The sequence below is a fragment of the Mus caroli genome, unplaced genomic scaffold (genome assembly GCF_978045245.1).
Source record: "Mus caroli unplaced genomic scaffold, Mus_caroli_1 scaffold_11, whole genome shotgun sequence".
Taxonomy (NCBI): domain Eukaryota; kingdom Metazoa; phylum Chordata; class Mammalia; order Rodentia; family Muridae; genus Mus; species Mus caroli.
Genome location: NW_028227266.1, coordinates 48999068 through 49143246, shown reverse-complemented (window position 1 = coordinate 49143246; position 144179 = coordinate 48999068). Strand labels below are relative to the sequence as shown.

Genomic DNA, 144179 nt, shown 5'->3' with positions numbered 1-144179 from the left:
TGCCCCAACCCCATAAGCATCTACAAAGAAACTTCGAAGTTGGAAATGTTCTACCATATACCATACCCCTTTGGACTTAACCTACAGACTGTGTCTTCAGGAAGGACAAGCAGACATGCTCTGTGTATTACCTTGATATTCTTACAGTCTCTGCAACCTAACCCACAGCATCTCCCAGAAGCCACCCCACTAGTGTCACCTGTCTTATCTCAAGTCTGGTCCAGATCACATGATCTGGTGCAGGACACTTTCAACACTGTGCCCTCGGCCTCTTCACCAGCTTCTCCTCAGGCTGGTAACAAATGGCTGACACTAAGGAACATGAACTTGAGACTTGAGGGTAACTCAGAGCCAAAGGTTCCCTTCAAGGCTATTTCTCTCCTGCACAAGAGAGTCTAGGGATTGGATTTTACAATGACACACTTCTGATACATGTATGTGAACGACAGTGCCTGAGTTATGAAGGGACCATTGAAAGTTAGAGAAGTCACTACACGCCCCATTCTGATAAATAACCTACTTATCACTATCCTTCCCAGGCCTCTTCCAAATCAATGCCTGTGCAACAAATCTACCTGCATGCCCCATTCTGTTGCAATCCAGAATCTGCATTCTGGTGCAGCAGAACATGGTCACTTGTGAAGAAGAAGACACATGCTAGTGCCCCATTCTTTGACAAAAAAAAAGACAGTAACGTGCTTTCCCATATCAATAAGATCAGTCTACTTTCTCTGAAAGTCTAAAATTAAACCATGATGTGTCTGTAACCACAAAGTCTGCAGGTCACATCACTCCTGAAACAGTGTGTTCCCAGAGCAGCTGATCTGCTAAACTCCCAGGATCCCTCAGAACTCTACTCAAACCTGCCTGTTGCACAGAATGAAGTCTAACCCCCCGCCTTGTAGAAGGTTTATAACCCCACTCTTATTTTTGACAATTAGCCACATACACACTAAATCATCAGTGTACATCTGTGACGTTTTGTTTATTCCTATTCCTTAGATACTAGTATCTAGTATTCAAAGACCAAGCCTTCTAAGAACTGACCAGGGTATCCAGCAAAGCATTGTGTTACGTGTGTGTGTGTGTGTGTGTGTGTGTGTGTGTGTGTACATACCATGGAATGCATGTGAAGGTAAGAGGATAACTTGCAGGAATTGGTTCTTTCCTTCTGCCACATGGGTACTGGAGATCAAGCTCAAGTTTTTAGACTTGGCAGCAAGCCCCTTCACCTACTAAGCCAGCTTGCAGGCCCTGGCACTGTATGTTATATTGTGATTGGCACATAGGTAGTGTTCAGTTACTACCTGTTGATTGATTCATGCCCCTGGCTAGGTCTCCAGAGCTGTCAGAAACCTATTTCATCCAAAGGAACAAAACTGAGGCTGAAAAAGAGCACACGATTAACTACACGTTTTAATCTAGTTTTTAGTTCGTTTCATTTTTCCCCTTAAGCAAACATTTGTAAATTTAATCTGCATGACAGACATCTCCTGTCCCCAAATACCCACAGTTTTTCCTCCAATTCGCTTCCAAGATACAGCCAAGAAATTCATGTTTCATGAATATCCATCATTTTCTTCCACTGTGTTAAACCTCTCAATGGCTTCCAATTGTCCCTGGGTCCTGGTCCAAATCCTCCGTCTAACTTCCTAGGCTCTCTGGTCCATGCTGGATGCCTTCCTTAGCCCTTCTCCTACCACATTCCACCATGCTTTCTAGGGTCCAGCACACTCAGCTTACAGCTAATAAAACTTCCATCCCAGCCTCTCTCTGTTACAAGCTCTCACTTGTGCTCCTTCCTCTCTCTAGAATGTTCTTCTCGTCACATTCTCCTTCTCTCCCCTGCACCATTTCACCTGGCTGGTTGCAATATTTAACCTTTAGTTTTCAGATAAGGAATCCTTATTCAGCAAGGACTTACTTGCATCCCAACATAGCATACAGCCAGTTGCTAAATGGTCGTGCAGCATCTTAGGTCTCCTTACCATCAGCTGTCTTGTTTCCCCGACAGACTCCATGGCTATTGATGGTATCTCTCTTACTCATCCTGTGTCGTCAATACAGAGAGTGTACTAGTTAAAGAGAACTGAAATGTAAATGCATTTCATGTAAATGCTTGGGAAATCTTTCCTGTTCACAATCCTTTCAGGTCTTAAAGTCACTACCTTCTGATGTTTGGGGAGACTACTGCTTTAAGATTAAAACTTACAAATAAAATGTTCACACATCGATAGAGTGGGTAAAATTTGATGCACACATGCGGGGGAGAGAGAGAGAGAGAGAGAGAGAGAGAGAGAGAGAGAGAGAGAGAGAGAGAGAGAGAGAGAGAGAGCAGAGTTTGAATCACCAGAGCTCACAAAAATGTAGTTCCAGTGTGTGGAAGGGAGAGTCAGGGGACCCTCAGAGAAAGCTTTCTGGATAGACTAGCTGAATTGCTGAGCTCTGGGTTGAAGTGAGGGTCTCTGCTTCAATATAAAAAGTCAGGAGGATGAGGACCAATACCAGACTCTTGCTCCACCACATTTGTGTGCACATACCTGCACCACCTGTGCATACATTCACACATGCCCTCAAAACTGCCATGCCAAGGAGCTCCATAGCCTATAACTCCACACAATTTAGCTTAGCAAATGAAATAATTTACATTCCCTGACATGCCATTATCCTTGGCACTTTCCAGAACCCTCATTTGTGGTCTGTGGCTTGTGGGACACGAGAGGGAAAGAGGGTGTAGTTAATGCCACTGACATAATTAATTACCTCCCATTTGTACTATTAACAAACCTGTGTTTCCACATTTGGTAATTAGTCCCTTTCCTCCCTACTTCCTGAGCCCCAAGACTGATGCTTATGTGCAAATCTGAGACAGTTTCACAGGTTTAGAAACAATCACAGATGGCCTTGTGTGTACATGGACTACCAGCTATATTTGCAATATAGCTTCATAGTAACCTCAATCTTGGCTGATAGTCCCAGATACAACTTAGTTCTCGGGTTTAAAGCAATGGCCCTCAGACCTCAGAACTGAGGGCACCAGAGCCATTTGAAAGACTATAATACACAGATTGCTAGCTCTCATCCCCAGGACTTTGCAATATGCATGCAGATGGCTTGCTTCCACCCCTGAGTTCCTGATTCGGTGGGTTTGAAATTCTGCATTTCTAAGTTCCCAAGTGGCACTGATATTATATTTACCCAGGAGTCACACAGTGAGAATATGATACTTAAGAATGCTTTATAACCTGTCAGGAGCCATCTAGGGCAAGATAAAAGTTAACAGATGACTTTCCTGGAGATGGCTCACTGTTTTTTGCATGGTCTGCTATGGGTGAGCTCTGAGAGACATCATCCCAGGATTGCTTCTTGCTATTGATATGCCTCTCCTATCACTATTACATAGTCTAACAATTCCTGGACATCAGACCACCTTATTTGGCAAATTTCCTGCAGATCACCAGCCAGGATTGAGAACCATCTGTAAGCAAATGTTTATATCTGATTAAAGATGATGGTCTCCACAGACCTCTGTGAAAATGCCCATCACTATCTCTTACATCCAATTCAGAGTACACAGCCAGAAAATAACAGCAGACTAAAATGATATATTTTTAGAGGGTTGGGGGATGGCTCAGTCAGTAAACTGATTATCACACAAGCCTCGACACCTAATTTCAATGTACAGGACTGCCCTCCCCTCAAAAACATCAAAACAACTTCTTTGGTAGACATTTGACAATTTTAATTCTGGTACTAAGGAGGTAGAAACAGGAAGATTAGCTAGCCTAGCTTCCACATACATACACATAGCATGAAAGGTACTACTATTCGGGGTTCTAAACAAAGATAATTGGATGAACCTAAGTCTGTCTTCTTGGAACACACAATCTAAGAAGGTATAGCTGTATAATTGTATCTGTATGCTATCTATATAAGAAAATAACTCAGATTTTGTTATATCTTACTCATCCAAATCTGATGGTATGTAAAGCTTAAGTTTCATGAAAACATTTTATATGGAGCAAACATATACAAAAACATCAGGAAGAGTAGGGCAATAGTCAGTCAGTCTCAGGAAACGTTGTCAGTGGGAATCACTGCCCTCTTTTTTATTCCTGTTAAATGCTCGGCATCTAGGATAGGTTTGGCACTAAGAGAGACTCAACAAATATTTATTCAATGGATGAATGGACTGAGCCTCCTATAGCAGCCAAGGGATATGCCTTCTAGATCTTTCCAGGGATAGAATGTAGGAAGAGTGGAGTTACTGCAGAGAAACCCTCAGCCTTCCCAGCCTCGAGGCAAGATGGCACGAGCTGTGTTTGTGCTCAGTGTTCCCCTGAGATGCCTGAAAGCTTCTCCCACACAACCTTCAATGGCCTCTCAGAATCCATGCTGTGCACAAAGGTCTGACTGTGCTTTTAGCCAAAGGCAAACAAAAAAAAGGTGAAATACCGCATCGGAAATGTCACCACAAAATCATTTCCCGGCTGCAATTGTGTTGATTTGGTGAAGAAATTCAACGGAACCGAATTCTTCTTTACACACTGGGACTTTAAATGAGAACTCCCTAGCCAAAAAAAAAAAAAAAAAAAAATGCAGATCAAGTCTGTTTGCTCTTCTGAATTATCACACCAGCTCTTTCCAGGGAAGGACCTCTGTGAGGGGGCTAGAGGTGCATAGCTATTCAGGGCTATAACATTTATATGTCCACCATCCTCAGAGCTCTTAAGCAAGCATGTCTCTGGCCACACCATTGGAAATTTCTCTATTTCAGAGACCCTCAAGGTATAGCTGCAGGTTACAGAGATAGATAACAGTTGGGTCCATGACATCTACCTGAGATGCCAAAGGTGATTCTTGTGCTTCTGTTCCCAACCTCAAACACCCCTGTGTGCTTCTCTGAGGACTCCTATCAGGTCATCTAAAGTTGGGACAAAGAGTCTTCCTACACCATGATGAGACAAGGGAAAGGAAACTGTGGTCTGCTTTACCTAGACTGTGGGAAAATAGAGACCCCTCCATTGTCACCTGTTTATCATGGGCAGATCCAAGAGCTACAGAGGATTCAAGCTGGGAAGGATCCACAAATCCATCCTGAAACTAAAACCTACTCCCTTCTCTCCCACCACCAGCCCTATAACTATCCTGTCATCATTTCCACTTTTATGCATCCATTTTACAGATGGGAAAACTAAACCTCAAAGAGATTAAGCAACACAAAAGTCAATCAGCTAGGAGAGAAAGGACTGGAATCTACCAAAGAAGTAAAATGGCGGCCAAACCAACTTAGTTAGCAATTTCAGTGATATTTGTTGGTGTTCATAATAATGGTGGTGATAACAGCTCAAGTAATGCTAAATAACAGAAAAAAATCAGTTTTTAAAAAATATGTGCTATTTACATTGCTACCCTAGGAAGGAAGAGTATGCCACAAAAGCCACAGAGGGCAGGGGTAGTGGTTCCTCCTTGTGAACTTGAAAGAATTCAAAATAATTTAGACAGTAGCCCTGTGGTGACTGAGATGGGGATATCTATCCTGAATGTGGGTGGCACCAACCTATGAATGGGGGTTCAAGACTAAATTTAAAAAATAAAAACCTGGACATTTGTAGCAAAACAGATTTTTGTTTTGTTTATTAAAAAGGACATGAGTGGAAGTGGGTAGGAGAGAGAATGGATTGCAGGGAGGACTAGGAGTGACTATGATTGAAATACATTGTATGAAGTTCTCAGAAAAAAATAAAGTATTTTATTATTTTTACAAAAAGAACAAAGGTGAGCACAGCACCTGCCTTCGTCATTCTCTGCTTTCTGATTGCAGATGCAATGTGACCAGCTGCCTCGGTGCTCCTCCCCCTACTTCCTGATTACAATACAATGTGACCAGCTGCCTCATCTTCCTCCCCCTACTTCCTGATTGCAATACAATGTGACCAGCTGCCTCATGCTCCTGCCTGCACAGCTAGGGCTGCCCATTTTTTCCCAGGATGGACTAAGCCCTCCAACTGCTAATGAAAATAAACTCTTACTATGTTGCTTTTGTTCATTCTTTTGACATGGCCATGAGAGAAGTAACTAGTTCATGGGAGAACCTTCTGCCCTGGCAACTGGCCTCCTGTGAACCACCACACTATGACAGTTCCTCAAGAGTCAGCAGACCACAAATTCTCTCCTAACTGATGATGGCAAACATAGGAAGAAAGTAAGGTATCTAGGTGGATTCAGAAGGAGCTACCAGATGGAGAATGCTATTCAACTTGAAATCGTTTCCTTGAAAAGAACAAGCAGGTCATCCATGCTCGCTGGCAATGATGTCCCTGCAAACACTGATAGCTGTGCACAAGAGCAGATGACTGAGGTACAGTTGGCAGCATGACCCACTCATCTTCCATAGTTTCCATCACTGATACGTAACAATTCCATGTGTTAGCACATAATCACATAACGTGGCCATCCTGTTATTCTATTATTTTACTATGTGATCTTACTAACTGGATTTCTAACTCATTGGTGCAGTTACCATTATCTTCCTCTGTTATATGTTATTCTCCAGACCCTGATGTATGCTGCGATGGTACCCATACGTAATGGATATCTGTGGTATGATTTACTGAGTAAAATCCACTTCAGTCAGGTTCATCTATCATGGAGACTCTGTACATTAAGAAATTGGAACCATGAACCCAGAGAGTTTGTCTGTGATCCAGTTGAAAACCAAGTTGACTCTCCTGACCCAACATAATAGTGCTGGTCTATAATTCAAGTGCCTGAGAGGAGCAGGAAGGTCACCAGTTTGAGGCAAGCCTGGTCTACATAGTGAGATCCTGTGTTATGGATGACATGGGTACACATCACAATTCAACTACAATGTACTATGCAAGTTACTTAGCCTCTATGAACATTAGTTTGCTCAGACAAATTTTGGCAAATAATACCCACTCCCAATATTTGGCAAGGCTTATATTAAACAATGTTTATAAAAAGCCTTGGAACCATCAACAAACAGTGAATATTTGCTATTCTGACTATTCTGTTTTATAACTATATCTTTACCCTACCTCATCATAAATAGTCACTCTTTTCTTGGTGTTACTACAGAATATTTTTAAAAACATACCATCATTTAAATAATGATCTATGTGTAATGATATATAATACACAGGATATATATATATATATATATATATATATATATATATATGCCATATACTGATACTAATCATGATAACCTTAATTGCATGCTTCGCCTGTGCTAAGCTTTGTTCTACAAGCTATGTTTGTGTTAATTCTCCAACTCCTCACCAGATAGAAGAGAAACAACTCACCCTGAGCTATGAAGGAAGGGACAGACTAGCATCTGAGATGAGGCAGGCTTATCCACAATGCAACTGGCTATACAAGAGCTAAGCCAATCTCCTTGGGCTGTGAGGTTTACTGTCATGCTCCCCTTGTTTGCTAACCCTTAACACCTCTCCAGCACTTGGCTCCAGGCTTGTGGCTGTCTATGAAAGGCCTGAACAATGGAGATGCCATCAGCCAGACATATTGGGACTTACAGAGAGAAGATGCCAGCTCTCCAGTGTTCAAGTGCCTGGGACCCAAAACCCTGCCCCCTGCACATTTCTGCCTCAATGAAATAGGACATAGCTGAGCTTGATGGCTGACAGATTTTCATCCCTCGAGGAAAATTAATCATTAGGGTTAATAGAGCCAAAGCCCCTGGTGGCTCTCATTGTGCAGTGGGGACATTGTACCTGAGGAATGAGCAGAGACACAGTCTTGGAAGTAAGCATGACCTAAATGTAGGGTGATCAGTGGATAGAGAGTGGGTCCTTGCAGTTTGATCCAGAAAACAACCTGTGTGGATGACCTGGTCTTTCTTTTTAAGGAAACATTTCCAAGTTAAAGGATTTTCTTGAGTCATCAGAGTCCAAGGGACTACCCAACTTTCCCATTCTAGGAATGCACAAGCTGCCTATTATATGAAGGTCACTGTCATTCAAAGATACTGGCTTGCTGTGAAATGAGTACATATTTATTTGTAAGCCACTTATGACTTTGGTCTTAGATTTCCTCTTCTCTGAAGTTAGTATAATAATTAATCTGTCTCATGGGTTTGATGGGAGAAAGCAATGTCATTTACATTGTACCCCGTGATTAAGAAACCCTCTGCTTGCAGAATGGTCTACCAAAGCAGTGATGAGGTCCAGTTCATACTCAACATGAGTCATACACCAACAACTTCACTAATTGTCTGTGTTTGACCCTCACAGCAATTGTATGGGTTGAAAATATGCTCGTTCATAGATTAAAAATTAAGACACAGAGTGGCTAGCTATATTTTTCAAAGCTATACAACTATCAAATAGCTTAGCTGCCACTCAGACCCAAGTCCACTCTCCTAACTGCTGAACTGTTTTCTGATAAGCTCCATTATGAGTGCCACAAAGCATGGTCTCAGGTAGCTTCCCCTGCTCCCTGAGCACAGGGAATCCTTGGCACAGACAATAATTGCTCATTCTTTATATTGTGTGGAAGCTATCTCCTTAAGAAAACTCTTACATAGTCTTTCTCGGCAGCAGAGGGAAGTCGGCGCAGAGACTCAAAGCAGACATTATGAGGAAAGAGTCTAAAAAGGAGGTCCCCTTTGGGTTCCACCCCTCTGAGATCAGGGAACAGAACCCCTCAGAAGCAGGGGAGGAAAAAATTTAGGAACCAGAGGGGATGGAGGACATCAGGAGAACATGGTCCACAGAATCAACTAAGCAGAGCTCACATGGTCTCATGGAGGGAGACTGAATCAGCAAGCATTAGGACCTACAGGCCTCTGCATCAGGTCTTCTGCATATATATTATGGCTTTTAGCTTGGTGTTTGTGTGGGACTTCTAACAATGGGAGCATGTGTATCTCTGACTCTTTCCCCTGCTCATGACACTCTTTTCCTCCTATTGGGTTGCCTTGTCCAGCCACTGTATGAAGACTTTCCCTTGTCTTATTGTACCTTGTTTTGTCCTGCTTAGCTACTATCTTTTGGAAGCCAGTTTTTTTCTGACGAGAAAACAGTGGGGGAGTAGATCTGTGGGAAAAGGGAGGTGGGGTAATCTAGGAGGAGTCGGGAAAACTGTGGTTGGAATACATTGTATGATAAAATAATCGATTATCAATTTAAAATAAAAGCTCTTGAGTCTGCTATGGATCTCAATCCCTGACAAAGTTTACCTGGAGTTTGCAGAAAATTATCAAGGATAATGTGATTGTTCCCCTCCCCCTCTCTTCTTCTCACACTCGTGCACACGCACATGCTCTTGATCGCCCAATCTCTGGATGACTGGCCTCCTCAGAGACCCGTGAGTTTGGCCACTGGCAATGAAGATATATTCTCTCTCTGGAAGAACAAGGAATTTAGCATTCTACACAAAAGCAAGCCCTCTACACAAAAGCAAGCCCACCTCTTCACCAATAATCCTCAGCACTGCCTATACCTCTACTATCAAGAGTTTTAGACACAAGAGACTATGTTCCTTTGTTGTCAAAAGTGAACACATCTGCTTTCATTCATTGTTGTCCTGGGTTTAGTGTGCTAAGAGGAAGGTCAGATAGCATGAAGCCTCTTCCCTCACTAGGGAATTTAGGCCCACAGGGATGACAGTAATGAGGTCATCATTGTTGTCACCCAAATTACCATGATGTGTGTGCATCTATGCATACCAAAGTCCATTACTATGAACATTCTCTAAACTAGGTACAAGGTTGAATTCCTACCTTCTAACCAGGGAGGCTTTGTAAGAAAGCAGATCTTAGAAGGTGTCAGGATTCATGCTGTCACAGAGGAGCCAGGAATGATGTAAAAAGGCAGAAAGGGCAGCTGAAAGAAGATGGCTGAGGGCAGGATGCAGTGACCTCTGAGAAGAGCAACTGGGATGCTGGATGTGTAGGCACACATGTGAATGGGCGTGCACTACATACATGTAGATGCAGTCGAGTCTAGAGGTTAACCCCAGGGGTTAGATATTAAGGTTTGTCTTTTACTGTTTATTGTAGTGCTAAGTGCTAGCCTCCAAAATTTGGAGTCTGGAGGTAGCCTGAGGGACCCTGACTCCAGTTAATTATGATTGCTAAATAAAAATGCCATCAACCAATAGCTGGGGAGAAGAGACATAGGCACGTAGGCAGGGTTTAGGTATCCCGGGCTAGAGACCACGAGGAAGAGGCTGAGGTTCTTCACCATGAAATAGAGAAGGCAGAAGACTATGGACACTGCGTTAAGAGAACATGACCCAGAGCGCTGCCTAGTTGGAGCTAAGAGCAGCCCAGATGAAGCAGAATAAGTAGTAACTCAGAGTTCTGGGCAGGAAAGTGGATCCTAACAGCATGGAGGTTAGGCAGCTATTGTGCTGCTTAGGGCAAGCTAAAATATAAACATCTGGGGACATAAATGGTCTAAGGCAGGAAGGAAACCCACAACGGGAGGTGAGATTTTTTAAAAATATTTTTACTACAGTTGCACTCAGATGTTGCCCACTGGCCAGAGACTCCCAGAGATCCTCCTGCCTCCGAGTTTCCAGCACTAGGATTATCACACCTGGCTGTGTTTCCCTCCACCAGCCATGGACTCCAGGGATCCAGTGCAGGTCCTCATGCTTGCCCAACAACTACTATGTTGATTGGGCTTCCTCTCCTGCCCTGAAGTCCTTTCTCCATTCCACTTTACACTGAGCCTCTGCCAGTGTCCTAGGACAAATTTGAACAGTTTCCAACTCTGTCACCTAAGAGGGTGGCAAATATGACTAGAGATTCTAAAATGGCTGCACAGATTCAACCCATGAGCCCTCTGACCCAAGACAGAAGTCTTGGCAGAAAACATCAGAGCTGGGATTTCTTATAGTTCCATATATCCATAGGCTGGGGGATTTCCCCTAAGTAAACAATTCACCTCAATTATTCACTTACTTAGAATTCATCCTTAGAGGTGGCATATAGTGAGAATAAGGACAAAACCTAACCTCCATGGCCAGTGACATGGTTGAAGCTCCTCACTTCATGCAGATTCGGTTTATCAGCTGTGAAATTAGCTAATCAGAAGTGACCAAAGTCAATACTACCTCAACTGTTTTCCAAAACTCTCAACATCCTCTGCCTGTCTCGCTAACCTTTCCCTTAATGTGTCTAAAACAGGGAGTTATTGAGGTGGCTCCGTGGATAATGGTGCTTGCTGCCAGGTCTGACAAGCTGAGTTTGATCTCCACAACTCAAACAGTAGAAGGAGAGGACTGACTCCTGCAAATCTTCCTCTGATCTCCACACAAGCACTATGGTGTGTGTGCCCACATGCACACACACATAAATACAAATAAGTAAGTGTTTGAAAATATACATGTTGATTGGGCCTGGCACACGCCTGTCATCCCAGCACTCAGGAGGCAGAAGCAAATGGGTCTTTAGAAGCAACTGGGGCTCCAGAGAGTGGGAGCCTGTCACAAAACAAGACAGGTTAAGAGCCTTTTCTCCATGAAACAAGCTCCTCCTACAAACGTCAACGGGGAGTCTTAGCCTCTCGGCTGTAAACCTTAGAGTCATCCTGATCGATCAGAAAATTCTATTGCTCTACTTCAAATTATGTAAACAACCCAATTGCCTCCTAGCCTTTCTCCTCTACCACACTAACCCATATCGCACATTAGGGATGACTAACATTAGCATGACTCCTTCCTACCTGTTCTAGCCTCCACTCCTGTTCTACCCCAGAGAGTAGCTAGAGAAGGTTCTAAAGCCTAAGTGTACCCTTGTGGCTTCCCATCTGGCTGTGTTCATACTCTCCACTGCCAGGCACCCTCCTGCCTCTGGTCCTTCTGTCCTTTCTCCACTCTGCTCCAGCCACAATAATCTTATGCTGTCTCTTGCCCAGGCCACTTACGTTCCAGTTTAGGGATCTCTGTGCTTGCCACCTCCTCAGGTTGGCATGCTCTTCTCTCTTCCGGTCACTAAGATGCTAACTTGCCAAATCGGCCTTTCTGTCCACGGCACATGAGATAGCCACTTAGACATCTCCCTTTCCCTTCATGGCATGGACAGTCTTGTACAAACAACATGTCTCAAATGGTAATACACACACAAATCTGCAGGTCTTGTTCACATACAGATTCTAATTTTGTAAGGTGGCACTCTGCATGTGGCCCAGCCACGGGTTACACATGGGGAGTGTAGACTTGAGGTCCCTATGCACACCCACCTGCTTGCTGCCTGTCTAGCCCAGCTAAAATGAAGCTTGTATGAAAACCAGAACTTTTGATTGCTCTTACATCTCCTATCATTTCCTTTAGGATCTTGTAAAGGAGACACCATAAATGTCATAGGATGGATGTATTAGGAATTGTGACAGGACAGAGCAAGTACAGAAGAACCCTAGAAACACATCAAGTAAGTCCTGGGAGCTAGGTAGAGTCACGCATGGTGGTTTCCTGGGACTGATGTAAATGTGGTGAGTTGGAGGATGAAGTGGTACCAAGTCAGCTGAAAACTGGCCATTGGAATAAAAAAAAATTAGTTAATATAGTAATGACAGAGGAAGCCCAAAGGTCAAGGGCTAGATGGACCAGAAAACTACAGAGATAACATGGGAAAAGACAAGGTTCAAGAGAACAGCTTTAGTTGAGACTATACTGCCCAATATCATTATTTTGGTGTGGATATCATAGGCCCATAAATACACTGCTGTGATCTACAGACACAAAGATAGTAAGAACTGATTCTATTTTATTTCAACCACCCAATTGGACTGTAAGAGACATGTCCTCTGAAGTTTACTACTCCCTCTGTTTAACTAGTCATCTGTCCACTTCTTTCTAACTTCAAGGATATATTCGAATGAATATGAAGGCTTGCTAGCATATCATCTACTAATGCTGCTACTGATGATGATGATGGTATTGATGATGATGATGATCACAACATAATCTCATGTCTCAAAAGGATTTGAAAATTTGAAACAGCAATCACATCTGTAGAGGCTTGCCAGATATCAAACACTATTCCAAAGACTCATTTGATCCTACCAACAATTTTATGAGGTAGGAACCATTACTATGACTACCTTATAGCAAGGGACAGGGGGGAATTGCAAAATAGTGATACTTACAATCAAATACAAAATAATGCATGTCAGAACCAAGTCTTAAAAAGGATGGTGAATGAGAACAGGCTAATTTTATCAGAAAACTTGGTGGAGGACGGGGGTAGGGTGGGGTTGCTATAACTGAACTCAAAAATTAGCTATGAAATTTCTGGAGGGCCAGAGAAAAAGGAAAACTTGACAGGCTTTAACCAAGGGTAACCTATGAGACAAAGGGTAACCTATGAGACAAAGCCAGGAACTTTAAGGAGGCACAGTCAGGGTGAGCAAGGATGGAGTCAGAGAGGAAAGCAGACCCAAGTGATTAAGAGGCCAGCAGTAACAAGAGTCCGGTGAAGCCAAGGTTAGAGGAGGGAGATAAGAGGTACCACATGCTGAGAAAGCAACAGTTGGTTGAGGCCATCAAGGCTGATCAAGGTCAGGCTGATCACCCTGGGGTCCTGTAGTACCTTTTTACCCCTGGTGCAGTGCTTGGACCAGTAACTACTAGACCAGTTGGGAAACAATAGAAATATGGAAAATCCAGTTCCACCCAAGTCTACAAAGAATCTGCATTTTTAACAAGATACCACCTTGGGTGATTTGAATCTACATGCAAGTTTGAAAAGGATGTCTGGCACTCGGTGGTGTTCAGGGTCTGATCTGTGTTCCAGAGCAATCATACAGTAATGGTATCCTTCTCCCACCCACTCTCTAGCTGAGGAAGCTGAGGCTTACCTACCATTGCTAGAGAGAGGATAGTGAGGCTGGATTTGTTCAAATTCAACTCACTTCTATTTAGGATTCTTTGGGCATTCAATCCAGGGATGAGGGGTTGGGGGAGGAAAAGGGAAAACAATAGCAGACAAACTGTAGGCAGCATCTACCCTGAAGGTCAGAAGCATGGCCTGTATCAGCTGGCAAATAACAGGAGCTCCAGGAATGGAGAAAGAGGGGGAGGGGAGGGAGCCTGTGTGACCAAGCCAGAGCTTTCTGAGAGCACTGCCAAGCTATAACTAAATCTAGTTCAAAAAACAAACCTTTTTACCTTGTAACAGAAGAAGAATACAGGTACCCCTGGCCAAGAAGCTGCCTTCTCAGAGAAGGGCCACCATTCCCCCACCCCCACTTCAGCTACCTGCAGTGCTGTGACACCTTTCCGGCTGTTCCATCCGTTTAGCAAAATGTCAGTGTGGGAGCAAACTGAGAAAGAGCATATCTTTCATTTGCCAATTAGTCATGTACCACTTGTAACGGCTCTTGTGTGTAATTTGTGCTGGTGTGTGTGTGTGTGTGTGTGTGTGTGTGTGTGTTGCATGCCATGTAAACTTTCTCTTTTCTTGTGGTTGGTTCTGTTATGTGGGTAAGAGCTGTCCGGTGTTCAGCTGGATTTCCGAGAGCCATGTGATTGGTGATATATATATATATATATATATATATATATATATATATATATAACACCACATATATCTCATAAACTTTAAGAGGCATAATGATCCCAAGTTCAAGGTCATCGTCACCTACATGGTGAGCTCAAGGACAGTCTGGGCTACATTAGACCTTGTCTCAAAAACAAACAGGAGGAGGCGGGGGAAGAGGGGGAAGGAGGAGAAGGAGTAGACACAGAATGTTGCTGGATTGGCTTCTCCTAAAAGAGCTGGTGGGACCCTTGGTGTTTTTCCAGGGAGACCAGGCAGGATCCATTGCCATGGGTTGTCCTCATGGCCCCTGCCTGCCCCACTGAGCTTCAGGGAATCCCTGCTACACTCTTCTCTTTCATCTTCATGGGAAACGGCAATTTTACCACACGTGGGTGTGTGATGTGAAGGCAGCAGCTGGTGTTCTTGTCTAGGCTGCTGCTTTGCTGTGCCTTTCCCTGCGCCTTCCTGAGAAGATAAGATCTGGACAGGCTTGTGGTTCTCTCCCACCGGCCCTTTAAGGTGATGCTAGGCCAAGTTCCCATTTCACAGGCCCCCTCCTCACAATCACGCCCTGTGTTTCTAACGAGCCCAGGCTCACTGGAACACAACAGTGGGATATGCAGCTTCCCAAAGCATAGGACAAGATCAAGGTCTCTGGGCTTCCCTTTCTTCTCCTAAGATGCCCAAGCAAAACCTACCTGCATGCCCTCCCAAACCTACACCTCCTAAGGGGAGATGTGAAACCTGAGGTTGCTAGAGATGCTGCTACCTTCCCAGCTGATGAGGCTGGGAGAATGAGTGCTTAAGGTTACAAAACACCTAAGATTTTTAGGAAGAATCAACCAGTTCTGTAAGACTAACTAGCTAGTCCTTTTAACCCAGGAAGAAAGAAACCTTCAGTCACACCTCTTTTCTCTAAAGTTCCCCATCTCCTCCAACCCTCTTCAAAGCCTTTGGCTGTAAGCAGGCCATTGGTACAGTTCACCTTGATGCTCCTTCATCCTGAGACATCACTGGAGGAAGATTAAAGCAGTTCTGTGTGCAGGACTCCCAAGGAAGGAGGGTAATGGACAGGGGGATTATTTCTTTACTTAGAAGCATTAAGGCCGCCTGGCCCAGGACTCAGGCTGAACAGAGAGAAAAGCAGAGGTGGGGTTGGTTTGCAGTATGCATCTGTGAGAGCAGGAATCTGGTGAGGCTGTGTCCCTGTGTGACCTGAGGACAGCCTCTACTGGTGGTGAGTCCAGCAGCCTCCATTACCTAAGCCAGAGACGCAGGCTGCACACTACATCCACCAGAGCATGAGGCCAGAAGCAGGGGGAGGGACAGCTCTGGGGCTGAGGTGTGGACATCTATAGGAATAAGACAGCCTGAGTTTGGAAAACAGGAGGAGAAGGCCTTCATTGTCACTTCCTTTCCTGACCCTTCATGCAATAAACTTAAGTCACAGTCTCAGTCTCTGTCTGTTTGCCTGTGACTCTCTGTCTCTGTTGCTGTCTGTCTCTGACTCTCTCCCAGCCACCCATTTCCTGTCCGCCCTCCCCTCTCCTCTTTTCTCTCCTCAGTCATATCCATGACATTCAATCTTAAGTACGTATGACTCTCATTTAGTGTCCCCCAAAATCCACTCACCCAGACCTCCAAGGAACCTGAAGTGACACCCTGAAGAACATGTCTGAGAATCAGTGGCACGACAGACTAGAATAAGATGGGATGCTTCACACAGGCCCAGAGCAGGCTTTTGTTCTAGCATCCATGACTCTTCCTAGCAGAGCCTGACACCCACCCCCACCCCACCCTAAAAAAGGGCCCAGGTGTCTCCTCAGTGCAGCGAAGTGGGACCATGTGAGCACAGGCTCTGGCCTTAGCTCTCCTCAAACTGTATTCTAGTTCCACTTTTTCTCTGTGACTTTGCAAAAAAAAAAAAAAAGTGGATTTCTCTACACCCCATTCTCTCATGTGTAGAAAAGGGACAGAAATGATCTTTTATAGGACTAAGGGAGACAATGTGTACCTAGCAAGGGCCTTGAACAGATCCAATGCTCAACCAGCAATAGTCATTCTTCTTATTTTTACTACCATAAAAGTCATTGTTAGAACCCCCAACACTTCCCAGAGTCCCAATAAGCTACTATGGGCACTAACACCATTTGCCCTGTTAACCCTAAGGCAACCAGTATAGCTGAGGAAGGCTCTTACATCTTAAAGAGCAGCTGATGACTTCAGTAATCCTGTCTTTCATCTTTGGTTGAAACCAGCTCTTTTGGTTTTGTTTGTTTATTTGTGGTAGACTGAGAGGTTTCCTTATTAAAGTTTAATCAGATCTGACTGAAGGATTCAAAGCGAGGTTAAGTTCCGATGGGGCTTCTGCCAGTCACGACTTCACATGGCTGCACCCGCTTCTCTTCCTCTTCCCCTTCCCCTTCCTGCCCTCTTTGCTGATCTGGACTCTGCCTGATATTCTTGTCATAAGGTCATTGCCCAGGTGAGCTCAGCTCAGCGTGAAGCAAAACAGCCCATCTGAAGGCACCACACAGCCCGTGCAGGGAGGGACCTCCTTCCCCCATCTGCTGTTTTCTTACAAAAAAAGGACGTTTTACTTTTCTGCTCCACATTGCAAAAAGCCAGCCAGAAAGGATGGTTATCTAATCCTGAAATCCCTCAAATGGGGAGCAGTAAGCTGCCTCTAAGTCTTCAGATGCTGGGTACCCAGACTGATGGCCAGCAATCACTCCCTGGGGTCTCTGCTTGGGGCTAGCCACTTGGCTTTAAATGGTGTCTGGACCCAATTTGTTCTCCAAAAGCTCACAATGTCTGACAGTTTTTGAAGTTCAGTTTTCTATCTGTTTGGGTAGTCTCCAGGGCAGAGCAGCCAGTCTTGATTGGCACTGAATCTTTCTCTTATCCATACTTATCCCACTCCCTGCTCCTGAGCGTCTAGGATCCCTCCCTGCTGAACCAGCTGCAAGTTTGTGCACAAGAAGTGTTTTTTTACATACTCGGGGCACAAGGTGTGTTTTATAAACACACCGTTTACACCGCCTGGGAACTTAGGGGCTTTCCTCTGGGCGGGAAACAGCTGTGAGGAGCTTGACCAACCTTCGTTTTGCGGAGAACAAGATGTTACCTTTGACCATCGGTGTGACTATATTAAGAGCTAAGGGGTTTAAAGAGGCGTAGGTATAGCCAGCAGTCATGACCAGGTTCCTGTTGTTGGGCCTCAGGATCCTCCCAGAAATCTGAGCTAAGAAAGGAGACTCACTATACACTGCCTCCCTTGTTTCCAGTTTGATTGCTCAGAAATGACTTTGCATATTGCATTGCTCCACATCTGGGGTCTGCATGCCGCCTTCCTCCATTACCTTCAGCTGACTGCTGTGGGCTTCTTACATCACAGACTCATGGACTCAGAAGCCTGGAAGGAACTTCAAGAGAGTCCTTCACTCACTTGGCATACTAGATAGTCACTCCTTCCTCTGTTCGAAGAATAGTGTGAGAGTACCCAAAGGGGAGGTGAGCAAGACCCAGTTCCTGCCTTCAAAGTATTGACAGACATCAGGCCCATCTACCACCTCTCCAATCTCCTCAAGTGGGCTCATGCCCTCCTGCTTTGTGTTCCCCTATCTCTGCAGACCCCTATCATGGTACCTACCACGCTGCCTATAAAACACACACTTCCAGAAGTCACGACCTGCCATGCTGGTGATACTGATATTCTGTGGGTTCTTTTACGTGGTTTTCACAAAAGGAACTAAGACCAGACTAGTCAAGTAACCCAAACGGGGTAAGGTTGATGGCTGCCTAGACAGAAAAGGGTGGAGAAGCCAGAGAGATACCACCAATCTTGAGATCTCAACGAGAAACTGGTAAAAATAGAAAAATCTAGCCCAATGCTCTCTTGGTCCTCTGTAAGCCTTCAATTATGTCTGAATTAGGGTTGTTTGTTTGTTTGTTTGTTTGTGTTCTAGGACTGCCAAAACAAAATATCACAACTGGGTGGCTTCAGGAAAGAAATTACTTCCTATCAGTTACGGAGAATAGACAGATGTGCACAGTCATCCATCTACTCTCCTGTCATGTGACAGGGTGTCAGCAGGATTGGCATCTTCTGAAGAGTCTCTTCCTGGCTTGCAGGCAGCTCCCCTCACATCTTCACCTTCACATAGTCTTCTCTTTGTTTGTATGTGTGACGTAGTCTCTTCTTACAAGGACATTTTCATATTGGATTATGGACCACTCATGAGTTTGTCTTATTTTTATTACTTCTTTCAAGACCCCATTGCCCAGGATAATCATAATCTGGCATTTCTGGAGATTGGATCTTCAATGTACAATTTGGGGAGAAAATGACACAATTTCCCATAAGAAAATCAACTCTGGTAGCCAGGTATGGTAGTGTATACCTACAATCCTAGTGTGTAGGATATTGTGGTAAGCTTGAGATGAACATGGGCCACACACCAAGACTGTAGAAGAAAGGAATAGAAGAAAGGGGAGGGAAAGGAAGGGAATGTGGAGGGAGAGAAAATGAGGAAGGAAAGAAGTCAGCAATGGCACTTGAGAAGTACTAGGGAGCTTTCGTTAAAGACAGAAACAATCGATCCCAGAGCCAAGATACTGAAAGAAAACTCCATTCACACCAGTGACCAAATTTAATTCTATTTTGCCAACACTACTTGATGTATACACTGCCTTGTTCATTCCCCTTTGCTTAGCAGTGGGGTCACCCGAATACCTCTGTATTCAAGACAAGGGCAAGAGTAGTCAGCAAACGTCTCTCCCTTGGGACGATAACAAAAAAAAATTATATGGATGGAGACTATCTCCAAAGAAAACTACTGGCTTGCTTCTCAAAACTCATCAGCAGAACACAGAGGAAAGTTTCAAATGCCTAGTGTACTGGCTCTGTGGAGAAGTGCCAGGCTACCAACAAGCAGTGCTGGTGGATTTCAGAGTGCCAGCCAGAAATAGGGTGAGCAAAACAGAACCAACGTGGGGCATGAAGAGATCCAGCTAGTGGCATGACCTCCCCTTCCTGTGGCTCCTTCTGTTGGCTTGTACAGAGTCTTGAATCCTCAGCAGCCTCCCTCGGATGCTCTTTACCAATGCTTGCCAGCTGGCTGAGCATCATTTTGGAAAGGATTACAGGATGTGGGCTCCCTGATGAACTGATGCATTGTAATCGGAGTTGGCTTAGCTTGATTTCACAATGCCAAGGCAACGGAGGGGGATGCTGCTGACTCAGTTCGAGAAAGCCTAAAGGCAAGCTATTGGGGGAGTGACTGGGGATGAAGCAGGCCCACAAGGAACAACTAAAATGGCTTGTGATGCTCAGAGCCCAGCACCTAAGATACAGCCCAGTTGTCTGAGGAAAAGAAAGTTCCTAGTCTTCTTGGTGGCACCTGAGTAGACCTCAAGGTGAAAAGCCCTGGAGTGCTCACAGAAACCAGCTGCCAATTTCCCTGCCTGATGTTGAAGCTTACCCCCAAACCATCTCAGGCAGGCTAGATGCCACCTTCTACAATCTCATCCTGAAATTGCATCAATGCCACATACACCAAACTAAGATGCTAGATCTCCAGCTGCAAGCCAGAACATCAGCACCAACACATCTTCCTGAGCCAGGTGATAATCTGGGATTGGCCTGGAGAAAACCACTTTTTCCCCCTTTATACAAAGCAGGCAGTAAGCATATTGGGGAATTGTCTCTGTGTCTGTCCTGGAACAGACAGGACAGGTGAGACCATGATCATCTCTCAGAAGAGATGAGACTCAAAAGTCCCAGGAGATACACACAGGACTACGTATGCTGTGGGAAACCGTCCCTATCAATCTGCAATCGCCATTACAAGATGGCGCTGGTTTCTGCTGTGCCTACGTGGCCTAACTGGTAAACAAGCAATATGCTCATGTGCAAGAGTGTGTTCGCACCAAGTCACTGCCCATCCCAGGGCGTGCTGAGAGAGCAGCCATTCAGGTGTGGACACACCGCACTGAGGTGTATATAAGCAGCGCCTTTTTGGGGCTCGGGGTCTTCCTCTTCATGCTGAAGCTAGCGTAATAAAGAATTGCTGCAGAAGGATCCGGTTGTTCGCATGTGTGTTCTTGCTGATGAGACAATAGCGCACGATAGTATGCTATCTACCCTCCCCTTTGATTGATAAGAAGAACATCATCTATACAACTTGAGGAATCTCTCTTCACAAGACCAGGAGAGTATTTAGCACTGGCCTTCTGGTGATCCTATTCATTCAGTCAGTCATTCATTCAGCCAAAACAGCTTGTCCAGCACTCAATTTGTACAAGATATTATATTGGGTATAGGAAAGGATAAACAATAAGTCTACATGCTCTGTCCCAAGGAAGTTCACATTCTTTCAAACTCCTAGGCTGGAGTCTGGAAGGTGAATGGCAAGTACCTGAATTAAAAGATGAGCTCCAGAAAACAGGCGTGCATGAAGGCTTTAAGACTGAAAGAGTGTGTCAAAATCAAGGGATCTAGGAGATATGTGTCAGATGGACCAGAAGAGCATATCTCTCAGGGAGAGCATTATAAACTCTCTAGAGGGTTGTTGTTGTTTGAGTAAGGACTGTTCCTTGAAGGCTCTAGTGTTAAAGGGTTCTAGTTTATGGGTTTTTGGATCACAAAGGCTCTAACTTCATTGGTAAATTAAGTCCTTGATGGAGCTATAACTTGGTGGCATTATTAGGTGGAGGAAAAGATGAGGAGGGATCTAGTTGAAGAGTGTGGGTCACTGGGGGTGTGCCCTAGAAGGATGTAGCCCATCTATGGCTCCTCTTTCTCTGCTTCCCAGTTTCCATAAGTGAGTGCCTTTCCTTGCCACACCCTTCCACCACAATGCACCACAAATCAAGAAACATGGGGCCAAGTTACCACGGCCTGAACCCTCTGACAGCATGAATCAAGATGAACCTTTCCTTCTTTGTGTTGGTTTTCCTTGGGTATTTTTGTCACAGCAATGAAAAACTGACTGACACAAAGGTTCTTATTTTCATCTGAGAGCAAAGTGAGCTATGGAAAAGTGTGAGGGAGAGGAAATCATGATGTCATAGGCTATGTTGGCCTGAATACTCACCTACCTACCTCATTTTACCTAGAAGCAGAGAGTAAACGCAGCCTTTTGTCTGAGCCCATCAGGATTTGCAAACACCAAAACTAGGCAGTTTTAGAGCATACTTTGCTTCTAGCAAGCAGAGATAGCCAAGTGCTTTGCAGAGGTAACATTTAGCCTTGAGCTTTCAGAGAAGCAGGACATCCCTATAGGCTCCCATCTGAGTCACAGAGCACAAAAAGCACATTGCTTGCAAAGCCTCCCCTCTCATGGTGGCTGAGAAGCAAAGAGAGTGCTTGCATCTATAACAAATGCCCCTCTCCTGAATAATCATTAAGCCTTGAATCCATCAATGGATTCTTCCATTCATGAAGTCAGAGCCCTCATGATCCAGTCGCCTCTCAAAGGCACACTTCAAAATACTGCCACATTTGGGGACCATGCCTTCAGCACATGGCCTTTTGGGGGACACTTAAGAAACAGACCACAACAGTGGATTTCCACTTCTTTTCTAGCCAAGTCCCTGTACTGCTGACTCCTGATTTATCCTCTGCAGTATACATCGGGGTTGTTCTTGAGGAAGGTAAAGCCCACTAGCTACCCCTCAGGGAGTTTCTCTGACTCTAAACACACTCTGCACCCAGATTCTTCTAGGAGAGCCTCCATAAGTAATGGGGCTCCCCCTACTGACAGCTCATGTGGTGGGGGTACCCAGGGAGAGTGTGGGGATGGGACTCTCTCCACTGGCTGTCTAGAAAAAATTAGTTTTCAGGAGTACCCCAAGCTCACCCACAATCTACAACTCTCACATATGCATAGCTTCATCCTGGAGATTAGAGGAGCCAAAGTCCTTTGTGTAAGTGCTGGGGATCCCCAGAGAACTGAAAACTCAAAACAAAAGCCAAGCATGGCGATGCAGACCTGGAATCCAAACACCGAGGAGTCTGAGGCAAGAGACCAAATCTGGGCTATAATGTAAGACCTTGGCTAAAGTGAGGGGTAGAGAAATTTTTAAATTATAAACTAGGACAGGCCCTTAATTCAGTGTTAGACCATACTGATGGGGTGAGTTTGGGGGTTCAAAATATGTCAAGCTCAAAGAATCAAATATGCCGAGCAACTCAGTTAAACAGCCAGGCTGACAGCCTTCTAGAGAGCTGGCTTACCTTCCCACAAAGGTGTTACAAAACACTACTCACAACTAAACACAAGCTGACAATGTCCAGGGACATGTCACAGAAGTAACTATATGAAATATAACATACATTATTCTCAAAGTACCCTGACATCCAGATAACCCTAAAAAAAAACTCTACATGTCTGAACATATATACATGAACAAGCTGAGGTGGACTGATGGTGCATGTAGGTCCTTCTGCAAAATTCCACCTTTGGAAAGATGTATGAGCTGAGGTCAGAAGGAAAGGCCTTGGATCCAGAAGTCCCAGAGGCCTGAGCTCTTCCCCAAGTCCTGCCAGGGTAGGAACTCAGAGAGCCTGACATCCCTGTTTAGGTACTGAGTCACCATGAAACCCCTTCACAGCTTCCTCAGTTTCAGAAACCACACACAAGAAGCCCAAAGCCTTGGAGAAAAACATTAGTCTCTGCTACCCCAACCAACACTGTGAAACAGTCAGAAGTGGTCAGAAGAGCATATGGTTGTAGGGAAGATGGAGGCTCTGTGATTAATCTTAGGGTAATTGCCATCCACAGTCAATTTCACAGTCTGGTACCAAGGATACTGAGTGCTGCTCAAGTAGACTTTACAGTAATCCCCCATTATCAAGATTCCACTGTGTGTGCTAGCAGTTGCCTTTGATCCAATAAAGTCTGAGTAACTTGCTAAAATCTTACAGCATCCTGCTCCATCTTGTCCAGAATGTCGCTCAAGCTGTGTACTAATGGACTATGCCCAGTACACACTTAGTGTCTCAGATATCAGGTTGACGGTCTCAGTATCACAGTGCTTATAATGGAGATAACCCTTACATATCAACCTGATATCATGATGTGTCACTTCATCTCATCATAGACATTATGTTATCTCTCATCATCAAAGGGTGAAGAAGTTAAGTGCAGCATAAATACAGTATTTGAGAGAGAGGAAGCACTCACACAAATATTATTATAGTAGTTTTATAAATAATTATGTTATCATTTACTGTCAGTCACCCACCATATCTCATTTATAAATTAAACTTTAGCATAAAAGTATATGGAAAAAATATATATAGATTCAGTACTCTTTGTGGTTTTGGGAATCTACTGGGGTTGCATAACATATCTCTTTGATTAAGGACGGCCATTATACTCAATTTGGGAGCTGGCAAGACATGGAGGACAGGACATGGGAAGCAATGAAACTGAGCTAGACCCAAGCCAAGGTGAGTCCTATGATACTGGTGACATCATTGGATCATAAGGGAGTCAAGAAGATGCTGCAGTGACAGAGGACCTGATGAGTTGATATGCACCCTCTGAGTCTGACCTACCAGTGAGGCCTATGGCGGTCCATCCAGTGAACGATAGCTGAGAAATCAGGAAAAAGAGAATGTAGGTAGCCAAACAACGAGGGGAGAGGGGCTGTCTTATAAGCAATCACATTTCTTGAGGCCCTAGTACTACCTCTACTCTAAGCCCTTTGGAAAAATGAGTTCACTTTCAAAAGCCTTAACCCTTCCCCCAGGGAACACATAATGGAGAAGGCACGACTGTGACTGGAGATATGCTTCAGTCGGTAGTATGCTTGCCTAGTATGTACATGGCCTTGGGTTCAAACCCTGCCATCCCATAAACTGCCTGTGATCCCAAATAATACTGTAACACTAGAACTTGGAAGGTGGAGACAGGAAGATCAGGAGTTCAAGATCATCTGAAGCCACACTGGTGGGTTTAACATTAGCCTGGGCCATATATGGTCTTGTGATGGGGACACACACCCTTAGGCCTGTGTGGTACGCCTGTTGGGAGGGTGCACAATGGGGTTCCATCACCAATGTCCTTTGCAGTGCTGGCAGTTTACCTGGAGTTCTTGTCCAACAGTGACTTCATCTCCACTTTCTAGAGACCCTAACTCCTTAGCTTTTCCCAGTACTTGAAGGACTAGAAAGGCCCAGCTTCCAGATAGTGACCATCACTACACCAGAAGTTACTTTTTTTTACCAGCACCCATAACTTCTTACCTCTTCCTACCTCAAGAAACAGGCATGCCTGGACAGGCCTGACCCAACCAGCCCCCAGGGCTAGGATGGGAAAGCTGACATCTCCCCAGAGGTGACTCAGAGTGCACATGTACCAACAGACCAGGCCCTCTAGGCTGTCCCGGAGCCTAAGAGTTTCCATCAGGACAGTTACCAGGCGTATAGCCTTCTTCAATGCATGACCCATCAGTGAAGTCTCAGAAACAGAAGTAAAACTGGCTCCCCGCAAATAAGTTAACTTCTTTTGAGACCTTAAAATGTGCATTTCTTCATAAAAAGGTAAAGAACAAGACCCTGCCTATCTCTATGGTTTACTGAAATGTCTCTTTTCTCTCACAATGCTGTAAACCCAACCCCCTACCTACTCTTTTACCCTTGCAAAAGGAACTATTAAATTGAAATCGTTGACCAATGATCTGTTCTCTACTCCTCTCCAGCTCTGAAGGTAATAAAAAAAAGGTGAAGACAATTCATGCGCGCACACACACACACACACACAGAGGCACACACCTCCTCCTTTTGAAGAAAGGCAGCTTGATTATAGACCTTTAGGACCTCCCAGGAGAGGCTAGAGGAGATGAACTGTAGCAGGCAAGGAGGGCCATGCTTGCTCACCCAGACTTTTGCTCATCACTCCCAGAACAAGCCTCTTATCTCATGCAGGCAATACATGGCCAACACCACATAAGACAACAGAAAAAGAAAAAGAAAAAAAGGGACTTTTTCTAATAAATAGTTCTTTGCAACTCATCCATTCTTTGTAACTGTCAGGCTTCATGGCGCTGGCAGCAAGCCCATCAGATAACAATGCAGCTGTGACCCGAGAAACGTGAGAAGAGATGAAGATTAATAAAGACGAAAAACATGTTTGGTAGCTACATCTAAGTGGAGGTCCGAGGGGAGCCTTCATAGGATGTCTTAGCAGTTTAGGGACGCCACAGCAATAGGGGTCAGTCAGATTCTTGAGACCCGAAAGCAGAAAAACCCGAGTCTCTTCCCTTCTGCATAGACATGTACTCTTTGAAGCATCCCGAGACAGCAAGAGTGAGAATGGCGTCACTTGACACGTCATATTTTATTGTCCCTAACCCTCCTGACTGAGGACACACACAGCCCAGCAGAAAGATGTCCCAAAGCAATAGAATCACCCACACATGGTCTACAAGGTCTAGAAAGTAGCCATGACAAAGCAAGGCAGAGCTACAGGAAAAGTGTTTTGACCAGAGATCCTATTTTCTTAACCCACATGTTCAGGGAAATATTCTGACTAAAATCTCTTGAGTTGGTGCTGCCCACACGTATGTAGAGTTTGAGAACATACAGATTAGAAATTCTGTGTGTGTGTGTGTGTGTGTGTGTAATTGTGAAAGAATAAATAAGTTTTGTTTTGTCTTACAAAAATGTGGATGGTTGTCCTTAAAGAACAACATCCAAGGCTGACCTCTACCTTTGACACATAGGTGCACATATGTATACCCCTAACACAGCAGGAGAGGGAGAGGGAGATGGAGAGGCTAGCCTTAGCTAAGTAAGATGACAAGGAAGGAATAAAGAATTTAGCTAATTTATTACATGTCCATGCCCTTATCTAACTGCCTCCTCCACCATCTACACCGAGATCTCCACATTCTTCTCCAAACCAGACCCTCGGTATTATATTCAAATCCTGCCCTACACTTCTTAATTCTTTTCCTCCAGTCCCTGTGAGACTCAGTAGGCCATTCTAAGGTATAGAGCTTTGCAGTGTCTCTAGCTAAGGAACCTCTGTTCTCTCCTGAAGGCGCTAGGGGTTATGAGCCTCGGTCAGGAATCAGGTAGTGATTGTTCTACCATTCACTGAGATGGGGTTTCTCATTTAAACCCAGAGCTTGCTGAGCAGATAGATATGATTAACCTACAGCTAGATGTGATTAGTCTTACCAGGTGGCTGGGCCCTGTCTCTACCTTCCAAGACTAATATTATAGGTGAGCCACCACATGCCAACTTCAACATGGGTTCTGGGCATCTGAACTCCAGCCTTCATGCTTGAGTGGCAAGCCCACCTTACATTGTCACTGAATTAACATTAATACTGCACAAAATCCACCATTTTCGTCACTTAAATCATACAACGAAGTGACTTCCAGTGTTGTACAGCCATCACCATTATCTAGCTCCAGAACAACTCTGTCATTCTCCAAAAGAAATACCAAGCACATGAAGCTTGCCTTCTACTGACAGAGCTGAGCATCATGCTCAAGGGAAGAGAAAATGTGCACATAGGGCTGGGATAGAGCAGGCAGGCCGCTGAGCTGAGAGACAACAAACGGACAACTAGAACACTGCTTGAAAGCTATTCTGCTTGAGAAAACACAACCTAGGAATCAAGAAACTTGTTCAAAGTCCTACGCCAGATGAAGTCACACTGGCTGGCAGAGACTTTGCTATCTTCTCCATAATAGACAATATTGATAAGGAATCCTTGGATTTTGATATACCTAAAGGCACTAGAAGAAGGAACAATTTTAGAGAGGTTTTGACCAGATGGTTTTAGGAATTTGTGGGGGAGGAGGGTGGGAGACAAGGGGGGAGGGGACAGTTAATAACAGCAGCAACAAAAGACAGCAGCAGATCAGCGGGGCTCCTCGGCAGAGGAACCATGAGCCACAGAGCAAAGCCACAGTGAATGAAGCCAAGAACTCCAAGAGTAAGTCATCATCACTTGCTAAGAAAAACGCCACGCTAGGCCCAGTATGGCCCATGAAGGGGCAATGCCCAACATCACATGTCCTTCACCAGGCCCCACCTACTTCCACCAGGTCTTCCTAGACAATTTCTTCACTGAGCTCCTGAAAGGCATCCGAGCCTCTTACCCACCTTACTCTTTCTAGGATCTTCCTCATCTCCTACCTGTTCCCATTGTCAACACTGCCTTTATCTAGAAGTCATCTCACCCTTAATTTGTCTCTATCCCACCCCTTCTGATGAGCACAGATCTTAATGACACTCCTTATTCTAACACAGAAAAATACACAACAGTAAGAATAGTAACTACTTGGGTCTGGAGAGAGACCTCAACAGTTCAGAGCACTTGTTCTTGCAGAGATCATGAGCTTGATTGCTAGGGTCCAGATAGTGGCTGACAACCATTGATATAATTCCAGTTCTAGGGGACCTCTTCTGACATCATAGGGCACCAGGCACACCTAGAGGTGCACAATCAAACATGTGAGCAAAGCACTCGTACACATAAAATAAAAATAAATAAATTCTAAAGGTAGTAAATTCTTACAGAGTCCTTGCTACGCGTCACACACGGCTATACCAGTGACTTAGCTGTCTCTGTGATGAAATATCAGACCAGGAACAATGTATAGAAGCATTTATTTTTGGTTCACGGTTCCAGAGGCATAAGAGTCCATGATGACAGAGGATGGCAGCCAGATCAGGAAGCTGAGAGAGCACCGTCGCAGAGCACAGTAAGGGAACTGGAAGCAGGGCAAGGCTATGAACTCTAGGCCTGTCTCCAGTGATACACCTCCTTAGCAAGGCTGCGCCTCCCCATAACCTTATCCCCAAACAGCACCAAAGACTGGAGACTAGGCATACAAATACCTGAGATTATAGGGGACATTGTCATTCAAACCACCATGATTACAAAAAAAAGACGCCATATGCCCTCATTTGATCTCCATAAAAGAACCCAGATGAAGAAATAGGCTCAAAGACCCTAAGTAACTTTACTCAAAGTCATACAGCCACTAGGAAGCAGTACAAAGATCAGAATTATGGCTCTTATGAGTAGAAAACCCTTTTTACTAAATGTGTGTGTTACATATGCACGTTCATGGAGAATGGAGTTGACGTGTGTGTGTGTGTGTGTGTGTGTGTGTGTGTGTGTGTGTGTGTGTGTGTAAAGGACTAAGATTGACTTCAGATTGTCTCCCAAGATCCCTCCCATTGTCATTGAGATGAGCTCTCTCAAGGGAACCCAGGGTTCCCTGACTGGGCGAGCCTGAGTGAGCAGCTTGTGCCAGGATCTGCTGCCCCTCCCTCCTGAGTATTGGAGTCACAATGGGGGACAACACTAGCGTCCTCACTTGACATTCACATGGCCTCTGAGGATCCAGACTCAAGGCCTCACTTTTGCACAGTAAGCACTTCAGCTGCGGGGCTGTCTTCACAGCCCAGTTCAGAGCATCTGTTCTACTTCTTTTATGTCTGACCATATAATACAATTTCATTATTTCCCCCATAGAACCCTTTAACCTCTGTTACCAAGGGCTTGCCTTAACTGAGTGTGCATATCTGATCACCTTACATATCACTCTCTGCTTTCTGCCAGGTTAGATGCATTTTTGAAAGCAGACACCTATATGTAAAAGCAGCTCACACAGACATGGAGTGTTTTCCTTCTCATCTAGACCTCCTCGGCATCTGTGTCTGATTCAAACTCAGGAAGGAAACTAAAGGGCTTACCTGAAGGTAGGATGTCTCCTTACACCTTGACCCACACAGTAAGAGTCTTCCTGCAGTGTTGTAAGGACTGGGGAAGGACAGAGTCAGAGCAGCTCATATCGCTGTGGTCAGCCCAGAAACCTGTGTTCTCTACATATTGTTGTGGTCAGCCTAGAGCCCTATGTTCTGTACCAATGTCAACCAAGTAACTAGAAGCTCCTGACACACGCCAGGCACTGCTCCAAGAACTGAGTTTTCAATGCATGAGTCCGCATACAAAGGCTCTGAGGTCTGTACTATTATTACCAAGGCTTTATCAATGCAGAAATCAAGAAGTCAGTGAAGTCATTTTCCTTAATGCGTATGGCTGGTAGATGGTAGAAGTGGAATTTAGACCCAGGGCTTTCTACTTCCAAAACCAGAGGCAACCTCAACAATCTATTTAAGAGATGATGCCTCCTATCTAAGTTCAAATGTACAAAGTTATCACTTAATAAATATTACGTATGTGTCATGGCAACATTGACAGACACAGGGAATGTGCAGTTGCCATTGCAGAGAGGCTTGCCATGTAGAGAAGGGACCAACAGGGGCAAGGGGAGACGCAGGACATGGGACAACTAGATCTGGGCAAGAGTGATGCTGGCAGCCTGTTGGGGCTTAATGTGAGAATGATGTGGGAAGTCCAAGAAGTAAACTAAAGGGTGACTTCAAAGTTTTCTTCTAGTACTCAACCAGCACGCCAAGGTCAGACCTTTCACAAAATGTAGACCTGGGACCCACACCATGTAGCCACCAGAAGGAAAGTAAACAAGACTGCTGCGCAGTGTAGCTGGGATTTACAGTGGGGAACACAGGCAGGCTATAGAGCTGAGCGTCAGGAACCTCTCCAAGCTGGAGCCTGCGTGGTTGTCGGATGGGTGGGGAGGCAGCCCGTGAGTGTTACAGAGTCAGAGAACAGCAACAAACTAAAGGATGACTCACTGGTGAGTGCTGTGGGCACTGACTGCTCAGCCCTTTGATATTCCATTCATTAAACAAGTACTGACTGAGCCCCAGTGGGAGCCAGTACTGTAAATAGGGCCTGAAGACCAGGAAAGCCTTGACCTCAAAGAATCCTTCTTGTCAAGGCATAGGGCCACCTGAGGGTGTTAGATCATGACATCTGCTTTCCAGATACAGTGAGGATAGGCTATGGACACTAAATGACACAGAGACCGTTAAACTGCGATCTAGTATGTGGTGTAGGGTGGTGGTAAGAGGAGTGCTAAGCAAGCATTCCTCCATGGAGGTAGCTCACCAACTCTGTGATGCAAATTCTTAAATAATATTTGGTTTAAAGAAATCTCCAGACATGCTCCAATAAGGGTTTATCTTTCCAAATGGAAGAATTATTTGGAGAGACATTTGGGGATGGAGAAAAATGCAGGCCAAATTTAATTATAAATTGCTTTTTCATTGCCTTAAAACACTCAGCCCTTCATGTCCTCAGAAACTGAGTCTTATCACCACCACATCTCCAGCACTACCTCTGACTGTCCTTGAAATAATTCTACAAGGCCTTGTGATTTCACCCAGTTAATGTCCGGCCCAAGGTATAAACATGGCCTCTACACTTGCAGGGATTGAAGTTGGTTTTGAAATGTATAGTATAGACAGAAGAGACCTTGAACACCATCCAATCGTACTTCCTTAATTTCAAAATGAAACACTGAGGCATGAAGCTATGAGATGGGTTTTCCGTGGTGGATTAGTAGTCCTGGCAGACTCGAGTTTATATATCCTAGCAGGGAAAAGGATCTACCCACCAAGGAAGAAATGAAGAGACTGGGCAGCTCTCAGGTCCTACAAGGCCAGTCTCAGAACTGTACATTCATTGACCCACCTCATCCGTCTGACTCGTCTTCTACCAACCAACCTGAACCGGCTGCAGAACAATAAATGTCACTTGACAGCTCAGTGTTCAGGCTCTCCCTGGTCATAGGACTCTCCTCCAGTGGGATACAGCTTAGAAAGACTGGCCCAGAGCTGCCCGGACTCCTCTGGGGCTACCTAGTTCTGTCCAGAACTCTAGTACAATAAGCCCTCGAGGAACCAAAAGCCATCTCGGTTTCTTAAAGCAAACAGACGTGAGAGCAACAGGCCACAAGCAGGAGTTCCTCACGGGTGATTCCCTTGGCCAGAGTAGACCAGCACCACCCAGGGATGTGGCTGAGCCCCAGGAGCCCTGCCCTTGTCTCCACTGGGTCAGAAGACACTCAAGGAGTCAGACCTTGGTGAAGGAGGAAAGTTCAAGGGCAATGACAAAGAATCCAGGGCCTCTTTGGGGTGGGTGGGAACAGGAGAATGCCCACCAGCACCGTCTTGGGTGAGAAAGGGAAAAAGAACTCTTGTTTTCCTCGAGAAGGCTGCACCCTACCTGGGAAGCAAGCTGTACCCAGAAATGACACTTGAGGACCTGGCTTATGGCCATGAGTGCAATATAGCTCAGGGGTTTTGTTTCCACTTTATAAATGGAGAGAGGCGAGGAAAGGAATTCTTTGGCTGAGTAACACAATACTTCTGAGTCCAGCCCACCAGGCCGGTCCCTGGGAAGAGCAAACAAGCACCCTTCCCTGTCTTAACAGGTTTGTGGACACACAGCGGGCTGCCACTCAGTGCACTTGTGAAGCAGACGCTGGGGAAAGGCGGGGAAGCAGACCTCCCACCCCCAGAGTTGGGCCAGAGCCTGGTAAGATCCTATCTACCCACCTCAGAGCTTGCTTCCCTGGAAGGGCACTTAAGGAGATCCAAATGGTCAGACACAAAGAATAGACACAATCACCGTTCCCACTGCTCTTTGCAGACGGTAGGGGTTTATCGCGACTATTTTCATTCTTGTACTAATGGTGTAAGGCAGGCCTTATCTGCCCATTTAATAGATAGTGAGCAAGAGGTATCTAACTGAAGCAACTGCCAGACCCTGAATCCACACTTCACCTCCCCCCTCCCCCCTGCACGGTCACTACAAAACCAGCAGCCTGGTCTTCCTCGGTCCTGGAGATGACTAGAAGGCTTTTCCTGCACCAGAGGTCAGACTAACTCACAGCATTGAAGCCCAAGATGGTGAACGAATAAAAAAGCTTTCACCCGACAGGCCTTAGCAGCCTGTCCTGACCCTTAATCAGGGCAGCCAGCCCAGCCACAGCCCAACCCTGGCAGGTGCCCTCTCGCAGGTCCTGCCTGCCCCGCCCATCCACACACTCCTGCCCAGAGCCCTCCTCTCGCTGTTTGTTTTGCTGAGAGTTTCCGTTGGCTCGCGTGTGGGTGTTTGTTGTATTTCTCCTGCAGATGGCAGACAGTGTGCCCTCCCCAGCACTACCCCGCCCCAAGGGCTGTGTAGCAAGCAAGCCCCGTAAGGCCGAACAAAAGCCTAGCAGGTGAACAGCCCCGTCTGCCGGCGCCTTTTATCCAACCCAAGTCGCAGACAATATCTTTACAGAATTCTTTTCAACTCATCTGGAACTTTTTTTCTGCCTGGCTCTGGTCCTGCAGGAGCCCCCCAGAGCCTCCATGCTTACAAAAACCCAGCTGCTCCTCTGATGGGGCAAGGGACCCTGGGTTCCAAGAAAGCTATTTCCTTCCTTCTTTCCTGAATCCGTTCCACTCCCCTCAGAACTCAGAGATCTGAATGATCACAGAAACTTCTGGCAAAGGCTGTACTGATCACTGGGCTGTGGAAAACAGAAGTGACTCCAGTCCTCAGCAGAAGGAGGTGACCCTCAGCCTTTTACTTCCCTGAGAGAGGTCATCCCTGAGAGAAGGACGCCCTGGGGAATGGGAATGTTGGAGATAATGTGTCTCAGGCCATACAATGGATGCTCTGGCCTGGCCCTAGTCTACTCACCTAGAACAACCTCTGTCTCCAGTCTGTCCCTTTGTCTCCCTCCACCCCCCTCCTTCCCCTCTGCTCTTTTCTCTTTCCCACTTTTTTTTCTCTCCATCTTCCTCACTCCCTCTCCCTCCTAACCCACAACCAAGGAACCAACTCAGCTACCCTACGAGCCAAAGGTTAGAGGACATCTGATGTCTTCAGCACCCATGCCTGAGGTTCGAGTCACAACTAGGAGTGCCCATAATCACCCCTGCTTCCCAATCAACTCCCTGTCTCTATGGCTCTACCCTGGGAAGGTCCCCCGTGTTGATAGCTTGCTAGTTGATAGCTTATAGTTGAGTCAGTAAGACCTACCCAGCCTTGCTGGTCAGTTGGGTGGTCTTTTGTGGCCTGAGTAATGGGTCCTGTAGGTAAGGAGCCAAGCTCATTCTACCGTCTTCTCTCGGTTCTTATTCCCACAGGACCTCAGGAATACCCATTGTGCCCCAACAGAGAAAAACTAATGGCCGTAACTGCTGATCCTGTTGGCCAGTTCTGTGGCTATCTTCCAAAGGGGGCTTAGAGATGTCCAAGCCAACTGTGCTGGCAGGCTGGGAAGCAGCTAGCTCTCAGCAGAGGAAGAGGAGGCATACCAGAATACCCACAGCGGCAGAACACAGAACTCTCCAGGAGTGTCCCAATGGCAGCTTTGTGGATGCTGACACTGGGTCCTACAATCCCTAAGTCTAAGATTCTTCTACTCCAGTTTGCCAACTTCTAATACAAAATTGAGAACTTGAGTGGTAGTGTACACAAACTCTGTCCACAGTCCCAACACAGTGTAATCCAGGTACAGGGCCAGCCTGTGTCCTACCTTTGGCTTGGGTGACACCCTTCCTCTTTGCATATGACTTCTAGACCTTCAGGGCCTGGCTCTGAATGTTTCTATTTCTGTGAAACCTCCAGCCTCTCCAGTGAGTCCTAATGAAGAAGCCAAGTGCTTCTGTGGGTCATTCCCCCAGAGCTTACTAAGTCCTACCAGGCATTTTGATAATGTCTGGACTGCGGGAGCGTCTCACTCATCTCTGTTCCCAGAGATCTCTCATTACCTCCTCTTCCAGCACCTAACACTCTACATTGCTAAGAACGAACATTGAACAAATACTTCCTTGGTCAACATATCCAGGATAATCTTCCAACGTCTTTCTGATTGGCTACTAGGGGTTTGAAGTCAGACACTCAGAAAACTAGGAACGGGGAAACCAAAACATGGCCCCCATCTCCTTGGAGAGCACACACATTACAAAAGAAAAAATACTAAATAATACTACAGGAGATGTGAGCAAAGTGATATGAGACCCTCACTGGACATTTTCACTGGACAGTGCCATGAATTACCAGTAGTACTTTCAAGGTGCCCCTCTGTCCCTAACTTCTAGCCATCCATCAGAAAGTGGTTAACATGTTGAGCATAATTTTGAATCCCCAAGCCCCTGAACTTCAGGAAATGCAGACTTCCCTACTCTATACAGCCTGACAAACATGTGTGGCTGTCCCTGCCACACACTCACCCTGGCCATGCGGCTAAGCCTCTGTGGTCAGGACCCCAGAAAGGCCTCTCCATGATTTGCATATAATCACACAATGCCAGGCACAACAAAGCCACTCAATACAGGAGAGTCTTCTCAGCTGAGTTTAAGGTTTAATCTCCTTAATACAAAAGTTTCTGCTGTGCTTTGCAGGGTTCTGGGACTCTTACTAATGATGCTAAACAAATAATCACTATTTATCTGCCCTCCCCCACCTCCAAGAGGTTTTACCCAGTGCCCCTTGCTGTTGTGGTTTACGGGCCAAGCCTGCACCTGCGCTGTGTGTGAGCTCATTTGGACATCTATCAAGGCTTTTTAAAGACAGCCAGGCATAGGGAGAGCAGTTAGAGCCAGGGAGAAGGCACCACGAGTCTTGGCACTACTGCAGACAGCCCCCCTAGGCTGCCTGTTATGATTGTAGGCCCTGCAAGAAACCCTTGGGAAACACCTTCAGCCCTTCCTCTCAACATCCAGCCCCCTCTTTATGCGTGGAGCTGATCTCCCTCTTCCTGTGACTACCCTTCCTCCACGTGCTTCCCCTCCCAGACTCCTCCCTTCCATTTCTGCACAAAGATTCCTGTATCCGGGTGTCATTTCTAAGTCAGCTCTCCTGCTTGCTCCTGTAGGCCTTACCAGGTGAGTCAGGGTACCCTAAAATGTCAGCCTCCAGGACCTTCAGGGCCAACATGCTCAGAAATTTCTGTCTTCACTCCAGTTGCTTGGTCAGAGTGTTTTCAGAATGAAGCAAGGTCCCCTGCCTCTTACTTTGATGCAGTATTTAGACATTGGTAGGTACTCAGACTTTTGGTTTGAATTGGGTGGCCTGGATATCTTGGTTATCTATTTATTTTAGCAGGCATCAAACAAGACCCTTTATTATGTTTCATGATGTTATAGTGCAGAAGTCTGTTCAGGGCTCAACTGGGCAAGCCTTTTCCTCTATTTCATTGATGAAGGTTACCCTGTGGTCTTTGGTTGATGGACAGACTAACCTAAGAGTCTAAAGCTATCTTCTATTCACGGCTTCCAAGTGAATAAGGGTGGCTAAATTTTTGTGTCAGCTAGGAATCCTCTCAAGTGTGACAGTCTCCAGACAATAGGGGTCTTTTACACGGTATATCAAGGCTTCCAGAGAGAATAATCCAAATGAACACTGCAGAGGCTATAAGGTGTCAGAAATCCCAGAATCTCACTTCGAAGGTCACTGAAGACATCCTCCTAAAGTGTTTTCAGGAGCACTAGCCCTAAAAGCAGTGCAGAACAGAGTTCCCTGGCACTGCATAGCCTAGCCTTGTGAATATAACATTATTGTTACCAACCTACCTGTGCTAGGTTGGTTATCACTGTCATACTTTTCTCCAAAGACTCAAACTAACATCCTACCTACCCTTGCTCTGACCTACTATAGCATCCCTAGTTGGCCCAGTGCCTGGCCTGCCTCTTATTCCCTCAGCTGTCAGCAAGACCTCAGCTTTCCCTCCACTGTCACAAGACCAAAATTTTTTTTATATTTATTTGAGGATGGCTTTAGACTGGAAAAAAAAAGAAAACGAGTCAGTTCAGGACTGGCACAAAGATACCACCACAAGGCAGACAGTTAATGCTCTAGACTTGACATCTCAAGCCAGGACTTTCCTAAATGGCTCTAGTTGCATGTACCTCCTGTTATCAAGGGTTGTCACAATGTCACTGTTCTCAGGTTGTCTGAACCATAGAGACCAGATTACCAGTGAGCAGGGCAATCCGTTTCATTTGGTACTGAGTCCCATAAGTACCTAGCAACACTTAATCAGACAGGCTTCAGCAGACTTAAGCCAGCTGCATGCCCCCTGGCTCCAGTCTGGGAATGGCAGGTGTCTGGCAGGGAAGTCCCTGCTCTCAAAGTGGGGACTCTGTGCAGAAGCTAGAAGGTGCCATATGATGTGGGCTCAGAAATCCCAGAATCTCACTTTGTTGGTCATTAACCATTGACAACCTCATCCTCACATGATGGGAACATAGACTTTCCTTCTTTTTTTTTTCTTCATAAATATGTTTTGAATTTTATTATGAAGTATTTAAGCCATGCCAGAAGAAGGAATAAACAATATAATAACAGAGTGCCATGCACCCAAATCTAACCTAAATAAATGATTACCAAATGAATTCTCAGGGTTCAGAGGAGTTGAGGGAAGAGTTGAGTCTGCCCATTTTCATGAGGGAAGAAAGAAGCCCTGGTGGGGAAGAGAGAAGTCACCTCAGCATTGATGATGACTGCTCTAGTCATAGAGGGAGCATTGGTCAGGTGCTACAGCTTAGAGGGATGTTCTAAACTGGGAAACAGGATGTGGAGACCATGGCTTGGTCTGAATTAGTCACTAGCTCCTTAGGGATTCTCTAGGCCTTGGGTGTCATGTCCCAACATTTGAGCTATTCATGTCTACCTGTCTCCCACCTTGACTATGAACTCCAAGACTGTACTCTATTGCCTGTATCTCACCTTGACTGTGACCTCCAAGACTCTACTCTATTGCCTGTATCTCATGAGCATTTGGACAGAGTCAGGTTGTTGAGTTGAAGGTGTGGTTTAATCTTTGAAACCTCCATAAATAATGGTCTGGGTACGGAAGAGTTAATGGAAAGGGAAAGGAAAGGTGAGTTAAAAACTAAGGGACCAAAGCAGACCCATCACTCAGACCCCGGGATGCTAACCAATGTCCTTAAAGGGAGTCAAAGCTCCCTGGGGAAATGGCTGATTGAATGAACAGCTATGGCAGGAAAGAGACAAGAAGAGCTTGAGATCTTGTGATGCCAAAAGAGGTAAGGAAGTGCATATGCACGAGAGAGAGAGAGAGAGAGAGAGAGAGAGAGAGAGAGAGAGAGATTGTGGAGTGGGTCAAATGAACTCTCTAGCCAACAAGTGCAGTATGGCAAGGGAGGAATTACAGTGGAGAAAACCTAACAGTCAGATGACCAAGGGCAACATAAGTGCTGTCATGCCATGTTCATAGCATTTGCCTTTGTTTCACTATAAAGAAAACATCACTTTATTGCTGTGGTGTTCTAAAAAATAAAAAACACTCCAGACCAATGACGATAGAGATTTCTAATGAATCCCACCCAGCTAAGGCCTGTTTTACAGAGCACTTGTGTATGTAGATTGCCAAAAGTAAGGCAACTCTCGAGAAACTTTCACAGTTAAAGGGAGGCAGGGACATGACTAAGTATAATGTTTGACCCTGGAATAGATAAGGCAGTGCGAACATAGTATGGCCATTAGCTAAAGTGCTCACCCAGTATCTATAATTACTAGGAGTGGGACACACAGGAACTCTAAGAGTTTCTGTAAATCTGAAATTGTTCTTTAGAAACTAAGCTTATTAAAATACATAATTACTGTCATATTCCAGGAAAAACTTAACTACAAAGGCGAAGGGAAGAATGTGTGTGTCTCTGTGGCTTCCAGGATCATGGAAGTTCAGAAGTCCCCAGCCTGATGACCTAGTGCAGATCCACAGAAAATCAAAGCTGAGCAAGACAACCCAGGACACCAACAGAAGCCTGGGAACTGGTAGTGTTAGGAAATGGCAGAAATGACAGTTGGAAGCCAGGCACTTAAAGGTAGTGCAGGACTTGAATCCCGGCACTCAAGAGGCTGAGGCAGGCAGATCTCTGAGTTCCAGGCCTGCCTGGTCTGCAGAGTGAGTTCCAGGAAGCCAGGGTTACACAGAGAAACCCTGTCTCAAAAATCAAACAAACAGATGGACAGACAGAAGTGATAGTTGGAACCAGAGGAGATACAGTAGGCCTGGCAGTGACCAGCTATCAGAGAACTTGAACAAAAAGACAAGGCCCAGCACTGAGCCCCCTTAGGAGCTTCATGCCAGAGAAGGACTATGTGACATAGGTGAGCCTGCAAAATGGTGCTGGGCTAATGTGGAGTAAAACCCAAGGCCGGTTAATGTGACCATATTTGAATGCGTTCAAAAGAGTGTCTGCTTAAACATTAAAAGGACATACACACACACACACACACACACACACACACACACACACACACACACACCGGCTAACAGCATTTTCTCTCCTCCCTCATTCTAGCAGATACCTACACCCCAAGGCTTGGTCCATGCCCAGCTCACCAATTCCTGCAAGCTCACAGTGCCACCTACTGGCAAGACAAAAAGCAGGCAGGGCGAACGGCTCAACAACAAAACAGCTGAAAGGAGTCAGGTGCCTATCAAGGGTCTCTCACAGGCTGGGGACTCTGCAAAGCAGTGGCCCTACAGGAAGCTATCAGCCTGGGGGACGGTGAGCACTTATAATCTAAATTTCCCCCTCAAAAGTGTCTCTACAAGGAGCCTTTACTTCTACACCTCATAATTCTCTTTCCAGCCCTGACTGCAAAATAGCATCCAGCGATAGATCCTTCTGAGCTTCGAGGACATCCTTTTAAGTATCGCCACGCCCAGAAAGGAGCCTAGAAATTAGATAATAGGTCGAGATAATGATAGATCGAAAGATCAAAACTGGTTAAGTGAATGGAATTCCCTTGAACTGAACTGGGGTCACTTGTCTGGGTGTCGAGTGGGTGATCTCTTCTTAAAAGAAATCAATTATAAGTTACTTGAAGGGAACATTGATGAATAACACAGGGCAAATCAAAATCCACTTCTGCTTCCTCCTCCTCCTCCTCTTCCTCTTCTTTTTCCTCCTCTTCTTCATCTTCCTCCCCTTCCCTCTTTTTTAAATTAGGCCTCACTGCAATGTGATATATTGAATTTTTCTGAAGGCTTATAAGCAACCACCCATCACACAGAGCACTGAACCTGATCTGGGTTTACGCTTTTCACAATACTTCTGGTCTTGTGGGCATCAGTGATTTTTCACAGCAGCCATAAAGAAAGCTGGGCAGTATTACCCACTATCACTTTTTATAAGCAATAAAGCAATGGATTATTCCATTTTGAGAGCCTGCTTTTCTCAGCAGCATCCACTGCCCATCTTCTCTGGGGAATCACCTGGTTGCACCAGGGACTCTAGCTGCTTTGCAGTTTCCAGTGACTTCCTGTATGCATGGTCTAGGAGCACTTGAACGGCGTCACCAATCTGTTAAAACTGGATTTCAGTCCAGAATGGGGCTCCAACTTTTTCATTATAAATGAGGGGGAAGAGCTAGATGGCTCCCTAAGGGTTTGTGAGTGTGTGCTGTATTGTGTGTCGTGTAGCAGAGACAAAAACTGTAATCTCTCTACATTATCTCTCATGGGTTTTGCACACAGAATGCTTAAAGGAGCATTGTGAAAGGAAAATGCTGGGACAACCCTTGGCTTCACTTTGCCCAATCCTAAGCTTGCTGGCTCATGCTGCTTGGGAGGAAAGGTAGAGGAGAAGAGAAAAGGAGCCATGGAATTGCACGGTCTGGGCCAAGGCTGCCCAGAGGACCCATATCTCAGATTTCATCCTCATGACTTATTCAGTGACTGACAGCTATCGCTGCCACCAGGCAGAAGCTGTCCTTCCTGAGCCCAGATCACTCTGTGCCTCTGTTGAACACCATTATCTTGTCTCCTCATGCCTGTCACCCTGTCCATCACTTTGCCTCCCCTATCTCTCCACCTCTGCCTGAAACCTTCCTTGGTGCCTCACCTCCCCCACCTCCACATCTGCTTTGCTCTCTGCTGCTGTTACCCCTGCCCAGAAGATGAAGGGTCTCTTCTTTGGGAACCTCCCAGAGGTACCGGTCCTCATAGCTGCCTTCTGCTTCATCCTCCAGAGACCCACATGCCTGGTCATAGAGCATCCTCAGGCCTGCCAAGGTGAGATTGCCTGTGCAAAAGGAGAGCCGGACCCACCAGGATGCCCAGAGGGTAGAGGCTTAAATTAAATTTGTACAAAGGAGTTTGGGAGTAAAATTGAGGAGAGGGGACAGCTGTGAGGGGAGCTAATGACTAATGTCGGGGAAGAGGAGCCCTGGGAAATCACAGGGACCAGCTCTTGGGTGTTAACCCTTTCTGTCACCCCCACCCCACCCCATAGGTAGGCCCTGCTCTGTGCTGACACCTGCCCCTTGTCCCCCTGGAACTTTCCTCTCTGGAATGGGTCGCCATACCACCCCTTTCTGCCACCTCTGCCCTTCGGAGTTCTTCAACCCCTGGCACGGCCAGAATGCATGTTTCCCGTGCGGCTCTGAGGCCACCCAGCCAGAGGAGGGCAAGGACACCTGTGTCTGTCAGAGACCTGGACGTAGATTCCAGGTATGCCCTCCTGCAGTGGGACCCAAGGGCGGGCTGCATTTCCAGGGCTGTTTTGGTTCCCAGTCAAGTTTAGCTCAGGTGTAACCTGACCAATGTAGGCTTGGGAGTAAGGTTGTGAGGTGCAGAGTTAAATGTGAATTTCAAGTAAATACTGAATAGTGTTTTAGTGTCTTATGGGACTAATAAAAAGTATTCATACACCTGAAATTCAGATTTAACTGGTTGCTCTGTGGGGATAGTTAGTTGGATAGTTAGTTAATTTGCTAAATATAGTTAACTTTCTGGAAGGAAATGTCATTATATACAGTGATCCCTCAAAACACACTTCCACCCAGGCCCTTCTCACCTGAATTTTTCCTGTAAGCCAGCAAATGTGCTTGGAAGCCCTTCTGTTACTGAAATTCTCCTGTCCTCTTAACTAAAATGATAGCATATCGGTAACCATAGCAACCATGCCCCTGTGCCACTCCAACCCTGTCTGCTCACTTCACCTCTCCTGCCCTCTCTCCTGGTCCATCTCAGAAATGTTCACAACTAAAGGGTATTAACCAGCCAGCCTGAGATGGGCCTCCTCCCACACATCCTTACTTCCAGCCCAGCGATGGCCAGTGCCCTTGCCTCCCTGGCTATGAAGACATTGGTGACCCAGTGGGCTGTGTCCAGAGGGAACACCACGACTGCAAAGATGGAGCCACTTGGAACCAGGAGGGGAAATGTCTGACCAAAGAACAATGGAGTGACCACTGTGCCCAGGAGGTAGGAGGGTGCTCAGAGACCCTTGTTGCTGTACCCAAATATGGCTACTCAAATCGACCCTGGTGGTGGTGGTGACAGCTGCACTCCTCTATACCTGCCCCAACATTCTGGGTTCTCAAATGAAACACACACACATACACACACACACACACACACCCTTATATTTTCATATGCCTTAAACAGCTTAATGGTTGGGCCACTTCCAAACCTCCATGTGGTTAACACACTCACCTCTGATAATCCTGACTTACTACTTACTAAAACCTATACTCCATCTTGGCTGCCCTAGACCCAGACCTGCAGCCCTCTTGGACTTAGTTCCCCAGCACCTACATGACAGCCATGTTCACTGTCTGCTACACCTCAGGCATGGCTTCTACTCATTTCTTAGCATGGCAGCTATCTCCCTTCCTGCTCCTTCCTCAGCCCCTTGCCTGGGATCCTCAAGTCCCACGTCTGTCTCTCTGCCCAGCCATTGGCTGTTGGCAACTTTATTTACCAATCAAAACTACCTGGAGGCAGGGTCCCTCAGTGTCTTATGTGCACATGTGCAGATTCTCATGCAATTTGGTGAACCAAATTAACATAATATAAGCAGCATTAGACCAAATCCACAACACACTCTTTCCTCCTGCATCTCCTTTCTGCTATTCCAAGTCCAGGCTGGGTTGTTCTACCAGGCAGGCCCTCCCTAGAAACACAGAGGGCTGTACTTTGAAGTCTGACATAGTTCCCATAAGAAAACCTGAAGATTAGTAAGGAGTCCCTCTTCCAGAGAAGTATCCCTAAGCAGTCGGAATCTCTGCTCAGGTGTGTCCCACCCCGGGAGATGCTCGTGGCTATGACCCAAGCCTGGGACTCTGCTTGTGCTGGGGACAACAGTCGAGTGGAATGTGTGGACCCCTCTGCTCAAGAGAACAGAGACATATCCTGCAGCTCAGCTGTGCTCAGGGCGTCCCACAGATCTTCATCACTGAAGGCACTGGAAGCCAGGTATGATGTTCTGAAGGCCAAGCCGTAGTGTGACTAAGCCGTAGTGTGACTAACTGCCCTCAAAGATAGACCGTGTGGGGTGACTGTGCATAAACAGGCCCAGAGGCCACTATCCCAGCTCACGTCATGTTGCAACCTGCCCTATATATAAGGTTCCAAAGCAATAGAAAAGTCCCTTTGGGCAGTTTTATTTCCTCTTATAATCTCATTAAAGAGGCCTTGAGTGTGCTAAGGAGGAGATACATGTCTGAGAGAAAATGATCCAAGGTTGTTTCTGATCTTAGATCTTCTATAACACCACCTCCCGTTCATCCCCCCAGTCATATGGGGCTCCCCAAGAGATTCTCCACACCTTCCTACCAACAGTGTCCCTCTTGGTGTCTTCAGAAAAGAGCTAATACTCCCTATCTCAAACCCTCACATCCTCATTTCTAGGGTTTTTACCTCTTGGACAAGCCTTCCTCACCACGTGCTGTGGGTCATCCCTGCAACTTGGACCAAGGGATGAAGTCTGTGCCTCTGTATGTGATCAGTGTGAATGGTAAGAGAGATCAATGGGTAGGGGACACGGGGACACCATGACTCAGGACCACACATGTGTAAACTTAATAATTTGCATGTTTGCATATTCTGTCCTCCTGCAGAAGTTGGGGAGTGGTAGGCAACACCTACCTAAGGGCTCCCTGAGAACAACAGATGGACTTTGGTTCCTCTGTGTTTTAGAGGATAGACTCTTACAGTGTACAAATCAGGGCTTCCTGGCTTTAGTAGTAGGAAAGTCTCTCAGCCCAGTGCCCACAGGGTCAAAGCTTTCTGTCTCTGACTAGAGCATGGCTTCCAGGGTCTGACCAGACCAGGCCCTGAGCTTCTGCACATGCTGGGCCTGCCTCTAATGGATCCCAGGCATTCAGACCAGGGACCAGGTAAGTCTCTTAACCTCACCATAGGCTCTCCTCCCCCTCCTTGCCCTATCCCAGGCTATAGTTCAGGGTCATCTGAAAGTAGCTGCTGTGTCTCCTACTCAGAATCCTTCCTAGGAAACTTAACAGATGAACATCAGACCTACCCTTGGTCCCTGGGTCTCAATTCCACATACTCTGGAGATATGTTGGGTATCCAGAACCCTATAGTCTGCCTCCAAACCAATGATACGCTGGCTTTCCTGGTGACTCGTGAGCATTACCCAGAATATGACCTGTGAGTATCCAGAGTCATGGCCCTGTACCATGAAGGACATGCATCAGGCACTACCAGCAAAAGGTAACTTGCCCTACTCTCTCCATGCCCAGGGGCCACTTCTACAACACAGTGCAGCAGTTTGACTGGGGGCGCTTCCGGGCCCTGGCTGAGGAGTCTCAGCTCTCTGAGCAAAGGCCCCGCCTCTTCCTGCAGCAGTTCCAGCTACCGGGAGTCTATGTCTTCCATCTGAACAGCAACCGGCATCGGAAGATGGTCTCTGACAGTATGCCTTGTTTAAGACTTCGGCAATCATTTCCCCTCAAAAACAAAACAAAACAAACAAACAAACAAACAAAACCCAATGACAGAAAGGGACTATTTGGCACCATCAAACATTCAGGTTCTCATAACCCTAAGATATGGTTTGGGGTTCACTGAGGTTCCCATCATAGTAGCCCAGCATATGACGTGTTAGGACCGATCTGCTCGGTGGGTGTAAGCATGGTGCACTGCCTGGTTAGGAGCTTTGCTTATCTCTCACGACCTTCCATTTGATTTTCCCTGCCTACCCATCTTTCATCCTTGCACATCTTAAGCCAATCTGCACAGTAACTTATCCTTAGGAACTACACTATGCCTGTACACCTCTGGCTACCTTGTCTGTGTCACAAAGCGATTTAGTATCTCATCCTGTTAGACAGAGATCTTCTAAGAGTCCTGTAGACCAAATCCCAGAGCACGTAGCCACTTCCCTCTCTATGGAGAGTTATCCAATATGCATGGATTTCCCAGGAAACCCCAACTTTTGCCCACTAGCCCCCAAGGATGAATGGTTATCTGGTTAATATTGGAATGCCTGGGCTGCCTCTCTGCCTCCAGCAAGTGGTGGCACAAAGACTGAACAGGCTTCTTTCTACCTAGTACCTCCGTACTCTCCCCACTGGGGGCCGGTGCTTTGTGGATGGGCCCTTTGCCATGACGACACCCAGGAATCTTATCCAGACTGGTATTGCCAAAATCCCCAAACCAGTGAAGAAGCCTCACTGGCCAGGAGCCCTGGGGGCGATGCTGTTTCTTCTAGGGCTCTGCCTGATTTTGTTGGTGAGTAGAGCAACTTGCAAGTCCCTTCCTTCCAATCCTGCTTGTAGGAGGCATCATAACAGCTGCCAAGATGGAGATGGAAGGAAGGATCAGAGGCCTCGGGCCACCAGTGCCATGCCTAACAGAAGGAAGAATAGATACAAGAACAAAATATGACAGATTGGTAGTAAAGCCTTGCATGGGCCCCTGGCCACACAAAGACAGGGCTGAGCATTCTCTCTGGGAGGTCAGGATAGACTTTCTAGAAGATACAATCCCTGAGATAGACACAGAAGAGCACGGTCCCTGTACTAATAAGGGGGTTAGCAAGTCCAGAGAAAGAAGTATCTTATAAATCCAATCAACTACCAGCCAAAGCATTCGGGAGAGGCTGGAAAGATAGGTGAGTAGGTTAAGTGTTTACCTTACAAGCTTGAAGACCTGAACCTGATCCCCAGCACGCATGTAAAACTGAGCACAGCATCACATGCCTGTAACCCCAGCTTTGAGGAGATGAAGATGAAGATACCCCTGGGGCTTGTTGGCCAGCACCCCTAGTCAAATACATGCATTAACCTACACACACACACACACACACACACACACACACACACACAATGAATTGCATTTATACCGAACAAGCACAGACTTTTTCTCACCATTATTCTCCAAACAATACATCAGGGCAACTATTTACAAAGTATTTACATTGCATTGGGTAATATACATAAGTATAGATGATCTGAAATACATCACAGGGTGTGGGTGAGTTGTAAACAAATAACATACCAGCTAATACCAAAGACTTAAGCATCTGTGGGTTTTGGTACCCACGGGAAGTCCTGGAACGAGTCCCTGTGGATATAAAGAGATGACAGCATTAGCAGCAATGTTTCAAAGACATAAAACACCAGTCTTTGGCTCTGGGGACCAAGTGGCTGTGGTTGGAGCCTCTGCCTCTGCAGCCAAAGATAAGGCTAGAACAGCTCATCTTTCTAGCTCTGCTGTGGCCAAGAAGACTAAGGAAGGCTTGTTTTCTAGGCAGAAAATGAGGATACTGAGCGAATGAGAGCGCCTGAGAAGACTTTAGTTTGTAATACACAACAGCCTAAGGACAGGGAAGGGTTAAAGAGGCAGCTTCAGCGAACAGGGCCTTTCATGGGGTAAAAGCAAAGGAGATGAGATACCCCCAAGCCAAGAGGGAAACTTCTCCAGAAAGGATACCTCTCAACTTCCTCCTTCCTGCCTTTCCCCATGGTGTATGTGCCCTGTAGATTCAGTGTAAGAGCCTCAGCTGGGCTCGGAAGGCTGCTCCACACCCCGTCTTCAGGACTCACCAGCAAAGATATAATCTTGATGTCTACATGTTCCCAAGGACTGGGATGACATCAGTGAGGAGAGGCCAATCACCCCAAGACTGTGAGGTCCTCAGAGCTGAAGGGAGTCATGGTGAGTGACAATCTGGGCCCCAAATCCAACTGGCAGGTTCTTCCTGTTTCGTCTTCCTGGGTTACTCGTTGCTCAGTCTGCTGCCTAGAAGACATCATTCATCCTCTTGTTTTCCCAGAGAGCATTTATTAAGCAGCTGCTGTATACAGATGTTGCTAGGCACTAGGAATACAGTGTAGAGTTGGAAAGAGACATCTGACCACAAATTTGTCAAGTAAAAAAGTAATACAACGATGCGCAGAGAACTCAGATTAAGAAATGGGGAAGGCCACTGTTGACTGACACACAGATCTAGAACCAACTACCCTAGATTCTCGGGATTCCAAAAGAAATTAGGAAACAGGTTGGTGAAAGAAAACAATTTATTTTTAGGTTGGCCCAATCAGAGAAAAAATCTAATTTCTATCCACCAGGACTATGGTGGTGTTACAGTTTATAGACTATAAGACAGAGGCCAGAGATATGCAAATGTGGGTGTGAGATAGTCAACTGGGTCTTTTTTGGAGAGAAGGCTAGTTGGACCCAGGCTGCCTCCATGTCTCTGTGTACTCAGTGCTATCTTTACTGTCAGCATGGAGGGTATGTTATATTCTTACGAGTTATGTTGTTCCACCACCGAGGGGCAAGTTGCAAAGCGTATTGTACATCCTGCTGAAGCTCCCCTTCCAACTGTTGCCACTCAAAGCTCAGTCAGAGAGCAGGGTTGGGTTTAAGTTGTGTCTCTAGAACTTCAGTATGCATAAGGCTTTGCAGCAGTGGGGAGGGAAGTCTATGGTCTTCTGACTCCACAAGGCAGGGGGTCAGGCACAGCATTCTGCATTCCGGCCAAGTTTCTCAGAAACACTTGTGGTCCATGCAAGCATCATGCCTTTAGGAGACAGACTGGATCTGCTGAGAACCTGGAAGAAGATCCGTTGAAGGTGTGTCTAGATCTGCATGTGGGGACGCTAATCATACGTCCATCCCTCCCACAGGTGGGACCTGGGAGGACCAGGTAGACCTAGAATGGTTTGACACAGAGGCCTTCTTTGGGATACTGCATCGGCAGTCTCTGACGGTGACGGCCAGTCTCAGCCAAATCAACAAGGAGGTAACTGGAAGGCCCAAAAGGTGCTTCCATTCATGGCCAGCAGAGACAAGCAGGGCTGGAAGTGGTTGCAATGGGGGAGAGGGGGGTGAATGGGACATGGAATGAAGCCTAAAGATCTCCGGGGCAAAGGAAAGATAGAAAATTTCAGATTAATTAGGACTGATATTAAGAAACATATAGACTAATAGATAAGGAAGGAAGGAAGGAAGGAAGGAAGGAAGGAAGGAAGGAAGGAAGGAAGGAAGGAAGGAAGGAAGGAAGGAAGGAAGGAAGGAAGGAAGGCAGGCAGGCAAAGCCAAATAGGCCTTAGATTCCTATCCCCGGTCTTCAGTGACAGACATTGGAAATAAGTCAATACATTAGAAGTCTAAGTATCCAAACTGGCCAGGAGCTGGAGACATATCTCAGTGGCAGCATCCGCCTGGCGTGTTGTACGCATGAGGTTTGATCCCCAGCATTGACTTGAGGGGAGAACTTTATTCTTGCCCGTTTTATCCATTTCTTCCAAGTGTCGTCAGAGGCCGGTTCTCTGGCATCTCTCCAGATACTGGCAGTAGAGGGCGCTCTAAGCTTACAGTAAAAAGCTGGTGGCTCTTGGGTGGTGGTCAAGACTGACTAACAGCCCTCTCTCTCAGCTCAAAGTCCTCTACCGCAAACTTCTGAATGAAGCTGGTTCCCTCCGGCAGCTGTGGGGTGCTCAGCGTGGCACCTCAGCTTCCACTAACCAGACTCTAACCCAGAGAAAGCAACAAGAGGTTGGACTTTGAATTTGCACCTTCCCACCCAGCCTCTGTGCCCTCTCACAGTCCCCAAGCCCTGCCCCCTCCCCACCCCATCCCTCCTCCCTGCCCCCGCCCCCACCCCACCAGCCCACCCCTCCTCCAGCACCTTCACTCCTGTCCTGAACACTCTGAAGTTCCAAAGGAAGCTGGAACTCCCCCAAAGTTGATGTCCCTGGTGCTTGGAGCCCTACAGGTAAAAAGAGCAATGTGTCTTTGACCCAGGCTGCTAAGGCAGTTGCCATGGCTGCAGAGGAAGAGTCTAGACAAAGGCGAAGCCTGGTGGGCGAGTATGCAGCAAGCCTTGCTCACCAACTGGAGCTCCTTCACCAAGACCTCTGTGCCAGGCAGGACCAGTGGGCCTCTTTCTACTCAGCGTTGATGGAAGCTCGGTGGCTGCTGAAGGCATCTGCAAGCTCTAGCCCAGAGAAGTCCCCACAGCCTGGGCAAAGCCCTGGAGAGTATGTGTACCTGGTTAGCCTGAGTCAGAGGGTGGAATGCAAACCAGGGAAAGAGAGAGTATGGCTTCACAGAGTTCCAGAAGTAGCGACGTTAAGTGTCCTTTTTCCATCTCTCATTGTCTCTGCACTCTGACCGGCCTGTCATATGTGTCTCTGCAGGGTGACTTCTCGGCTGGACACTCTGCTGGGCCGCTTGTCCCGGGCCATGCTGCAAGAAGGTCACCGCTTGAAAGCTTGGGGTTTCCTGGACACTGGCACAGGGGCGGAGCTGCTACGGGCAGGTAAGCACTGATGGCCTCATCTAGGACCTATGGGAACTTAGTCCATATGTTGAAACTAAATCCCTGCATTCAGGATGTTAGGCACCTCAAAAACCTACCTTCCCCTAAAACACCTGCAGAGGCAGAAGTGGGGAACTCTGGGAATGGGAGGGCGTTCCTGTTCAACGGCCCCACACAAAAGAAGAGGGGAGCTCAGAAACAGGGAGGATGAGGAAGGAAGCCATCACAAATGACAGATTTGCAAACCATATGACACTTCTTGAAAATAAAAGCCTAGCAGATAAATGTGAACAGTCAGGTTTGAAAAATGCTGGGTTTGCCTTGAAAAGATATCCGTTAAAAGCAGAGCAAGTTCTAGAAGTTCTCAGCCCCATCTCAGTACCCACAAAACTTTCCCCCAAAGGACCTTTACCTAGCCTGCAACCTGAGGATACTGGACATTGCAATGGTGACGCTCTGTGCTCAACTCAAAAAAAAAAAAAAAAAAAAGAAAAAAATTAAAAGTCTCTATCCTGGGGAGCACCACCCTGGGGAGCACCACCCTGGGGAGCACCATCCTGGGGAGCACCACCCTGGGGAGCACCACCCTGGGGAGCACCACCCTGGGGAGCACCACCCTGGGGAGCACCATCCTGGGGAGCACCATCCTGGGGAGCACCATCCTGGGGAGCACCACCCTGGGGAGCACCACCCTGGGGAGCATCATCCTGGGGAGCACCACCCTGGGGAGCACCACCCTGGGGAGCACCACCCTGGGGAGCACCACCCTGGGGAGCACCATCCTTGGGAGGTTGGGATGAAGTTCCTGCTAACTTCTGTCTGTCACCAGCCAAGACTCCTAGCCTCCCCAGTCACCTCGGGAGAAGCCCAGCAGGCAGCCTTTGCTTTCCTACAGCCCCAGCAGGTCCTCAAGAGGGTACTGATGACATCATTGTGAATCCTGTCACCAAGTTGATGGTCCCTGGACCCAACTGTACGATGATACTCCCAACAAGTGGCCACATAGGGCCTGTACCCCCTGGCTACTTTATCCACCCTGACACTGGGCGTGTGCTGCCTGAGGCTGGACACCTGGGATACGATCTGCTGAGCTCAGCGCTGATCCCCATTGCTGACTCTAATGCTGGTAAGACCCTGGCCCACTTCCCAGCCCTAACTTTATTTTGGGCTTCAGAGATAGGGCGATACTCCCTGGGGACCTCAAGAATGAGTGCACACACAGCATGGCTCTGTCCTTGATCAGGGGTATTGTCGACCAGCAAAGTAGTAAAGACCTTCTCCTTCACCTCACCCGTGACTTCTGCTGGATTCGGGTGGCGCATGCCTTTACTCCAGCAGTGGGGAGGCAGAAACAGATGGATCTCTTGTGAGTTTGAGGCCAGCCTGGTCTACAGAGTGAGTTTAGTGCCAGAGAGGCTTCACAGAGAGACTCTGTCAAGAAAGAAAGAGGGGGAAGAGGAGGAGGAGGAAGAGGAGGAGGGGGAGGAGGGGAAAGAGGAGGAGGAGGGGAAAGAGGGGGAGAATGGGGAGGAGGAGGAAGGGGAAGAGGAGGAGGAAGAGGAGGGGGAGGGGGAAGAGGAGGAGGAAGAGGAGGGGGAGGGGGAAGAGGAGGAGGAAGAGGAGGGGGAGGGAGAAGAGGAGGAGGAAGAGGAGGGGGAGGGGGAAGAGGAGGAGAGAACCCTTCACTGAATGAGAGCAGGTCCCACAGACAGCAGCTGCTGTCTTCCATGATCTACAAAACGGGGAGAGGGGCAGAGGCTAGCAGATGGGGTGTTGCTAACACCTCCCTGTCTCCCTATCCAGGTGATGTCCGAACATCAGAGGCCGCTATTCTCCCCTACATGCCCTACCCAATGAATCCTGTCACAGGCTGCCCAGCAGACACTCGCCTGCCCATCCTACAACCAAGAAGAGCATCACAGCTGGGGGCTCTCATGTCTGACCCCATCACAGGCATGGAGGTGCCTGTGCTTGCTGTGACCCTGCATCCCCAAACCAGAGAGTGGCTCACTCTCGGGGGAACATACTGCAATCCTCTCACCAAGACGCTGGCCCCTTTGGAATTGGGGGGACCCATGGAGGACCCAGTCACAGGAGGCATCGTGCCAATCCTAGGCGTTGGGATGGATGAACACACAGGTCTCCTGGAAACGATTAATGCCTTCCACCCTGTTGCCCCTGCCTGGCCTAGCTGCCCAGTTTCTCCCAGCCTCCTATCTTCCTCATGCTCTGGTCAGGCTGAAAACGATACCCCATTCTCTCTTTCCGCTCTACCTCTGCTCCCAACCCTTCCCTCTTCTTCCAAGTTTCCCTCTCCTCTTCCCCCATCTCTATCACAGTATCCCCAAGGTAAGTTTACAGTAGAAGTAAACGGAGGGCAGTTCCTCCATTTTTCTTGCCCTTGGTGCTGCTGTGGCCCTGCCCTGCCTTCCTTCTTCCCTGTGCCTTGCATGTTTATACCACCACAGGTCTCTTTTCCCACTTAACCCTCTAGGTGTCTTTCTTCCAGGTCAGGTGCTTGCCGTAGGAGGACTTCGAGATGCCACCGGGAGCCTCTTGATGCCTGGTGACAGCTTTGTGGAGCCACTGAGTGGGAAGACAGCCCGGCTCCTGGGAGCTTCCCAACAGGCAGGGCAGATATCAGCCCACGCAGGGGGGTCACAGGCCCTGCTGGATGCCAATGTCTTGGTGGCCCAGAGACAAGTGATTATGATGCTCCAGCAGTGTCGGGAGACCACAGGATCTGGGGCCCAAGGACTGCTGGAGTCTGCCACAAAGGACATGAGACAAGCCCTGGCCCTGAGTCTGCACCACATCCTCCAGCAGGCTCAGAGGCTGGAGAGGCAGTTGGCGGCAGCGCATGACATTGAAGTCAGTGGTGGCTGTATAGGTATGTGTTGCTTTGGGCCCTGAAATCCCAGTCCCAGAATGGCTCCATATTTCAGTTCCTCACAGCACAGAGCAAGGGCACCTCAGCTTGGCTGGCCTTGCATATGTGTGGCCAAAATAAGAGACAAGCTCAGGACCAAACTCTTGTCAGTGGCTTTAGGCTGCCTTCCCTGTCCATCCTCCTAATTACTCAGTGAGTCTGATACTTTGTGTTTATAAAATGGACAGTCTTGCGATCTCATAAGGTTCCCAGGCTCATACCCAGCCTGACACCCATCTTACATGGGACCCTACCAGTCAGGGAGTTGAGTAGCTTGCTCAGCAAGGGTTCTCCCTAGTTGGCAACAGAGTCAGGCCCAAGGCTGGAATCCCCTAAGCCCTCCACCCCCTTCTCATTATTATTATTCCTTAACAGTCTTCCCTTGCCATCTATAAACTCAGGGAAAGAGACACCCTTGTGTTCCCCCTCTTCCCTATGGCCCTGATGTGAAGGGTCGGGGGAGGAAGGAAGAGGAAGTAGAAGTGGCATTTTCCTGAAGTTTATCTCACATCTCACTCTTTCTAAAAGCTCCCATCTGCCCACAGTGTGACATACACACACACACACACACACACACACACTCCAATAAGACCCAGGGTTTTGGGTTAGAATTGACTGGACTTTGAATACCTATCCCTTAACTCTTTGACCTTGTTTTACATCTTCAAAATGAGGGTTAAAATTGCAGTACATCATAGACTTCAGAAATAAAATCGAATGTATGTGGAGTTCTTAGCTCAAATCCTGACACATTGAGTGAATAGGCACTCAGGAATATGAGTTCCCATCTCACTCCATCCCTCTTCTCAGTGTGGCCTGGAAGCCTTTCCCAGCTTCCCCAAACATCTGGTGCCAATCGGGCCATGCTAACATCACATCTTCCCTTTCAAATTCAATATGCCACCTTGGGCCCAAAGGAAACATAGGCCGTGTTTATACAACAGTTTCTCTGGTCAGGGATGGGGCACTTGGAGCCTGGAAAACACTCAGGTGGTTTTGCCTAACCCCCAACTCTTCTTCTCCCAATATCAGGAATAATGTGCTATCCTGGGACAGAGCTCTGGGTCCCAGCCCTGTATGGAATGGAGATCCCAGACCCTGAAGGCTCTGGGCTCATGGTGCCTATCCTGGGCATGCATCAAGATGGGGATTCTGGTGCTACCACACCCCTGGCAGGCACAATGCAGGATGCGGCTGGTGAAGGTAAAAAGCAGAATGGACCCCTTCAAGCTCCAGGGGATCAGAAGTGTGGCTCAGTCCCTGTGGGAAAAGCCTTTCGAAGCTTAGGAGAGGTGGCCCTGATCCTTGGACACAAGCCGGGGGCAGGGGGTGTCAATGGATCAGGTCCTGGGTCTTCTTCCTGTGACTAGGCTTCCTTCCTTCCTTCCTTCCCCTATATCTGGTCACTAAAGCCAGTGGTGGCTTTGGCTTCCCACAGGTCTTGTCCCAATCTCCATTGGGGCTCAAGCCATAGACCCCTTAACTGGAGAGCATGGTCCGGTCATTGCTGTTCAGATGGATCCCTCTGCCAGAGTGGCAGTGCCCGTGGTGCAGGTGCTGGAGGCCTTGCCACGTGGAGTGAGGGACCCAGAGCTGGTATGTACCAGGGGCTTCTTCAATGCATTCACTCACTCAGCAACCACATGCTGAGAGCCTCCTGGTTCCAGGCAATGTGGGAGGGGTGGAGATGCAAGTCTTTCTCTAGGGAAGTAGTTCAAACCCTGACTAGAGGTGATGAGGATGTTAAATGGGTTCAGGGGAAGAGCACTGGAAGAAGACAGAGAGAAGTTCAAGAAGGGTTTACAGGAAGAGAGAATGCTTGGGCCAAAACTTGAAGGGAGGCAGGGAGTGGCCACTCCCGTCTCAGGACAGCAGGAGAAACAGAGAAAGCAAATGTGTGGCCAGAAGGAGGGAGAAAAGAGGCAGAGAGGCCAGTGAGGACAACAGGAAACAAATCTCAAGTGACCTGTGCTTAGAGGCTAAGAAGTGTAATGGGAAAGCCATGTAGACCCAAGTACATATGCAATGTCCTAGGGTAATTATTTTTAAACTGTCAAATTTGAAAAATGAGGAATGGCAAAAAGTTATGTATAAACCCACTACCTTTTTAAATTATATAAATGAAGAAGCAAAGGGCCCTCCCACCACCAGCACCCTCTGTACCCACTGCCAGTGTCCTGCAGACACCACTGGCCTCTCTTCCATTCTCACCCACCAAATGCAGCCGCTGTTAACAGGTTGTCACACCTCCTTCCAGACATTTTTATGCCTATATATAACCAGCATTCTAGAAATTTCCCTCTGGCACCTGTGCAAAGCATGAATGGAACAGGGCCAGGCTAGAGCAGGAAGCCCTGTCAGGAGGTTGCCGCAGTAACTCAGCAATTGGCAGATTTCCATCAAAATAAAAGTGATTTAGTGTCTTACCATACATTCTAAGCCCAGTTACAGCTTCAGACACAAAGATGGATATGTATTGAACGCTTTTGTGATAGAAACCAGGAAAATTAAATTTGAGTCCCAACGCCACCATCTCTTAGATCTGTATGAAGGAGCCAGATTAGGGGCTGGAGTTGGTAGCTATTCTCAGCCATCCTTACCCTCCTCCCCTTGCTTTCCCAAGAGAAATGTTGGGGCAGACGCTCGGGGACCCTACAGAGGCTAGATGTCAGATGGGAGGAGAGACTGGGGAACTGGAAAGAGCTATGGGGTTGTTTTCCCATCTCCAACCAAGTCAACTGCCCCACCAAGTGTCAGGGCATACTGAGAAGCCTTGAGGTCTATCTATAGCCAAGTCATGGGGCCTGCAGATGTTTGGCCTCAACAGTCTGACATTGCAGCAGAGCCTCATGGAGCAGGAGCTAAGGGCCCGCCGGCAGTACTGGCAGCTCCAGGAGCAGGAGGAACAGTGCCTGGCAGAACACTTGTGGCACCTGAGCCAGGAGCTCCATTTCCACCCAGGCCATGAAGCCAGGCTGGAGGTAAGGCCTAAGGTACCATCCCACCATCCCCACTCCTTCAGAAACCAATCAAGTCCTTTTAATGTCCACAGCCCTTGTTTCCCTACTGACCACAAGAAAGGAATCCATCTTAGGGCAGAAAGTCTCTATCTCAGTTATCTTTTCTATTGCTGTGACAAAACACCATGATTAGGTGACTTATAAAATAAAATGCTTACTTGGGCTTATGGTTTCAGAGGGTTAGAGTCCATAGTGGCAGAGCAAAGGCATCGGGGAAGGAAAAGAAGAGAGTTCACAATTTGATCTGCAAGTTGGAGGCACAGAGAGCACACTTGGAATGGCATGGGTCTTTTGAAACCTCAAAGTCCCATGGCACACCCCTTAATCCTTCCCAAACAGTTCTGCCAACTGGGGACCAAATATTCCAATATATGGGCCAATGAGGGGTTATTCTCATTCAAACCACCATAGTCCCCAAACTCACCAGGTTCTAGATCTCAGTCACCCCTAAGTCTCTCAGCTGTATGGAGGTAGAAGGGAGGCTGGCATGAAGTGGGCCGGCTTAGAGCCCTACCTTCTCATCAGGGCTCAGCCCTTGGTACTTTCTGTCCAATGTAGCTGAGGGCTGCTGAGGAGGCTTGTACAGCCCTAGAGGCCTGCTGCCTGCAGGAGACAGAACGACGAGCTAGAGCCCTGAGCATGCTCAGCAGCCCAGAGCGGCACTTGCTTTCTCAAGGTGGGTAACAAGTCCTACTAGTAGTGCTTTTATGCACCACTGCCCGGGAACACAAGGAGTCCCCTCCACCACATGAATGTGCACATCCCTCCCAGGTCCCCACTAGGCCTTGGCTCACATCTGGCAGGCTCCCGGGCTCAAATCAAAACTGCTGTCTTTTCTTTTCTCCTCCTATGCTGGTAGCTGTTGCCATGTGGCCTCTCTCTCTTTGCCCTTTGCAGCAGACAGAAAGGAGTGGGAAGAAGAGTCTCATGTGGTGCTGGGCATGCGGAAGGTCCTCCACAGTTTAGGGCAGGCCTCAGAAAAACTCAGGAAAGAGTCCCTCAGGTTACAAGGCCAGAAGGAGGAGGTGTTCTTACAGCAGTGTCAGGATCAGAGTCCGCAAGTCTGCAGTCATCAGAGGAAGGTAAGGCCTGAGACTGGCAAGAGGGTCCCATGGGATAAGGACACTCTACACCATTGTAAGGTCCTTCAGGGACATTTAATTTTCAGGGACTGGTGGGGCCAAAGAACGCTGGATAGATGAAGAAGAGCAAGCAGAAAGAGTGAAAAAGGACCATTTAAATGTAGCGTTATGTTTCCTCTGTTCTAGGTAGTACAGCATCTCTCTGATGGGTTTCAGGAGGTAGTGAGGGACAGACAGAACTTCCTGGGCAGGGCTCTTGGTCAACTTCAGTACCACCGGGAGCTCAGCCGTCTCCAGCTCTTGCATATCCAGGTACTGGTCCTCTAGACTTGGCCAAAGAGATCTGAGTTTCGATCTTTGATGGGAACTGTGGGTTTATGAAGTTGGGGGATCTAAGCATGAAATTCAGCTCTTGCTTTCACCCTAGCTTAAGGTGTCGGGAACTCCTGTGTGTTTGGAGAATTACCCTGGAGAGAGTTTCTATGGAGCAGTCACCACTTCTCTGGGGAAGCAGGCTGCTGACTGCCCCCTGTTGGTCCCTTTCCTGAAAGGCATCACTGCAATGCTCATAGAGGATCGAGGTTGTCATCTAGAGCTGGAAGATCAGAGGCCAGGAGCAGGTCAGGCCAGTCACTTGCCCGCCTTCCTTTTCTTCTGACAACCCAGACTATGCTCAGATACTCGTAATACCGGAATTAGGGCTTCAGGGACCACGCAGCAGGCCACAATATATTGCTTAGAAAAGATACAGAGAAACACGATATATAAGTTATCTATTACTGCTATAGTTTGTTAATAACTACTCCATCATATCAAAGCTTTAAAAAAAAATCTTTTTAACTTATGGTTTCTGAGTCAGAATCTGGGTAAGGTTTACCGGGTGACTCTGGCTCAGGGTCTCATGCAGGCTGCAGTGTAGGTACTGGCCAGGGTGACAACATCTCAAGGCTTGACCTGGGCAAGATTCACCTCCACACTCACCCTTGAGGTTGCTGGCAGATCTTCCCCAGGTCAAAGCTATTAACCACGGAGTCTTGGTAGTGCAAAGCTCTGCTTGCAACTGCTTCCCTCTGAGCAAGTAAAGCCAGGAAGTGAAAGCCAGCAAGATGGGGGGCTTTTATAGATTCTTGCGCATTCGTCCCAAAAGTGACATTCCATCACTTGCCCTATTTTATTCAGTTGAAATGAATCACTAGATCCAGCCCACACTCAAGGGGGCGGGGAGGGGGGGAAATCACACCAGAGTTAACACATGTTGGGAGAGATCACTGGGGCCATCTTAAAAGCTGCCTGTCATACATAATACCATATTTTGCAGAGAGAAGGGATACAGGAGAGGAGGGAGAGAGGAAGGAAGAGAAGCCAGCTGTACTGGGGATTAACCTAGGGGCTTGCACACGTTAGACAAGTACCCTACCACTGAAGTACATCTCCAGCCTGCTCCCCTGCCCCCCACCCCATCTTTTATTTGAAGACAAGGTTTTACTAAATTGTGCAGACTGTGGCCTTAAACTCACTTTGCAGCCCAGGCAGGCCTTGGACTTGTGATCCTCCGGTCTCTGCCTCCCCAAGCAGCTAAGAGTACAGGCCTGAACAACCAGGCCTGGCTCTTGGGATCTTCGTTTGCTTTGCCTGCATTGCTTTGTTCTCACTCGCTCATATTCAGATGCAGACAAAGTTGACCATATCGAGATGCCACCATTACTCTCCATCATGAAGAAAATAGATACCTGGCCCCAAGACCCCAGGGAAATGGCTGAACTACAAGGACGAATGCACCGCAGACCAGGTAAGCTCCTTTCCCTCGAAGATTATTATGATGTACTCTAGGTAAATGATAGCACAACCTCCAAGCCTCAAAACAGAGAATCTGAGGAATACGAATGCCGCCTCACCAGTCACCCTCACCTCCCTGCCTCCACCCTACTCAGACCCCCAGGAGATTTTTCAAAGTGCTGTTGAACTATAACTAGTCATTTCTTAGAAGACAGTTCCTAAAGGTAGTCTACCTTCCAATCGAACACTGAGTATCAACCTTGGTATGCAACCGACATAGTAAATTGGACTTTATGAGAAATGTAATAAGACACGAGGATTAAAAACAGGAGAACCAAAGAAAAGAGTATTTTTCACCAGAAAAAGGGCACCCAGATCACTTTGCCAATGAGGGGTATTTTACAATGCCATGTACTGTTCTAAACCTATGGTAACGCATTTACAACCTGGAAAAATAGGTGTTTTTTAATAGTCACATTATAGGTAAGAAAACTGAAGCCTCTGTATTGTCTTGTTTGCCCCAGAAAACCCAACTCTGATTCCACTGCTCATTTCTTATATAACCGAGGGAACCAAAACTCAGAAGCATGTGACTCTCTCAGGGCCATACACAGCCTGCACATGGACAAGGTCCTCCTACAGCTAGCTCTGCTCTCCTCATTCCATGGCGCTGCCCCAGTCCTCTTGGGAATAAGACAAGTGTCTAAAGTCCCTTTTAGACATATACCCACTTAGAGCAATTATGTAAAAACCCATTAGAGAGAGAGTTTTATAGATGAGCAAAAATCTGAATACATCCAACATTACTAAGTGTTTTCTGTCTGCCAGACACAATTCTGAGTATGGCACATTTAGTGATCCAAACATTAAAATAGAGAAAACTACTGCCAACTTCCCCGTGCCTCCATCTAGGTCTTCTGTTCCTATTGACTGGGGTACATTCTTCCCTGTGGATGGGCACAGGCTTCACTGGAGGATACACAGATGGACAGATGGACAGATGGACAGATGGATGAAATGAACATTTTTCTAAGTTGAATTGTCATGTTTTGTTGTTGTTATATCATTACCATATGAAGGAAAATAATGAAATTATTACCACTTTGTGTTGATACCTGCAGGACCAAGAAACTCTCTGAAGGATCTCCTGAAGGCTGAGACAATGCAGGAAGAGCTGGAGACTATGCAGGCCTCAAAGCTTTCTGCCTGGGAATTTGTGGTTTATCAGTATGGCCTCTCTGTCCTACACCTCCTTGTTCCCCAGCTTCAGGTACGTCTGTTTCTAGAAATCTCCCCAGAAGCCATGGAGGTCAGGGTGTCCAGGAAGAGGCTCAGCAACGAATTCTCTCCAGGAAGAAAGTCCTGCAGCAGCAAACAGCCTCCTTAAGGCAGCTCGTGGGAGTTATGTCAGCAACCTAAAACTGAAACTCTTGAATGATATTAATCATGAACAGAAAATGAATCAAAGACTGTCTAGATGCCAGAAAAGGTTGGCAATTTTCATGAGGTAACTCTCTCAATTGCTGCAAAACCCCATGACACCAATATGGTTACATTTGCCACTTTTCACATGGAGAGAGAAAGATAGAGTGGTTGGATCAACTTACTCATGATCATAAGCAGGAAGGTGGAACCAGGGTTAGAATTCAGGAAATACGATCGCAAACTCTAGGTCTGCCTGCCAGTTGGGAAGTGAGGGTTGAAGTGAAGATTGTTGTTTATACCAATAATAACTGGTATAAATATAAAATACTAGCTGAAAAGTCCATTTTCGATTTTACTTCCCTTGAATATCCTTACAATTTAAACAGACGTTCCAGTGCATTTGCCTCTCACTGTGCTTGGTGATACATAGCTGAGAAAACTTCTTAGCAAAAGGTGAGTTTGGGTTGTGTTTGTGACTCTTTTCAGGCTCCAGAAACCACCCTACAGATTGCTTCTCACGTTCCTGCCATGGAAGTCTCAGGAAATGTCTTCCAAGGTTCCTTCTTCTATCAGGTAGTGTAAATTCATCCTCAGATACAGGCTGGGAATTCTGGGATCTAGTCAAGACGCAGAGAAGCAAAAGGAACAGATTTTATAAAAACATCCCTCTTCCTCAAATCCTAATGAATTTTATTCCCCTTTGGGGGGGAGCCATTAACCAAAACATAATAAATGTCACTGAGTAAGAGCTTTTCTCATCAGCAAAGTGCAGTGTCCTGGCTGGTACCCCAAGAAGCATAATGGCCTCGTGCCTAATAATGGATCTCTGCCATTGGACAGCTGGCGTTTCCAAACTGGTATTTCCCGTAAGAGTCATGGTCCCAGCTTCAGGGTCTCTTGCACAGTCATATCTTTCTACAGAAGTGGCCCTACAGTTGTCCTGCCTCAGTAGTTCCTCAGGTACATCGCGTGGAAGCCCCTTCTTGGCAACTCAGAGCAGATGATGCACTTTAAGCAGTGATGACAGTCCCCATGACCCATTCTAAGGAGGGCCAGCAAGTCAATGAGACCCAGAAACAGTTTAAACGTGGTTAGCTGTGTATCATTCCGGTTTTTAATAGGAACTCACAAAGTAAGCATTATTTCATTTGACCTACAAAGAAATTATGAACTCAGCAAGAATAGTTCCAATTTACTAATGGGTCGGGGAGGGAGTCAGGATTCCCACAGGAAAGACACTAGCTGTCAAGTGCCTTTCTTACATGTATTGTATTGCTTTCTATCTCAGCAGCCCTCCAAGACAGGCGCTCTCTGTCTCCATTTATAACTGGACAGTGGAGGCCGAGAGATGTTCTGTCCCCGTCTAAGTGTTAGCAAGAGTTGAGACTCAAGTTCCAGTGTCTGACACACACTGCATCCTCCTCACCCACAGCAAGCCCACCATGCAGCTCTGAGACTGACTCCAACCATCTTAAGCTGTTCCCTGGGGAGACAGATAAGGATGTCATTTCAGATAACTTCCCTCACAAGTGATCTGAGAACCCGATTATGGTAAAAGCAAAAAGACAAACCCTGAGACCTTCTGAGATAGTAACTTTCAATCTGTGGTCTGTGGACTGCCTGCATCGACTACCTGTCCCCCAGCCATAGCCCATAGAAGCAGAAATCCTGAAATGGGCTCTCACAATAATACCACCTCTCTTGCAATCCCTATTCAACTGAAGCTGGAGAGGCCTTGCATAAGGGAAACACTGCTTAGATAATCCAAGAAGAGACAGACAAGTTACTTGGCTCTGAATTTCTAATAGTCTGTTTTCTGTAAGATGGAAGATAAAAACGTTAAGAGATGGGCTCTTGAGATGGCTCAGTAGATAAGGATACTTGCCACCAAGCCAGATAAACTGCATGTGATTCCCAGAAGAGAACCAACTCCCTCAAGTTGTGACTTACACACACAGACACACACAGACACACACACACACACACACAGAGAGAGAGAGAGAGAGAGTAAATGTAAAAAAAGAAGAAGTAAGAAATTGAGAGAAAGGGACTGGAGAGATGGCTCAGCAGTTAAGAGGTCCTGAGTTCAATTTCCAGCAACCACAAAGTGGCTCCCGGCCATCTGTAATGAGATCCGAAGCTCTCTTCTGTGCGTCTGAAGACAGCTACAGTGTACTCATATACACAAAATAAATAAATAACTCTTTTTTAAAAATGAAAGTGGACTAAATTGTTTTTCCACAGTTGAACTAAAACACATTTTTTTCTTCATCTCTGATGTTTCCTTTCAGTAAATTATCATTAAATCCAAGGCGTCTTATTTTAAGTAAACTTTTCCTGAGTTGTGGATATTTTCCTGAAGTTGACATGTCTCTTCTTGGGCATCTTTCTCACTCAGAGCACTGAAAGCACCCTATTTGTTGAGAGAGAGTGCTTGGCATCTGTGGGGAGTTTTGTTCTGCTCTTGATCCACTGCCTGGCCCACATCGCTACGGGGGACTTTAACCAGGACTCCAACCCCAGGTTTCTGGAGTTGTTCTATAAGGTACTTATGACATATACTGAGATTCTCTTTCTCTGTGACTTGGTCATCATTCCCCAGAAAAATAAATGCTGTATGCTTTGCAATATGTTGGATCTATTAGAGACCCATCAGTAACCTTTGTTTCCCACTATCTGGGGAAAGGCTTTTCCTGGTCAGACTTCCTAGGATAGCATATGGCATAATGCATGTTTCAATTGAGATGTAGACTAGCTCTGAGAACAACACCATGGCTTTGTGACAACACTGTTGATACATAAAACTCACCGTAATTGTTAGGGAGACGGCAGGTAAAGATGGTCTCAAGCCCCATTTTCCTTTCAACCATTATTAACTATTACTCCCAAGTCACACTGATCTGTCTTTTCTCTTCCTTAACCAGGGGCTGAGAGTGTACTTCAAGGAGGCATTCACTACGACATTGCAAATGTCAGCAGTTCCCTGGGACAATAAGTTTGATCAAAACCTAAGTGCTATTCTGTTAAAAGAGCAGCCCGTCTCTGAAAGAGAAAGAGATCTCCTCTCTAAACTCATTGAGAAGAAACCTGAGCCTTGCTTGGCAAGAGAGTCATCAGAAGAGGTAACTAACTTTATCTTGTTAAAAAAATCAACTCCTTCACAAAGAAAGAGGACTTGATACATGGCCCATTCAGTTATTTCCAACATTGGCTTGAGTTGCCACCCCTATTATCAAGAAATAAGCGGAAGTCTATTGTAACCTCATTATGACTCAGAGACTAAATGAAAGTGTAAAATTACCCCACACTTATCCAAATATAATATGCTGTTTTCTATGCAAACTTGGCTGTGGCCTTAATAATAAGCTATCATTAAGGACCTTTATGAAAATATTATCTCATAATCCTTTTAAGAATTAAAAAAAAAAGATCCTGGAGATACAAGAGAGCTAAATAGAAGCTCCTAGAATCCATCTCCTCCTCCACAAAGAACCAAAGAAATAGATACATAGTTACCTTTTAAGGTGAGCACAACCTAGAAGCAACAGAGAGCCTGGGAACATGAGAGTCTTGAGGCCAGGTATCTGCTACCCTGGCCCCACAGGGTGGGGAGCCTCACCAACTCTTATCAGTGCTGATGTTGGCAACTTTAACTACTGGAGAGTGCCATGGCTCTCATAGACCAGCAGCCTACCCTGCACTATGCTACAGGGGGACGACACTGCCGATCTACTGCTCTGGTAATCTGAAATTTGCACAGTAGTCCCAATTTGGACACATTTGGCTTCTGTTGCTATATCAAGCACCATGATCAAAGCAACCCAGGAAAGTTTGGCTTATACTGTATAGTCCTTTGTCAAGGAAAACTAAGGCAGGAACCTAGAGAGTGCAAACAGAGCCCACAGGGAGATGCTCCTTACTGGTTTGCATTCAGACTCACCTTTCTCATGCATCTAAGGCCTACCTGCCCAGGGATGGCATGGCCCACAGTGGCCTGAGCACTCTTATATCAGTTAGTGATCAAGACCATGTCTCACAGAGGTGTTCACTGGCCCACTCTCATGAAAGCAGTTCCCTTTTCTCAGGTGTGTCAAGTTGATAACCAAAATTAACCATAAGTCCATCCCTTGTCAACTTGGCACATAAATATAACCCTGTGAACCATAACAGTTCCTTTCTTGCTTGCCCTCCATATCTCATACTCAAGTCATAAAGTACAGTGCAACTTTAAAAGGCCTCACAGTCTTTACATTTTTTTTCAATAATTTAAGTGTCTCAGATCCAAAATCTCTTGACTGCAGGCTTCTGTAAAATCCAAAATAAATTACATACTTTCTTATTTCAAGAGAAAAGAACTGAAGCACAGATCACAGTGTCACAATGACAATCAGAGGGAAGCTGTGTGGTTTGGGGGACACTGCACTGTAGGGGGCAGTGGTGTAACACAGGGAAATGGAGATGTCCCCAATCCAGAACCCTATCAGAGCACTCAGCATCTAAGGCCAAAGACATAACCAGCTACAAGTGAGCATGTGCCAGTGTAGACCTGAAGACAAAGTATCTCCCACCCTTCCAGATCCTGTTACTGCTAAGCAGGGAAGCAATACTGTGGCTTACACTGATGGCCTCGCCATCTTAGCAGGAGTGTGAGAGGGGGCCTAAGTAGCTCTCTGTCGCTGCCTGGAAGAGTAGGGCAGAGCAGGTGAGCACAGCTCTAACCACATCCTTGCCAGCAGCAAACACAGATCAAAAAAGGGGGGCAGGAAAACTTTCCCATAGTCCCATTGTCAAGAGTGCATTAATACCAGGCATCCAGCAGCAGCAGCAGAAAGGAATACCATAGTTCCAGCTGCCACCCTATCTATAGATTTCCCACTGGTGCCCAACCCCTACATCTTGTCTGACTGTACACTGCTGTCAGGACAGAGTATGAACACAACAGAATGGCGCTGAGGCTCCCACCATTGTCTCTCTCCATGAGTGATGTGAGACAGCATCATCAATTGCTCCAAACACAAGGTGCTCCAGGCCCCTCACCACTACTTAGGCTGCAGTGCTAGACCGAGTCCTTCATAAGTAGTAGAGCTGGCAACAATAGTGCCTAAAGAGATTCCAATTATCCAATAGGAGCCACTACTCCCATTGTGGTAGTAACTATACAGTGAACACCCCATATCCAGAGAGCAGACCACATCCACTGCTATCTATACCAGAGCTTCCTAAATCACCAGTATCCCCTCTTACAGAGCCCACCAAGATAGTAGGCAGGTCTCTTTGACTCTACCATAGTTTACACTATGTAACCTCATTAAGCATAGTCAAAGATGCAGATCTATTGCTTTGGACCCAGGGCTAGGCAACATATCATGGCAACAGAAGCATGTAGCTGAGCCTGCTCACTTCAAGGCACATAGGAGGGAGAACTGGAAAGGAGGGGGCTCAGGTATACCTTTCAAGGCACATTTCCAAAGGCCCACTTTCCCCAGGTAACCTAGCATTCCAACAATTCCAACAGCTCCCAACAATCCATTCACATTTTGAATCTACCACTGAGTTAAACTGTTGGTTTGACCAAAGCCTTATGGTACACTTATCTCTAGAGCTGCCCTCGTCGGCATACCCAAGTGTGGTGCTTGGCTGATGATATCTTTGGCCCCTCTCAATCCAATCGGGTTGGCCACAGAACTCTGTCATAGGCCAACTCCTAAGGAAGGGTTCTCAGTTCCCTGTCCCTGTCCCTGAGCGGTGAGTACCCATCTGCTCACTTTCTCTTCTTCCGTACTTTTCCTCACTCGGCTCCCAGGGTATTGAGAATCCTCTGGTTTTCTCCCGTGCTTCTGGATTTTTCCTCCCTGTCTCTTTTCTGGTACTTTTTCTTCTCTCTGACCTCTCAGAATTAGAGGATCATAGTTCTGTCCTGTGGATATATTTGTTTCCTAACTCAATCATATCAGATTGCTAAGTAACTGTATGCACCTACATGAGTATGAAGTCTCACTAAACAGGTCCAAGACCCAATTTTTTATCTTTCCAAATGTGATCCACCTAAAAGCATGTTCATCTTGGTTGATGGCAACTCCGTTCTTCAGATTTTTTCAGGCCAAGACCTTCTTTTTGTATTGTATACCACACAGCCCACTCATTAGGAAAGTCCTGTTCTGCCTCCAGAACATATTCAGAATCTGACCACTGTTCAACGAATGGTCCTGCCACCGCTTAGTGCCACCACCATCTCTTGTCTGGATCTCTTGAATGTTTGGATGTCTTGATAGCAATTGGCCTCCCCAAGACCACCTTTGCCTCTCTCTTCAGTCTCATCACAGAAAAGGGATCTTTTAGTAGGAAAATCATATCTTCTCAAAATTGTCTTGTGACTTCCCATTTCATTTTAAATAAATGAGAGGAGCCAGTGCCCCTTCTCATCCTCCCCTACCAGTCTGCCCACTTCATTTACCCAGCTCCAAACATGTGGTGTACACGGCTTCTGAAGGGTGCCCTCTGTCTGAACTGTTCTTCCCACTATCGCATTGCTTCTTGAACAGGAGTGACTTTTGCACACACACCCCAGCACATTCATCAATGTCAGAGACATTTTTGATGCAATGACTCAGGATAAGGAAGTACTATGGACAAATAGTGCGTAGGCCACAAGGATGCTGCTTATATAAAACATAGGAAAGACCACACAACAAATAATGGTTCACCCCAAAATCTCAACTGATGCTGAGCTCCAGAAGCCTGGTCCAAGGAGGAAAAACACCGGACTCCCTCATCACCTTTGTCTTTCTTGTCTTTGTTCACAGGTCAGCCCCAACGCAGCCTCACATGCAGTCAGACAGCCCCGGTACAGACACCCTCACATGCTGTTAGCCCCAATGCAGACCACCTCACATGCTGTCAGTCCCAGTGCAGACAACCTCACATGCTGTCAGTGAGCCCCAGTGCAGACACCCTCACATGCTGTCAGTCAGCCCCAATGCAGACACCCTCATATGCAGTCAGTCAGCCCAAGTGCAGACCACCTCACATGCTGTCAGTCCCAGTGCAGACACCCTCACAGGCTGACAGACCCAGTGCAGACACCCTCACATGCTGTCAGTCAGCCCCAGTGCAGACACCCTCACACCCTCACATGCTGTCAGTCAGTCCCAGTGCAGACAACCTCACATGCTGTCAGCCCCAGTGCAGACACCCTCACATGCTGTCAGTCAGCCCCAGTGCAGACACCCTCACATGCTGTCAGTGAGCCCCAGTGCAGACACTCTCACATGCAGTCAGTCAGCCCCAGTGCAGACAACCTCACATGCTGTCAGCCCCAGTGCAGACACCCTCACATGCTGTCAGTCAGCCCCAGTGCAGACACCCTCACATGCTGTCAGTCAGCCCCAGTGCAGACACTCTCACATGCAGTCAGTCAGCCCCAGTGCAGACAACCTCACATGCTGTCAGCCCCAGTGCAAACACCCTCACATGCTGTCAGTCAGCCCCAGTGCAGACACCCTCACATGTACTCAGTCAGCCCCAGTGCAGACACCCTCACATGCTGTCAGTCAGCCCCAGTGCAGACACTCTCACATGCTGTCAGTCAGGCCCAGTGGAGACACCCTCACATGCTGTCAGTCAGCCCCAGTGCAGACACCCTCACATGCTGTCAGTCAGCCCCAGTGCAGACACCCTCACATGCAGTCAGCCCCACTGCAGACACCCTCAAATGCTGTCCTGTTTTGCAGTCTTTTACACTCATTCACAACTTCTTCCTCACTCTGCCCTCGTTTGGTTTTTCCTCTATTGCTTTGCAAATTTTTCCTCCTCGTCCTTCTCTTCTGTGTTTCCTCCATTGCTTCAGTATGAGCTACGTGAGAACAAGGATGTCAGTTGGTTTTATTATCTGATTTAGCACACTTACCAGACTTTGCATGCACTTACCAATATATTTCTTTTGAATCTGAAGCTACATAGTGACATTATCAAATCTGCCAGCGTTTGGGAGGAGGAGCGATAGGAACACGGATTATACGCCTGTCACGTGTCAAGTGCTATGCTAAGAATTTTACACGGGCTTGCTTACTAGATTCACATTTGGCTTAGCAGACCCAAGAGTACTTAAAGTAAGAGAAAGGATAGTAACACTGTCCTTCCCGCTTTCTACAGTATATTAAGAAGAACAAAGAGCTTCTCCTCTTCAACAATATGGAACATTTCATTAAAAGCATCCTTTCTGCCAAGCAATAAATCTTAATAACATTAAGAGCTGGACTCAGCAGCAAAATAAAGGTGAGATGCCATGTCTAAGTGCTGATCAATAGCCCTGGAATTATACTTGCCATATACACTAAGTATATTGGTGTGTATTTAGGGCCGTGTTTATAACTGGATGTAACAGCAGATAAATGGATTGAGAATTAATAGTGGTGTGGTTTAAAGCACATTATTACTCAACGAACCTTCTTAGTACCAACAGATAGACCTTAGATCTTAGAGTACAAAGGATCTAAAAGATTATACGGTTTATTCCTCTGCCCTTATGCAGGATAAGTATTTATTATAGAGAAAGGAGACCCTCCCTCTCCCCTCCCCGACACCTCCTCCCTTTCTCCTCAGAGAAGAGAAACCTTCTATGGATATCAACCCAAATTGGCATATTACATTATAGTAGAACTGGATGTATCTTCTTCTATTGAGGCTGGACAAGGCCATCCTGTTAGGGAAATGGGATCCAAAGGCAGGCAACAGAGTCAGAGACAGCTCCTGCTCCTGCTATTAGAGGTCCCACATGAGGATCAAGCTGTACATGTTACATGTGTGTAGGGGGACTAGGTCTGACCTATGCATGTTATCTGGTTGGTGGTCCAGGCTCTGTGAGCCCTTATGTGCAAGGTTGATTCTAAGTCACCAAAATTATGATTTTATAATATCTATGAAAATGGTAGCAGAGAGAAGGACATCAATGTCTTTGTTTCCTAATGTAGTGACCTATAAGTCAAAATCAGGATCGGCAACTGGTTACCTCCAGAAATAACTGGCTCCAGTTCCGGACTTAATTTACTTTATTTAAAATTATCTCTAATGCCTGAGTTGAAGACTACCCTTATGATTTTTAAAAAATGTTAATACAACTGTAAAAGTAAACAAATCCTATTCATGGATGGGATACATAAGCTTACAGTTTGGCATGTACATATAGCATAATAGGATCTGCTTGCCACAAAAACAAAGTAAATAAGGAAATCTCTAATGCATGTGTGTGACTATCAACTGGAACATGAGCAGCTTACCAGGGGCTACATTCCCCCCCCAAGGAAGAGTGGTCCTCCTTCAGCATCCGTCAACGGCAAATATCTCCTCCAGTAGGAGTGGGGCCCCACTTAGTAAATACTTACTAGGATTCCAAAGTGACAAACCATGCTCTACTGCAATAGAGAAGGAGATGCCTGCATCTCAACAACATTTGGCATTTTACATCCCTTGTAATTTACCTCTTCTTATGGTATATGGTATATGGTATATGGTATATGGCAGACAGTTTGAATTTTCATTTTATAATAACCATTGAGACTCGGCATCTTTCACATGTGAATATTCAAGTGTTTGAGTATCTTGTCCATTTCCCACTGAGCTGCCTATTTTCTCACTGACCTCTAGAAATTATTTTTCATAATTTTACAAACCCTGTAAAGATAAAAAATAACTCTTTTTCACGTTTTATTTTTTGATCTAGAGAGGAAGGTGGAAAAATATTCAATACATCTGATAAAATGTAAATGATTTATCTGAAAATATCTGTCTTTTCATGCATAAGTCATACAAATATATAGTAAAGTGTCTGTCACAGAAGAAACAAATTTGGTGATGTTATTATGACTAAAAAAAATTACACCTGGTGTCTTGTTAGGTATACTGACCGCTTCCTGGAATAGGGAAATCTCTACCACTGTGTAACATGAAGTAGTTAGAAGTATAGGGACATTTCTGAGGACATGTCAACATAGACAAAGTAGCTGGGCTTGGTGGTGCACACCTTTAAGGCAGAGGCAGGCGGATTTCTGGGTTCGAGATCAGCCTTGTCTACAAAGTGAGTTCCAGGACAGTCAGGAGAAACCCTGTCTTGAAAAACAAAACAAAAAAACAAAACATAGACAAAGTAGACTATGTGTCGATGTACTTAAGATGGAGGCTGTGTGTCAATGTAGACAATGTAGACTATGTGTCAACTTACTTAAGATGGAGACTATGTGACAGAATTCTCTGCAGGGCTTGGCTGAAGCACCCCGATCAGTAAGATGCCATCTGAAGCTGAAGTTTCCAGGGTGAATTAAAGGTCAGGAGAGAGACCATCAGGACATGGAATATTTACAAGAAAACTTTGAAATACAAACTCCAAATTAAAAACCTACCAAAATTACAAATCCAGTGGCTGCAATTCGAACCTTTCCTTGTTTGGATAATTCTTTTTATGCACTGCAAGATGAATAGCAGAGATGATTTTTTTTTTAATGTAGCAACTGTTAAGGAGCGTCCTTGGCAATGAAAGGAAAGCGGACTAGTTGAAGATTAAAACTTTATGCAATAGGTTTGTAGACATCCATGCAGTCCTGAGTTCAATCTCCAGTGCTTGCCCCACACCAATAAAACAATAAACGTCTACACAAACCTTACGTGAACAGTAAGTAATCAGTAAGTTCATTGGTTTGCTCATTTTGTTTTGTTTGACAAATACTGAGGCTCGAACCCAGGTCCCTACACACAGGAAGTCATGACCCCCGGACCAGTTTGGGCTACATGATGAAACCCTGTTTCAAGATCCAAACAAAACCACTTGAGACACCATAAGATTTATAATTAAGGTTTAACAAGGGTTTTAAAATCGAGCCATAAAGCACATCTGCTCAGAAACATCTCTTGTTTCTTCCACCTGTGTCACTGACTCAGAGTTCTTTCCTGCTGCAGCTGTCTTCTCAGCTTAGCTCTATTTAATCGTTAGGTTAGTCATTGTGCAAAGTAAGGAGTAAATGTGTGTGGTGGTTTGAATGACAATGGCCCTGCATGCTCAAATATTTAAATACTTGGTCCCAGTTGGTGGAACTGTTTGGGAAGGATTAGGTGGTGTGCTGGCTAGTTTTAGGTCAACACAAGCTAGTTTTATGACAACACAACTCAGTTTGTAGAGTTACTTGAAAGGAGGAACCAACTGAGAAAATACCTCCATAAGACCTAGCTGAAAGGCATTTTCTTAATTAGTGATTGATGAGGGAGAGCCCTGCCCATTAGGAGTGGTGTCATCTCCAGGCTGATGGTCCTGGATTCTCTAAGAAAGCAGGCTAAGCCAAGCCTCCACAGCCTCTGCTTCTGCTCCTGTCTCCAGGTTCCTGCACTGTCTTGAGTTCCTGTCCTGACTTCTTTCAATGTTGAATATTGAAGTTTAAGCCAAATAAACCCTTCCTTCCCCAGCTTGCTTCGGTCATGGCATTTCAACACAGCAAGAGTTGTGAGTGTGAAGGTGTGACCTATCTGAAGGAGGTCTGTCACTGGAGCCAGGCTTTAAGGTTTCATAAGTCTACACCATTCCCAGTTAGCTCTTCCTAACTCATGATTGAGAGCTACATGTGAGCTCTCAGCTATTGCTCCAGCATTATGCCTGCCTGCGTGCCTGGGGCCCCATGCTCCCCACCGTGATGGTCATGGATTAATTCTCTGAAAGTGTAAACCTACAATAAACTCTTCTACAAGTTGTCTTGGTCATGGTGCTTTGTCACCGCAATTGAAAAGTAACTAAGACAGTGTGTGAACTTTAAAATGCCTACATTACTTGCTATTCTGATTAAAATCACTTGCTGCTTCAAAACGCTGACACCAATAGCATGGCAGTTGCCCATAAGCCTGAGCTATGAATTGTTCTCGCATACTTTACACAAATGAGAATCATTTTTCAGTACTGAAGATTGACCCTGGGCCTCACGCATGCTCAGGAAATGCTATACCACTGATCTGTGCCCATGTGCTTTTGACTTGCAATCAGAAACACTCTCTCATTATAAGTGGTTCAAACTTACCTCAAACTTGTGAGCCTCCTGCCTCAGTCCCCTATATAACTGGGATTGCAAGTCTGACCCACCAAGCCAAGCTTGAACCGGGCACTCTCAAACCAACATTTAAGAACTTCACAAGATTAAAAACTCTCTTGCACTTCGAGAAGGATTTGATTTTATTTATATTGGGTGCCTGTCCTCAAAAACTTAGCTACTCAAATAAATTATGAAATACATTCCCCCCCAAAAAGCAAAGTAAAGATGAATTAAAGCTGACACAAGCCTCCTTAGGATAGTAAGGCCAAGAGTCCAGGGCCCCTGGGAGATATATCAAAGGAGTGCAGAATTTTCCCCCATTCTTGGCTGAACAAGGTACCTCCCAGAACATGATCATATTAATTCTCTGGCCAGTTCCTCAGGCTTTCCATCAGATCTCCATTAGTGCACCAACAGCTCCCAGCTTTCCATAATGGAAAGGCCACGGACCCAAGGCAGGATCACATTCTCCTTCCCACTTGCATTATGTGTAATTACTGCTAAGTCAAGTCAACAGCAAGATCCTTTTTGAAAGTCTGAGTTGTTGGTGACCTTGAGGGAACTGGCTTGTGTGCACACACTCATGGGAATCCTCTCACCCAGATAGAAGACAGGAAAACTGCAGCAGACGTGAATCACAAGGATTGCCATGACAAGATACCAGACGAAAGCCACTTAAGGAAGGAAGGAACGGTTTGGTTTTGCTTATGGTTTCAGGGACTTCAGCTTGTTGGAGAGAAAGCACGGCAGGCACTAGGAGTGGTTCAGTGCTATAGGGTGGTCAAGCACATCATGGCAGTCAACCAGGAAGTGGAAAGCAGGGACAGAAACAGGGCTGTGCTACCACCTTCAAGGCCTCTCTCCCAGCGATCCAGCCATGGAACCACACCCCACCTTCTAAAAGGTTCTACAAACTCTCAAAACAGCGCCACCATCCAGGGAACAGGTGTTCAAACACGAGAGCCTGAGGGAGACATGTCACAGTCCCATCTAAACATCACGTTTTACCAACTCTTAGCAAAAAGGACCCTTTCCCCAGATTGTAATTCTTAAAAAATCATTTTGAGTGCTGGAGAAATGGCTCAGTTGGTAACAGCAAACATGAAGATTGGAGTCCAAATTCCCAGCACTGACATAAAAAGCCAAACACTGCTGTGCATGCCTGTGACCCTAGCACTGGATGGCTGTGCATGCCTGTGACCCTAGCACTGGATGGCTGTGCATGCCTGTAACCCTGGCATTGGGATGCAGAGCCAGGTGGGTCCTAGGAACTCAGTAGCCATCCAGTGCAGCCTAAACAAACTCGAGGAGAGACCCTGCCTCAAGGCAACAAGTAGGGAAGATGTAAATATCCAGTGTTGTCCATCTTCCACATGTACATGCACAGGTGCCTGCACTCACACTGGCATGCATGCATCACACATATATAGCATACCCCTATTCCACACACACATCACTGTTTTATTATTTCTAAAGTGGATATGTGAACATCCACTTTCAGGAAGTTAAGTAGATGCATTCTCCATACATCTCACAAAATATACAGCTAAAATTGTGTGTGTGTGTGTGTGTTTATGTGTGTGTGTGAGTGTGTGTGTGTGTGTGTGTGTGTGTGTGTGTGTGTGTGTAAAGAAGTATAGGTAAGGCAGCAGAGTGGAAGGGAGCATCAAACCTAAGGAAAGAAATGACAAGGTCCACAAATGCTCCTTTGCTGACCTGTGTTCCAAGATTGGAAATGACATACTCAGTAACACTACACACTGCCACTAAGTGATGATTATAACAGACCCCAGAATTCTGCTCACCCTTATCCAGATGTCCAGGACAGACAGCAAGACAGACAACTTTTTACACGATAACTGCTTCACTGCATTAAGCCACAACCAAAAGTGCCCATGGGAAGCACAGAGGGAAAGCTACCCATGGATTGCTGGGTAAAGCAATATAAATGGTGGGATAGGAACAAGAGAAGAGAGGTCTAGAGACCAAGGGGACAAAACTAAACATCCTGCATTTGAGACAACAAAGGAACAAAAGCCAACCTGTGAGCAAATTTAGCAAGAGAAATAACTGAAGAAGTGCAATGATTCTCCAACAGGATAAGCCCTAAGAAACTCACATGTCATAGGTATACATATGCAAACCAAGAGCAAAGTGAAGAATCATGAAACATGACAGAGAAATTGACCCATGGAGGAAAACTAAGTGACTTCAAATCACTCCCAAGAAACCATAAAAGCTGGGGGGAGCTGGGGGAATAGGAGGGGAGACAGCCCAGAACCCCTATAACTGGTAGAACCAGTCTATAGAGACGAGGACAAAGACTATGTCCCAGGCAGACCTACCCAAAAGGACTTGCGGAACACATGCTGGTTAGTTTTCTACCAACTTGACACAAACTAGAATCACTGAGGAAGAGAAAATGTGCATTAAGTAAATGTCTCCTGTCCTTCCAGTCTGGGCAGGTGCCCTGAGCAGATCTTGGGCACAAACTCCACAGCAGTCCCACAACACCTAGAGGAAGCTCCACTCCCAGGAGCTCTAACACTTCTAGGATCATAGGATCAGAGGTGAGGAAGACAGACCATCCGCCTGAACACAGGAAGTAACTGGAACCAAAGGGACCCAGGCACCCAGAAACTCTGCCTGACCAGTGGCACAGCTACCTTCCAGTCTGGGCCCATGCCCTGAGCAGACCTTGGATGCAAACTCTGTAGCCAGTCCCACAACACCCAGAAGAAGCTTCACTCCCAGGCACTCCAATATGCCCAGGATCCCAAGATCTCAGGGGCCCAGAGGCAGCTTGACTCCCAGGAGTTCTGACACACCCAGGATTTCAGGATCACAAGATCCCAGAATCACAGGATAACAGAGACAGCTGAACTCTGAGGTGTTCTGACACAACCAGATCACAGGAAGCACAGGCTCCAGTCAGATATAGTGAGGGCAGGTAGCACTAGAGATAATCGGATGGCAGGAGGCAAGCAAAAGAACATAAGCAACAGAAACCGAAGTTACTTGACATCATCAGAACCCAATTCTCCCACCATAGCAAGTCCGGGATACATCATCACACTGGAAAAACAAGATTTGCATCTAAAATCACTTCTCATGATGATGATAGGGGACTTTAAGAAAGACATAAATAACTCCCTTAAAGGAATATAGGAGAACACAGGTAAACAGCTGGAAGCCCTTAAAGAAGAAACACAATAATTCCTTAAAGAATTACAGGAAAACACAAACAGGCAAAGGAAATGAACAAAACCTTCCAAGATCTAAAAATGGAAATGGAAGCATTAAAGAAATTACAAAGGGAGACAACCCTGGGATTAGAAAAATTAGGAAAGAGATCAGGAGTCATAGACGCAAGCATCACCAACAGAATACAAGAGATAGAAGATTAGAATACCCAAGATACAATTTGCAAAACACATGAAACTCAAGAAGAAGGAAGAACAAAGTGTGGATACTTCGATCCTTCTTAGAAGAGGGAACAAAATACCCATGGAAGGAGTTACAGAGACAACTTTTGGAGCAGAGACTGAAGGAATAACCATCCAGAGATTGCCCCACCTGGAGATTCATCCCATAAACAACCACCAAATCCAGACAATATTGCGGATGCCAACAGGAGCCTGATAAATCTGTCTCCTGAGAGGCTCTGACAGTGCCTGACAAATACAGAAGTGGGTGCTCACAGTCATCCATTGGATGAAGCACAGGGTCCCCAATGAAGAAGCTAGAGAAAGTACCCAAGGAGCTGGAGGGGTTTGCAGCCCCATAGGAGGAACAAAAATATGAACTAACCAGTACCCCCAGAGCTCCCTGGGATTAAACCAACAATGAAAGAAAACACATGGTGGGACTCATGGTTCTAGCTGCAGATGTAGCAGAGAATAATCTAGTTGGTCATCAATGGGAGGAGAGGCCCTTGGTCCTGTGAAGATTCTATTCCCCAGTATAGGGGAATGCCAGGGCCAGGAAGCAGGAGTGGTTGGGTTGGGGAGCAGAGGGAGGAAAGGAGGGCATAGGGGATTTTCAGAGGGGAAACTAGGAAAAGGGGATAACATTCAAAATGTAAATAAAGAAAATATCTAATTAAAGAGAGAGAGAGAGAGAGAGGAGAGAGAGAGAATCTCGGGTGCAGAAGATACTATAGAAAACATTGACACAACAGTCAAACAAAATGCAAAATGCAAAAAGTTCTTAACCCAAAACATCCAGGAAATCCAGGACACAATGAAAAGACCAAACCTAAGGATAATAGCTATAGAAGAAAGTGAAGATTCCCAACTTAAAGGGCCAGTAAATATCCTCAACAAAATTATAGAAGAAAACTTCCTAACCTAAAGAAAGAGATGCCCATGAACATACAATACAAGAAACCTACAGAACTCCAAATAGACTGGACCAGAAAAGAAATTCCTCCTGTCACATAACAATCAAAACACCAAATGCACTAAACAAAGAAAGAATATTAAAAGCAGTAAGGGAAAAAGGTCAAGTAACGTATAAAGGCAGGCCTATCAGAACTACACCAGACTTCTCACCAGAGACTATGAAATCTAGAAGATCCTGGGCAGATGTCATACTAACCCTAAGAGAACACAAATGCCAGCACAGGCTACTATACCCAGTAAAACTCTTAATTACCATAGACGGAGAAACTAAGATATTCCATGACAAAACGAAATGTATACAATATCTTTCCATAAACCCAGCCCTACAAAGGATAATAGATGGAAAACACCAACACAAGGAAGGAAACTACACCCTAGAAAAAACAAGAGAGGAATCTTTCAACAAACCTAAAAGAAGATAGCCACAGAAACATAATTCCACTTCTAACAACAAAAATAACAGGAAGTAACAACCACTTTAATATCTCTTAACATCAATGCACTCAATTCTCCAATAAAAAGATATCAACTAACAGTCTGGATACATAAACAGGATCCAGCATTTGCTGCATACAGGAAACATACCTCAGTGACAAAGATAGACACTATCTCAGAGTAAAAGATTGGACAACAATTTTCCAAGCAAATGGTGTCAAGAAACAAGCTGGAGTAGCCATTCTAATATGGAATAAAATCAACTTTCAACCAAAAGTTATCCAAAAAAGATAAGGAAGGACACTTCATACTGGTCAAAGGAAAAATCTACCAAGATGAACTCTCAATTCTGAGCATCTATGCTCCAAATGCAAGGGCACCCATATTCATAAAAGAAACTTTACTAAAGCTCAGAGCACACATCACACCCCACACAATAATAGTGGGAGACTTCAACATCCCACTCTCAGCAATGGACAGATCATGGAAACAGAAATTAAACAGAGACACGGTAAAACTAACAGAAGTTGTGAACCAAATGAATTTAACAGATATTTATAGAACATTTCATCCTAAAGCAAAAGAATATACCTTCTTCTCAGCACCTCATGGTACCTTCTCCAAAACTGACCATATATTAGTCACAAAACAGGTCTCAACAAATACAAGAAGACTGAAATAATCCCATGCACCCTATCAGATCAGCATGGACTAAAGCTGGTCTTAAATACCAACAAAAACAACAGAAAGCACACATACACATGGAAGCTGAACAACGCTTTACTCAACGATAACTTGGCCAAGGAAGAAATAAAGGAAAAAAATAAAGGCTTTTTAGAATTTAATGAAAATAAAAATACATCATACCCAAACTTATGGACACAATGAAAGCAGTGGTAAGAGGGAAACTCAGCTCTAAGTGCCTCTAAAAAGAAACTCAACAGCACACCTGAAAGCTCTAGAACAAAAGGAAGCAAATACACCCAAGAGGAGTAGATGGCAGGAAATAATCAAACTCAGGGCTGAAATCAAATAGAAACAAAAAGAACTATACAAGGAGTCAACCAAACCAGGAGCTGGTTCTTTGAGAAAATCAACACGATAGATGAACCCTTAGCCAGACTAACCAGAGGACACAGAGACAGTATCCAAATTAATGAAATCAGAAATGAAAAGGGAGACATAACAATGAAATATATCTTACAATAATTATTCTGTTTGTTGACTATTAACAGTTGAAAATATTAAAATCATGTTTTACAAACATTAAAAAAAAAAAAAAGGAAAGACAATGCCTCCTTCAGACAGGCCTATAGGCAAGTCTGCGGGGCGTTTTGTTGAGTGGTGATTGATACGGGCAGGCCCAGCCCACGGTAGGTGCTCTCACACCCCTGGTGGTCCTAGGAAACATAAGAAAGGTAACCAAATGTGAGCCTGAGGAGAAGCAGCTTTCCTCGGTGGCCTCTGCTTCACAGCCTGCTTCTGAGTTCTGCCTAGAGTTCCTTCCCTGACTTCCCTTAACATTGCACTGTCAGATGACATACCCTTCTATCCCAAGTCCTTTTGCTCATTGCTATTATGTTGCCAAACAACAGAGTTTGGTTTACTCTAACAGCAACACTTTTAGGCTCTAAGGAGGGGGATTAACTACGATAGATAAGCCCACCCTGAAGACAGACTTTGTAGAAGACAAAAAGAATCATCCTCCCTGTGCCATATATACTGAGAATGCTACACAGAGCTGTCCACAGCAAACAGGGACAAGGAAAAGGCCAGCACGGTAATTACATGGATATACAACTAAGACGATTAACATAAAATACAAAGGAATCCAATGGGATAGAAATTTTAAGCTGTGCCACAGAAGAAAGCTTATTTTCATAGCTTATACTTAAAAGCAGTGGCTGAAACACAACTAGATGGTTAAAAATATAATGCAGACTATAAAGAAAGTCACAAATTAAAATCCAAAATACTTTAGAACTAATAAGTAGTGTAGAAACAAGAGACAGACTGAGCAAGACAGAGAATCAAGTTGACAGAAGGGAGGCTTAAGATAATCTGGCTTAAAGAAAAATGAAAGAAAAAAATGAAAGTCGTTAAATAAACAGGTGAGAAAAGAGAGATCCTTTATATAAAGATGGTGGTATCCATGAAAATGGATGAAGAACAATATACACAAAGGTCAAAGTGCTATACTGTGGGGGTTGAATGAGATGGGTCCCCATAGACTTAATTCCCAGTTGGTGGCCACTTGGGAAGGATTAGGAGGTGGGGCAGTTCTGGAGGGGATGTGTTCTAGAAGGCAGGGTTGAGGTTTCCAAAGCCACCTGCCAGACCCCAGGGTGCTCTCTGATTCCTGCTTAAGATGTGAACTCTCAGCTGCTCTGCCACCCATACCTTCCCTGACCATCACATTGTCAAAACAGCTGAACCCTAAGCCCAATTAAATGCTTTCTTGTACAAGATGCTTAGGTCACAGCAATAGAAAAGATGATTGCAATAAATAAATAAATACCATCTGTGCAGATCCAATGTTCCAAGAAAAACCGATACAGAATGGCTAGCTGAAACATTTGAGTCAAATACACTGAATTAATTTTCCAGATTGGTGGACAAGACAGATACTTAAGAAAGTAAAATGTGCACAGTTTTTGTGCATGGCAAGGAGTTCCAAGAAATCAAATTGGCCTGAGTTAGTTTTTTCCTCCCTTCAACGGGCATTGCCAGAAACATCAGCATGGAGAAAATGAAGTTGCAAGATCAAAATAAAAACAATAAACAACAAACCAACCTACAGTTGAATTTAGATCACACCTATGAGCCATTTGTAGAAAAGTCGTTTCATAAAATTTAACAAAATTGGTTTGATATAAAAGACTCTTAGTGAGCACCGAACCATTTAAAATAGAATTATAAAGATCTATGTGAATAACTGTCCATGGAAAGAATATATATATATATATATATATATATATATATATATATATATATATTACATCTTGACATTAAAAATGACATGGCCTATGGAGAGATGGCTTAGCAGTTAAGAACACTGACTGGTTTGGGTCCCAGCACCCACATTGCAGCTCTGTAACTCCAGTTCCAGGGGATCTGATGCCTTCCTGTGTGGCCTTGTTGCTAAAATTCCTTCCCTGAAGAGGTAAGCAGCATATACCTTCTTCCTAAAGTGCAAAGACCAGCTGAGGCATGATTCCACTAAAGTTCACTCAGAGAACAAAGGAGTTTACGAGGCTTCCTTATAGAGCACAGGTGAAGGGTTACCTACAGGGGTGTGGTGCTCCTTCCCCAACAGACCACACCTGAAAAGCATTACCCAGCAAGGATGAAGGCTTCCCTGTGCCCACATAGCTGGAGGCTCTCTCCCCTAATCTTCTCCTGCCTATATACTATAACAACTCCGGAAGGCCACATTTTTTAAAAAATAAAAGGCACTGTTATACACAACTGATGGTAGGGAGTACCTGGATACTAACCTGTGGGTCTCTGCCTTCTCTGCCCCTCATGGGGGAGTGTAAATGGTCAAAATGCCCAGCTTAGATGATCTTGCACAAGGGGACAAAGTTGGATACCCCAAGATGGAGGTATCCGTCCACCTTGGTTCAGAGGCTCAGGATAGGCCTCTACCGGCACCAGGCACACAAGTGGTGCACATATGTACACCAGGCCAACACTCATACATACGACTTTTTTAATCTTTTTTTTTTTTTATGACATGGGAGGGAGCTAGGGAAATGGGTATGACTACAGTGTTTGTTGTGAAAACATGACGTGAGTTCAGATTCCCAGCAGGACCTAAAAAGTCAGGCAGTACCACCTGAGCCCAGCGCTGGGGAGGTGGAAACAAGAGGTTTGCAAAGCAGCCAGTCTAGTCAATCAGCAAGCACACGTTCAGGGAGAGATCTGGTCTCAGAAAATGAGAAGAGCAATGAAGGGACACCCAGCACAGACCCTGGGCCTGTGTACACAAGCAAGTGTACACTCAGGCACATGTGCATACACATGTACACATACACACACACACTCCCACACACATCTACATGTTTGGGCAAGGGCATGCAGCTGCCCTGGTATGATGTGGAGATCAGAAGACAAATTCGGGAGTCAGTTCTCCCCTTCCACCATGTGTGTCCTGAGACTTGAACTCAGGTGATAGGCTTGAGGCCAAGTCCCTCTACCTGCTGAGACATCTGGAAGCCCTGTATACCCATTTTTTTTGTTTTTGTTTTGGAGAAAGGGTTTCTCTGTGTAGCCCTGGCTGTCCTGGAACTTACTTTGTAGACCAGGCTGGCCTCGAACTCAGAAATCTGCCTGCCTCTGCCCCCAGAGTTCAGGGATTAAAGGCGTGCGCCACCACGCCCGGCTACGCATGTCCCCATTCTTAAATCTGTTTATATGCAATAAGAATGTTTATATGCATTCTTAAATCTGCAACCTTAAATCTGGCCACCATTTAGTGTTACTAGTGGTCACATGAGGCTTGCTAATAGGAATTCATATTTCTTTCGGTATTGTATTTCTTGGCTTAGTTTGAATACTTTTATTAGAAGCAAGTACCACTTTTATAAAATAGATCATATCGGTAAATCTATTAACTTTCAGTTGTGATATAAAAAGGGGATTAATCTTTAAAATTTCCACCAAGCTTTTAACAGATTTATAAAATAGACTGGTTACAGGAAAAAAAAAGAAAAAGACAAGTCCAGAGGGGATTTTGTCAGGCTCAATCTTCCTTAGTTGAAAACCTACTTTCAAAACAATGATTAAAACAAGACTTAAAACTTTCTTGCAACAAACTGAACTAGAAGTTTGTTAAAAACACAAGAGTATTTATTTCAAGTCTTCCTTCCTATAATTCATTTTATTTTATCACCGGCAACATCTCCGTTCTATCACTTTACTAGGCACCTATATTCACTAGTGTTCATAAAATTTTACATAAAGTTAAATAAGAATTAAAAGTAGCTAAAAGTCAAGTGCTGGTCTGTGTGCAAGGACGGCCTTCTGTGCTCACATTCCTGAAGCAGGCATTTTTTTCTACTGGGGTCATTTCTTGGCTTTAGCCTCATTTTTGCTTTAGGGAAGACAAGGCCTCTTCTCCAGGCTCTCCTGGTGCTGTCTGACCACTGAACAGTTGTGCGTTGACCCAGTGATATCTGTCCACCCTGCGAGAAGCAGGTCGGCACCACTTAGAGCTCTTGGGCACTGGGTGGTAAGCAGCCCCCGGGAGGAACCCACGACCATCTGCCAAATGCTTTCTACGGGGGAGGCAGAACCACGGCTGCAATGACTGTTTGAAATTTTCAACCTGGGAAGGAAAAAAAAGAAAAACAATTTAGGAAGGTCACTGGACTAATAGGTAGTTCTTGAGACTATAAGCCCATTTCTCAGAAGTTAAAGGCCTTTGAAAGCCACAGGGATTACAAACTAAGAGATCAAAGTAAACAGTCACCGACAGGAGATTTCTAGCATTTTACATGCCTTGAGGATCATCATTAATTTTTAATCTTTAACTAGGTGATTTTTTTCGTTTATGTGTTTGGATGTTTTGCCTGAGTATGTATCTATACCATGTGCATGCCTGGTGCCCATTGAAGCCAGCAGAAGCCAGAAGAGGGTGTCAGATCCCCCATGACTGGAGTTATAGTTGGTTATAAGCCACAAACGTGGGTACTGGGAGGAGCTTGGGTCCTCTGAAAGAGCAGTTTGTTCCCTGAACTGCTCAGCCACTTCTCCAGCACCTACAATAAATTCTTAAATGAAACTAAAAACATTTAAGCTGTGTTCTAGGAATGCCTTTAATGTAAGCTATTTGGAAAGCAGAGGGAGGATTAAAAGTTTATGGCTTTCTTGGGGAAATTAGTGAGACTATCTCTCAAAAAGAAAAGGGAACCAGATGGGACTGAGAACTGGGCTCAGCATCTAAGTAGGCATCTATCATGCTAGTTCATTTTGATTTTAAAAAAAAATCTACTAAACTGAGTGAGGATGCATACACATTTAATCCAGAACTCAAGCAGGTAAGAGACAGGAGGATCATAAATTGCAGGCCCGCCTGGGCTAGTTAGGGAGTCTCAAACTTAAAAAAAAAAAAAAAAACCACTAAATAATACAATTGAACCTGAAGTTAATGTAGAAGCAAACCCAGGTGCTTTCAAGTGCTCTGTGAATAAACAGGGCAACAAAAGATCACATCACACTCAAGAACTCAGCCACGTGGTGAAAATAGTCAAGGGGTAGGGAGACAGAAAAGATTCTGCCCAAATACTGACGTCAGGAAGAGGACTTATCTTTACCATCTCCCCGTTTCTGCTCCTTCTAGAATGTTCTAGAATAGAGAAGGCACACTGCACACAATGCCGCACACGATGCTGCACACAACCTGGTAGACGCTCTTTGGGTTGTTCACTTTGGGGATGACCTGGGCCTCCCTGCCGCAGCTTTCTTCATCAGAAGATGTGCCAGAGGAGCAGTCTCCAGTGGCTCTGTTAACTGCACAGCTGACGTGCTGAGCCAACTCCCAGTTCTCCCATCTACCTTTAAAAGAAGCAATTGTAAAGGGATGCTTTTTCTCACCATACCTATGTAGGAAAAGAAAATATTCATTAGCGATTCAACTCCTCACAAATTTGATCTCTATTTTAAAGGCCCTAGCTTTTTAAGGAAGCATGCTGAATGATATTATAACCTGAAGCTCCTGTGATGGTGTATAGTCAGGAAGCATAGCCTGTCACCATATCCTTTAATTGGTCAGAAAGAACAACAACAAAAATTACTTTTTGTTTCTTTTGGGTCAATTAATGGACTGAATTGTCCACTGTGTCAGATGATCCTTCTGACTTCCAGACGCTTCCTACAGTGTTTAAAACTGTAAATCTGCAGTATGCAATAGGCTGCAATGACCCCAGTCATACTGAAAATACACTGCGGCGCCTTTGTGCTTGCCAAGTCAACCATCCCTAATGGAAATGTGTGTTGGTTAGTAAAAGTTTACATCTCAAACCATGATCAAACAGTGTCCTTGTTGCTAAGCCAATGCTTTGGGCATCATCTTTCATAAAGGAACACAGAACTGGCTAAACCACCTAAGGTTTCTGGGAACACCAAGCATACAACCACGAAAGTACTCACCTACAGCACACCTCATAGGGATCGACCCATATGGTCATCTCCTTTGGAAGTCCCAGATGAAAAAAATTCACATTACTCTCAGCACAAGCCCTTTCTAAAACAGGGTCTTTATTCTCATTGTTGTTTATCCTGATACACCTGAGGAGGATATAAAGCAAGCAAGGCATGTTGGTGAATATTTCAGCAGGAAATCACACATCCTGGGGTACAGCTCTTGCCCTACCCACACCTTCTTATCCTCCTCTATCCTGCATGCTTGCAAATGAAAGTAAAACTTCATTTAGCTTTTTGCTACAGTGGCTCAGGATGGGTGGCGTGACATTAGATCACATTGTTAGGTCACCAGACATTCACAGTCTGTCTTTTTTGGCAAACAAAGGAGAAACTCTCTAATGCACCTAGTTACACAGATCTGCAGCGTTCCCTATACATCATCTGTCACACCTCCTCTTAAAGCCATGTTCAAACAAATTAACAGAAGCCCAGCAAAGGCCCCTTACTTGGAGACAGAAAACACAAGTTGCCGTGCTCCCTGCAGATGCTACTGGTGACTGAGTTCCCCTCTCCTCTGGTCATGTGAGCTCTCACCTAAAAGCCTGCCCCTTGGAAGGGCAGTCAGGGTGCCAGTGACCTCTGTACTTTTCAAACAAGACGGTCATCAGCTTTAGTGCAAAGGTTTCTATCTGTTGAGCACTCAGTTTCTTATGCTTTTTCACCAATCTTGTGACAAAAAAAACCGCTGTTGCAATTTCGTCTCTCATGATTCCAAAGCAGGCTGTGTAGAGACCTGAAGCCACGGGAAGAAAGCAAGACAGGGTCACAGAGGAGCCACGGCTTAAGTTAGCAGCAATAGTTAACTACTAGATGGAGATTTTATATGCCTTAAACTTAAATCGTTTTTTGAGGTAGGAAAAAGTCCCCAGTGAACTAAGAATATCAATACAACAAACTACACCTTCAGCCTCCCTCTTTTCATGCTTTTCTAAAAGAGAAACAATGTTTCTAAAATTTAAAGCACTTTAGCAATTAAGATGCTACAGAAGTAGCAAGCTACCAGCCTGGAGAATGGAGCATGCTAGCAGCCACCTTTTAAGAACATACAGTGAGTTCCAGGACAGTCAGGGCTACACAGAGAAACCCTGTCTCGAAAAACCAAAAAAAAAAAAAAAAGAACATACTTACATAGAGTCAAATATTCAGGCTTCAGGCTTCAGAGGACCGCCGTTGGAAAATATGGCTTACAAAACTGCACAGTAAAAGATTAATAAAAACACATTACACTTGCTAGCAAGATTTCTCTGGTCTCTACAAAAAGTGGCCCAAAGTTAGAGAGCCAGCTACACTACTTGCTGCCAACTCTGACCCATACCCGTTTGGTGAGGTTAGGGGCTACTCCATATATGCCTGCCTGTTAAGGCCGATTGGCTGCTCACCCCACACAGGTGCTATCCACTAGAATAATCACACAGCTTTTCCAAGGACTCATCTGACTCCCCCAGGGCAATTTTAAACTGTTCTCTAAAGTGTTTAAATATTTCTAAAATGAATTTATTTTTTCTGTTTTGCTAATAATATGTGACAACTTATGACAAATAGCAAAACTCTACTCTTCTCCCTTTCTATATATTACACTTTCCAATAATGTCATCTTTGCCAACATAGTAAAGAATTTATTATTGGATTTTAAAAAAAAACCTAAGCCAATATTTTGTTACCCATCCTTATGTTGAGTACATACTGGTTTTTGTTAATTTTTTTTAATCAAATGTTCATTTGTAGGATGAGTAGACAAGTTGATTCTCAATCATTCCTAAGGAGTAAGTTAGAGCTTACTGATCTGCTTGTTAGGAAATCAGATCCCTAGACATTAGTCTCAGATCTACTTAAGTGGTCTTCTAAAGGCAAGGTATGGCCTACTACTCAATATTTAACCAGTTCCTCCAGATGATTCTTCATATCCAATTTCACAGGAGTGTGAGTGTGTGTCTGTGTGTGTAGCCCACAATTGCTGGTCAGTTTCTTCAACAGTGAAAAAAAACTGACTCTCTAACCAGAAAACCTATTTCATATCCCAAAAACTCCAAATAACAGCCAGACCTTATAAGGAGACAAATCCATCACTTTGATGTTGTGCCTATGCAACCTAATCTTCAACACTGGAACTATACAGATTGCAAGTAACCCTCTACCACAAGGGGATATTCTGACTGTGAGCTATCTGATGTTCTGTATCTTCCCGTGGATGTATTGCTCAGGAAGTGGAGTGTGGCAAGCTCGCATATGGGTGCGCATCACACTGTGTGACAGGCTCGAATCCTCTGCTAAGGATTTGCTCACAATGCTCCTGGTGTGTCAACTGGTAAGGACCAGAATGGGACAGCTGCCTGACTTGCCCTGAACACTGTCCTTGGATGCAGCAGCAGGTGGCCTTCTCCTGTTTGCCTCCAATACCACACTACTCCCTCATACTGCGTCTGCAAGTCCTCTTTTGTCAGAGATGCCACTAGTTTTGTCGAGACTTTCTCCTCCAGTAGAACATTGATGGGTTGTGAATTTGCAATTTACCTGCCCACAATCTGTTATCTGAGTATAGGGAGTGGGACACACACCTGAAGCTGCAGCTCTCAAGAAGGCTGGGAGTGGAGGACCTTGAGTTCAGAAAGCAGCTGGCCTATGAGTTTTAGCAAAGACTTTACCTCAATAATAAAATGAGAGAAAGAAAGAAAGAAGAAAGAAAGAAAAGAAAGAGAGGGGGAGAGGGAGAGGAGGGAAGGAGGGAAGGAGAGAGAGAGAAAGAGAGAGAGAGAGAGAGAGAGAGAGAGAGAGAAGTAAACCCCTCATTATCCTCAAAATCTTGACAACTGGTTTCAAATCTTCATAATTTTCAGTTTCCTATCAGTGAGTGTGAGGTTTAAACACAATTTCACGGGGTTGTTCAAGATTACAGTAGATAATTAATATACCTGACCAGAAGCCTGCAGAACGGCCGTACAGAGGAACAGTTAAAAAGAAGATACAAAGCAGATATAAAATCAGTATTGTGGGTTTGAATCCTGGTCCTCCAGGGCTTGACTTTAGCCGGTGAGTCTACCACTCTGACCCTCCATTGCCTCGTGTACACAAAGGAGAAAATGACAGTGCCCACTTCGGGGGCCTATTATGAGAATTAAGTATGAAATGCTTAGAGCAACACCTGGGACTCAGTAACTACTCTATAAATGTTAGATATTATTGCTTCTGCTAGCAACTTGACTATGTTTATAGGGATCTGTGTGCACAGTATTACACAGACAACCACCTGGCATAAAATGCTCAGAGTGGCTGCCTGTCTTAATAACTACTACAAATGATTTTATGCTTATTTTACTCTGTCCTTTTAAATGCTGCATCAGCTAGTTAGAACAGAAAACTTCATATTGCAGCTATACTATCACATGTCGCTGTGTTGGTTAACTGACTGATCTGAAGTGCAGAGCCTAGCGCATGCTCGATAAGTACTCAACCAATAAGCCATATTTCCTGTGCACATGTTAAACTTGGATTACTGCTACAGTGAATCAAGATTTTGTTTTTTAATTGATTCTCTCTTTTGACTTTCTGTCATTTGTGAAGTTAATAAGAATACCACCTGTAGACGGGCGTGGTGGCGCACGCCTTTAATCCTAGCACTTGGGAGGCAGAGGCAGGCGGATTTCTGAGTTCAAGGCCAGCCTGGTCTACAGAGTGAGTTCCAGGACAGTCAGGAATACACAGAGAAACCCTGTCTCGAAAAAAATTTAAAAAATTAAAAATTAAAAAATAAAAGAATAAAAAAAAAAGAATACCACCTGTGCCTTTCCAGATCCCAGGTGAACAGAATAAGACCCAGCAAAGGCTTAGACAAAGCCTTGGGCGTTACCTCCTGCAATTGCTGTTTCTTTCTCTTCAAGCAATGGATCCAGTCATATACAGTGGAAAGAGTTGGCAGTAAAATGAAGATCTCACCAGTTATTTTTCAAATCCATCAAGGTGTTCTTAATCTGCTAAGAAAGTGGTAGTATCATTTAAAAAAAAGGAATTTTAACCAGTCATGGCCCTCTTGTTCTAAGTAATCCCAGCTTTCACAACATATAACAATCTGTTCAGTGAGACTTGAGAGCTTTGCCCTGCTTAGGGTCAGGATCGCTGGTGCACAGCCTAAGCTGCCTGCTCGCTTCGGTGTGTATGAAAGCTGACCCCTTTGGTTCAATTGGCAACTCTGAAGGGCCAGAGTTGTGTCTCTATGGTTTCCCCAGAAGACAGGACAGGGCCCCTGATGCCACTTGGTCACTGATGGAGTCTCTGTCTACCCAACCCCATAGTTTTCACTTCCCTAAAGCTTCCCACCTACAACTCCCAACTCAGAGTCGGTTCTTACAGGACTCAGCCACAGACATTTGGTACTAGGCATGTTCTGAAAGAAGCAGAGTATAAAGTGAAATGTGAGTCTGTATACTCACATCCTGGCTGGAGTAAATACCTCATGACTAGAGGTAATAGAATATGGATCTGGAAAGCTCCAGACATGTTGGAGTGACATGAGTGTCAAACTTAGCAGTGGTGGATTAAGATATAACACAGATGTTAGGGATTGTCCTACATGTTAAAATATACTTGATGCACAAGAGGTGTGAAGATGTAAATGGTAGAAGGACCAGTGAGATAGACAGAAACCACTAAGCTACACAGGGACCCCTGAGATAGATGGCTGAGTACCTGGTCGTCTAAGAATGTCTACCTAAGATCAAATCAAGGTTAGTTCAGTATTGATATGTCGACCATGTCCAGTACATAATGCAAACAAAGCAAAGGTGAAACTGGGGCTTGTTTATTTCAGTCATGCACGATATAGTTCTCATTCTTCACTCTTGGCAGAGGATCCCAAACTGCTATGCTTTGGAATCACCTTAAAAACACCGAAGACTGCCTCCTATCCCCTGGCAATGTGATTGAACTGAAAATAAGTAAAACCTTCACATTAGCACTTTTATTTAATTTAGAAATTACTTCATTCGCTTCTACAAAAACTACCCATGTAGATAAGATCTTTCATATTTGATACAGTGTGTTCCCCCTTTTCAAATAGGTAAAAATAAGTTTAATGCTTCTATACCCCTATGGCTGTTAATATCTGTAAACACCAACTCAACGCAGCAAAGTGGGTCACTTTTTGTCCAAAGTTCCAGAAATTCAAATTCTATGGAGACCAATAGCAGAATGTCATGTATCACTAACAGCAACAACTTTCCCAGGTGCTCAGCCATTTGAATAACATTGGAGAAATGCCAGTCCTCAACATCAAGACTGTCAATGCTCCCACTGTAATGTGTAGCGCAGGAAAAGGCCGTTAACCCCACGATCACCTGGCTGTCAAGGAGATTCTAAATGTGATTTTACATAGTTAATTACCCAACAATGCCTTGAGATGAGTATACTAATTCACAGGAATCATTCTCATCGTCTCTTGCCATTTATCAGGCTAACATTTGCAAACAGTGTTTTTAATCGTTAGTTAGAAATGGCAAGACTAAAACTTCAGACTCACTGCACTTTGCTGAAATAGAGCTGGCTTCTCAACCCAAAGCAACACAGACATTAGCAAGCACACTCTTTTCCTTTGAAAGTGCCTCCTGTTTGCATTATTAAATTAGTGATGCCATGTGCTTAATAACTCTTTTCTGCTTTCTCCTTCCCAGATGACATGCTGTTCGGCTACATTGAGTTGGTGGGGCACAGGCGCTGCTGACGTTTTGAACCCTCCCCTAACATTATTTTCTGAACAGGTCCAAACAGGCCTTGGAAGGTGTGAATAGGATCATATAATAATAATGTACTTATATTTCAGGGAAGAACAATCAAGTTGAGTGTAAACATTACCCAATGCTTCCTTCAGTTACTTACGACTTCAAACTCGCGACCTCTGTTTCCTCCCTCGAATGGACGACATCTGTCTGTCTCCTCTGCTTCCCTAACACTGCCTGGTTTCCTACTGGCCGCCCACTAACATTAGACATTGCTGTGTGTCGAGTGGGTCAAACAAAACACAAGACTCAACCTTCGCTTTCAAAATTTCTGTAATCTATAGAAGGAAAACAAACACACGCACAAGCTATTGCTTAAGTATGGTGTTTTCTAAAATGGGATACTCACAAAATGGCTCCAAGTTCTTAGTAACCAAGAAAATATTGAAATAAAGAGTTCAGTAAAGTCAGGACAAAACAAAATACTGATTAGTTAAGATTAAAATTGAATTTCCAGTGACAACTAAATGTCTAGTCTATTGAAAGGATATGAGGAGGATAAGGACGTGGCTCAGTAAGTGAGGTCACCTGTCCCCAAGCCTGACAACCTGAGTTCAGTGCCCAGGGCCCACATGGTAGAAGTAGAGAATCATCTACCATAATTTCCTCTTCCTTCCACATGACACGTGTGCTATAGTTTACCTATGCCCACACATATAAATAAATGTGATTTTAAATAATTTTATAAAGAAGAGATATAAGAACTTAGATCCAACATGGACCAGCCCTAGAAAATCTCTCAATTGATTTATTGTTTGGTTGCCAGATTTTGTGATTTTTGTTTGTTTTCATTTGAAATTGCTTCCTATGTTGCCCTGACTGGTTCAGTACTTACTATGTAGATCAGGCTAGCCTCAAATTGCAGCAATCTTCTTTTCTTTTGCCTCCCAAGTGCTGAGACAGCAGGTATGGCCAGTTTTAACCTCACTTAGCTAGAAAATGCTAAAATTTAAAGTTTAAAAATAAAATCTGTTCGCTGTTCATGTGTAATGTCTAAAGTTCCCATTAAAAGGCATCCATTCCCTTGCTTAAGATACTGTCTTTTAAGGAATTCTTTTTTTTTAATGTCAGATGATTTATCCATAGCATGTAATCTTGGTGTTCTGACCTCTGGGGTTTGGATAAGAGGGCTAAGCCTGGGTAGGGTGCCATAGGACATGGGGGAAGTGGGGTTCCAGGCTATTTAAGTGACAATGATCAGAAAGAATGGGGTAAAATGAAAGATACATCTTCCTTTGTGTTGTACCTGTGATTAAGAAAGATACATTTTCCTTTATGTTCTATCTGTGAGTAGAACACAAAAATGGCCTTGTGCAAAGAGGTTTCCAAAACTCAATTTCTCCATTAAAATACTGAGTCCAACCTGATTGACAAGGCAAGGTATAGTCAAACCCCCAAATGCAACATGACTCAGTAGTTAAGAGTGCTTGATGCTCTTGCAGAGGACCCAAGTTCAGTCCCCAGCACCCATGTTGTTGGGCAGCTCACAGTCACCTGTAACCCCAGCTCTAAGAGATCTGGATGCAATCTATCCTTCTGAAGCACCCACACACACGTGGCACTTACACACACACACATACACACATCAAAATAATAAAAAAAAAAAACTTTTATTAAGAAGTGAAATGTGATTTGGTTCTACATGTTTCTTCTTGATTTTAATTAAACTTTATAAAATGAATTTATTTATGATTATAGTAGTTTAAGACAGGGCTGTGAACTATACTGTAATTGTTAAGGAATATTAAACAAATCGGTGTGTTTCACTGAAGGGTTTTACCCTTCCCACACCTCATAAACTGCCTTGTTCTCTCAGGTCTTTCTTTTTCAGTTACAATATGTCTTTCTGTGCCTAGCTTATTTCACATAATATGATATTCCCATCCATTTCCCTTCAAATGCCATGATTTCATTCTTTATGGCTAAGTACTATAGCTGTATCTATACTATATTTTAATTTTCTGTTTATCCACTGATGGGCACCTGGGTAGATTGTGCATCCAGTAAATATGTGTATTCAGGTATTTTACTTCAGAAAAGTAATTTCAAAAATATGTAAACTGAACATTAAATTTGATGGATTTATGAAATGATGAACAGGATTATAATCAGCCCTACTTAAGTTTTTGAGACAGAGTCTCACTGTATAGCCCTGAATGGCTTACAACTTACTATGTAGACCAGGCTGGCCTGAAACTCACAGAGGTCTGTCTGTCTCTACCTCCTGAGTACTGAGAAGAAAGACACGTGCCATCATATCTGGCTTCTATTTAATTTCTTTAACATCCATTCCTTAAATTTCAAGTTATATTTCTAGACTCATGTATTTATTTGCAAATGCATGTCCCACCTAATAAGAGTATGGGGCATATAGATGTTTTAGAAAAAAACGTACTCTCAGTGAAAGCTTGTCTCTGGTAACAAAATACGAAGCATTATTTCATAAAACAATGAGTGTATTTTATACTCTTTATGTAAACCCAATTTCATTAAATTCAAACTGCAGTTTAAAAAACTCCAATAATTGTTGAAACACAATTTCCAAGTTGTAAGTGAAAAACCAAGACATTAAGGTAAAAGTAATTCGGAGTTTGCAGAACTGTTTACACACACAGTGTGCACTGATGTAATAAATGTGTCTGCATGTGTGACATTGGAGTTTGCAGAACTGTTTACACACACAGTGTGCACTGATGTAATAAATGTGTCTGCATGTGTGACATTGGAGTTTGCAGAACTGTTTACACACACAGTGTGCACTGATGTAATAAATGTGTCTGTATGTGTGACAACATTGGATGCTGTCCTCATCAAGCAAGGAAAGTATTGGTGATTGATATGTTTATTAATGGAAGATACTAACTATAAACTGAGTATATTGAGTTCAAAAGAAAGTAGAGAAGAAGAAACAGAAAGAAGATGAGCTCTAAAGGCACCTTGGGATATTTTTCCTGGAGATAGGCTTGAGCTTGAAACACGCTGTTGGACGGACCAAGAGGGGAGAAGACAACATAAGTTCAGCTACATATAAACACAACGAAATCCTTGAGATACACGTTATGAGTTTAGAGGAAATAAAGAAATGAGTTGTATAATTGTTAAACTATATGCACGCTCGATACAGGAATCAAGAAGTCTTAAGTGCTCAATGAGGACAGTAAAAACAACTGCAATGAATAACTGTGCACAAAGTGACGCCTCTGAGAAAGGCAGATACTGATTTCATGCTTGTAAATAGATTAGTTGACAGGTAGCTTCCTCTTTGGGCTTCACAGACTTAAGAATACCTACTAGGACCTCTTAAGGAAAATGAACTCTTCAGCAACACACTCAGACAACCAGCTAGCTGCTCAGAAACCCCAAAATTACTTTTACAAACCAGGAAATCTACTTGAGATCTGCTTAAAGTGGCAGGAGCCAGTCTACAGCCAGGGAAGTTCATCTGTCTACGTACACCTTGGAGAAAACCATCTTACTTAACATGTAGCTGGGTTCCTTCCAGGATTAAAAAGGAGAGGAGGGCATTCCACTGTTGGTCACTTACTTCCTCCTTCCTGAATGAACTATAACAAGCAAGAATAAGCTACCATGCCCTTCGTGGACTTTGTTCAACTCTTTGACTTAATTTTCACAGTTTGAGAAAACTGCTAATCTCTCTTCTTAATCCTGACTTCTTTCCAGAATTCCAGTTTAAATACTTACCTTCATTATGATGTTCATCCATAGCCCAAACCCAGCCTTGCTTAGACCCAAACTCAACTCGTTATAAACCTCCTCTGATTCTGTGTTTCCCTCAGCTCCTCAAACTTGTCCCTGGGAGTTGGCAGCTGATCTTGTTAAATGGTTAATCAGACATCAAGTCCTAAACATTTTCTTTCACAAAATCGCTTATTCTGTATTTCCTCTATCACTCTGTATGTAGATTTGTTAAAAATCATCTCCTACATTGAAGCTCAGCCCCGTCTGTAATCCATGATACTTTAATCCCCATAAAACAACATTACACTCTGTAGGCATCAGGGGCTCTCCGAGAGCCAGAATGATATTCAAACTCCCTACACTAACATTTCTAGTCTCTCATGCCTACCTCCTACTATAATTCAGTCAATGCTGTTTTTTTCTATATAGCCCTGTTTTTGTCCCATATTTTGGTGCTTTTTACTTATGTTTTCCCCAAATGTTAACAATAACAGCACTGGAATTCAAGATTTCTTAAGCACTTAGCAATCTAAGTACTTAGACATTCAACATATTTTATGTGATATAAATATATTAGCTAAACATTTTATGCATTAACATAATAATTTATATATTAATATTATGATGCATTAACATTAATGATTAACATAATTTAACTATATTAATTATCTATACAAACAAACTGTCTATCCCTCCAATTAAACCACATCTCTGGAGACTGTTGTTTCCTAGAGATGGGAAACAGACAAGAATTGTTTCTGGAGTAAGAGCTCCATCAACCTTAACTAGGAAGCTATTTTTGTTAGATTGTTCCTAAAAAAGTAAATTAACATTTGATACTGAAAGCAACACTATTGGTTAATTGAGAAATGGAAACAAGAAGCTAATTGAGAACTCTTCCTAATGAAAGTTCATTGAGTTGAAACCAGAGGTATAGAGCTGCTGGCAGTTCATTCTGGCTCCGCCGACAACCCACTATGATTAAACAGATTCATTGATTTGTAATTATTCAAGGGCTAAATTGACTTCAACTCAGCCTTGCTTCAACTTATAAACTAGTTCCTAAGCATACTATCGTCAATATTAATATGGTCATCTGACATCTGATAGTCTGCATAAAAAAACATGGTTTTATTTCCTAGGAAAGTATGCATTTTTGAAATGTTTTAAAAGAAATGGCTAAAGATCATTGCTTTCTAATTAGTGTCCTTCATTCTTTCCTCCCTAACAAGAACCTTCAAATGCTGCAGAAATAGCCTGCAATTGGGAGGTTGTATCAAGAAGAACAAGAGCTCAAGGCCAGCCTGAGCTAATTGAGTCCCTATCTAAAAACAAAGAGGACGTGTACAGATGATGTGCTTGTGTGTACTGACAGGAGGAAGTTGTCTCTTGGTGGCCTTTTTACAGGAGTCATAAATTAAGCCAAGATAAATTTGTCAGAGTCACGCAGGAAGTTCTTGTTTTTGATACTTTTCATGGTTTCCTTCCGGTCAATACTATCAACCCATCTCCTCAACCCCATCTCCCAGATCAAAAAACCCCAGAAATTAAAGCAGTAAACAACTCCTCCTCAAGGTGCCTTCCTGGATCTATCTAACCAAATGTAATGGTCTGTTTGGGCATTTTAACCACACCACAGGCATTCTTACTTAGATTAAAACATGAGTCTCCCTGGTCTCTAGACATGCCTAGGCATGACCAGCAGATGCAATAAGATCCTTGGAGTTTCTCTAGTAACTGTGGGCAGGATCAACAGCAACCCTAAGAACAGACATTCTTTTCTACTGTTGCTTTCTAACAGAACTAGGCACACACATTTTTTTTTCATCATTTTACTTTTTATCATTGAAGAAAAAAATTTAGTCTAAATTTCAAGACAGCTTATGCAATGATAGCTTTGGATGGCAGCAATAAAATTCAGGTAAGATATTTAAGATGCTACTAATAGAGAAAATCCCTAAGCTGGGTAGAAGAATGACGCATGGAGTGAAATTGAGCAAAATGCAAAATAAATGATTTTTTAATGATGTCCTCCTAAAACTTGTAACTCTTCCTAGTGTTTATGGGATGGAGGCTATTTCTACTACTTTGATTGATATTTGAACGTTTAAATGACTTTTTGTAGGATACATTATACTTTTCTCAAATACAAGAAGACTGAATACAAGATAGTTATTTACAAATGTCTCTCATAAGTTAATTTTATAATTATCTGGCATTTTCTACTTCACTTTCCTTTCACTTAAGCCTTCATAAAACAATGACTCTGAAGGAAAAAACATTGTCTTTTACTTTCAAAGATAATGTTAAAATATACACAAGTTTATTCTTGGGAAGTTCTTGGGTTTTAATGGTTTCCACTTGTAATTTGTGTTGAATGTTCCTGATGACTGGCATGTATTCATGTAATTAGTGGCATCTACAAGACCATTTGCTGGGCTTACAGGTATCAGTGTATAGCTAAGAAATGTCCCTTTGTAGACTGCAAGACTGTTGGATCAATACAAATGGGTATCATACAGCATACAGGAAGACCCCAGTCTGGGACGGCTACTTCCTACTGAATTCCACAAAGTTTACAATCAGAGAATACTGTATATCCTCTCTGGGCTCAATTAATTAAAGGAAAGGAGAGGAAAGACTAAAGGAAAGAAATACTAGTGAAGATGGCGCAGAAATGCTGTCCTCTCAGCCCCTCCTATTCCCAATATGCGCAAACACACACCCCGTTATCAGATATAAAATAGCAAAGACAAGGGGAATGTAACTGATAAGAAGACATTACTTCTCGGGCTTCCACAGACCTCATTCTTAATGTCCAAATGTACCCTTGCTTCAAGGACCTACCTGAACTCTCACCTCCTCCATGATGGTGTTTGTCAGCTCTTGTTGGCACACCTCCCACCCCCACCCCTGTTTCTTTCTATTAGGAAAATCTATCCGTTTAGCAACTTTATACTGTCTGGAGTAATAAATAATGTGTTCACACTTTGTTACCACCTAGACTGTCGGATGGGTAGTAAAACAAACGCCTGTTAGGTGCTGGATTTGTAACATTTAAATAAAACAGGAGCCCAAAGTGAGAATATATGTCCTCAAGGCTCACGGGGAGATCATCAAAACTGTGACTTTGATCTTATAAGGGCCACAACTTTGACCTACCAACAAGGGTGTTGGTTCAATGTTTGACCAGAAGAGCGGCCCACACTTCACTGTATGGCCCTGTAAGAAGTAGTCCTAAGAAAGAACTTGGGTACAGGCAAGGGCAATCCTGCAGGTATGAGTGCCCAGGCAGGAAGGCTCCAGATGAGACGCCTGGGAAGCGGTTTCTGAGAATGGGCATATGAACAGTGAGGAGGCGTGGGGCTTCTTGGGCAATAGGGAAGGAGAGATGGATGTAGGTCTCTGCGCTTCTTTCTTCAATGTAGCAGTAACTACACTATGAAGATAAACTTCTCAAGAATCTGTCTCTCCATCTCCCAGGCCCCTTCCCAGGAGGCTCTGCAGGAGCCCTCCCATTGCCCCTTCTGGTAGCTTCTGCCGCCCCTCCCCCACTCGCCCCGCCCCCTCGGCCTCGGGGTTCCAAGGGCGGTTGGTCGCAGAGCCACGGTCACTCGGCCAGTAGGAGCTGCGGGGCGCGCGGGCTGGACAGAACCGGCTCTAGACTTGGGTCTGGAAGCCGTGAAGAAGTTGTCGGAGGCGGGTCAGACCCGGCTTGCGGGAAGAAGGACTCGGGCCGGATGCCTTGGGGTCCGGGCTGAGTGGGAGGGTCTCGGGGGCGGGGGACGGCGGGGACAGGGGGCCTCAGCGCCTGGGGGGGTCACCTGGGGTCGCGCGCGGCCCTGCTGGGTGTGGAGGGGCCCCGGGAGCCTGAGGCACCTCTCGCTCCGCCGCCCTCGCCTGTCGACCGTGGCGAAAGGGGGCGAGGGGCCCGACCCTCGGGAGCTGCAGTGGCGGGCGCCCGGTGCTCGGTTTGTAGGCAGTGTAATTAGCTGATTGTAGTGCGGTGCTGACAATCACTAACTCCACTGCCATCAAAACAAGGCACAGCATCACCCGCCGCCCGCGGGAGGAGAAGCCAGCGCTGCAGCCCCACTGACTCCGCAGAAAGCGGAGGCCGGAGCCAGGATGCGTCAGCGAAGGGCCGGGAGCACGAGGTCTAAGTGCAAGTAATCCTCGGAGACCGGCGGCCTCCTTTAGGGACCGTTCGGCTACCTGTGTGTACGAGCCAGAGCAAAAAACGGTTCAGTGATGTGTAAAGAGAATCGGTATACACCGGTCTTAACATTTAAAAAAAAAAAAAAAGCCAGGAAGAGCCCACCCCCAACCCCCAAGAACAGTTCCTGCTGCTGCTGTGATTCACTGCCTGATTTCCACTTCTGAGAAAGCTATCACCAAGGCAGCGACTAGAGTCAACCACAGCTTGGCTGACGATTTGCTGGTCACAACCAAAGTGAGAGCACCAGCTATAGACTGCATGCTTTTTTCTATGAGTCTAGTTACTAGGCAGTGTAGTTAGCTGATTGCTAATAGTACCAATCACTAACCACACAGCCAGGTAAAAAGACTGAAATTCCTCCGACTGAGCCTCCTGTGAATCGTCATTTTGGTGAGGACAGAGCCATAGGGAAATATTCTTACCATACTATTAGTGATTTAGGGGGGAAAAAACCGCTAGCCCTTAGCTGCTAAGTATACAATGTATCAATTTGTGTGGGGTACATTTTTGGTGATGTTTAGATATATTGGAAAATAGAAATTATCCCTTAGCTGATTTGGTCATTATATTGACTTGTGATTATAAATCTTTGGACTTTGCCTGACATGTTTATAACACTCTAAAAAATAAAGCGCCATGAAAATCTCAGCAATCGTGTTCATTTCCTTTCCAAAAACTCGCTTTAGGATCTCCATTTCAGCTCCTGTCAACCTATAAAGTCATTAAATGGTTAGTTGCTATACAGACAAAATCTCCAGGGAAACGTCTCACACATGATTGTGAACTGGAAGGGAACGTTAAATGTTTTCATAATTTTCCATGGGGCAAGGGAACTCAGCCCATTTAACCAGCTATATATTTTAAGGTGATAACAGTTGCGTTCTAGGCAACTTTTCGTGGGAATAATTAGTGAACACGATTTAAAACCAGCTGGTTTCCTAATATCTAATAAAAAAATTGAGAGGTTTTAAATCACACAAGCTGTATCCACCGGTACCTCTCGGCCCAGTTCTAGATTAGCGCATTATGCAGATGTATCAATGCAAACCTGAGAATTTCCCCGGAGGTAAGAGTGCGAAGCCTTGGCAATCTTGTCCAAAAGAGGAGGGCGCTCTTTAAAGCTCACATTATTGGGTTATCTGGGGGAGGAGGAGACGCTGGCTGAGGATCTAAGAGACAGTCCAGGACTGTACACATCACAAAGTTGAGGCTTTTACTCTTAAGGCTTGACTGGCCCCGAAAATTGTGACCTCGACAGAAGCCAGCTGCTGATGGGCCACAAGCCCTCGAGGAACCCCAGATCCTACGGAAGAAGAAACACAGGCATTCCGGTGGTGGCAGTTACCAACAGGACGGTTCTCCGGTGGGGGCAGGGCGCCAGAGCTGAGGAAAGCGTCCTGAGTCACCATGGAAACGGGGCCCAGAGGCTGTCCTAGCGGGAGGAAGGAATCCCAGGAAATCTGCTCCCCTGGATTACTGGTGTTCACCGGCTGCTCTGAGCAGGATGCCAACTTGGCTAAGCAGTTTTGGCTCGGGGCGTCCATGTACCCCACTACCGAATCTCAGCTCGTGCTGACCCGAGGCAGCAGTCAGAGGCTACCGGTGGCGCGGAACTCTAAAGTCGTTCTGAGTGGTGAGTAGCAAGGCTACCTCCTGGAAGGGGAAACTGCCTGGCCTAATTGTCAGTCAATTGAGAAGTACAAACAAGCAGAAACAGGCAGTAATAGGTATATGCAAATACATAAACAATTCTAAAACTGCTGCAAATCTCCACTGTAAAGGATCTCATTGTTACATATAAATACATTCTAGAGCTGGAGAAATGGCTCAGCAGTTAAGAGCACTGACTGCTTTTCCAGAGGTCCTGAGTTCAATTCCCAGCAACCACATGGTGGCTCACAACCATCTGTAATGGGACCTGATGCCCTCTTCTGGTGTGTCTGAAGACAGCTACAGTGTACTCACATAAATAAAATGAAAATCTTAAAAAAAAAATTCTAAGAGTCCCTTAAATGATGGCTTTTATTTGGCAAAAATGATGGGTTAATCTAAGGAAATGGTGCTTAGATTAGGAAAGCATTTACATAAAATTGAGTTCAAATTTAAAAGCCCAAGAAAAAGTTGTTGGCAGAGTCTAATTTAGGAACCCTGTTTCCTGACTGACAAGCCTTCAGGCCAAGGATGTATAAAGGGTTCTTATTCAATATTAATAGGTATAGAAAATTAAAATACTGTTCATGTCAGCTTTTCCAATAACTTTCTCTTCATTTGTATTTCTTAGAGAAAAGTTCTGTCCAGCCCTTTCCCTTTGATCAGGACAGTAAGTACCAAGTTTTAATGCCTTTTTATAGGTAGACTCCCCAGATTATCTTAGAATTCCTAGAAGTATACATTTACATTGTGATATAACTAAGCTGCATATCCCACACCTTGCTTCAGGGCCCACATACTCACCCAGAAGATAACTTTCTGACTCTACAGACACTTTCTCCCCAGCATCCCTGACCCCACAGGCACTTTCTCTCCAGCATCCCTGACCCCCACAGGCACTTTCTCTCCAGCATCCCTGACCCCCACAGGCACTTTCTCTCCAGCATCCCTGACCCCCACAGGCACTTTCTCTCCAGCATCCCTGACCCCCACAGGCACTTTCTCTCCAGCATCCCTGGTCCCACAGGCACTTTCTCCCCAGCATCCCTGGTCCCACAGGCACTTTCTCCCCAGCATCCCTGGTCCCACAGGCACTTTCTCCCCAGCATCCCTGGTCCCACAGGCACTTTCTCCCCAGCATCCCTGACCCCCACAGGCACTTTCTCTTTTGAGGCTGTTTCTTATCTCCACTCATGATTTTACTCATCGTGTAAAGGTATGGGAGGGTTCCTGACATCATGAATAATTAATGCAGTCTTCAGTTATTTACCAATCATTATAATTTCAAGACAGTATGTATTTGTGTCCCTTCCTACTCTATTCTCCCATATCCAATTTCATGTCAAAACTGTACGAATTATGACAAAGTTATGTCAGATTAAATTTGGTTTTATTTTCTCTAGAGGATGCAATTATCTTTGCTAAAGCACAAAGGATTCAGGAATCTGAAGAGAAAGCAAAGTATCTCCAAAAGGTGAGCCAGTGCTTCATCTCTCCTGGTTCTCATCACCTTTCTCCATCACATTGATAAATATTGTTTGTTGTTGTTGAGGACATTTTATTTTTAAATGCATGTAAATAAAATGTGTTAGTTCTGCTAGCTAAGCTTTGAAAAGCCTTTTTTGTTAGAATTTTAATAAGCAGTTAGAAATTCTTGGAGCTGGAGAGGTGGTTCAATTTTTAAGAGTGCTTGTTCTCAGAGGATTCAAGTTTGGTTCCCAGTGCCCATAAAAAATGGCTCATTACTGCCTGTAACTCTAATTTTAGAGGTTCTAATACTTTTTTCTAGCCTCTGTGGGCATGAGGGACACACACACACACACACACACAGACACATCTTTTAAAAGTCAGGCTAGTAGCACAGATTTTATTCCCAGCCAGTAGAAAAGTAGAGGCAAGAGAATCAAAAGTTAAGGCAAAGTGCTGGGAGAGTGGTCAATGACTAAGGGTGCTTGCTCTGCAAGGACGGGACCTGTGTTAAAATAATCTCCAGGACTCTTTAAAGAAAAAGGAAAAGAAAAGAAAAGATATAGATGCATGCCACTGAAACTCCAGTGCTGTGGGGGATGGAGACGGGGAGATGGCCCCAGCCTAGCTCCAGGTTCAAAGAAATATGCTATTTCAAGGGAAGAAGGCAGAGTGACAAAGCAAGACAACCAATGTTCTCTTCTGGCCTTTACATGCAAAGGGTACACAGGCTAGCACATCGTGCATCTCTCTCTCTCTCTCTCTCTCTCTCTCTCTCTCTCTCTCTCTCTCTTACACACATACATACACACAGGCACACAGGCATGCATGCATGCATGCATACACACCAAAGATGTGAATTTAAAAACACATAGCAAGGATACTTAATTTACAAATGTCAAAAAACTCAAGGCTAAGTGGAGATATAGAGTTAGTTCAAGGCCTGCTTGGGAAACTTGGTGATACTGTTTTATAATTTTAATTAAGTTTAAAAGAGGGCTGGAGATAACTCAGTGATAGGGCTCTTATCTAGCACATGGAAGGCCCTGGGGTGTGGAAAGAAAGAAAGAAAGAAAGAAAGAAAGAAAGAAAGAAAGAAAGAAAGAAAGAAAGAAAGAAAGAAAGAAAGAAAGAAAGAGAGAGAGAGAGAGAGAGAGAAAGAGAGAAAGAGAGAAAGAGAGAAAGAGAGAAAGAGAGAAAGAGAGAAAGAGAGAAAGAGAAAGAGAAAAGAAAGAAGAAAAGAAAACTATAGTCTATTAAACTTTGGCTATTCTCAGTCTCTGCCAAAGCTCACAGGAACATCAAAAACAGAAATCAACAGACTCACTTTTCAAAAAAGCTTCAAAACATACACAATAGTCTACAAACAAAAATACTTTTAAATGGTAAAGTTGTTGTCTTATTAGGTCAAAACCAAGTGTCTGTCATCTGGCCCTGTTTTGACTAAAAGCTGAGAGTAAACACATGGGTGTCTGGAAGTCTCTCTTTGGCAGCCACATGATGCAACTAGAACTTCTAACTCTGCAGTTAACGCTATGATTAATAGCACCACTTTGCTTGGTTCATGGATAACCTCTATTCCAGTAACTGTTCCTCGACCATCAAGGCAGAGAGAGAATGACTATTTTGGCCTAATGTGTTTAATCACTGAACATATTGGCAAACTCTAAAGGACATACTGGGAATTCTGCATAAATTACAGATTAATTCACGTGACTCTTCAGGCCACAACAATTCACTTTAAAGACTATTGGTGATTATCAAACAAATTAAGTGATTAAAATAATTAGCATTACCTCTCTTTTTAGAATATTATGTACCAGACCCTATATCAAACACTCCCCCCAAAAGGAATATTATACACTCTATATTTATACAATAATCTCATACGTTTTTAAAAAGAATATCTGCATGTGAGAGAGTGCATGTGGGCACATCTCCCACTGCAGGCATGTCAAGGCTACGAGACAATTTTTAGGAGTTAGTTCTTAGCTTTAACCTTGTTGAAAGTCTTTCTTCTTTCTGTTGCTGGCTGTTCAGGCCAGCTGGCTGGTGAGTTTCCTGAAGATTCTGTCTCTGCCTCCTCCTAGCTGTGATTTCAGATAGGTACCACTACATTTGGCCTGGAACATGAGCTCCAGGATCAAAGGGGTTGTCAGGCTTTCATGACTAGTGCCTTTACCCACTAAGCTATCTCTCACTCTCTATAGGCATTATTTTTTCATTTTTAAAATCACATTTATTGGTGTGCCTGTTATTAGTGTGCCTGTGTGTGCTGTAGTATATGTGTGTAAGTTAGAGAACAGACAACTTGTGGGAGTGGGTTATTTCCTTCTACCATGTAGGTGCCTGGGATCAAACACAGGTCATTAGGCTTTGGGGAAAGTGCCTTTACTCAATGGGCCATCTTTCTGCTCCTTTGATAGGGAATTTTTAAGCCTAATTTTCATTAGAGCCAGGAGTGTAGCTCAGTGAGAGAACTTACTTGCCTAGCATGCATGAAACCATAGATTTAGTTCATATCTCTTTCTGTCTCTGTCTCTGTCTCTGTCTCTCTCTCTCTCTCTCTCTCTCTCTGTCTCTCTGTCTCTGTCTCTGTCTCTCTCTCTCTCACACACACACACACACCCCTTTGAGCCAGGAATGATGAATCATCCTTATAATCCCAACAGTTGGGAGGCTCAGGTAGAAAAAGACTCGTTATTTGAGGTCAGCCTGAACTGGAGTGATTTCAGGACATTCATCAGGAATTCAATTTTCATTGTGCTTCATTTTGGGAAAAAGTTAGAAATAAAGATTAAAGACAGACTTAATAACCAATTTTATCAGCTTTTTTTCAAACTGTAAGAATGATGTTACTTACAGAGAACTGTAATATTATAGACAAGACATAACTAATTTAGACCAGATATAAGTAGCCATAGAACAGGCTTCCATGTCTTTTGTCCTTTAACTTCTTAACTACTCAGTTCCACGTACTTATTGAAAGCCAACTTAGTACCTGTAGTGCATTAGATGCTGGACTGCAAAGAAAGGACAGGAAGCAGCCAACGATTATGATGTATCCTTATGGTAGATATATGTCTATGACATTACAAGAAAACATTAAACTGGGCATAGAAGTATGCCCTTTAATCCCACCATTTAGGAGGTTTCAGGGAGCAGATGAAGTTCCCAGTAAATTATTTGATATGAGAGCAGACATGTCAAGGACCTCAATGCCTCAGACCCATGGGAATAGCAAAGCCTTCCCCTGGTCCTTGTTGGCAGGGTGTCGAGAAAGTATGGCTCATTGATTCCTCCTCCTGCATGTTTACAGCCTGAGACTTCTTCCCTAAGTAGATCTCCCTACCAAGATTAGCTAGACCTGACTCCTTGTTTGGGTTTACATAATAACCCTCCCTCCTCGTTCAGTGTTCAGCCATATAAAATAAGCTGAGTTTCTCTGCTGCTGCGTCTCTTCTAGAGTGCCCACCCCATCTGATACAAGGCCACTCCCAACCCCCTGCTGGCCGTGTGTGTGTTTTCTGCATTCCCTGTAGCTCCAGTCTTGTTTCCAGGACTCAGATACATGGATCACTTCAGGAGGTGGAGGAAGTTAGTTCATGAGTTATGGTCAATCAGCCTGAACTATATAGTAAATCATTATTTAAAAAAAAAAAAAAAACTACCAGGTGTGATGGAACATGTCCTTAACAGCTATACTTGGGAGGCAGAAACAGGCAGTTATCCATAAATTCAGGCCATCCTAGTCTACATAGCTAGCTCCCAGCTACACAGTGAGATCCTGTATCACAGACAGCAACAGGAACATAAAATCCCACTGACGGTCAAAGCAAAGGTTAAGAACTGAAGAAACCTTCCCAACCCACTGAGTTTTGAAGATTGTTTCTTCAGTCTGCAGTACACTTTCTTGTCATTAAAATGCCTTCCTCATCTGCCTTCAAGGCCTGGCTCCCATAATATCTTCTGAAAGGCTTTCCCAGGGGTTACCTAGGAAGTGGCTGAGTGACCAGCTGCCTTCTCGGTACAGTCAGAAACGGTCTCCCAGAGTGCTGCTCAGAGGCTCTCATCTGTACTTCCAGTAATTACCCATGCTTCTCTGTCCTGCTAGATTGTAGGTATAGCTTTAGAGATCACAGGCTGGGTCAGAAGCCTAACTCAGCCTTTTACTGCTTATGTGACTTTGAGCAATGTATTTGAACTCTTTCATAATCAATTTCATCAAACAGTAAAGAAGAAATTATTTTTTTAAAATACCCACCTCATAGAATTGATATACTCTATATAAAGCACCTGGCCACAGTTTACCCTCCATAATTGTCACTTGTAAAAGGTAGTAGTAGTCATGTCTCATTTGCTTAACCCAGTGTCTTTCTGGATATTGAAATTCAGACATTTGTCCATTAGCCCTTGAACATATAATCTGCATAATTAATTTAATTACTGGCTAAATGACTGCATATACAGTGTTGTTTGCTGTTGTTGTTAGCATTGGTACATTTTGTTATTCTTGTTTTGAGGTCCTGGAGGTTGAACACAGGGCCCCATGTATGTGACACAGGGCCACAGCTATGCTCACTGTCATGCTATCAGCTGTGCAGTGGACCAAGTTTAGTCCTTTCCATATAGACTCATATGGAAACTTTTCTGGGTTGAAAACTTTTTGCAAGAATCCTTCCAAATGAACTGACACATCTCCTGTCTTGTCAGTTTTGCTTTAATCTCATAGGTCTCAATACCAGGGGAGAGAATGTGGCACCATTAAATATTAGAACAGAATCTAGTTTGGGACACTGCTACTTTTCTGAGTCCACCTTACCCTCTCTGCACTGTTGATGCCACATCTATAACTTGTGGTTTAAGGGTAGAAAATGAATGGGAGAAGAGATGTATGAGGATTTTGCTAATGAAATATTTACAATATCTATTTAATTGAATTTTCCACATTGTGAACATACACATCTCTCTGAAAGTGGCTTTACTGCCCTCTTTCCCAACAGATATTGATTCTTTTCAATGGCCAAGTTTTTAAACTTTAATGTTACTCTCCATTTTAAAATATTTTCCAGGTATACATTATAAATGCTTTTTGTTAGTGGGCAAAATGCTATTAATCACAACTACTATTTCAGTGATGGATATCAATGGCAGGAAATCAAAAACAATTGAGTATGTCAAGATTAAATAGCTTACTGTATCCATAAAGGAAGCCTTACAGCACTATACTGGACCATTATTTTTCCTTTGAGAATTTTAAGTAGTCTGAAAACATTATAATAAATGAATAGTCAGCTAATTCTTTGAAATCATAAAACTAATTTGCTTTCTAGTTCTGTCACCTTAAGAAAGCTCTTTAGCTGATTATCTCTTTATAAAAAGAATTATAAGTAATTTATTTGCTAGGAAAGTGAAGAAGAGGTCAGAACAATATTTCAGGGCACATATATAGAAGGTGCATTGGGAGTGTGCATGTATCTACAAGCAGTTCTAACAGGAGAGAATGCAAACCAAAGGTTTTTAAGAGGATAATGTGTTCACCTCCTGTAGTACACCATCTAGACAGGCTCTTCACTGGGAATGGGCTTTCAGTTACACATCCTATGCAGTCAATACTGACCATCCCTAACTCTCCCCAGAAGTCTGTTACACGGTCCTTGCTTGAGCCAGAAGCCAGTTATATCATGATGGCCTTACTCTTAGCACCTGAGAAGGCTCCTGTTTCCTAGGCCTCATGATGGGAGATGGAAAATGTTTAACATCGTTGTCTAACATCCTACACTTCCATAGCAATAAACAGGACACTTAGAATCATTACATCAGCTTCAAAGAGGCAATGAAAGATAACAACATGTCTTATCTTATAGATGCTGCTGGGCCATTCTGATAGAAGAAAATCCTTGCATGTGTCAGAGTCATGAGAATGGGCTCCCCAGATAAACCTAGAGGGTCCTAGTAGTAGTGTCACCTGACCTAATGTAAAATGATATCTATGAAATTCTTTTTCTACCATTAAATGAAGACAATAGGATGTGCTGGATTCCTTCTCAATAACAAAACATATTTTGTTAGTCACATTTTGCTCTTCCTGTTTCATCCCAGCATACAACTAGAACATAAATAAAAGCAGATTGCATTGCATGTCCATCAAATGTTTTGGAAGCAAATAGTGAAAGACTAGTACATTCTTCTCATTTTATATTATCTTTAATATCACATTGTTATTAAAATTATTCAGAATAGGCTGGAGGGCTGGCTCGGTGGTTAAGAGCACTGACTGCTCTTCCAGAGGTCCTGAGTTCAATTCCCAGAAACCATATGGTGGCTCACAACCATCTGTAATGGGATCTGATGCCCTCTTCTGGTGTGTTGGAAGATAGCTACAGTGTATTCACATACATAAAATTAAAAAAAATCTTTTAAAAATTTATTCAGAATTAGGGAAACTTTGGGGGTGACAAAAGTTACCTCAGTCTTCCTGTACCATCTAGAGTCCATGAAACCACATTTGGAAAAAGAAACAGCTGTGTGGTCAAATATCTGCATGCATTTGCCCCATAAAAATCCATCCCTAGAATTATGTAGGGCTTTTGCTCAAATGCAGCTCTTTCCCTCTTTTCAAAGATTTTTGTTTCCCATGCACTTCACCAGAAGAACAAAGTGAAAACATTTTAAACTATTAGGTAAAGTCTCATATTAACCATCTCTTAGAAAATATAAATAAATAAACCTACTGTGTGTAAAATGGTGTAAAAAGGACATTTTTAAATGAATGAATCATTTGAAGATATACATAAAGCAGTTTTAATTTTTGAGTTGTCAAACATGTAAATCTCAGGCTGAGCACATCATGATCCTCTGCCTTCATGTGTCAGCTCACACTGTCACAAGCATTATTATGTGTGTTCACACTCATGCTATAAGCATATATACACAGGTATGTAGATATGGATACAGAGAATGTGTGTGCCCCTGTATGTATAACTTTGAGACTTTAAATAGCGTCCATGTACTGAAGTGTTGCCTAATGTCACTAAGTGAAAACAACCGTGATGTGACTTATGTAAAAGATGTACATATCATATGAGCCTTGCTCGGGCCTGAGTTACCATGCTATTGGCTATAAGTTCTATGTCAATAAATCAAGAGTATATTTTAAAACAGAAACACACATAAAACATGTATCGTTCCAAGGATGAAATTCTGTAACCAAAGGCTACCAGAGACCTAAGAGCAATAGCTTCCTAGTCATTAATTCATGGTTTGCAATGACTTTCTAGAACATAACTAATGCAAATAATAATGATAAAGTACACTACTAGAATAGGTCGAATCATAGTTTAAATTTACAAAGGTATCTTCCTCTTACCATACCTCCCCACATCACCTTACCCCAGCTACCCCTTAGTGTAGCTTGTGCCGTGGCCATTTGAACCACTTGCACTTCCAAGAACCCACCAAAGATAAAAGGTAGCTCTTGGCTATGGCAAGAGTGTTTTCTATATTGTGGGTCACTGAGGTTTCTATTGGCAAATTGCCTACTAGACATAGATGTTGGTGTGGGCGATGATACTTGTCTGTATGTCTTGAATTGGGCATTGTCTGGGTGTCACTCCAGATCCAGACACATGGGGACCCACACCTGAAATGAAGAATCATGGGGCTAAACTAAACTTTATAGGATGCTGTCCAGAAGCAGCCGAAATGCTGTTAGCTTAAGAGATGTAAGCAAACTAGAGATCAAAGCCAATACACAATCCCAAGCTCCAGAAGGGCCAAGCAGAGCTGCAAAAGATAGAATGAGCAATGGAAGGCAAGGTTAGGAGACTCTGCTTTGGAGACTTGTTCAAGATTTATTCAAAACATATTACTTGTGTCAGGCATTGTGCTAGACTCTACAAGTAGAAATTAACAACACAAAATATGTTGTAAAGATACAAACTTAGTCCTTGCATGAAACTTTCAGTCTAATCAGAGAGAGAAAGAGAGGTGATATTAAACCAGCCTTTTAAAAACACACACACATACCATGTTCACCCTTCATTCATGTGTGTGTGTGTCTGTCTGTCTGTGTGTGTGTCTCTGTGTGTGTGTATGTGTGTGTGTCTGTGTGTGTGTATGTGTGTAATTGGTTTGAGGTCAGGGAGGGACATGAGACACAGCTTAACTCTGTGGCCCAAGATGGTCTGGAACTTACAGCAATCCTCCTGCCTCAGCTTCCTTATTGATAGTTACAGACATGAACCACCATAACTGGCTGTGAGTGAAAGTTTTAAAATAAGAAATATTTTCTTCAGACTATTATTATTGATTTTCTATTCATATATATATATAACATAACTAAAAATAAATATGTACCAGAGCCAGTAAAAATATTTTTCCTCACTAACAAAAAAAAAAAAAAAACCATACTTAATTGAAATCTACATTCTTTTTCAAGTCTATATTTAAAGTATTTTTGTATTGATTCTCTCTTATGGAATGACTGGTAAGTTTCTTCATTCTAATAAATTGCTATTTTAAAAATGAAGCTTATATATGTCAGAGCAGGGAAACTGAGCCAAGATCAAGCAATTTCCAAGAAGTACGGAATGGTCTTAGCTCGGCATCTTTCCCCTGCAAGTCAGCATTCTGGCTTCCTCTGATGAATAACCCTCTATCACGATCCATCCATTCCCATAGATCACTGCAGTTAGTTCTGTTTCCAAAATTCAGCTTGCTTCTAGAGAAAGACCCTTCACTGATTATTCTGCTGGTCTCTTAAAGACACAGTAGATTATTTGCAAGCCAACAGTTCTGCATCTTATTATGATAGTGAATATAAATTCACACTGCGTCAAACACAGTGTCTACACAGCACATTCCAGTTGGCAGGTGCAGAGAATGGCAGGCTCACAGCAGAAGCTGAGAGGAGCATATTTACTGCCTTTTGCCATCAAGTCCAGCTATGAGGGCTCTTTCTTTCAGTCATAATTTTGCCTTAAGCCAATCACACTTACCTTCCTTAAAATTGCATTTGTAACATACAAGTGAAATTTGGTCTAACAAGGATTAAGATTCTGTGAAGAAAAGAACTGAAATTCCCTAGTTAAGTCCTGACCATAAACACAAAATTAAACATTAAATGATGGCCTCTTAAGGAAATGAAGATCATACAATATTCTTAATCTCTGTAAAACCATAGAACATTGATTCTGCTTACATAACATTCTAAATTTCCCAATTTCTGTTAATATAATCAAAACCTTATCACAAATAGCTCATTTATATTAACCAGGACCTTAGAAAGCTTGCAGTTTGTAAGTACCACTGTAGCTTTCACATGACATCCTTAACATTTAATCATACTTTTGCCAAGTACCATGTGTAAGTAAATTAATTTTGACCAAGGATGACTGCAGACTGGATTAGATGGCCCTGACGTCTAAGCCCACCACACACACCACAGCATAAATTTCTCTGTGCTAACAGAAATGATCCTCTTCGCAATAGTTGATACTGATTCTTCTTTATTGAAAGGAAGACTGAAGAGCATCCCTCCCTCCCTCCCTCCCATGTGCCCCCATCCCTCCCTCCCGTGTGCCCCTATCCCTCCCTCCCATGTGCCCCCATACCTCCCTACCACGTGCCCCCAACCATCCCTCCCTCCCATGTGCCCCCTACCATCCCTCCCTCCCACGTGCCCCCATCCCTCTCTCCCACGTGCCCCCACCATCCCTCTTTCAAAAGCGCTAGCACCTGCCTGGAGCAGCAGAAGCATGGAGTGTGGAACTAACTAGAACTAGAAACAAGTTCGGATCCTGTGCTTTGCTGGTCACTGCTTGGTTTAGTGACCCTGAGCAAGGATGTCTATTTTTCTGTGTAAGGAATAACAAGTGTTGTGAAATTAAACTGTCACACAGCCTGATGCCTGGAGGTTACTCTGTGAAAACGTGTTTCAAGCCCTCTCTGCTCTTCTCCTTTTCCCCTCCCATTCTTTATATTTTGACAGGATTAAAAGAAACTTTTTAGCTGGGCGTGGTGGCTCACACCTTTAATCCCAGCACTCAGGAGGCAGAGGCAGGTGGATTTCTGAGTTCGAGGCGCCAGCCTGGTCTACAAAGTGAGTTCCAGGACAGCCAGGGCTACACAAAGAAACCCTGTCTCGAAAAACAAAAAACAAAAAACAAAAACAAAACAAAAAAAAAGAAACTTTTTTTCTCTCATAATAATGATGTTTAATAGCTACAACTCATTAAGTGCCCAGTATTTGCCATTCATTATATTAAACATTTTTTTTTTATCCAGCTTTCACAACTTTCCTCAGAGAAGAGAAATAAGATTCAGGAAAGTGTTCCTTGATTTATCCAAGGCAACAAACCTCTGGCCTATGTTAGTGATTATAGCTGGAGGGAGGGGAGAAGAAGTTGGAGGCCACACTTAAGATACTACCTGTCATTAATCTCAAGGCACAATCAGGACTCAAGCCCAAACACATCTGACCTCATTAACCCATGTGGCCACTTAAGTTGTCTGGCTTTGAGAAGAAGAGAGAACTAAATGCTTTAACTCCAGAGAGATACAAAAATTTATTCAGCACTCAGTGCACACTGAATTTATATATTATTATCATATTTTAACTTCATGTAATCATGTTTTGTCTCCTATTTTCTCAGGAATAGCATAAATATGAGTATATATGTGATTATCAAAAATTAATGTTTTAAATGTTAATTATGATCCCCTAGAATATTGTTTTAGGGGTTAATTACATTATCATAATGTTTTTGTAAGTATAAGCTTCCAAAAAATCACCCATCCAAACCATGGTTGAGAACGAGCTACTCATGAGGTAAATTGTAAGGCTCTCTTCTCACCACTGGACAGCATTTAGCTTTCCTGGAAGAGAGTTCTTAGAATAGGTCACAACACTTTGTTCAGAGGACACAGTTATTTACAGTAGTTTTGTTATTCATTCCCAGGAAACATGTTCAGGAAGCAGAAATCAAATCTCACTTGAAATCTTTGTGTCTGGGATTGTACATTATAAAATTAATTAGTTACTAAGATTTATTCTGATAAAAATGACCCAAAGTCTGAGAAAAGTGAATATATTTTTGTCCTGTTGTTTTAAAATCTCTCTTAAAATTCATCTTTTCATACTAGAAGCATGTGACAATTCAACTTTCCTATCATGTCCCAAGAGTTACACAAAAAAGATTTATAGTTTTGCTTGTAGGAGGATTTTACAACTAAATTTACCCACTACTTTACTTTCATTTTCTAAAACTTAGGGGTCTATACATGGCTTATATGTGTGTGTTTTACAATACAATGATTCCATCCATATACATCATGACTTGAGCAATACAAGTCAATAGAAACCCATGAAGAAAATATACTAGACATTCCTGAGCACTAAGGCAAGAAAGACGGTAAGATTCTAAAAGAGATTCACAGCGACTAAGAAAGTGGGGCGAGGAGGAGGAGCAGAGTAAGGTGCAGCGTGCTATGCAGCCAGGACCATACTGATGGTCTGTACAGATGCTGCTCTATCCCACCTTAACAGGAAATACAAAAGCATGCTTAGGTTTCAAATGTGCGTATTTTCTTACATTCCCTGTGATAAAGATGGTGCCTAGATGCTAGTTATAAAGTACAAATCTTCCAAAACATTAAAACTTTGTAGGTTCATAAGGGAAAATTGGGCTGGAGATGATGTTGCATACCTATAACTGTGACACTCAGGAAACACCTGTAAACACGAGTTCAAGGCCAACCTACTTCACATAGAGAGCTCCAGGCTGACCAGGGCTACAGAGTGAGACTCTGTCTCAAAAGGAGTTTTAAAATAATAAGTAAAAGGGAAAATTCATACAATTTAGTGCAAATCCAAAGCACCCAGTGGGCCTGGCCAAGCTGCTGATAACAGCTGCCAATCATGGGCCTCTTCTCCTCTGTGTCTCAGGGATCCTGATGTCACAAGCTTCTTCCACTGAGTCATATGGACTGGAGAATAATCCTGCAATTAGCAATGTGCAGCTCGGGTGGTTTTTGTACTCCCTGCTTCCTCTCTAAACCTCTGAATCCCTATCCCCACACATACCCAAGATCTCAGTTCTGTTCTCTCATGTTCTACTAAACCCCTCAGGACGGGCTAGAAACTATTCACTTGAGCTTTTCGCCATAAGCCCACAATCTCTTTCCAAGCCCAAACTGTGGCTTGTTCAGCCCCTAACACAGCATGTGACAGTATAAGTGCGTATCATGAGTTAAAATGCACATATTTAAGAAAAAGAATACAGAGCCATTAGTATTTCAGAATGGTATCTGACTTGGAAATCCGGTTGATAAGGACAAAATTAAAATGGGATAACACTGGAATAGGGTGGCCCCTAATCCAATATAACTGATGTTATTAGAGGGTTACCCTGATTAGCCGAGAAAAGGAAGAAGATCAGTAGGTATAGAAAACGGGATGCGATAGGGTAATGTTGGGTGAATGTGAGCAAAATTCATTATATACACGTATGAAAATATCAAAGGAACCACATTATACATAATACATGCTAATAAAAATGTTAAAATGGGCATGATAAACGAGGGATTTTTTGAAGTGAGGACAGATACACAAGGGAGAATGCCACATGGTAGCAAAGGCAGAGACCATAGTTCTTTTAGCCAAGGAATGGCATAGATGGTCAGCCGACCACCAGACCCTACGGAGAGGCCCAGAAATCAAATTCTGAGGAAGCAGGGCCTTGTAGCCTCCAGAACTGTAAGACAAAGTGTTGTTTCAAAGCAAGCAAGCAACGTGTGCCCAAGTAGGATGCACAGTACATTCAGATGGACAGACTGACAGGATTCTCTGAAAAACGAGTGTTTTATCCTCACTTTGTATTTCTTTCCTCTAGTCTCATTCTAAGCAATTGGTTTTCCCCCTGCATTTGTCTGGTCTATAATTATAAGTATCTTCATCCCTGTGCTACACGAGGTTTTATGCTTATGAAGTTGTATCTAGTATACAAATCTGATACTTAGGACAGTAAAGGAGAGGTACTGGAAAAAGCTCTGTTCTCAAGTGCAAGTAGTCTTTGTAGTAGTCCAAGAAGTCCAAGTGCTGTGCACTAGGGCGATCTCCGGTTTCCTGGCCATATCTAACTGCCATTTAGTGCCAATTACCTTTGGTGGTCAATAGCACAGATTTTTGTCTTCAAGATCTGGGGAAATCCAATCTACCATTGGACAGCTTAGGTAAATTGTTTCCTCTGCTTTCGTTTCCCTTTCTGTCAAAATGAGCAGAAAGTGTCAATTTCCTGAATTGTTAGAATCATAATGAAATGTTTTAAAGCTCTTAGGATAGGTCATATGGTAAGATCTAAATAGAAGTTGGTTGCTATGGGCAAATAAAATCTGTATACTTCGAATGAAAATAAAATAATTCTTCATAGACCTACTGTGAAAAACATATCTTAACACCCTGCTAATACCAAAAGAAAAGGGGAAATTTCACCTTTCACAGAGACAGCGTTCATTGTTCAGTCAAGAGGGTCACTTGTTTCTTTTTCTTTAAATAGGCCAAAACGCGAGATGAGATTCTCCGACTTTTAAGGAAACAAAGAGAAGAAAGGATCTCGGTAAGAAGGATGGCATGGATAGTCTGAGGAGAAGTTCAGGGGCTTGGCAGACTGGCTCTTTCAATTGACACTCTCATGCCTTGAGTCTTCTATGCATCGAAGACTGGGAAAACATGGAAACTAAATATGGACACAGAAACTGGAAGTTTGTAACTCCAGTGGCAAAAGAAAGAAGACATAACTGTCAGACAATCTGTTACTCACATAGCAGAAAGTTGGAGGCTATTAACATATGGGCTACTTCATTGCTAATGATTTCACAATGGTTGGTCTTTGTAGACCATAAATATTAAGAATCAAGTGATGACTTTGGGCCTGTCACTGGACCTTCTTTTCCTCAGGCTCCTCTCCATTTCCATCCCTGTTATTCTTTAGACAGGAACAATTATGGGTCAGAGGTGTGACTTTGGGATAGCAACCCCATCCCTCACTTGATGTCCTGTCTTCCTGCTGGAGGTGGGCTCTATAAGTTCTCTCTCCCTACTGTCTGGCATTTCATCAAAGGTCCCACCCTGTGAGTCCTGGGAGTCTCTCACCTCCCAGGTCTCTGGTGCACTCTGGGGGGTTCGCTCAACATCCTATTTCCTGAGGTTGCCTGTTTCCATTCTTTCTGCAGGCCCTCAGGGCTTCAGTCCTTTTCCCTCACCCAATACCAGATCAGGTTCCTCCCTCCCCATCCACTTTCCCTCCTAAGTCCCTCCCTCCCTCCCCATTTATGATTGCTTTCTTCTCTCTCCCAAGTGGGTCTGAGGCTTCCTCACTTGGGCACTTCAGCTTGTTGAGCCTTTTCAATTCTATGGACTGTATCTTGTGTATTCTGTATGGTGGGGTTTTTTGTTGATTTGTTTTTTTGTTCTGTTTTGTTGTTGCTGTTGTTGTTTGTTTTTTTTGTTTTTGGCTAATATCCACTTATTAGTGAGTACATACCATGCATGTCCTTTTGTGTCAGAGTTACCTCACTCAGGATGATATTTTCTAGTTCTGTCCATTTGCCTGCAAAGGTCAGGATGTCCTTGTTCTTAATAGCTGAGTAGTGTTCCACTGTGTAAATGAACCACATGTTCGTATCCATTCTTCTGTTGTGGAACATCTAGGTTGTTTCCAGCTTCTGGCTATCACAAATAAGGCCGCTATGAACATAGTGGAACATGTACTCCTGTGGCATGGTGGGGCATCTTTTGGGTATATTCCCAAGATGATATAGCTGTGTCTTCAGGTAGATCTATTTCCAATTTTCTGAGGAGCCTCCAGATTGATTTCCAGAGTGGTTGTACCACTTTGCAATCCCACCAGCAATGGAGGAGTCTCCTCTTCTCCACATCCTCCCCAACATGTGTTGTCACCTGAGGTTTTGATCTTAGCCATTCTGACTGGTATAAAGTAGAATCTCAGGGTCATTTTGATTTGCATTTCTCTGATCACTAAGGACTTTGAACATGTCTTTAGGTGCTTCTCAGCCATTCAAAATTCCTCAGTTGTGAATTCTTGGTTTAGTTCTATATCCCATTTTTTGATTGGGTTGTTTGGTTTTTTTGGCAATTAACTTCTTGAGTTCTTTATATATTTTGGATATTAGCCCTCTATAGCATGTGGGGTTAGTGAAAAAAAAATTTCCCAATCTGTAGGTGGCCAATTTGTCTTATTGACTATGTCCTTTGCCTTACAGAAGCTTTCCAGTTTTATGAGGTCCCATTTATCAATTCTTGATCTTAGAGCATGAGCCATTGGAGTTCTGTTTAGGAATTTTCCCCCTGTGCCAATGAGTTCTGAGGCTATGGAGCGCTCACAAAAAGGGATCTATCATGACTGCCCTCCAAAAGACCCAACAAGCAGCTGAAAGAGTCAGATGCAGATATTTGCACCCAACTAATGGACAGAAGCAGCTGACTCCTGTTGTTGCATTAGAGAAGGCTGAAAGAATTTGAGGAGAAGGGCAATCCTATAGGAGGACCAGCAGTCTTAATTAATCTAGACCCCCGAGATCTTTCAAACACTGGACCACCAAACAGACAGCATAAAGCAGCTGATATGAGGCCCCCAACACACATACAGTAGAGGACTTCCAGGTCTGTGTTCATTCAGAGATGATGCACCTAATCCTCAAGAGACTGGAGGCCTCAGGGAGTTTATAGGTTAGGTGGGGAGTGGGGGGCATCCATGTGGAGATGGGGTGGGGTGGGGAGGAGGTGTGGGATGTGGAGCAGTTAGAGGATGGAAGAGGAGGAGCGGGGAATGGAATATGGAGTGTAAAAAATGAATTACAAATAAAATTAAATGAAAAGAATCAAGTGACTAAATAAAACCTTTATTTAAAAAAAACTCACTAGAAACATATGCATATATGCAAATATGCATTCCTGAATGAGCCTCAAATCCTAATCGGAACATTTCTGACAGAAAACATAGTTTTCAGATGTAAGAAGCTGGTCTTTCTGGACTCTAATGATGTTTACCTTAGGCTGTTTTCAAATTAATAAATTTCAGAAGTAAACATTTTCCTTTTTTATTCTTTTCTAGAAAGAACTGATTTCATTACCTTATAAACCTAAGGACAAAGTGCCCAAATCAAAGTAAGTTTACTCCCATAAACATCATCATCTTTTTACTTAGTGTCTTTAAAAAGAACTTTTTGTTTGTCTCCTACCAACAAATTTCCTAAAAGCTCACACCACTGTGACTGTTTTCTTGCCTTAAACAAACATCGTTCTTACTGCCCTCCAGCAAGTCCATGAGATGTGTGCTCCTGTGTGGGTACCTGGGAGCCTCTGTGTGTTCTCACTGTCCTCCCTCCGGGGGGGGGGGGGGCATTCCCACCTGCCTTCACACCTCCCAGCTCCACCTTCCCAGGATCACCCCCCATCTTTAGTCCATCCTTAAGTCTTATAGATGACCAGCTCTGACCCCAGCAGTAATGTGACCACATTAGCCTGTCAGTCATGGAATAATGTTAGAATGGGACCAGGAACATATTCTAGAAGAATCTGTGGAAACTTAACAGGGCTCTGAAAAGTATTCTCTTCTCTTGCTATACTCAGAGAACAAACAGTTGCAGAAGCAATAGAATTTTGACTTCATTGATGTTGAGGCTGACTCTTTTAATGTCAGCAAACATCCTCAAAGAAGAGTGATTATGTCTACATAGATTTTTAAAAATCAATTACCTGGCTACATTTTCTACACAATGCTCCACAACGTAGTTTCTTGGCTTAAGTGTGATGACTTGACTTACTTCCTATAAGTGGAGGAAGAATGCCTAAATGGAAGATTTTTCTAACGGACCGAGATGGTAGATAAAGACTGCTGAGTAGCACAGACATGGCTAGGTGCCTCAGGCTTGCATACACTTTTACTGATCATTGTGTTGTAGATTTGCATACAAGTTCAATATTTTACAGCTTACTCAGATGGCTTTTTAGTGAATAAATGAGTTTAGTGGGATTATTTACTAGAGCAGGGGGATTTAGAGGCAGCTATACCAATTACATCCCATCCCAAATCAGCTTTTTATTACTTGTTTTTCGAGACAGGTTTCTGTATAGTCCTGGCTATCCTGGAACTTGCTCTGTAGACCAGGATGACCTCGAACTCAGAAATCTCCCTGCCCCTGCCCCTGCCCCTGCCTCTGCCCCTGCCTCTGCCTCCTGAGTGCTGAGATTAAAGGCGTACAAACATGCCTGGCTTTCCAAACAAGTTTCATTTCTCTTAAAGAATTTAACATTTGGGCCTGAAGGAGTATCCCAGAGAATCCCAGAAAGGCTTTTATAAATGTCTCCTAAAGGTCTTATGATCTTCTCCTTCCTCTAAAAGTGAATATTAATGGCCCTGTTATCATAGACCTAGCTATCTGCTGGGTAGATTATTTCATTTCCGTGATTCAGAGTCAGGGTAAAGAAGATAATTTTAAGTTTTAAATCCTCACTTAATTTTTTTATAATATATTCTCATTAATCCTGAAGCCTGGGTTTCTCCCCATCCCACAGTGGACTCTGCCTCTGGACATACTGATGCTGTGTGTACCATCCTTTGGCAACCACACATTTTGTAGAAATACACTGTAAGCTCCATGAGAAAGTGGATTAGCCAATTTAAGTGGATATTGAGATTCAGAATATATTTGATTGTTTAAAAATCTGGAATACCATATAATTAAGTATTAGCTAATCTGGAAATTAATGGCCCTAATATTGTCCATTAACTTATACAAACATTTCTTAAATCTTGTAAATACTTTTCTCTCCATCTTGTCCGTTCTGTCCAAACCTCGTACACACGGTGATGTAGTCATAATCTGTCACTCAATAGACCTTCTCAGGACACTCTGTGCCCTTCCTCGCAGACAGTGAACTCATAATGCCACGCTAACAGTGATATACTTAGCACCCGGGTGACAGTTTCGCTTTCAAGAGGACCAAGCAAAGGGAAATAGAAATCAAGGCAGTCACGAACTCTGAGGAGTTCGTAAGAGGCAATGGTTCCTCCCCGTGACATCACACTCCCAGTGTAACAACCGGATCTCTCCCATGTGTCTCATACTTGGTCACAAGCCTTAATACACATTTAGAATCCACAATGCTACCTACTGGAGAAATTCAAAAGTCATGTCCCTGCTATGTTGTAACTGTAATGACCACATTTTATTGTGGATGTAGAAACTGATTCTTTTTGTTGCCTACAGGGAAGTTTTATCAGAGTCAGGCTTAAGGGACCAAGAAGAAGTCAAAGCCTTGGAATGATTTGATTGACATATGGTATCGACTGACTGATATGTGTTCACCCTTAAAGCAAGTTATGCTTACAACAGGATCAGTAGGTTAAAGATGTGCAGATTTCCAGGAATTTGACAATTACTGAACATTCATGTTAAAATAGACTAAAATAAATTTTCAGAATTCAGACAGGTGGGTTTTGTCAGTTATTGAACATTTGTGTCTATTTATTGCATACTATTGCATTTGACATCATACCATAATCATTTTTCTCATCATAATCATCCCAAACTCCTGGTTTTTGTTTCACTTGAAGGGTGTTTCCACAATGTATATATTTTATTTGTATTATATTACAAGTTAAGCAGCTGTCTTAGTTAGGGTTTAACTGCTGTGACCAGATACCATGACAACAGCAACTTTTTTAAATTTTTTTAAAGATTTGTTTTATGTTCATGAATTTACTGTCACTTTCTTCAGACACATGAGAAGAGGGCATCAGATCCCATTACAGATGGTTATAGTCACCATGTGGTTGCTGGGATTTGAACTCAGGACCTCTGGAAGAGCAGTCAGTGCTCCTAACCACTGAGCCATCTCTCCAGTTCCCAAGGCAACTCTTATAAAGAACAACATTTAATTGGGACTGGCTTACAGATTCAGAGGTTCAATCCATTATCATGAAGGCAGAACATGGAGGCATCCCAGCAGGCATGGTTCAGGAGGAGTAGAGAATTCTACATCTTATCTGAAGTCTGCTAGCAAAATACTGGCTTCCAGGCAGCTAGGATGAGGGTCTAAAAGCCCACGTCCACAGTGACACACCTACTCCAACAAGACCACACCTACTCAAACAGGGCCACACCTTCTAATAGTGCCACTCCCTGGGCCAAGCATATACAAACCATCACAGCATCATCATCCAAAAATCTAAAATCTGACTGCTCTTCCAGAAGTTCTGAGTTCAAAAAGGAGTCGAGTATCCACAGTTCAAAGTGTTTTGAGTGCTGGTATGCTATCAGAAGTAGAAAATGTGTCTTAAGTGGACCTGAATAAATGCAGATACACTAAAAGTATCATAGAAGATACTAAGGAAATAGCTTGGTGGCCATGAGTGCTTCTCACATAAGCATGAGAATCTATGTTTGGATCCCTAGCATCTCCATAAACAGCCAGACATACAATATCAGCACCTACAATCCCAGTCTTGGGGGCAGAGACTGGAGGATCTGTAGAAGTGACATGGCTCTCACTAGCCCACCAATCTAGGCAACTGGTGAGCTCCAAATTCAGCAGAGACATAGTCTCAAAAAGTGATATGGATAGTAAAATAAACGCAAAATAAGAAGTGGAGGAAGACACCCAATGTCACCCAATGTCTGGCCTCCATACGTCATGCATAAGTACACACACACACACACACAAATGCATACATACATGTACCACACATACAAAGCACAGAAATTGTATTATAGAACATTACTTTCAGACTGTGTTATAAGATGTATAGGAAACAATTCTGGGTTTGAAATTGGATCCTATCACCAAAATATCTCATTATATATGTGTGAATATTCCAAAGTGCAAAAAAAGCATTTTAACTGATTTCTTAATTAACTTTGAGCTCATCAAGCTGAGGAATGGATCCTGGGCCAAAGAAATTTTACCAAGGAAAATGACGCATTATGAGTTTTCTTGTCAACTAGCCCTCCCACAGTGGCACACGCCTGAGTTGCCAGGAATAACAGGTAGTTCTTACCACAACAGGACCACTTAACAAAGAGTTCTAAAGCAATCTTTGGAGCTCATACAAAGGTCAGCTCAGGTTCTGACTGATCTGATTCCAGGCCACTTGAAGCACTCTGCCAATGGACTGCATCACATACCACCCTCTTGGGGACATTCATGGATCAGTAGGATATCTGAGGCCTGCTCCTCTCAGAGAGTCAGATGATGAAAGAGAATAAGTAGAACAGGAAAGGGATTTTCTGCTGTGGGCTCCAAGTCCTGGTTTATTCCATTGATTAATAACTCTCACGGCCTAGGGAAACATTCTACTTTTTTAGTAAAGAGAACTCTATTAGCATAATAAAGAATATGTATCCTGGGAGGTGGGAAGTATTGGGGTCATTACTATAAGCCACTACACTCAGTGAATTGCATCTGCTAACAAAGCCCCGATATGGACCAAAGTCAGAGTGTCAAAGGGAGAACTGAAGACACAATTATTTAAAGCAATGTGGTAGTTTCATAAGTGAAACAGATCTTGTAATATTAGAAATAAATTATTTAAGATGACAATAAGTCAAGTATAACTGCACATTTTCATACATATTTTGCCTTGGCAAACCATCACAAAACTGTTATGGCAATTATTAATGCCATCAAGAAATATAATGAATAAAATGACTTGCCAACAGCCACACAGACACCAAGGAAATGCGGCGTTTCAAGCAGACCATCAGGTGCCTGCCACTTCTGTGTCCCACCACCACAGTTGCTTTGCTGGGGTGACAGTCTAGAGAGAGTGGTTGGTGTGAGATAGTCTAACTGGAACACAGGAAAGGGTTGCCAGTGCCCACCTGTTGGTGCTGGGGTTCTGTAATCACAGAGCTTCTGCTATGTTCTCAGCTGGAGCTAAGACAGATCCATTCCTACTCCTGCTTTATCTCAGGCCTCTTTAGAACTGCAGTGTGTCAAGAGTGGGGAAGCACCTCTGCTTCGTTTCTTAAAAGATTTATTTGCATTTCATGTGTTGTGGGTATTTTCCCAGCATGTATGTATGTATGTATTGCATCACATGCAAGCCTCGTTCCTCTGGGCCAGAAGAAGACAGGAGATCCCTGGAACTGGAGTTACAGTTGATTGTGAGCCACTACCCTGTGCTGGGATTGAACCCAGTCCTATGCAAGAGTAATGACTGCTCTAACCACTGATCCATTTCTCAGGGCCCCTTCTCTGCTTTTCTGACTGCTCTGCTGAAAAGCTAGATAAACAGGAAAACAGAAGCAAACTGGGACCAAAATCCAGAAGGCGGTAACCGAGATGTGTTTTCTGCTATGCTTCGCAATACCATAGTGTACCGGAAAGTCAAAGAACTCTCAGCTTTCTACTTAATAGATTTTTGATGGGAGACTGGATCTACTGTGTGAATGTATTTGAGAACACACATGTAAACAACTACTGTGGGAGTGTAAAGAGGAGCATACACTTGGGTTGGTTATGAAAGCTTCCATAGGGAGAATAGGATCATTCTTTGCAACGGGAGTCATTTTTCTGCCCACCAAAGGCTGAACTCCACTAAACCACTCCTATCTTCCAATATGTGCCCTACACAAAGCAAAGTGGCTTTCTGGTTGAGATCTGGAATACTCTAGCTTCTGCTGGAGGTCTCCCTCAGGCCAAGTCTGAAATGCCTCTAGTCAGTAGACACACTGCCTGCCCGAGAAATCGGTTCCTCCCTCGCTCAAGTTCTTTCCCAGGTGCTGCCCTGGTCTGACGCTTACTGTGGTGTAAGTAGGGGTTTTGCTACTTTAGCTCACTAGAGCTGGGTGGTGATGAGGGCAAGAGGCTATACTGTTTGAAAGTACAGTACCCGCTTTCCACCTTCTGGGAGTTCAAAAACTAGTGGGATTTTTCTCTTAGACAAACTCAGAATCTCCCTGGGCGGCTCTCTGCAAAGAGCGGCCCCTTCCGTTGGCTGCTCCCTCTGAGTTAGCAGTTTCTGGAGTCCAGAGCACTAGACGTTGGGGGCGGGCCAGCCCAAGGGGCTGCCTTCCCCCGCAGTGACGTCCCAGGGGGTGGATGGGCAACCAACGACTCAGAGCCCTCCCGGACTCCGCCCAGTGCGGGGTCTGTGGATCCTTGGGAGATGCAGCTGCCTTGGTTGCAGTTGCTCAAACGCAGTCGTCTACTTGCCCACTTCTCTGCCTTAGTCCCGGGGTGTCGGGAGGCACTGGAGTCAAGCCATGCAGCCGGGAGCAGCGCTGCAGGCCATGTTGCTGGCGGTGCTGCTGGCCAAACCGAGGGATTCGAAGGGTCGCCTGCTGAGCGGTGAGTGTGTGTCCTGGGGAGAGGGGAGAGGGCTGGTGCCAGAGCACCTGGGGTTGATGCGCCCAGTAAACCTCAGCAGTTGAGGACTGTGTTCAGGGCCACTGCACCCTGGCCCTTTGTGTAGTGGGGCAACCCCTAGATCCAACCCCGGACCCTATCAGCCTTCTTGAATTCTCTGCTTCCAGGGAGCAAAAATACAACCAGCTCCAATTCCTGGGGCCACCCTGGGTATCCGCAAAGCTGGAAGTCAGTTCTCTCCCCGGGGTTACTAAGGGGTGAGGAGGATGTAGCTTGGGTGGGGCAGTTGGCAAACTTCTTCCAGTGAGTGCCCCTTGAGTGCCATGCTGCCTGGACCCTTCTAGTGGAGGCAGCCGATCCTGGATCGCAGGGCTTTGGGAACCGTACCTGTTACTCTCCTCTGAGGGGAGGGTGGCTGGCCTGGAAGTGCTTGGAGATTGGGAAAGCGCCTAGTTAGCCAGGGACCAGCCCTGCCAGGCTCCAAGAATGACTCTCTGCTTCCTTCCCTGTGTGTGTGTCACTGCAGCCTCGGACTTGGACCCCAGAGGAGGTACAGTGGTCCGACTTCTTTCTCGTTCCACTAGGTCTGCATGGAGGGGGGCGGAGGGGGGGAGGAGTGTGGGCGGGGAGCGATCAGTATCTTTTTATCAGGTTCCCTTTGACCAAGAGGGATGGAGTAGAATTGGAATCTCCACTGTATTCTAGCTTGTGGGTCTGATTTAAGAAATCTAACTTTGGTTTCAAGATGGGGAGGGGGGGTTTGGCTAAGCAGAGGAGCTGCTCAAAGCCACTGGGAGGGTTAGGGCTGCATGGCTCTGTGCTTGGTGACAGGAGACCTCCTGTCTGCCCTTCCCCTTCCTGCAAATGAGAAAAGAAAGACACTTCCTGAAGGCAGGGGAACCAGATGGGTCCTGGGCCTCCTTCCAGCTCTGGTACTCTCTAGAACTCACTAGCATACACTAGACATATGCCGCCAGCCTGGACCATACAGGAAACTCTATCAAGGTGTTAAGCTTTCTCTTGGCAGTCTGGCCTGGAAAGGCAGGCGGGACCACTAGTAAAAGCAACTCCAGCTTCTGTTGTGCCAGGTTTGGGAATGTTCAGGGCTCTTTGCAGTCCTCCAGTGCCTGCATTCTTCTCTCTGGAACACTTCCCTGGTGAGAAGCCCAGCTTCTGAGCACTCTCATCCGCTGGGAACCTTTCCTGTTAGAAACCTCTAACAAGGCAGGCAAGTACGGGATGCTCCCAGCTCCTTGTCCACTGAGAGTTTATCAAAGCATGGAGTTTTGGGGAGAATCTTGTGTAGCTCCTTCACAGATAGCACTGTCTGTGGCCTTTTGGTTTGTATGCTGGACAATTAAAGGACATAATAAAAACATCGTCTGGCTTTCTACAGAGCTGAAATCTTGGGGATATATTAAAACAGTCCAGAAAGTCTGGCAATATAAAATCATTTATGCCTTCTTCCATGGCAGCAATTCACACCTGTAGCCTGAAGTTCGGCTCTTCTATTACAGGGACTGGTTTCCTTGTTGAAATTTGGTTTTTATTTTGTACCCTTAGATTCAGAATCATGCTGTGGGCTCCTGTGGGTTAGGAATTGGCACTTCTGTATTCTCAATGCTTAGCACAGCAAGCAAGGGGGATTTACCCAATAAATGCTGACTGAACAGAGGGGTGACTGGGATGGGTTTCAGCTTGCTGCTTGCTGCTCAGTGGAATCTCATCCATTTTTCTGAAACAGCTTCAGTCCTTCAAATGTCAATCAAATGAGAGATGGGCTCCCAGTGCAAGCTGAGTCTGTTGGGGAATGGGGAGCCATCAAGACAGTTCAGTGGTTCTGGTATGACTCTATCCTCAGATCCGGATTCTGCCTCTGCCAATGCTCCTGATAGCTTATGACAAATCTCTTTCTGTGAGCTTCGGTTTTCTCACTTATAAAGTGAGACATAAACAGTCCTGACACAGAAGACTGTTATGAGGACCCAAGGAAATTATAAAACTTTGACCATAGCCGTGGGACATGGAAAGAGTTCAATAAACTCTAGCTATTGTCTTTAGGTTAGAGATCTGACCATCAGTAGCAGAAAACCCTACAAAAGCTCTTAGCTTCTGCTCACCAGAGATGAGCAAGTTAGTTCCACTGCATAGACAGGGGATTTCAGGGTAGAGGAATCCACAACTGACGTCAGAGTGACCCTCTACACGGAAGGAAGCACTTAACAGCAACTCTTATTCTAAGTCCCATGATTTCACAAGTCTCCCTAAGAGCATGAACATCATCTTTGTACACATCAAGCGAAGCTGTAATGTTTTCCTACTTACTTTAAAATATAGAAACATCTTCATCAATCTGCACTGGAACAAAAACACAGATCCCCTACACAATACAGACATCAGCATTTAAAATCATTTTAACTTTGTGTTGCAAAGAGTACTAATTTTCTCTAGAAAGCCTGAGTGGTAACAGTCCAAAGATGGACAATCAGCATTCCTGCCCAGAGGAAGCTTCATTCAGATGTTTCTAAGTACTTCTGCTCTGGTATACTTTCATGGAGAACTGAAACAGGTTGCTTTCTCTTTCCCCTACCTCCCCAACGCCCCTCACCCCTCTCTCTAGGACAGCTGGTCTGCCGAGGAGGGACACGGAGGCCTTGCTATAAAGTCATTTATTTCCATGATGCCTTTCAAAGACTGAACTTTGAGGAAGCCAAAGAAGCCTGCATGGAGGATGGGGGACAGCTCGTCAGCATTGAGACAGAGGATGAGCAGAGGTTGATAGAAAAGTTCATTGAAAACCTCCTGGCATCTGATGGTGACTTCTGGATTGGCCTCAAGAGGCTGGAGGAGAAACAGAGCAACAACACAGCCTGCCAGGACCTTTATGCTTGGACAGATGGAAGCACATCACAGTTTAGGTAAGCATGTGGATCCCACTGTGGCTGATTCCCTTGACATAGCTCAGAAAAGAGACGAGCAGGACCCGTGGTGTCAGAATCATGAGAAGGTCCAGACAGAGCCATGGTGGCAATGCCAACAGAATGACCACGACCACCGACCAGGGCAGTATGACAAAGGTGGCAAACTCAGCCTTGAGTTGGGCCCAAAGTGCCCTGTTCAGGCGGGTGAAGCCCAGCCGAATGTTTTTCAATAGCATGCCAGTGAGGGCCTGTGGTTCTGGCTCTCTGACCCTTTGAGATAAGACTGTATTGAGAAACTAAAAGTACATAAAGATGGGACAAGGGAAGGACTCCAGACCACAGGGGACAGTGATAAACTGAAAAAAAAAAATCAGAGCCAGTATTTTACTCTACCAACTGACCAAGGGTGGAGACTTTAAGAAAGCTGCAGTTGGGCTGGAGAGATGGCTCAGCCATCAAAGGCTAGGCTCACAACCAAACATTAAGAAAGCAGCAGTTTGTAGGAAACTCTTAAATCTCACAGCATCAAGATCCTGATGAACACTGATAACCCACTGTCCACAATGACATTGTCATCATCTCTTCCTAAAAGATACAGGGATATGGAAGAACATTTTTAAAATGTCCTCATTACAAGGCCACATAGGAAAGGGGGAACAATCTATCAAAAAGCTAATCTCTGTATGATAGTTGTAAGCCAATTTAAATACATAAATGATAAAATACAAAGGCCTCAAAGACAAAAAGGCAAAAGACCTAAACAGTGGTTCACAACAGAGAAACTGAATTGCCTGTACAATTATGTGGAAAACATATCAGATTAAAAGATAATCTATCTGGGCTGGGGAGATAGCTCAGCAGTTAAGAGCAATGGCTGCTCTTGCAGCAGACCCAGGCTTAGTCCCTGGCACATACATGGCAGGCTCACAGCTGTCTGTAGTATTTCAGCTCCAGGAGATTTTATGCCCTTTTCTCAACTTTGCAGGCACTGCATGCACATTGTACACAGATGTGCAAGCAGGCAAAACACCCACACATATAAAATAAATAAAATATTTTAAATGATAGTTTAAGGTAGTTTCTCTGTTGCATTAAGACATCATGCCAGCTCTCGCTGTATACTGGTTATAGTTATCAGATCTTATCTTCATATAAATTGTAAAAGAAACTCCCCCCAAGATTCTTACAGCTTTCTCTTCCTTGAAGATATTTTGAAAGACAAGGTTCAGAGTAGGAAGACTATTTGTCATCAATGAAGATGGTCATAGAGCTAGCCACAACTGACACTGTCTGATATTACACCTTCATTGTTCCGTAACATACCCTAACCCTTTTGCTGGTCTCAGGGGCTAAGTAGCATAAGCAGACCATCATCTCTGAAGAATGTGAGGTGCTAGTCAACTTGCACTTCTCAGCCCAGAGTTAATGTACTTTCTCCTTGACTTTCAAAAGTGGGACTTGAAAAATGAAGTTATTCCCAAGTACATAATGTGGAAGCCTCTTCCTACCAACAGCATACAGCAGCAAGCCACCTCCTGCCTGAGATGCTGACATCGCCCCTTGTCTGCTGATCTCTGAACACACACACACAGTGGCAACCATGGATCATGGCTCAGTTAGATTATTGGTATGTCTCCTAGCAAAAGTAGTCTCCTCTGGGAACTAAGTACCTGCAGACTCCCAGATCTTAGCACAGCAGAGATGGAAAGTTCCAACTCCACAGGAGGTGATGGTACCCAGCGGAGGAGCTGCCGCCTTTATCCCTTGGCTTCAGACCCAGGGATATCTTAGAGATGCAGAGTTATGGGACATGTTGCTGTAAAGTATTTGGAGAATTATCTTAGAGATGCAGAGTTATGGGACCTGTTGCTGTAAAGTATTTGGAGAATTATCTTAGAGATGCAGAGTTATGGGACCTGTTGCTGTAAAGTATTTGGAGAATTATCTTAGAGGTGCAGAGTTATGGGACCTGTTGCTGTAAAGTATTTGGAGAATTATCTTAGAGATGCAGAGTTATGGGACCTGTTGCTGTAAAGTATTTGGAGAATGCCATCCCTCTCCAAAGTCCAGTTACCTTGAGGCAGAGGCTTCAAGCTGTATTCAGCAAGCCCATCCATGAGCCACGCTGGCAGTTTTGGGATGCTGTTGTTATGTAATCTGACATGTAATTCCCATGATCAGGGGCTCAGTCTCATACCTTCTTTGCTACAAAATAGGTCTTTTGCCTGATGAGACTGTACTTGCGATCTTATTTTGATAGACAAAATACTATTTACACCCTTGGGTAATGGACCTGACTAAAACTCCGAGGCAGAAAAAGCAAACTCAGTGCTTTTGTATCTATTCTCTGAATCTATTTCTATGAATAGATTGTATCTATTTCTATGAAAATTAGTAACTATCCCTTTCAGGACCCAATGTAGCTAATTTACCTCCAAGTACCATGTTGTCTCCTTAACTATTAGTGCTGTATTATTCTTTCCTTATTCTCCCCACCCTCTGTTGGTTTCAGTGGCTGACCTACTGGCATTGCCAGACCATCTCTGGAGTCACCGTGAACTTATAGGGCTGGAGTTAGGGTAGGTCTTAATTTTGCTCTGTTGCTGGAAGGCTGGGTCCTTGTCAGCAGTCACAGCCACAACACTCTTGCTATGTGCAAACCAAACAGTTGAGCCCTTCTGAGCCTCCGTGGTTATTGCTCTTATTTATCTATTGAGCTACCAGGGATGTGGCCTAGAGAAGCTGGTTGCCATCACCCGGGTCACTCATTTTTTGACTCCCTGGTTGTTTAGTGCCAATTCTGTGGCAGGTGCTCCCTGGTGAGCTCGGTTCACTGTATGCGAGATGTTGTTGTCTCCCATCTTCATCTTTTTTCTTTTATAGTCTCATTAGTTAGCTGTGCATATGCTTTCCCCCCAACTTTCATATGTCTGAAACTTCTATTTCCATATAAAGTGGCTAACGAAGTATCATAACTAAAGCTCTAGCCAGTGGGAGGCTGTCCCCTTATCACTGACCTTCAAGGCCACCTCCCAGTGCAGCTGCAGTAAGCTCACGGACATCTCAGCTTGTCTGATTTCACATGGCAAACATACCATGAGCCAAGCTTGAGCTGACTGTATCAGCTAGTTACAGGGACCCTTCCATGCACTGGGGTATGAGCAGAGCAGGAAGCTCAGTTGGAAGAAATTCCTGAGCCTAGACTAGCCTTAAAGTCCCTTTCTGCTCTTAATCCCACTCAAAACTGGTCATCTATTATGGAGACCACAGAAATGTTCTTAGGTGAGGATTATGAAGCCTCTGGGACTCAAAGACCTGCCAAGTGCTATGCTTCCTTTAAATTATCATACGATACAGTTGTTTTTTCATTTAAAAGGGGTGCTCTGGCACTCCCAGATCACTAGATATCCATACAGTCCAATGGAATGACAGGTCCTGACTGTTCACAGGGTTTTCTCCAACCTTCTGGAAAGGATGAGATTTCCTAAGGTCTCCACTATACCATCCTTTGTAAAACATTCTTCCTTGCTCACCTGGTGCAGCTGGCACACTACTCAGCAGTATAATGGGCTGGTGTGATTTTCTTCACAATTATAGGAAATCCAGGTATCACAACTGAGTTTGAGGGAAAAAAAATCAAAATCAGGCAAAACTATAAGTGTATACTGTTGTCCATTCCCAAGGAATATGGGCTGTTCCAGAGTCTCTTGAAGGTGGTAAGCAGGTCTGCATACTTCTGAAGCCAGGATATCACATGTAGAACACAGCCACATGTGAAGCTCCGCAGGGTTGAGTGTGTGTTCCTCTTATATAATCCTTTGGGATCTGCCTGGGCTTTTCAGGAGTCAGACAATGAACTCGGCAGAGATATGATGGGAGGCACCACTCTACTTTATCAGGGCTTTGACACCACTGCTTCCTGCTGTCTATCTCTGGACACGATGCTATTGGTGAAGGGAATGCATCTCAGAGCTTTATGCTTGGTGTTCTGCACTATGCTAGCCGAAGGAGCCAGTGTGGAACTATACCAGCTACTAAACAGGTCTATAAAGGCCCTGGATTCCATCCCCCCAGCAGCCCCTAGAAATAGGACAATGGTGGTACACAGATACATAAGAGGATCCTTCCTCCTCCAGAGGTAGAAGCTAGAGGATCAGGACTCCAAGTTCATGTTTGGCCTCAGCTGGCTAAAGGATCAACTGGATGTACTAGATAGACTCGGTTACACAACAACAAATGCAAAAATTAGAGCCAATTCACACATTTTAGGACTGGGCCAACAACTACTGGTTAGGCCCCACTGTGAGCTGACTGGTTGAATACCTTGCCCCAATGTGCTCCCATTCTGATATCTGGCTTTGAGGCCATCAGTGCCTATTCATACCCCATGTTTAACAATTCTAGCAATATTTAGACATACCCCTTTAACAGGTCGATGGTTATTTGGTTAACTTGCCAAAAGTCCTTCTGGGGAAAGAACAGAGGAATTTCTTATCATATGCACCTGCCACACACATCACTGCAGGATTTTCTTCCTAGGAATTTGGCCTCTCCCTTTATCTGTGACTTGTGAGTCTGAAAATGGGCTCAAATCCAAAAATATGATTCTAGGAATCAATAAATCCTCTCTCTCTCTCTCTCTCTCTCTCTCTCTCTCTCTCTCTCTCTCTCTCTCTCTCTCTGATGAAGCACCATAAATCCATAACGCTGCAGGGAGGGCCAGCTGGGCTGCAGGTAACCGATGAGACACAAAGCCCATTTCTACCAAGAGCCCCTAGATGCTCCGGCATAATGTCCATAGTTTTACTGTAAATTTCATTGTCATTCAAGAAACTCATTCAACACAGTAGGTGCAACAGGGATCTTCTTTTTGGCAGACTGCAACACAGGACCAAAGCAGAGTCATATGGGGGTACTACCAGAAGATATATCTCTTAGCTGATTCTCCTGAGGTGAGGCTTGGGAAGACGTAGGGAGAGCAACACTATCTAGAGAGTCTGAGAAGTGGAGCATGATCCTAGCACTGGGCAGAAGCAGAACAGGTTCTTAGGCAGCCCACAAAGCCCAACGCTCAGTCGGCAGATGGGGTAAGTGCTTGCAAACTTAGAGTCACTCAGACTACTGGATCATGAAAGCTAAAGCTGCAGTGGACCTTTACAAAGAGTCGAAGGGGCAGAAGAAAGATATCTCATAGTGGACACAAAGAGGCTTGTTTCCATGATCCTGTGCATGTGACTTGAAAACTAACAAAAACCAAGATGGCCCCTGTCCCCTTCCCCAGCCCCTCTCCTACTTTGGCAGCCTCTATAGTTTGGATATCCCTCTAATATTCTTCATCTTCTCATTAGACTTCTGGGGCGGGTGTGACAGAGGTAGATTGGAAAGCAGCTAGATGGAGATAGGGTAAGCTCTGAGTGACATACGCCATCTCTCTCCTCAGTATGTCTGATCTCTGTAAAACCAGAAACAAAGCCTAATTAACATAAAGCCAAAGCATTAAGATCTTCCAGACTAGCTCTGTGCTAGCTGCTATCCCTCATAATTATTCTGCAAACCTAAGAGTATAATATATTCTTCCCTAAAAAGAGGTTGTGGCAAATGTCAGATGATTGATTGTGACAGCCACACTGGATCAACAGCGTGTGTCTCTACTTGTTGGCAGTGCTTCAATTCCTCCGTCTCTCTGTATCATGTTCAGAAACAGAATCTGACATTTATGGTTCAATGAAACCTGATGAGAAAAAGCAAAAGGGCATGCGAGTCTTATGGTGTGTTTCTCCAGTGGTCTCCATTGTCCATCCTTTTCCTTCAGGAACTGGTATGTGGATGAGCCGTCCTGTGGCAGTGAGGTCTGCGTGGTCATGTACCATCAGCCATCAGCACCACCCGGCATCGGGGGCTCGTACATGTTCCAGTGGAATGATGACCGGTGCAACATGAAGAACAATTTCATTTGCAAATATTCTGACGGTAATGACTCTTTTCCCCCAACTATATGGCTAATTTCCCAACCTCTTTCTCCATTTCAAAAACAGCTGCTGGTACCAAGAACTTAGCCTATACTCATTGAGGAAGCCTGTTGCAAATGCCAGAAATGTTAAACGTTGAGAATTCTTGTACATGGAAACATAACGATACTTCCTCACTGAGAAGTAGTTCTAGCAAAGGAGAGGCTAGCAGATGCAAAAGAAGGGCTGAGAAAGGAAAGGATCTAATTTACTTAGGATGAGAAGCACCCAGTGGAGGCTTCTGTTGTGAACAGGCACAAATTTCCTCGCCCATTTCCTGTGTAGTGGGCTGTGGGAGCCTATGCTGACAGTTACTCTAGCAGCCGCGGGAGATTATTTCTTAGAATTTAAAGAAACATACTAATGACAAGGCAAGTGACAAAGAATCCCAACGTCACTGGCAGTCTTACACAGCGGGCACTTCAATACATTTAAAAGTCCCTAGCCAACTGCCATCTTTATATTTGCCTTGCAAATTTCACTTGCATTTGCTCCAAGACCTGCAAAGAGAGTTGGAGCTGACAAGAAGCCTATACATAGTCTTACTCCGCTGAGCTCCCAGACGCCTTTATTAAAATTGACTTAGAATTAAATGTAAACTCATCCTTGATCTGTCCCTGAAGTTTCTCACTTCCCTGAAGCCGACTGCTTAGCCCCATTTCCACAGCCTTTCCCTACAGGAGTAGAATGACTTGCTAGTTGTATCCATTATCATTGGGGGCCGAATACTATTGCCGTTTTTAACTGCTTGAGCTACATGGCACGTTGATGATAATTTTGTGCTGGAAGATGTCCTTCCTCACTCATTCCAGCCTCTGATGAACTCTTCTTCCCCATGCCCTGTCTCTCCCCACCAAACAGCTGCCTCAAGTAGAGAGGCTGCAGAGCCTTGGTTGAGGAGGTCACCTTCTCAGAGAGCAAAAGAAAGCACTGGTTGCCACTAGCTTTCCAGTCCCCATCATTTCTGTTTATTAAATTCCACTGGCTTCATGGTTTAAATGCTTCTTTAACAGTTTTTCTTTATGAGAGATTTTGAAATTTGCTTTCATATCCTTTAAAAACAAAAAACAAAAAAACTTGGTTCCTTTCTAATAAGACACAAATTGCCTCTAGCTTGTATTATTACCTGAATTAGTTTGACTGAGTTCTTGCATGAAAAGAATAGCACGTGCTAAGAGTTTAATAAAGAGTATAATAAAAGGCTCTTGGCAGCGGTATAGGCCAGGAGCAGGAGACTATAAAGTATCTAGGGATTATCTGCAACTGGAAGCAATAACACCCCTAAGCTTAAAGGGCCAAAGCAAGGGAACCATCATAGCAGGGACCTCAAAAGAGAAGCAGAAGCCACAGAAGGGACCTGCTGAAAAAGCATCCGGACAGGAAGATGAGCATGAGGAATATGTGCCGTGAGCTCTACCTTCTGACCTCAGCCTTCGCTTCCCATTGGCTAAGACCAACAAGACACTAAAGAACAGGGATGCCTGGTGAGACAGTCCATGGAGATCAGCCTCCCAGGACATACAGCTGAGATCTTAAACAGGGCAGGGGGCACATGAGACCCACAAGAGAAATGCATTCAGCTTACTATACAGGGCAAAGGTCCTCATGATAAGGCCCTGCCTCGTTTTCCATCCTCACCTCTCAGCACCTCCCCTCACTCCTTCCCCATACTTCTGAACTCAGTGAAGTGTCTTGAAAGCTCTTATCTGGTACTTCCTGTGCCTGAAACATTTCCCCCTTGCCCAGTCAACTCAGTCCTACCTTCCAGTCTCAGGTTAAGCATCGCCTTCTCTCCTAACAACTAAACGCAACAAGTCACCCTGGTCCTAGAGGGCGTAGCCTCGCCCAAGAGGATGGTGATAGCAGTGATGATAATGGTGTTCTAGAAGTTGCATAACTGTGTCAGTTGGCAGTGAATAAGGTCTGTAGATTAAACAGCAGCATCTTATCAATGTCCACTCCCTGGCTGTGACCATTATACTATGTTTATATAAGAGAATGCGCTCTATTTTTAAGGTTAAAGTCATTAGGCGTAAAGGGGTCCCATACCATATCAGCAACTTAACTCTGGAAGAGAAGTTATATGTGTGCATGTATTCATGTAAACATATGTATGTATGTTTATAGATTATAAATGATAAGTAGGCGAGATGGCAAAATGATTATAAAAGACATGTTCAGATTCTTTGTACAGTCTTAAAATATTTTTTATAAATCTTTAATGATTTCAAAGCAACAATTTTAAGTCCTGTTGGGAGCCTCTGAGGACCAGACTGCCTCACATACAGAGTGTTTATATGCCTACTTACGTGTTTGTTCCTTTCCTACACCGTGTCATCAAGTCTGGAAGCATACATTTCTAGCCACTCAATGACTTAAAGAGACATCAGTTCTGTCATTCCCCACAGGGTGGCACAACACCCTACTAATATTATGAAACACTGGTAAGGGACTGTGAGAGTGAGTGATCATGTCTAAAACTGGATTTCAGAATGTGATCATGTGGAATTGGTGGCACACTAGCCAGACTGTATGTTAAAGAGACAGGAACATTCAATGGGAATGTGGCAGAAACCATCTGAGGTGTGGCGGATACTATGCACAAACTAATGGCCGCTGTGCACTGCTGTGCTGTGCCCGTGGCTACTGTGCACTGATGCTGTGCTCATAGCCACTGTGCACTGATGCTGTGCTCCTGGACACTGTGCACTGATGCTGTGCTCCTGGACACTGTGCACTGATGCTGTGCTCATGGCCACTGTGCACTGAAGTATGTGTTCATAGACACTGTGTACTGATGTATGTGCTCATAGCCACTGTGCACTGATGCTGTGCTCATAGCCACTGTGCACTGATGCTGTGCTCATGGCCACTGTGCACAGATGCTGTGCTCATGGCCACTGTGCACTGATGCTGTGCTCATAGACACTGTGCTCATAGCCACTATATACATATGCTGTGCTCCTGGCCACTGTGCTCAGATGCTGTGCTCATGGACACTGTGCACATATATGTACTATGCTCATGGCCACAGCATCAGTGGTCAGAACTACAGGAAGATGACCATATATGGTGATCACAAGATATCAGAATATAAACTCTTCAACTGATTATCTCACATTTTGTTGTTCTATCTTTACTAAGTAGAACAGTTATGTCTTCTTTATTTATTTAGTTAAAATATCTCTTAGCTAATTATTAGCTATAAAACTTAAGAGGGTTATTTAAATCCCTGTATTTTAATTTATAATAATAATAATCCCCTATAGACCTGTTATCAAGATTGAGAATGTTTTTATAAAATGTTTAGAATGGTCTCTAGTATCACATAGTATCCTGTGTGGTTAAGTTTTAACAGTAAATAAATGGACTTTGATCATGTCTGCACACACATATATAAAGAAAGAAGATTTAAAACATAAAATAAAATTAAAAAGAAAAAAGATTAATCATTACTTCCCTTTCTGAATGAAATTCCTGATATCTGGACCTGACAACTATAACACGAAAACCTCCATGCTCCTATGAATTTCAGGCATCTGATTAGCATAAGAAACCCCATGCTAATACAAGGTCAGCCAACAGCAAAAATATCTGACTTAGAAGCTCTTGGGAATGTTTTAAGTATCTCAAGGCTAATCACCAGTCTCTGTCTTGAAACTGGACAATCCTTCAACCACTTCTACTTCTTACAGACCTAGTATTTGTTGCTCTCTGAACTGTCCTCAGTATGAACTGATAAAATATCTTGAACCAATCTTAGACCACTTAAGACAATCCCAGCCAGGGACTGCCATGGGGGAGTAGGAATCAAAGCTGGAGCCCAAATAGTTCCATGCTGATAAGGTGGGGGCACACAGGAGCTAAATACACAAGCTTTCTATTTTCATGTACATTTGAAAGCCTAAGATTAAAGTTCTTAAATAGTTTAAAAAAAAACACTGAATTAAAGTTTAAGGAAGGCTAATATTTTTGTGCAACAAATTCTTTGACTTAAGCAACCTACCTCCAGTGTCTGTTAACAATTATTAACATGGTGACAATAAATAGAGTTTATTGGAATTAGATGCTACACTCTAACTGATTTCATTAAGGTGGAGGAAATATAAGGATTGAGTTTTTTTCTCTTCTGCTGCAGATAAACCAAGTCCAACACCCTCTATTAGGCCTGGAGGTAAGTCTATCATATGAAATTTGGGTTAATTTGGGACGTCTTGCAGCCCTCTTTATAGATTTAGAACCATGCCTTTAAAACACATTATTCATCAGGAAGACTACTAGTGTTTTCCTGGGCAAGTTGGACAGATAACTGTCACATCGCTAGCTCACCGCTCTCACTCTCCACGCACACTGTTACCCACATCAGTCAAAACTGAAAAGTAATGGTTTGAAATTTCCATTTTGGATGCATCACCATCATCCTCATCATCCTCACTGATGCCTATCATCATCATCATCATCATTATCATGATTGTCCATATAATCAGTGAAATAAGAACTGAGTCTACCTGATCACTTATGATCCTAGCAGTGAGTCATCGTACCTTTCCCCAGGTACTTTAGTCCTTTATGTTGCTCAGCTCCAGCTGCTTTGGTGCCTGGTCATTGGCAACAAAGGTCTCACCAAAACTATGAAGACATGTCTGGGGAGATGGCTCAGTAGGTGAAGTGCTCACTGTGCAAATGTGAAAACCTGAGTTAGAACTCCAGAATCCATGTCAGAAAGCTTGGCACAGTGATGTTGCCCTTTGATCCCAATGCTGGGGAGGCAGAGGCAGGGTTTATTTCCCTGTCAATCTACCTGAATCTCAAACTCTATATTCAGAGAGTTTCTGTCTCAAAACGCAAAGTGGGGAGCAGTAGTGGAAGAGATTTGCTATCAACCTCTAGCCTATGTACACACATAAAACACACAGATACACATTCTTTCACACACATACACAGAACACTCAAATACACACACACACACACACACACACACACACACACACACACACTGAAGACAAACCTCTATAGCAACAAATCTAACACTTGATACTTTGCTGTATTTATAAATGACATTGGTCAAATTACTAATGTTTTCTTGCATCCCACTTTACATGTCGCAAGACCTCAGAGCATGCCTGGACTATAGCACCTTTCTTCAAGTTCTCAAGTCCATGTGTATCTCTCTCAGGTGAAGCAACTGAGCCAGCAACACCCCTACTTCCAGAAGAAACACAGAAAGAAGACACCAAAGAAACATTTAAAGAACGCAGAGGTACTTGGGAAATGTAGATAACAAACTCCTTTGACTAGAAATGACCTATGGCTACACTTCCTACTTTCCTCTTCAGACAGCTCCTAAAAAATGGAATTAAGCAGAGCATCTGTGACATTGCAAACACTGTATTAAATGACAGGTTTCACTGGTGAGTTGTGCAATGGGGGCTATCCTAGGACGATTAAGGAAAAGACTAGACAGGAGGTCAAAGTCTATCCTCTCTCTGTAAAGACAAAGACTAAGGAACTTTCCTGACCATGGGAGGTGGATAGGATAGAGGCTGGGAGAATGGATGTAGAAAAACAAGAATGAAATAACCCAAGCCATGATACATACCATCTGGGATCAATATTTATCAGTGGACCAAACTGAAGAGATGGGAAAGATAACACCTAAAAGCCTGCATCAACAAAGGTAAAAGATAGCTGGGGTGATAAGCTGGAGTGCTGATGAGCTTTTGATTTCACTCTTACCCTGAGTTTTAAGAGGAAAATCTGTGGTTTCATCACTGGGCAACTTAATTTTTTTTTCTCTATGCTTTAGTCACTTAATATTTTTCATACCTAGCTGAAAGTATTATCATATCCTTAAAATAAAATGTAATGTTTTCCTGGGATTCAGTTCTGACACTGAGAGTCTACACACATACACACACACACACACACACACACACACACACACAAACACACGTGTGCACATGACTTAAAAGGCACATTCCACAGTTCTCACATGAGACAGACATAAACCACAAGTCTGGAAGTCCTGAGACCACCTGCACTAATGTTCAACTGACTACATATCCAGTGGTGCCTGCCAGTCCGTCATGTTCAGTAATTCACTCGAGCTCACAGAACTTAGAGACGCAGTGCCTATGCATATTACTATCTAGAATATAAGCTGGGAACAACCAAATAAAGTCACAGCCAGAGCAGAGTCTGGAAGGGTTTCAGATGAGTCCTTATGTATCGTCCCGTCTTCCAGTGAAATCAGGACTATCAACATCTTTGTTATGTTTTGACTATAAAATACCTTCTGAATGCTTCTGTATTGAATGTTTGGTCTCTAGGTAGCAGTGCTATATGGAAGATTCTAGAAATTTTAGGGGGTGGGACCTCACTGGGGGAAGTGGACCAAGGGAGCATGCCTTTGAGGCTTATTTATACACAGTGCCTAGCATGTTCCTTTTTCCCGGCTTCCTGTTCACCATGATGTGCACAGCCACCTCCTCTACAATTGCTTACCTCCATGATGTTGTGCCCCACCTCATGGAGCCCATCCTGAAACACTGAGCTGAAGTCCATTTTTCTTCTTTTAAGTTGTTCCTTTGAGTATTTTGCTCTCAGCCTCACAAAGGTAAATAATAAACATCTCCTGGCATACCGTGCTACCCACTCAGGGAGCTCCATTAGGCTTTGGTGTTCGGAGGTTTCATTAGGTTTCACCACCTAAGCAAGAAGGAGATGATCACTGTCAGGTGGTATATTTCCAAGGGAGAGTCCTGGTACCACCCAGCTCAAAGCCCCACCCTATGATCAACTGATGGATCTTCTTGGTGTAACAGCACCCAGTCTAGGAAATCTTACCATAAATTCTGTGCTGTTTAAGAGGCTTGTGAATAAAAATTCACTCATATGAATCTTATATTCAATCTTAAAAAGTTCAGAACCTTTCTACCAATGATCAGAGATGAAGGATAACCAAATTCTTTATTATCCAATAGATATAAATATGTGAAAATATCTTTAAAAGAGAATAAAGAGCTGTCCAAAATAAGTGGCATTTCTATAACTTATGACGGGCATTTTAAGTGAATCCTCCATTTTCCGAGTGTGTCTGTTGTTTTTGTTTGCTTTGTTTTGGTTTGGTTTTGTTTGTTTTGTTTTGTTTGATGGTTGTCAAGTTTCTCTGGATGGTCAGGAACCTTGGATCAGTGGAAAAAGAAGGATTAGTCTCTAATCCTTGACTTCTCTCACAGCCCCTGAAGGGAACAACATCCAGTTCTGTTTCAGAGATTACAGAGTTAAGGGGGGGAAAGAAGACCCCTAAATGTTCTTCCCAGCACTTAGGGATCTAGCCGAAGCCACTTGGCCTTAGTCAGGTGTGCTGGGAAGGTCTGATAGTCTCCTCTATGTGATCTTTCTCTTCCCTGCAAATGATCCTGGGACTTTTGGCTTGATCTTTTTCATGCCTTCTTGCTTCTCCAAGCCTGGGAATTTCTGTGACTGTCTTTGGAAGCAAAGACAGCTACACTGCCCCCACCAAGCCCTGTTTCACTAAGAAGTACATGGAAAAGGAGGATCTTTGAAAAAAAATTATCAAAGATGATTTTACAGTATATACAAGACTCTAAACTTTAAACTTGCTTACATTGTCACCTAGATTAATTGGTTAGATAGAAAATGCTCATTTGTTGAAACTAGGGACTCTGCTAACTGGACAACTGCATCGATCTCCTAGAATGTGCTGTTTAGAATACTCTAATGACTGTGCTTTTTAAAGCCTGGTTTGAAAACATACATGCATACAGAGAGAGAGAGAGAGAGAGAGAGAGAGAGAGAGAGATCACTGGGCTAATATATGATATTTTTCTTTTTCAGAGGCTGCTTTGAATCTTGCCTACATCCTAATTCCCAGTATTCCCCTGTTCCTCCTACTTGTGGTCACTTCAGCTGTATGTTGGGTTTGGATCTGTAGAAGGCAAGTAGAACTTTCACCATGCAAACCTTTGCTCCCTCTGCACTAGGATGTTGCCTGGCTGGCATCATTAAAAGCCATGACAACTCCAAGAGAAGGACCACTATAGAACTGAGAGTAAATTCTGGCAGGGCACGAGGCCCGCATGCCAAACAAGCAGCATGCTTCTCTGAGCATCTGTGCTGAGTTGTGATTACGCTAGCAGTCCTACGTGCTTTCTCCTCTGTGTGTGTGGAAGAGTTTTAAGCAAAGTGGAAGGTAAAACAGTGTTATTCACTTCCTGTGCACCCACAGATCACCCAGTAAAGTGTTCTCCTAAATGTAGGTCCTCATTCCAAAAATGTTTGTTGAGTAAGGAATGACTAATGGGTCACATGAAAACTGTGTGTTCCAAAGGATTCTGGGAAGCATCTGACACAAAGCCACTTTATTCAGAATGAATCAGCCAAATTCCTTTAAACTGGCTTTTCTTTTAAATTATTTCAAAAGTGTATTGTTGCAAAGAAGCTAAACTAGGTAGCATAGGCAGCCTCTGTATGTAGTCTGGATGGCGTGCTGGTGTATTTTAAATGCATGCAACTGTGCTCTGTTACACTGTTGTCCCCATCATCAAGGTAGACACTAAAGGAGGATAGCGCTCTCACATTTACAGCAGAAAAATCAGAGTCCACCTTGAGTTGAACTCACTTTGATGAACACTGAGATACATTTGTAAAATTCCAATGCAGAACCTATTTCATTTAATAATCCCCTCAAACATTTATTATGAGTATAAGCAATGTGTGTGTGGATAGATAGATAGATAGATAGATAGATAGATAGATAGATAGATAGATAGATAGGTAGATAGAGAGTTCTTATAATAAACATTCAAAAGAATTAGCCATTACTATAATCATTTTTGTTGGTAATTCTCTTGAATTTAAAATAGAATTGAGTTAAACAATTACAGATACATTTTTCCGATGACATATCTACAATTGGTTCTTGATTGCTACTTTTAAATGCATTTGCCCCTTTGCCAGGACTAGGGGACATTCTTTCTCTGTCTCTGTCTGTCTCTCATGTGTCTGTTTGTCCTTCTTTCCTGCTTTTCTTTCTTCCATATTCATTTTTAAGTGGTCCTGGGAGCTCAGGGCTTCACACATGTCAGACAAGTCCCATTTGGTTGGCTATATCCCCATATCCTTAAACAATACTTTTAAGTGTTACAAACAAAATGCATTGATAGAAGAAGCAGCTTATACTATTACAGAATTTAGCAAAAATATTTCCCAAAACGAATTGTGTTTCTTTATTAGTGATTTTAAGTGGTGGGTATAATTATAATATTGAAGTAGAGGTGAGCATGAGACATTTCAGAGCAACTCTAATAACTGATATGGTATAGGAATGTGATTTCTGTTGGTGGTAGGGTCAATGACATTATTAATCCTACTCTTGTTTATTGTCTATACTTATGGTAGACTATGACTACTTTTGCTTAGAGATGAGTTTTGTTTTGTTGTTCAGTTGGTTAGGGTTTGGTTTGGTTAGGTTAGGTTTAGTCTAATTTGTTCCTACTGTTTCTGGCCCCACATTTCCGAAGGAGTCCTAGAACTAAGACAGTGAATGGTAGGTGTAGGAAGACCAGAGTAGAACAGTTTCCTGGGGTGTCCCCTACCTGACTCACAAAGCCTGTTGGTGTAGGTAGGTGAGAAACAGAGCAAGGTGACTTCCTGAGGTCACTTCATCCACTTCAATAGGAACAGGGACATTCTCAGGACCCTGGTCTCAATTACTCAGCCTGGTTCTCTTCTTTTAGAAAACGAGAGCAGCCAGACCCTAGCACAAAGGAGCAGCACACCATTTGGCCCACTCCTCGCCAAGAAAACAGCCCCAACCTAGATGTTTACAATGTCATCAGAAAACAAAGTGAAGCTGATTTAGCTGAGCCCCGGCCAGACCTGAAGAACATCTCCTTTCGGGTGTGTTCTGGGGAAGCCATGCCCGATGACATGTCTTGTGACTATGAAAACATTGCTGTGAACCCTTCGGAAAGTGGGTTTGTGACTTTGGCAAGTATGGAGAGTGGATTCGTGACCAATGACATCTATGAATTCTCCCTGGACAGAATGGGGAGGAGCAAGGAGAGTGGATGGGTAGAAAATGAAATATATTACTAAGACACAGGAAAAACCTGGCAAGAATGCAAAAGGAGAAGCAAAGGCCTCCGATTTCTTACAAGGACAATATTCAGAAAGCTTATGAAAATGCCCAGCTCAGTCTTAGGGGCAAGCACAGCATCACAAGTCCCTACTGGGTCCCCAAGCTCTGGCTGTACTTCTTATCTGAGGGCCTTATCCTGCTGAGCCTTGTGAGAAGGCATTTTGCCCAGGGGCTGCTGCACAGCAGACTCTCAGTCAGTGATTGTCAGCCAGCAGCTTCTAACGGATATCTGAGGGCTGGTGCTTTCACTGCTCAGGATGAAGAGCTGACCAGGGAGCTTGGAAAGCCCACCTCTAGGTTCTGTTTTCCTTGCTCTATACAGCAGCACAGGCAATCACAAAAACACAAACTGTGGAATCCTCTCAAAGCCTCTGTATGGAAGCCTCAGGCTGGCCTGCACATCAATAATTAATTCCCAAACCTGCACCCCCACCCCGCCCCTGAAAAATATCCAATAAAAAGCAGGAAGTAGAATGTTAGTCAGTCTGTGTCTACAGCCTTTCCTCTGCATGTGGCCTCAGGGGAACTTTTTTTTTTTTTTTCATTCTCCCGACATCTAAACTTGGAAAAATCCAACTTGGAAATACTTTAGAAAGTAAAAATGAGCTCTGTGTTTGCTTCAGGGCTTCTTGTTCTCTGGGCTCAGACAGTATGTGCTGTTCTGGGGATGGGTGGCAGCAGCCTGGGAATATGACTGTGTGCTGGACTGGTAAAGAGTAGACATACTAAGGATAAGGAGAGGCAGGCTTCTCACTATCAGAGAAGGCAGCCACAGCTACCAAAAGGGAGGAAACTGGAATAGGTCCTATTGTGTGCAATGGAAATAGTGACAGTGCTGTCACTGTGGGGCTTTATGTATTCAGTATCCATGAATATGTATATGTATATGTATATGTATATGTATATGTATATGTATATGTATATGTATATGTATATGTATACTCTCGATTAAATAAGCCAGTACACCATGAAATTGGATGACTCAAGGAAGAAGCAGAAGAAATATGAGTTACTTGAGTAATGAAAAGGAAATAATGGATACTTAAACATAGGTAGACTTAACAGGTTTATTGTTCTACAGGAACAATGCCCGCCCCCCCTCCCCCACACATCACAATGGCCTATAATGTATTTATGAATAAATATGAGAAAGGAGCTCAAGGGTAGCAAACACAAAGTCATGATAAAATAAAAATGAGAAAATTAGAAGATACTATATTTATTGCCTTGGTTCACCAGTACACATTGTATATTTGTGCTGTGAAGTGACATTATTGTTAAAACTTACATTTAGAGAGACTGAGAGTGAGAGTGGTCATGTGAAACTTTACACCACCACCAAGCAAGAACGATTGGGAATCAATAGATCACAGAAACCAACTCATAATGGCCCACCTTCGGTAATGTAGAATAATTTAAATATTAAATCGTTAAAAGTAAAAGCGACAAAGAGAATGTGACTCATTAGATACACCAGAAAAACATGGGCATATGCTGACACAAAATAAGTGAATAAATTAAAGCTTTGATGTAGAATGGGATATTTACATGATTTCAGGTAAAGATCATTAATAACAAAAGTCACCCAACAGGCAAAATGCCACCTCAGTCAACTGATCGGTGTGAACATTGTGGATGACGGGCCTGTACTGTGATTGTCGACCTCACATTGTGGTGTGGTGAGAGGGACATGGCATGACATCTGCACTGTCTCAGTCAAAGCCTACAAGCTGATCATGAGGAAGCCTTACACAACAATAACTTGATGGACAATCTACAAAGTAACTGGACCTCGATAGCAAGCCTGAACTCTGATGGAGGACAGTAGAAGTGATGGCTGCACACGCGACTTGATCCAGAAATGGACCCCTCTTTTCCTGTAATGAAAAATATAGGAACAAATGTGGATGAAGTCTGAGGATGAAATGATAAAATGTGTAGTGCTAATTTCTTGACTTTAATGTTGCATCTAGGATATGTCCTCATGATGCTGGGAATGTCTTCATAGAAAACACACAGTAAGTAATAAAGGACAATGGACCATCAGGTCGACCACTTTCCCTCGTGTGATTTGGGGACAGGGATGCTCTTTGCTCTGTACCTGCAATCTCTCCTCTGTTAGAAATTATTTAAGGAAAACCATTTACAAACATCACTTCTCTAACTATTGATCACATGACTTACACTATAACCATGCATCTGAAGGCAACACACAGGCTATGCTGACAACATCTAACAGTCTTTGAACCAAGACAAAAACAAATGAATTTCTGAGAGAACCATCATCATCAGTACCTAGCCCCAGGTGCCGGCCCATTTCTCAGATCTTTGCCTTGCCCTTACAGGCAGCAAGGAGTTATGATGAGCACCCTGCAAAAGCCAATTCAGAGACTCCTTTCTCCCAGTACTGCCCATATTTCTCCCTCTGGAAATGCAAATCCGTTGTATGACACAGAATAAACAAACACTAAGGTGTCTTCTAACTCTAAAATTATTTTATTTCAATATTGTACTAGCTTATGTTGAGTATTTGACAGCCTCCTGAACTTGTAGTAGGACACACA

General features: G+C 44.1%; 4 protein-coding genes across 8 annotated transcripts; 3 read left to right on the top strand and 1 right to left on the bottom strand.

The window, feature by feature from the left end:
• The first annotated feature begins 40763 nt into the window (after positions 1-40763).
• LOC147002013 (uncharacterized) lies at positions 40764-67490 on the top strand. The gene is made up of 29 exons (XM_085828262.1): positions 40764-40922; positions 41517-41678; positions 42489-42671; positions 43107-43212; positions 43499-43594; positions 43709-43868; positions 43961-44123; positions 44772-44951; positions 46205-46379; positions 47354-47469; positions 48105-48224; positions 48474-48709; positions 48869-48990; positions 49886-50116; positions 50794-51129; positions 51500-51880; positions 52952-53122; positions 53358-53515; positions 54760-54900; positions 55498-55615; positions 55837-56021; positions 56208-56333; positions 56449-56641; positions 57688-57810; positions 58919-59067; positions 59709-59795; positions 61621-61767; positions 62147-62344; positions 67374-67490. Exons 1-29 carry the CDS (start codon positions 40764-40766, stop codon positions 67452-67454), a joined length of 4803 nt encoding a protein of 1600 aa, XP_085684388.1. The 3' UTR covers positions 67455-67490.
• Positions 67491-80993: 13503 nt separating this feature from the next.
• On the bottom strand, positions 80994-98237 carry Btg4 (BTG anti-proliferation factor 4). Of its 4 annotated transcripts, none has more exons than XM_021172227.3 (7): positions 98060-98237; positions 87173-87293; positions 84457-84520; positions 83863-84061; positions 83275-83412; positions 82526-82724; positions 80994-81451 (listed from the first exon to the last, which is right to left on the bottom strand). In XM_021172227.3, exons 4-7 carry the CDS (start codon positions 84033-84035, stop codon positions 81209-81211), a joined length of 753 nt encoding a protein of 250 aa, XP_021027886.1. In that variant the 5' UTR covers positions 84036-84061; positions 84457-84520; positions 87173-87293; positions 98060-98237; the 3' UTR covers positions 80994-81208. The 4 variants fall into 4 exon arrangements, with proteins under 4 accessions (XP_021027886.1, XP_021027885.1, XP_021027887.1 ...); XM_021172226.3 differs by lacking the exon at positions 98060-98237 and adding an exon at positions 95955-96315; XM_021172228.3 differs by lacking the exon at positions 98060-98237 and adding an exon at positions 95640-95745.
• A 123-nt stretch (positions 98238-98360) lies between these two features.
• On the top strand, positions 98361-118637 carry Hoatz (HOATZ cilia and flagella associated protein). Its single transcript, XM_085844642.1, has 6 exons — positions 98361-98644; positions 99293-99331; positions 100065-100135; positions 113685-113744; positions 116262-116314; positions 118420-118637. Exons 1-6 carry the CDS (start codon positions 98419-98421, stop codon positions 118475-118477), a joined length of 507 nt encoding a protein of 168 aa, XP_085700768.1. The 5' UTR covers positions 98361-98418; the 3' UTR covers positions 118478-118637.
• A 3666-nt stretch (positions 118638-122303) lies between these two features.
• Layn (layilin) lies at positions 122304-143643 on the top strand. Of its 2 annotated transcripts, none has more exons than XM_029481183.2 (7): positions 122304-122503; positions 125142-125439; positions 131255-131412; positions 135589-135624; positions 136627-136710; positions 139311-139410; positions 141212-143643. In XM_029481183.2, exons 1-7 carry the CDS (start codon positions 122419-122421, stop codon positions 141570-141572), a joined length of 1122 nt encoding a protein of 373 aa, XP_029337043.1. In that variant the 5' UTR covers positions 122304-122418; the 3' UTR covers positions 141573-143643. The 2 variants fall into 2 exon arrangements, with proteins under 2 accessions (XP_029337043.1, XP_085700766.1); XM_085844640.1 differs by lacking the exon at positions 122304-122503 and adding an exon at positions 123048-123071.
• Positions 143644-144179: the final 536 nt, after the last annotated feature.

Coding starts and splice junctions, on each gene's coding strand:
- LOC147002013 (XM_085828262.1), top strand. CDS start 40,764: ATGGGTCGCCATACCACCCCTTTCTGCCACCTCTGCCCTTCGGAGTTC. Junction 47,470..48,104: donor TCAGCCAAATCAACAAGGAG/GTAACTGGAAGG, acceptor CCTCTCTCTCAG/CTCAAAGTCCTCTACCGCAA. Junction 50,117..50,793: donor CATTGCTGACTCTAATGCTG/GTAAGACCCTGG, acceptor CTCCCTATCCAG/GTGATGTCCGAACATCAGAG.
- Btg4 (XM_021172227.3), bottom strand. CDS start 84,035: ATGAGAGACGAAATTGCAACAGCGGTTTTTTTTGTCACAAGATTGGTG. Junction 83,413..83,862: donor TCCAAGGGGCAGGCTTTTAG/GTGAGAGCTCAC, acceptor TATCCTCCTCAG/GTGTATCAGGATAAACAACA. Junction 81,452..82,525: donor ACCCAAAGAGCGTCTACCAG/GTTGTGTGCAGC, acceptor TTTCCTTCCCAG/GTTGAAAATTTCAAACAGTC.
- Hoatz (XM_085844642.1), top strand. CDS start 98,419: ATGGAAACGGGGCCCAGAGGCTGTCCTAGCGGGAGGAAGGAATCCCAG. Junction 99,332..100,064: donor CTTTCCCTTTGATCAGGACA/GTAAGTACCAAG, acceptor TATTTTCTCTAG/AGGATGCAATTATCTTTGCT. Junction 116,315..118,419: donor GACAAAGTGCCCAAATCAAA/GTAAGTTTACTC, acceptor TGTTGCCTACAG/GGAAGTTTTATCAGAGTCAG.
- Layn (XM_029481183.2), top strand. CDS start 122,419: ATGCAGCCGGGAGCAGCGCTGCAGGCCATGTTGCTGGCGGTGCTGCTG. Junction 131,413..135,588: donor CATTTGCAAATATTCTGACG/GTAATGACTCTT, acceptor CTTCTGCTGCAG/ATAAACCAAGTCCAACACCC. Junction 136,711..139,310: donor AACATTTAAAGAACGCAGAG/GTACTTGGGAAA, acceptor TTTCTTTTTCAG/AGGCTGCTTTGAATCTTGCC.